General features: G+C 44.5%; 5 protein-coding genes across 12 annotated transcripts in view; 1 reads left to right on the forward strand and 4 right to left on the reverse strand.

Annotated features, from left to right (window-relative positions):
- Positions 1-25,171: 25,171 nt before the first annotated feature.
- On the forward strand, positions 25,172-33,010 carry LOC112225962 (alpha-2,8-sialyltransferase 8F). Of its 2 annotated transcripts, none has more exons than XM_024390117.2 (8): positions 25,172-25,898; positions 27,674-27,757; positions 27,913-27,990; positions 28,676-28,820; positions 28,919-29,031; positions 29,133-29,225; positions 29,385-29,858; positions 31,872-33,009. In XM_024390117.2, the coding sequence occupies exons 1-8, from the start codon at positions 25,813-25,815 to the stop codon at positions 32,128-32,130; spliced, it is 1,332 nt and encodes a 443-aa protein (XP_024245885.1). In that variant the 5' UTR covers positions 25,172-25,812; the 3' UTR covers positions 32,131-33,009. The 2 variants fall into 2 exon arrangements, with proteins under 2 accessions (XP_024245885.1, XP_024245886.1); XM_024390118.2 differs by lacking the exon at positions 25,172-25,898 and adding an exon at positions 25,946-26,139 and having other exon boundaries at positions 31,872-33,010.
- Positions 33,011-45,019: 12,009 nt separating this feature from the next.
- LOC112225963 (gap junction gamma-1 protein-like) lies at positions 45,020-98,186 on the reverse strand. 2 transcript variants are annotated; one of them, XM_024390120.2, is made up of 2 exons: positions 97,540-98,186; positions 45,020-49,156 (listed from the first exon to the last, which is right to left on the reverse strand). In XM_024390120.2, the coding sequence occupies exon 2, from the start codon at positions 49,100-49,102 to the stop codon at positions 47,657-47,659; it is 1,446 nt and encodes a 481-aa protein (XP_024245888.1). In that variant the 5' UTR covers positions 49,103-49,156; positions 97,540-98,186; the 3' UTR covers positions 45,020-47,656. The 2 variants fall into 2 exon arrangements, with proteins under 2 accessions (XP_024245888.1, XP_024245887.1); XM_024390119.2 differs by lacking the exon at positions 97,540-98,186 and adding an exon at positions 96,375-97,183.
- A 5,322-nt stretch (positions 98,187-103,508) lies between these two features.
- On the reverse strand, positions 103,509-118,013 carry LOC112225965 (116 kDa U5 small nuclear ribonucleoprotein component). Its single transcript, XM_024390121.2, has 26 exons — positions 117,857-118,013; positions 117,210-117,322; positions 116,912-117,074; positions 116,736-116,814; positions 116,557-116,632; positions 116,377-116,442; positions 116,186-116,221; positions 115,996-116,086; positions 115,705-115,787; positions 115,344-115,510; positions 114,961-115,085; positions 114,734-114,797; positions 114,557-114,647; positions 113,953-114,088; positions 113,448-113,575; positions 112,872-113,065; positions 111,366-111,720; positions 111,123-111,205; positions 110,745-110,831; positions 110,243-110,369; positions 109,614-109,701; positions 106,519-106,637; positions 106,031-106,125; positions 105,677-105,830; positions 104,324-104,431; positions 103,509-104,202 (listed from the first exon to the last, which is right to left on the reverse strand). Exons 2-26 carry the CDS (start codon positions 117,309-117,311, stop codon positions 104,107-104,109), a joined length of 2,913 nt encoding a protein of 970 aa, XP_024245889.1. The 5' UTR covers positions 117,312-117,322; positions 117,857-118,013; the 3' UTR covers positions 103,509-104,106.
- A 3,503-nt stretch (positions 118,014-121,516) lies between these two features.
- LOC112225966 (probable phosphatase phospho1) lies at positions 121,517-127,237 on the reverse strand. Of its 4 annotated transcripts, none has more exons than XM_042307364.1 (3): positions 126,983-127,237; positions 126,487-126,547; positions 121,517-125,569 (listed from the first exon to the last, which is right to left on the reverse strand). In XM_042307364.1, the coding sequence occupies exon 3, from the start codon at positions 125,523-125,525 to the stop codon at positions 124,755-124,757; it is 771 nt and encodes a 256-aa protein (XP_042163298.1). In that variant the 5' UTR covers positions 125,526-125,569; positions 126,487-126,547; positions 126,983-127,237; the 3' UTR covers positions 121,517-124,754. The 4 variants fall into 4 exon arrangements, with proteins under 4 accessions (XP_042163298.1, XP_042163299.1, XP_042163296.1 ...); XM_042307365.1 differs by having other exon boundaries at positions 126,487-126,585; XM_042307362.1 differs by having other exon boundaries at positions 121,517-125,711; positions 126,983-127,233.
- A 6,041-nt stretch (positions 127,238-133,278) lies between these two features.
- LOC112225967 (zinc finger protein 652) overlaps positions 133,279-144,179 on the reverse strand; it is a 26,641-nt gene continuing 15,740 nt past the window's right edge. For all 3 annotated transcript variants that reach the window (XM_024390123.2, XM_042307035.1, XM_024390124.2), the window contains exons 5-6: positions 138,308-138,452; positions 133,279-137,051 (exon numbers count right to left, since the gene is read on the reverse strand). In XM_024390123.2, the coding sequence (XP_024245891.2) occupies positions 136,450-137,051; positions 138,308-138,452 (747 nt within the window). In that variant the 3' untranslated portion in view covers positions 133,279-136,449. The remainder of the gene's footprint in view (positions 137,052-138,307; positions 138,453-144,179) is intronic.

The following is a 144,179-nucleotide window of genomic DNA, read 5'->3' on the forward strand; positions in this document are numbered from 1 at the left end:
CCGGACAACAGGCCCTTCCATTTGACACACTGAACTCTATCTGAGAAGTAGTTGGTGAACCAGGCGAGACAGTCATTTGAGAAACGAAGGCTGTTCAGTCTGCCGATAAGAATGCTGTGATTGACAGAGTCGAAAGCCTTGGCCAGGTTGATGGATACGACTGCACAGTATTGTCTTTGGTCGATGGCGATTAAGATATCGTTTAAGACCTTGAGTGTGGCTGAGGTACACGCATGACCAGCTTGGAAACCAGATTGCATAGCGGAGAAGGTACGGTGGGATTCGAAATGGTCGGTGATCGGTTTGTTAACTTGGCTTTCGAAGACTTTAAAAAGGCAGGGTAGGATAGCTATAGGTCTGTAAAAGTTTTGGTCTAGAGTGTCTCCCCCTTTCCAATCTTTGGGGATCTCAGACGATACAAAAGAGAGGTTGAACAGGCTAGTAATAGGGGTTGCAACAATTGCGGTGGATAATTTTAGAAAGAGAGGGTCCAGATTGTCTAGCCAAATCAAATCAAATGTATTTATATAGCCCTTCGTACATCAGCTGATATCTCAAAGTGCTGTACAGAAACCCAGCCTAAAACCCGAAACAGCAAGCAATGCAGGTGTCGAAGCACACTGGCTAGGAAAAACTCCCTAGAAAGGCCAAAATCTAGGAAGAAACCTAGAGAGGAACCAGGCTAAGAGGGGTGGCCAGTCCTCTTCTGGCTGTGCCGGGTGGAGATAACAGAACATGGCCAAGATGTTCAAATGTTCATAAATGACCAGCATGTTCAAATAATAGGTCTGGGACAGGTAGCACGTCCGGTGAACAGGTCAGGATTCCATAGCCGCAGGCAGAACAGTTGAAACTGGAGCAGCAGCACGGCCAGGTGGACTGGGGACAGCAAGGAGTCATCATGCCAGGTAGTCCTGAGGCATGGTCCTAGGGCTCAAGTCCTCCGAGAGAAAGAAAGAGAGAATTAGAGAGAGCATGCTTAAATTCACACAGGACACTGGATAAGACAGAAGTACTACCAATATAACAAACTGACCCTAGCCTCCCGACACAAACTACTGCAGCATAAATACTGGAGGCTGAGACAGGAAGGGTCAGGAGACACTGTGGCCCCATCCGATGATACCCCCGGACAGGGCCAAACAGGAAGGATATAACCCCACCCACTTTGCCAAAGCACAGCCCCCACACCACTAGAGTGATATCTTCAACCACCAACTTACCATCCTGAGACGAGGCCAAGTATAAGCACACAAAGATCTCCTCCAATGCACAACCCAAGGGGGGGTGCCAACCCAGACAGGAAGATCACATCAGTGACTCAACCCACTCAAGCGACGCACCCCTCCTAGGGACGGCATGAAAGAGCACCAGTAAGCTAGTAAGCTTCCAGGCTCATGAGCACCATCACTTTCTCTCCCACGGTGAACTCACGGGGTGTTGCGGACTTATCGTAGGCCCGGCCTTGGATCCTTTGCGCCTTCTCCATATGCTCCTTTACTATGGGCCACACTGCCGACAGGTGGTCTCATCAGGGTAACATGTTCCTTTGTGGATCGAAAGGGGCATGGTTGGGTCTCCCAGGTCTCCTTGGCTAAGTCGAGGATCTCTCGACAGGGTCTGCCATAGAGCAATTAAAATGGGGAGAATCCAGTGGACGCCTGGGGTACTTCTCGCAGGGCAAACATTAAGTGTGGGAGAAGCATGTCACAGTTTTTCCCGTCTCTGGACACCACTCTTCTCAACATGCTTTTAATCGTTTTGTTCAAGCGTTCACACAACCCGTCTGTTTGAGGGTGGAATATGCTGGTACGTATCTGTTGAACCTGATATAACCGACACAAGTCCTTCAGCAATCGGGACATGAAAGGGGTTCCCTGATCGGTTAAGATCGTCTTGGGAAGGCCCACCCGAGAGAACATCATGAACAATTCCTTAGCAATTCCCTTTGATGACATGTTACACAGGGGTATGGCCTTTCGGAACATGGTAGCGTAATCTGCGACCACTAGGATGTATTAGTGTCCTCTGGCAGATTTTGGGAGGGGTCCCACGAGGTCCATAGCTATGCGTTCAAAGGGGGTCTTTAAAATATATATATATATATATTTTACCTTTATTTAACCAGGCAAGTCAGTTAAGAACAAATTCTTATTTTCAATGACGGCCTAGGAACAGTGGGTTAACTGCCTGTTCAGGGGCAGAAAGACAGATTTGTACCTTGTCAGCTAGGGCGTTTGAACTTGCAACCTTCCGGTTACTAGTCCAACGCTCTAACCACTAGGCTACCCTGCCTCCCCGGTCTCTATGATGGGGAGAGGAATCAAAGGGTTACGTAGGTGTGGCCGTGGAACTGTACGCTGACATTGATCACACGTCCTACAATACCTGGCCTCATCCCGGGTGACACGGGGCCAATAGAATCTCTGCATGATTCTGTTGATAGTCTTGTCCCGTGCCAGGTGTCCTCCTAGGACGTGGTAATGGGCTAACTGTAAGACTGTATCCCTGTATGGTCTAGGCACCATTAATAATTCCTGGTTTTCCCCCTTTCATTGCACGACCCAATATAAGAGACCCCGCCTGATTGCATAGTAAGGAAGAGGGGGCTCACCTGATCCGTCAACGTTCCTCCCGTCGATCACCTTCACCTTCCTCATGGCCTCCCTTAGGTCTGGGTCTCTATGCTGCGAGGTGCCGAACTGTCCCTTTAATTCCTGGGGCAGGTCGACCTCGGTAGAGGGGTGTGGAGGTTGTTGCCCATCCCCTCCAGGGGTGACTGAGGAGAATCCCTTCCAGGTTCCCTCCTCAGATGGGGCTTCAAATATATCCCTTAGCGCCTGGTTGCTCCTTCCTTCCTGCGTCGTGTATAACCCTTCATCAGTGGTTTCCTGGAATATCTGTCGCAAACGTTGGGTCGCTATTTCGACCTCTGCTCCAGAGGAGGAGGACGAGGCTACGTCTCCTTGTGGGACTACTACCTCGGGATTGGACTTTTTTTTTTCCTGTCCCCCTTCTTCCCGTGCATAACCATAACGTAATCTTCCAAAGCTCTTTATATAGGGGACAGTCTCTCCCGATCAATAATGGCACCTTCAGCTGGGGTACTTTCCCTGCCCTGACTGTACACCTTTCTTTCAGAGTGAGAATAGACAGATTCACGGTGGGGTAATAGTGGGTGTTTCCATAGATACAGGACATGGCTACTTTGTCTGGTAGCAGTGTTGCGGAGGTCACCATCCTGCTTTCTACTAATGTAACCATGCTTCCTGAGTCGAGAATGGCTACCACATCTTGTCCTTCTACTCGAACCGGAATCTCTGGGGCTGGGGCTATTTTTGCTAACCAACAGTGTTGATCCTGCCCTCTCAAACCGGGATGTGTGGGGATGGGCAGTGATGACTCCATGACCATGGACTCGTCCTTGCTAGGACATTGTGGGGCATAATGGTTTGGAGATGGACATTTATAACACCGACCCTGCTGTGTGGGGGATGACTTCTCCCACCCCCGGAGGGGGTTTGGATGAGGTAAGATGTCGTGTGCAGCCGCTCTTGGCTTAACTCTAGGTTCTTCTTGCCAACTCAGCTGTTGTTGCAGGAGTTCTATGGTTGTCTGCTGTGCCGTGATCAACTGTTGTAGTAGGGCGTTGTCCATCGTTCTTGAATGGTTCCTCTGTGTCTACTGGAAGAATTTTGATTTACTCACTTATCCTAGTGTCACTCGTTTACCTAATACCCGCATTCTCCACCAATGTGAGTGGACCAAGTAATTTGGTGTCACTCTAAAGCGGAAAGGTGGAATAAACGAGTCAGGAGTAGGTTCTCTTGAATGAACACAGTTCTCGAGATTTCTAACAATACAAACACTCCAACACAATCAATGAGAATCTCCCAAGGAACAACATACATATTATTCTTTAGATGAAACAGGAACACAATATGATCTTTAAACTATAATAATAATCACAGATTTGGCACCGTCTTAATGGCTCTTCTTCGATAGTTTGCCGTCACTTTCCCTGCTGGTTCCATCCTCTCTCTTATAGGGGAAAGAGAATATGTCATTAGTACCGTCAGCTGTGCTTAATTGCCTCTGGTTACCTTGTCTCACATGCCTTGTTGGGCTGCTATCCGTGAGCCCAGCCTGCCCTCTGGTGGTCCAATTCATAGGTGAACTGAAATGGAAAATATAACTTATTTAAAAAAATAAAAAATAATAATGTATTCACCCCCTTTTCTATGATGCCCCTAAATAAAATCTGGTCCTTACCTTCAGAAGCCACATAATTAGTTAAATCAAGTCCACCTATGTGCAATCTAAGTGTCACATGATCTGTCATATGATCTCAGTATGTATACACCTGTTCTGAAAGGCCCCAGAGTCTGCAACACCACTGAGCAAGGGGCACCACCAAGCAAGCGGCACCACGAGACCAAGGAGCTCTCCAAACATGTCAAGGACAAAGTTGTGGAGAAGTACAGATCAGGGTTGGGTTATAAAAAAATATTTGAAACTTTGAACATCCCACAGAGTACCATTGAATCCATTATTAAAAAATGGAAGGAATGTGGCACCACAACAAACCTGCCAAAAGAGGGCCGCCCACCAAAACTCACTGACCAGGCAAGAAGGGCATTAATCAGAGGCGACAAAGAGACCAACAATAACCCTGAAGGAATTGCAAAGCTCCACAGTGGAGATGGGAGTATCTGTCCATAGGACCACTTTATGCTGTGCACTCCACAGAGCTGTGCTTTACAGAAGAGTGGCCAGAAAAAAGCCATTGCTTAAAGAAAGAAAATAATCAAACACTTTTGGTGTTCGACAAAATGTATGTGGGAGACTCCCCAAACATATGGAAGAAGGTACTCTGGTTTAGATAAGACTAAAATTGAGCTTTTTGACCATCAAGGAAAACGCTATGTGTGGCGCAAACCCAACAACTCCCATCACTCTGAGAACAACACGGAGCACGGTGGTGGCAGCATCATGCTGTGGGGATGTTTTCCATCGGCAGGGACTGGGAAACTGGTCAGAATTGAAGGAATGATGGATGGCGCTAAATACAGTGAAATTCTTGAGGGAAACATGTTAGTCTTCCAGAGATTTGAGACTGGAATGGAGGTTCACCTTCCAGCAGGACAATGACCCTAAGCATACCGCTAAAGCAACACTTGAGTGGTTTAAGGGGAAACATTTAAATGTATTGGAATGGCCTAGTCACAGCCCAGACCTTAATCCAATTGAGAATCTGTGGTATGACTTAAAGATTGCTATACACCAGCGGAACCCATCCAACTTGAAGGAGCTGGAGCAGTTTTTTTGTTGAAGAATGGGCAAAAATCCCAGTGCCTAGATGTGCCAAGCTTATAGAGACATATACCCCAAGAGACATGCAGCTGGAATTGCTGCAAAAGGTGGTTCTACAAAGTATTAACTTTGGGGGGGGGAACAGTTATGCATGCTCATGTTTTCAGTTTTTTTTGTCTTATTTCTTGTTTGTTTCACAATAAAAAATATTTTTCATCTACGAAGTGGTAGCCATGTTGTATAAATAAAATGATACAAACCCCCCCAAAAAATAAATTTTAATCCCAGGTTGTAAGGCAACAAAATAGGAAAAATGCCAAGAGGGGTGAATACTTTCGCAAGCCACTGTAGTTCAGTTGGCAGGGCAGGTCGAAGTGAGACAAAAGCAAGTGCAATACTGTATTTTCCAGAACATTCCATGTGCGTTGACAAAACAGTCAATGAGATCATGCAGTCAGGCACCAAGTCATGCTTAGAAAAGCAATCTATGGCCACTTTGAATATCATCCCACTAATGTAGAGCCAGGGCATTTGTGCTGCACATACTGTCATTCAACATGTTTGTGGGAAGCCAATTCCTAACCATGAAGCATTAAAGGATGTGGTTTCCACTTGTACATTTTGATTAGACATTTTAAGTTACTATTGCGCCCCATTGGTTAAGGACACACCACATCTATTTACTGACATGGATGTGTATACTGGATTTACCACCAAACCTATAGATGCAGTGGTATAACAGAGTGAATATACATTTAATCTTGTTTATATTCAACTACAACACGCAAAAGAGATATTAAACATCATAGTGAGGTGTTTGATGATATTGAAAGATTTGAGACTAGCTTCCAGGGGAAAATCTTCTCAGAGCCAGGTTCTTTATTACATGGGCTATTTTGATGAAAACCGATGGCCTTGACATGGTCACCAACTACTCTAGCTGAGTAAAATGTGAACTAGTACGGAAATAGCGAATTGAAAGATGAACCGGTGACTCTGATCTTGCAAAGATTGTAGATTGCTGTCTTCATTTCCCTGCCACACATTTGACACATTATATCGTATTCATGCTCAACCTTATGTAACCCTAAACAAAGCAATTCTCATAAAGGATGTACTCCATGTTGCCCTTTCACCCAGCAGTATTCATTTCTCTGAACTCCACCAGTGTTCTGTGAGGAGTTCATAGCTTTAAGGACGTTCACATGGTTTTTGTTGTATTTGAAGAGCATGACAAGAGCTGTACTAACTATCTTATAGCATAAGCTGGTACAATCCTTATTTAAATGTGGATATTTTTTGTTATGATTACTGTGGATACATAAACATTTAATACATATTTCATAATGTAATCAAATAAGCGTTTGTTTATTCATTCAATATTTTATTATTGAAAAGGTATTTGATGAGCAATGTATTACAGTACACGCAAGTGTGTTTTGAACAGAACAATTGTTTGGACCAGCCTGCACATTGTCAGGCTCGCTATCCTCTAACTCCCTGTCATAAATCGACCAAGGCGCAGCGTGCATGTAGTTCCACATCTTTTAATGAAAGTGGAACAACAAACAAACAAACAAACAGGTAAACAGCAAAGAACGTGATGCAACCGAGGTGCACACAAACACACACGGAAAAATAATTACCCACAAAACACAGGTGGGAAAAGGCTACCTAAGTATGGTTCTCAATCAGAGACAACGATTGACAGCTGCCTCTGATTGGGAACCATACCAGGCCACACACATAGAAGAACAAAGCCTAGAACAAGACAGAATGAAAAACATAGAATCCCCAACCCACGCCCTGACCAAACCAAAATAGAGACATAAAAAAGGAACTAAGGTCATGACGTGACACACATTGTAGTTTACACATGGGAATATATTTTTCCCTTTAGAAACATTATTAATAACATAGTGTTGATTATTAACAGAAAATAGTGCTAATTATTACAGTGATACACACATTTTACCCATGCTCCCCTGCTTTATGGAGTAAGGTATAACGTATGTAACCTCAAATACTTAGGACACTGCAACCCGGCCTTGAGATTTTCCATAAGCCACCCATTTTTTAATATTTTTTATTATCACGTAAATAGGTTTTCGACTTCTGTCCAAGTCTAAAAGTTAAGTGCTCTGTTGGGGTGCAACAAGAACATTTTTTGAGAGCAAATACCAACACTCACAGAGAGAGGATGTGACCCTGGGCTATATGGTCATTCCAAAAATAATATTCCGAGGAGGGTGCTCAACCGACAGTCAACTCCCCTAACAAATCATATGTTGGTTTAGGCTGGGCTCAAAATAGAAGTGGCAGTGAGGGAGGAGTGCCCTTCTCAAATAGTACAGTAATCTGCGTTGCCAGGTCATATTGTCAACACGGCAGCATGGTGCATCGTTTAGAAATACACGCCCTTTCCATTTGCAATGGAATATATATATATTTCATTTAGCCTCTTATCCAGCCTCACATCTCATTGTGTCACTCCTGCCCTCCAACCCTTCCACTGATTGAAAAACACTTAGCACTTAAGTTAATAGTTTTAGCAGTTAAAAAAGTGAGGTCAACAGATGAGGAAACTGACATTCAGTAAACACAATAGTGTGGAGTCAGTTGTTGCTTTTAGGATGACTGGATAATCAATACAGCAGAACCCATTGAAGTTCCCCCATGGTTTTAACTTAGCATTTGAACTTGTACTTGTCTTGGATATGTTTGATCTCAACACTGGCTCTACACGATTGTTTTTACTGAAAGCCACTTTCCTCGTCTGTTTACCTCACTTTTCTAACTACTAAAACTGTTGAACACTCAGCACTTATCCTCACTTTCTACCACTCACTTCTGATTGAATGCCAGTGCTCAAACTTGAGGACAAGGCCCTCCGGTCTACCCTCCCTTGTCTCTCCTTCAGCAAAGGCCCACTGGATATTGCGACTGTTCCCTTCTGTCAGTCGGTCGCCTCCAACTAACCTGCTTGTCACTCCATCAGGCCCTCTCACAACATACTGTACCTGCGCCAAGATAAATGTTAACTACTGTAACCCTACACTCAACATTTACAACAAAGTACAGTATTACAGTATTAGTACAGTATTAGTACAGTATTAGTACAGTATTCTAAACTCACTCGCTCTGTATGCGCTGTAGAACGTCCACCAAGTCTCCAGGTTTAGTATTGTCTTTGAGTAAAGTCCAAGGGGATACTATGGAGAGAGTGCGATAATGTATGCAGCGGAATTACATTCAGTATGAGTTGTCAGGCAACAAATGCATCCGGAGGGGATCTCTAAATTCTACCTGTGTTAATCGGTGTGTGTTTTTCTCACTACTGTGTTCAACCCCTGTACTCATGAGGACAGACATGGCATTCAGACTGCTACAGTAAGTCTGCTCCCATCCCAAGAAGGCATGTCTCAGCCATTTCTCAGTTACAGAGTGACAATTATGAGCTGGCGCACACCCCCTAAAAGTTAGCAGTGGTGCTGACTAACGGCGAGTAAATTGTAGCCTATAAAAATAAACCAAAAGAGTTTTGCCATGAACCTGAAGAAGGCACGTTGATGTCGAAACGTTGGTGGTTTACCCCAATAAATTACCGGGAGCAAAACATTAGAACGTCTTCCTAATATTGAGTTGCACCCCCCTCTTTTGCCCTCAGAACAGCCTCAATTCGTTGGGGCATAGAGTTTACAAGGTGTCGAAAGCGTTCCAAAGGGATGCTGGCCCATGTCGGCTACAATGTTTCCCACAGTTGTGACAAATTGGCTGGATGTCTTTTGGGTGGTGGGCAATTCTTGATACACACAGGAAACTGAAAAACCCAGCAGTCGTCACAGTTCTTGACACAAACCTGTGCGCCTGGCACCTACTACCGTACCCCGTTCAAAGGCACTTCAATGGTTTGTCTTGCACATTCACCCTCTGAATGGCTCACATACGCAATCCATGTCTCAATTGAAATAAGGAAATGAATAACCCCATTGGAAAGAAACTGCTGCCAAAAAGGCAATCTGATAGATTATTTTGGATTGAAAGAAGGCTGTAGAAATATTGCTGTTTGAGGCAGGGAAAACACCTATTGCCATATGAGAGGAGCAGCTCTGCTTAGTTATTCCTCCTCTTAACAGTCTCCTGCTATTCAATGTGTGACTCATTACTGATAGTGCCTATTTAGTTTAGTGTGATGGGGACTGTGAGTTCTTTCTTAGTGTGTGCAGTGTGTTTGGGGAAGTTGAGTTGTGTGTCAAATCAAATTTTATTGGTCACATACATATGGTTAGCAGGTGTTATTGCGAGTGTAGCGAAATGCTTGTTCTTCTAGTTCCAACAGTGCAGCAATATCTAAATCAAATCAAATTTATTTATATACAGTGCCTTGCGAAAGTATTCGGCCCCCTTGAACTTTGCGACCTTTTGCCACATTTCAGGCTTCAAACATAAAGATATAAAACTGTATTTTTTTGTGAAGAATCAACAACAAGTGGGACACAATCATGAAGTGGAACGACATTTATTGGATATTTCAAACTTTTTTAACAAATCAAAAACTGAAAAATTGGGCGTGCAAAATTATTCAGCCCCTTTACTTTCAGTGCAGCAAACTCTCTCCAGAAGTTCAGTGAGGATCTCTGAATGATCCAATGTTGACCTAAATGACTAATGATGATAAATACAATCCACCTGTGTGTAATCAAGTCTCCGTATAAATGCACCTGCACTGTGATAGTCTCAGAGGTCCGTTAAAAGTGCAGAGAGCATCATGAAGAACAAGGAACACACCAGGCAGGTCCGAGATACTGTTGTGAAGAAGTTTAAAGCCGGATTTGGATACAAAAAGATTTCCCAAGCTTTAAACATCCCAAGGAGCACTGTGCAAGCGATAATATTGAAATGGAAGGAGTATCAGACCACTGAAAATCTACCAAGACCTGGCCGTCCCTCTAAACTTTCAGCTCATACAAGGAGAAGACTGATCAAAGATGCAGCCAAGAGGCCCATGATCACTCTGGATGAACTGCAGAGATCTACAGCTGAGGTGGGAGACTCTGTCCATAGGACAACAATCAGTCGTATATTGCACAAATCTGGCCTTTATGGAAGAGTGGCAAGAAGAAAGCCATTTCTTAAAGATATCCATAAAAAGTGTGGTTTAAAGTTTGCCACAAGCCACCTGGGAGACACACCAAACATGTGGAAGAAGGTGCTCTGGTCAGATGAAACCAAAATTGAACTTTTTGGCAACAATGCAAAACGTTATGTTTGGCGTAAAAGCAACACAGCTCATCACCCTGACCACACCATCCCCACTGTCAAACATGGTGGTGGCAGCATCATGGTTTGGGCCTGCTTTTCTTCAGCAGGGACAGGGAAGATGGTTAAAATTGATGGGAAGATGGATGGAGCCAAATACAGGACCATTCTGGAAGAAAACCTGATGGAGTCTGCAAAAGACCTGAGACTGGGACGGAGATTTGTTTTCCAACAAGACAATGATCCAAAACATAAAGCAAAATCTACAATGGAATGGTTCAAAAATAAACATATCCAGGTGTTAGAATGGCCAAGTCAAAGTCCAGACCTGAATCCAATCGAGAATCTGTGGAAAGAACTGAAAACGGCTGTTCACAAATGCTCTCCATCCAACCTCACTGAGCTCAAGCTGTTTTGCAAGGAGGAATGGGAAAAAATTCAGTCTCTCGATGTGCAAAACTGATAGAGACATACCCCAAGCGACTTACAGCTGTAATCGCAGCAAAAGGTGGCGCTACAAAGTATTAACTTAAGGGGGCTGAATAATTTTGCACGCCCAATTTTTCAGTTTTTGATTTGTTAAAAAAGTTTGAAATATCCAATAAATGTTGTTCCACTTCATGATTGTGTCCCACTTGTTGTTGATTCTTCACAAAAAAATACAGTTTTATATCTTTATGTTTGAAGCCTGAAATGTGGCAAAAGTTCGCAAAGTTCAAGGGGGACGAATACTTTCGCAAGGCACTGTAGCCCTTCATACATCAGCTGATATCTCAAAGTGCTGTACAGAAACCCAGCCTAAAACCCCAAACAGCAAGAAATGCAGGTGTAGAAGCACATATCTTAAATGTAATCTAACAATTCCACCTCAACTACCTAATACACACACACCTAAGTAAAGGAATGGAGTAAGAATATATACATATATATATATATATAGACCATTTCAAGGACAGCTTTTTTCCATCTACGTAACATTGCAAAAATCAGAAACGTTCTGTCCAAAAATTATGCAGAAAAATTAATCCATGCTTTTGTCACTTCTAGGTTAGACTACTGCAATGCTCTACTTTCCGGCTACCCGGATAAAGCACTAAATAAACTTCAGTTGGTGCTAAATACGGCTGCTAGAATCCTGACTAGAACCCAAAAATTTGATCATATTACTCCAGTGCTAGCCTCTCTACACTGGCTTCCTGTCAAAGCAAGGGCTGATTTCAAGGTTTTACTGCTAACCTACAAAGCATTACATGGGCTTGCTCCTACCTATCTCTCTGATTTGGTCCTGCCGTACATACCTACACGTACGCTACGGTCACAAGACGCAGGCCTCCTAATTGTCCCTAGAATTTCTAAGCAAACAGCTGGAGGCAGGGCTTTCTCCTATAGAGCTCCATTTTTATGGAACGGTCTGCCTACCCATGTCAGAGACGCAAACTCGGTCTCAACCTTTAAGTCCTTACTGAAGACTTATCTCTTCAGTGGGTCATATGATTGAGTGTAGTCTGGCCCAGGAGTGGGAAGGTGAACGGAAAGGCTCTGGAGCAACGAACCGCCCTTGCTGTCCTTGCCTGGCCGGTTCCCCTCTTCCCACTGGGATTCTCTGCCTCTAACCCTATTACAGGGGCTGAGTCACTGGCTTACTGGGGCTCTCTCATGCCGTCCCTGGAAGGGGTGCGTCACCTGAGTGGGTTGATTCACTGATGTGGTCATCCTGTCTGGGTTGGCGCCCCCCCTTGGGGTGTGCCATGGTGGAGATCTTTGTGGGCTATACTCAGCCTTGTCTCAGGATGGTAAGTTGGTGGTTGAAGATATCCCTCTAGTGGTGTGGGGGCTGTGCTTTGGCAAAGTGGGTGGGGTTATATCCTTCCTGTTTGGCCCTGTCTGGGGGTGTCCTCGGATGGGGCCACAGTGTCTCCTGACCCCTCCTGTCTCAGCCTCCAGTATTTATGCTGCAGTAGTTAATGTGTCGGGGGCTAGGGTCAGTTTGTTATATCTGGAGTACCTCTCCTGTCCTATTCGGTGTCCTGTGTGAATCTAAGTGTGCGTTCTCTAATTCTCTCTTTCTCTCTCTCTCTCTCGGAGGACCTGAGCCCTAGGACCATGCCCCAGGACTACCTGACATGATGACTCCTTGCTGTCCCCAGTCCACCTGGCCGTGCTGCTGCTCCAGTTTCAACTGTTCTGCCTTATTATTATTCGACCATGCTGGTCATTTATGAACATTTGAACATCTTGGCCATGTTCTGTTATAATCTCCACCCGGCACAGCCAGAAGAGGACTGGCCACCCCACATAGCCTGGTTCCTCTCTAGGTTTCTTCCTAGGTTTTGGCCTTTCTAGGGAGTTTTTCCTAGCCACCGTGCTTCTACACCTGCATTGCTTGCTGTTTGGGGTTTTAGGCTGGGTTTCTGTACAGCACTTTGAGATATCAGCTGATGTACGAAGGGCTATATAAAGAAATTTGATTTGATTTGATTACATATAAATATATGGATGAGCAATGACCGAGCGGCATCGGCAAGATGCAGTACCTGGTATAAAAACACAGTACGTACATGTGAGATGAGTAATACAAAATATGTACACATTATTAAAGTGGCATTATTAAAGTGACTAGTGATCTATTTATTAAAGTGGCCAATGATTTCAAGAAACTTCTGTATGTGTAATGTATACTGTTCATTTGTATTGTTTATTATCTACCTCACTTGCTTTGGCAATGTTAACACATGTTTCCCATGCCAATAAAGCCCCTTGAATTGAGATAGAGAGAGAGAAAAATTTCAACCCTATCATGTGAGAGACATTGTGGTCATAGTAGAGTGCATCAATTACGCTTGTGACAAAGTGAAGTGCACCTGTGTCTCATGGACCTTACAGTCCGTCTGTGTACTTGTGTGCCTGTGTGTGAGTAGTATATTTATTATCTGATTGTGTGAGTTGCTGTGTGACACAGAGAGCAGTAATATCTCAGACAGGCACCAGAGCGCCAGGCCCCACAATAACCACCCATGGAATGCACCGGGGTCAGCTGTTGCTGTTCCACATGACCCCAGTGCTGTCCCCCTTGGTCACTGTGGTCCACTGCACCTCCCTGAGAGCTTACCCACACGCCGCACTCAATGACCTGCACTCCAGGGTGAAGTTTCCCGTAGGTACAGATCATACGATCACCCCCCCCCCTCCCCCCCACAAACTCTAACCTTAACTATAATTTGGGGAAATACAAAGCTGACCGTAGATCAGCGTGTAGGGGCAACTTCATTCGACTCCATGAGGCACAGGATGTATCTACTATCTGAGAGCCAAGGCTTCACTTCATCAAGGGGCAGGTGGGAACTGCAAAGCAGAAATATCCTCGACTGAACACATCATTAGTGAAATGCTCTGTACATGATTAGTTATTAACTTCATTATGCCCTCTGTTAATAGCTGCTGTTCAATGAACTCTCGGATTCGACATCTCTGACGACTCTGCATTCATAAATCATATTAATGATCTTTAGTTCCGCCAGTCAAAGACATATGATCTGGAGCATCAGAGTATCTGGAGCATCAGCATTTGTGGGTTCGATTACAGGCTCAAAATGGCCAGAAACAAAGACTTTTTTTCTGAAACTCGTCAGTCTATTCTTGTTCGGAGAAATGAAGGCAATTCCATGCGAGAAATTGCCAAGAAACTGAAGATCTGGTACAACGCTGTGTACTACTCCCTTCACAGAACAGCGCAAATGGGCTCTAACCAGAGTATTAAGAGGAGTGGGAGGCCCCGGTGCACAACTGAGGAAGAGGACAGGTACATTAGAGTGTTTAGTTTGAGAAACAGACGCCTCATAAGTTCTCAACTGGCAGCTTCATTAAATAGTACCCACAAAACACCAGTCTCAACGTCAACAGTGAACAGCACCGCCTCTGAATGAGTATTTTCTTGTTTGCTTATGACCTTATACAGCTCGCCGAGTGCGGTCTTAGTGCCAGCATCGGTTTGTGGTGGTAAATAGACAGCTATGAAAAATATAGATGAAACATTGCTTGAGAAATAGTGTGGTCTACAGCTTATCATAAGATACTCTACCTCAGGGGAGCAAAACCTTGAGAATTCCTTAATATTATATTTTGTGCAGCAGCTGTTATTAACAAATAGACACAGACCCGCCACCCCTTGTCTTACAGGAGGCAGCTGTTCTATCTTGCCGATGCACGGAAAACCCAGCCAGCTGTATGTTATCCATGTCATCGTTCAGCCATGACTCGGTTAAACATAAGATATTACAGTTTTTAATGTCCGGTTGGTAAGTTACTCTTGATCGAACGATTGCACATTGGTTAATAGAACTGATGGTAGAGGTGGATTACTCACTCGCCATCAGATCCTTACAAGGATCCCTGACCTACGTCCCCGATATCTCTATCTCATGCGAATGATGGGGATTGGACCTTGGACCTTTGTCCAGTACGAGTTGAGTAATCGCTGTCCTCATATCCAGAAGCTCTTTTCGGTCATAAGAAATTGTGGCAGAAACATTATGTACAAAATAAGGCGAAAAAACACACACAACAGCACAACTGGTTAGGAGCCCATAAAACAGCAGCCATCTCCTCCGGCGCCATCACCAGCATTTCGACCAGAAATACGACTTTCCTGAATTGGATCCTTTGTTGAACCTCCCAAGGCGATTCCACTTATTCCAGAGGCTTCTCCAAGATGCCACCGGCAGAGAAGAGGCATTCAGAGGGGACTTTTAGTCCGACGCAGGAGGCGATGCCTACCATCCACTGTTTCCAGGTATATTACTCACAAACCTGGAAAAGGAAGTAGGTGAGCTCAGGGTGTGGATCTCCTTCCAGAGAAACATCAGGGACTGCAACATGATATGTTTCACAGAATCAGGACTCTCTCCGTATACACTGTCCCAGTCCATACAGTCAGCTGGGTTCTCGTACATTGCGCAGACAGGAATTCTTCCTCTCTGGGAAAAATAAAGGCGGAGGTGTGTTTCATGATTAACTACAAATGGTCTGATTGTGGTAACGTAAAGGAATTCAAGTCCTTTTGTTCACCCCGACAAAGAACTTCTCACAATCAAATGCTGAAAGCATTACATGCCGAGATCATTAACTTTGGTCATCGTCACAGCCGTGTATGTTTCCCCTCAGGCCGATACCACAATGGCTCTCAAGAAACTACACTGGACTTTGTACAAACTGAACACTGTATATCCTGAGGCTGAATTTATTGTAGCTGGGGACTTTAATGAGGCAAAACTGAGGGAAACGCTGTTTTATCAACACATTGCCTGCGCGATTTGCACATGGAAAAATCTCAACCGTTGCTACTCTCCTTTCTGGGATGGCTACAAGGCCCCCACCCTCCCTTTGGCAAATCAGATCACACCTCCCTTCTGCTCCTCCCTTCATATAGACAGAAACTCTAGTACCCATGGTAAGGACTGTCCAATGTTGTTCTGACCAATCGGAGTCTATGCTTCAAGATTGTGTTGATCACGTGGACTGGGATATGTTCCGGGTTGTCTCTAAGAATAACATTGACATATACACTGACACGGTGACTGAGCTAATCAGGAAGTGCATAGGGGATGTTGTTCCCACTGTGATGATTAAACGGATCCAAACCCAAAACCGTGGATAGATGACAGCATGAAATCTTGAACCACCGTATCTAACCTCGGCAAGGTGACTGGGATTATGGTAGAGTACAAACAGTCCAGTTGAAGGCAATAAAACATGCGAAACGTCAGAACAGAGGCAAAGTGGAGTCGCAAATCAACAGCTCAGACACGAGACGTATGTGGCAGGGACACCAAACAATCTCAGATTATAAAGGGAAAACCAGACATGTCGCAGACACTGATGTCTTTCTCTCAGACAAGCTAAACACCTTCTTTGCACATTTCAAAGAAAACACAGTGCCACCAAAATGGGCCGTGATGCAGGCCACCGAGGCTCATTAGGATGGTGAGCTCTTGTTATCCGTGGCTAATGTGAATAAGACATTGAAGCGTGTTGACCCTCGCAAGGCTGTCTGCCCAGACTGCATCCTAAGCCACATACTTAGGGCATGTGCAGACCAGCTGGCTGGAGTGTTTACGGACATATTCAATCTCTCCCTATCCCAGTCTGTTGTCCCCACTTGCTTCAAGATGTCCACCATTGTTCCTGTACCCAAGAAAGTGAATGTAACGGAACTAAATTACTATCAACCTGACTCACTTCTGTCATCATGAAGTGCTTTGAAAGGCATCACCTCCACCTTACCCGACACGGGTAAGAATGTTGTTTATTGACTACAGCTCAGCCTTCAATACCATAGAACCCACCAAGCCCTGGGTCTGAACCCCGCCCTGTGCAAATGGGTCCTGGACTTCCTGACGGGCCCTCGCCCCAGGTGGTGAAGGGAGGCAGCAACACCTCTGCTTACGCTTATCCTTAACACAGGGGCCCCACAAGGGTGCATGTTCAGCCCCCTCCTGTACTCCTTGTACTGAACCCTGTACCTTCGAGGCTGCTGCCCTATGTTTATTGTCATGGAACACTGGTCACTTTAATAATGTTTCATACTGTTTTACCCACTTAATACGTACAGTGCATTCGGAAAGTATTCAGGTCCCTTGAATTTCTCCACATTTTGTAACATTACAGTCTTATTCTAAAATTGATTAAATAGTTTTTTTCTCATCAATTTACACACAATACCCTATAATGACGAAGCAAAAACAGGTTTTTAGCCATTTTTGTAAATGTATAAACAAAAAATATATGGAAATATCACATTTACATAAGTATTCAGAACCTTTATTCAGTACTTTGTTGAAGCACCTTTTGCAGTAATTACAGCTCTGAGTCTTCTTGGGTACAACGCTACAAGCTTGGCACACCTGTATTTGGGGAGTTTCTCCCATTCCCCTCTGCAGATCCTCTCAAGCTCCGTCAGTTTGGATGGGCAGCGTGGCTGACAGCTATTTTCAGGTATCTCGAGAGATGTTCTATCGGGTTCAAGTCCGGGCTCTGGCTGGGCCACTCAAGGACATTCAGAGACTTGTCCCGAAGCCACTCCTGTGTTGTCTTGGCTGTGTGCTTAGGGTCATTGTCCTGTTGGAAGGTGAACCTTCGCCCCAGTCTGAGGCTCTGAGCACTCTGGAGCAGGTTTTCATCAAGGATCTCTTTGTACTTTACTCCATTCATCTTTCTCTCGACCCTGACTAGTCTCCCAGTCCCTGCCACTGAAAACCATCCCCACAGCTTGATGCTGCCAACACCATGCTTCACCGTAGGGATTGGGCCAGGTTTCCTCCAGACGTGATGCTTGGCATTCAAGCCAAAGAGTTCAATCTTTGTTTCATCAGATCAGAGAATCTTGTTTCTCATGGTCTGAGACTTTAGATGCCTTTTGGCAAACTCCAAGCAGGCTGTCTTGTGCCTTTTACTGAGGAGTGGCTTCCATCTGGCCAGTCTACAATAAAGGCCTGATTGGTGGAGTGCTGCAAAGATGGTTGTCCTTCTGGAAGATTCTCCCATCTGTCAGAGTGACCAGCTCTATGAAGAGTCTTGGTGGTTCCAAACCTCTTCCATGTAAGAATGGGGGAGGTCACTGTGTTCTCGGGGACCTTAAAATGCTGCAGGCATTTTTTGGTACCCTTCCCCAGATCTGTGCCCTGACACAATCCTGTCTCGGACCTCTACAGACAATTCTTTCGACCTCATGGCTTGGGTTTTGCTCTCACATGCACCGTCAACTGTGGGACCTAACGTAGACAGGTGTGTGCCTTTCCAAATCATGTCCAATCAATTTAATTTCCACATGTGGTCTCCAATCAAGTTGTAGAAACATTTCAAGGATGATCAATGGAAACAGGATGCACCTGAGCTCAATTTCGAGTCTCATAGCAAAGGGTCTGAATACTTCCGTAAATAATGTATGTATGATGCATTTCTGTTTCTAAAACCTTTTTTCACTTTGTCATTACGGGGTATTGTGTGTAGATTTATGAGGAGAACAATTTATTTAATCAATTTTAGAGTAAGGCTGCAACGTAACAAAATGTGGAAAAAGTCTAGGGGTCTAAACACGTTCCGATTGCACTGTACATACTGTATTCTAATCCAGGCCTAATCTATTGAACTATTGCTGTACATATACTATTCTATCCTACGTGTTCTACAGATATACTACATGTTCTATCCATATACTGTCCATAACGTCTATACATCCCATCAAATGCATATATATTTATACTCTGGACTCTGACATTGCTCATTCTAATATTTCTATATTTCTTAATTCCATTATTTAACATTTTAGATTTGTGTGTATTGTTAGACATTACAGCGCTGTTGGAGCTCGGAACATAAGCATTTCGTTGTACCTACAATAACATCTGCTAATATGTGTATGCTGCCAATAAAATTTGATTTAATTTGATTTGTCGGGGGACAATTGGTCATTTTGATGCCGTCTGTCTGTCCTGTATCCGGAAGCTGCCCAGCTATGCCGTGCAATGGGAAAGGCAGGAAGTAACTGGGAAAGGCAGGAAGTATGGGAAAGGCAGGAAGTAACTGCCCCTCCCCTCCATCCCTCCATCCCACCGCCACAGGCTAAGCTCCTTTTCAGGCTCCCTGTGTGGAACAGCTGGGCTATGTCAGCCTGGAAACATACACTTAACCAACACCTAGACAAACAAGACCAGCAGCACTTATGTACGCCTACACAAATACACAGGCACAAAACACACTCACTTAAATACACAGAAAACCATTCATGATGAACTTAGAACTCTCAAACAGACCTTTATCCATACACAAATCTACTGTAGTAGGTCAACAGTAAACACACACACACACATCTTGATCATTTATCAAGAGTGTTCTGGACTGATTCCTCCTCTGTTGAAAAATAGATCCATCACGTTAAAGTATACTCAATTTAATTCGATTGATAATTCATTTATTGTTCAGTCAGGCGGGGGAGGCGGGGGAGAGGAGAGCAGGTTGTTGCCAGAGAGAGAGACTTTAATACAGTTTTTAACCATCACTTTGGCACTAATTTCAGAACCTTGTGGTCATTTTTCAAAACTCTAGGCACAAAACTCAAAACGGTCATCACTTGTAACACAGGCTGTCCAATGTTCAAAACATTGCATTGTACATTCATATCTTTAAAGAAACCTTGCACTTGCAGAATCATTGGTTCAAATAACTCATTTATCATGAAATACCATAGGAACATTCATTTAGATCACCCACACGCAAGATACCGATAGTTTCACTGTGTCAATCATTAAATAATGTAGTACAAAATATGTGATAGATGTTTCATTATCGTACTACACGTAAATACATCACTGTAAAAGGACTAGTAGAGAGAATACTACAGACACAGTGGAATCATTGAACAAAATATGACATTTATTGATGAAATACAATAAAATCACAAGATAGGTTTCTTTGAATCAAAGCAAAAATAATTAGCTACAAAAAAAGAAAAAACAGTTAAAGGTCAACTGCAGTGTTCCTCACCTGGCTTACTGTAAAACATCACTGCAGTGTTCCTCACCTGGTTTACTGTAAAACATCACTGCAGTGTTCCTCACCTGGTTTACTGTAAAACATCACTGCAGTGTTCCTCACCTGGTTTATTGTAAAACATCACTGCAGTGTTCCTCACCTGGTTTACTGTAAAACATCACTGCAGTGTTCCTCACCTGGTTTACTGTAAAAGATCACTGCAGTGTTCCTCACCTGGTTTACTGTAAAACATCACTGCAGTGTTCCTCACCTGGCTTACTGTAAAACATCACTGCAGTGTTCCTCACCTGGCTTACTGTAAAACATCACTGCAGTGTTCCTCACCTGGCTTACTGTAAAAAGCAAAACAAAAGATTGATTACTGTACTTCTATATTTCCATCAACACTGTCTTGACCGTGGTATGATTGTTGATGCCACACATGGTGATTCCAGCATCTCAGAAACAGCTGCCTTCCTGGGATTTTTACGCACTACAGCCTCTAGAGTTTACAGAGAATGGTGCGATAAACAAAACACATTCAGTGAGAGACATTTCTGTGGGAAAAACCACCTTGTTAATGAGAGAGGTCAGAAGAGAATGTCCAGAGTCATTCAAGCTAGCAGAAAGGCCACAAATGCTCAAATAACAGCTGTTTTAAACAGTGGTGTGCAGAAGGGCATCTCTTAACGTACAACACCGTGAATAATTCAGGCTGTTGTGGAGGGGGGTCCTACCCAGTACTAGATAGGTGTACCTAATAAAATAGCCAGTGAGTGTACAGTAATATCAAATCTGAAAACATGGTCTGGAAAAGTAGTACATGGGACCATAGAGACAGTGTCTGACAAAGAATGATGGTGAAATATTACATCCATAGATAATGTAGTCCAATGGGTTCATGTTCCACGGTAATTGGTGTCAATGGATCTCGTTATCCTGAAACTTTCATGATTGAAACATGGAATATTGTTTGTCAGTTTCCGTAAAACTATGCATTAAGAGTAACGCAACAGTTATCATTTTGAGCAGTTGTATCAGTTGACAGTTAGATCATTGTAATGAAATGAATAGACAGTCATGGTAATACTTTGATGTTAAGTTGTGTCATTTTGAACAGGTGATTTTAGTTCAATGAACAAATGATCTTAGCTTTATGTGTATCTTATCCAAGCAATTGGAAAAGGTGTTAAGATTTTTATTTTATTTTGCATTTTGATCATTGGTTGTGAGTTTTGTTTCTAGAGTTTTGAAAAATGACATCAAGGTTCTGAAATTAGTGCCAAAGTGATTGTAAAAAACTGTAAGGTTAGAAATGTGCCCTTAGAAAAAAAGGCATATTTGCTTGTAACAAGAAGGAATTCATGTTTGGAGTGCTGTGTGTGGGACAGCATGTAACGGGGAGAATGAGATGAGACTTAGATACTTTGATCGACAGAGAGAGCGACAGAGAGAGAGCACTGCCTCCCTCTACTATCAGCATATGATATACTCAGTGTTGCTGCCTGCTGCTATTGGTGTTTTTAGGGTTCCAAGCTGGCGCTGTCGTCACAGTCCTCCTCCTATCTCATCATTTTTGTAGGCATGCATGCTGCCGTGTACTTCTCCCCATGATCTAGGACTGAGTCACTTATCTGGAGTTCATAGTTCATACAGTCTGAAGAAGACAGAGCTTTCACAGAACTCCCTCTTCTATCATGAAATGATACATATAATCATCTGAGAGGAAATACTGTTATCTGTGTATAGGAGATAGAAGAGTCGGTGTGTGTCCGTGTATGTCCGTCTGTCCTTCTGTCTGCAAGTAGGAAATGACACAATGGAGCCAGAAGGACATAACATCCACCCCTCCTGCTGACCACAGGCAGTTGCCTATAGGTGTCACTTGTAGGGGGTATGTAAAGCCCAGATGGTACAGCAGGCTTAGGCCAATGGAACACACAGCACACACAAGGCACACATTCCCCATGGGAGGCCCAGCTGCTTACATAAATCACTGACTCCATGAGCCTAGCCTAGTATAGAGACACCAGTCATCGCTCACAAAACCATTAGACAACTCACCCATTCACCTTCCTCCCTGCTTGCACAGAAATAGCTAATAACACTGTCAGACTGTTTGTATGCGCCCTCATTGCCTCAATGAGCTCCAACATTAGCTATACTATTAGTCCTAGTGTGTGTGTTATTAACAGGCCGATCATCGTTATCTTTCATTAGCCTTACTGCACATAAACACAATGTAGCACATTCAGTACTGAACAGGATCTTTACATGGGCAGGGGGCATACAGGGGCATACTGTGAGATGTGCCAGGAGAACCTCTCTTAGAGCTCTATTGTTTTGGGAGGCTTAAGACTGCACAGTCCAGCCTACTGGGCAACTTCCCAGAATAATGGCATTTTATAAGACACAGAGCCCTACTCATAATCAATGAGGCTTTCCCCGAGAAGTTAAAGACAGAACATATCTCTTGTTGATAAAATCTCATCGCATACACTACATGACCAACAGTATGTGGACACATCTTACTCCAGAATCATGGGTATTAGTATGGAGTTAGTCCCCTCTTTGCTGCTATAACAGCCTTCACTCTTCTGGGAAGGCTTTCCACTAGATGTTGGAACATTGCTGCTGGGACATGCTTCCATTCAGCCACAAGAGCATTAGTGCTCTCGGGCACTGATGTTGGGCGATTAGGCCTGGCTTGCAGTCGGCATTCCAATTCATCCCAAAGGTGTTCGATGGGGTTGAGGCCAGGGGTCTGTGCAGGACAGTCAAGTTCTTCCACTCCAATCTCGACAAACCTTTTAAGTATGGACCTCGCTTTGTGCATGGGGGCATTGTCATGCTAAAACAGGAAAGGGTCTTCCCCAAACTGTTACCACAAAGTTGGAAGCACAGAATCGTTAAGATTTCCCTTCACTGAATTTAAGGGACCAGAACCATGAAAAACAGCCCCAGACCATTAGTCCTTCTCCACCAAACTTTACTGTTTGCACTAACTATGCATTTGGGAAGGTGGCATTCTCCTGCCATCCGCCAAACTAAGATTTGTCCGTCGGACTGCCAGATGGTGAAGCGTGATTTATCACTCCAGAGAACCCATTTTCACTGGTCCAGAGTCCAATGGCGGCGCGCTTTACACCAATGCAGCCGACGCTTGGCTGCTCGGCCATGGAAACCCATTTCATGAAGAGCTCCCAACAAACAGTTCTTATGCTGACGTTGCTTCCAGAGGCAGTTTGGAACTTGGAAGTGAGTGTTGCAACCGAGGACAGAAGATTTTTTACGCGCTACGTGCTTCAGCACTCGGTGGTTTCATTCTGTGAGCTTGTGTGGCCTACCACTTCGCGACTGAGCCGTTGTTGCTCCTAGACGTTTCCACTTCACAATAACAGCACTTACAGTTGACCAGGGTAGCTCTAGCTGGGCAAACATTTCACAAACTGACTTGTTGGAAAGGTGGCATCCTATGACAGTGCCACGTTGAAGTCACTGATCTCTTCAGTAGGGCCATTCTACTGCCAATGTTTGTCTATGGAGATAGCATGGCTGTGTGTTTAGATTTTATACACCTGTCAGCAACGAGTGTGTCTAAGATAGCCAAATCCACTAATTTGAAGGGGTGTCCACATACCTTTGTATATATGTTGTATAATACAAATTATTTAGGTGTGGCCTCAATAAGCTCGGTGTTCATTGTTCATACGGTTTTCCGAAAGCCAAACCCTGAACATTTTTCTCCACCCCTTTCCTCAAAAAGGTTTCAAAAAGATAAAGGCATTTCAAGTGTTATATCATCAGTGTTTTAGCAGTGTGCAAATAGTTGTAATACGAATAGTGGGGGGAAGATAAATAAACAGATACATTTTGGTGGTATTTACAATGTGCTCCTCTGGTTGCCCTTTCCTCATGGCATCGAGCCACACATCTTGCCGTGTGAGTGCACATTGTGGGAGTTGATCAATGTTTGATTTATTTTCTAATTCTTTGTGGGTCTGTGTGATCTATTGGAAATATGTGTCTCTAATATGGTCATACATTTGGCAGGTTAGGAAGTGCAGCTCAGTTTCCACTTCATTTTGTGGGCAGTGTGCACATATCCTGTCTTCTCTTGGGAGCCAGGTCTGCCTATGGAGACCTCTCTCAATAGCAAGGCTATGCTTACTAAGTCAAGGATTTTCTTCATTTTGGGTCAGTCACAGTAGTCAGTTATTCCGCCACTGTGCACTCTCTGTTTCGGAAAAGATAGCATTCTAGTTTGCTCTGTTTTTTGGTTGATGCTTTCCAGTGTGTCAAGTAGATATCTTTTTACTTTCTCATAATTTGGTTCGGTCTTATTGTGTTGCTGGCCTGGGGCTCTGTAGGGTCTGTTTGTGTTTGAGAACAGAACCCCAGAACCAGCTGGCTGAGAGGACGCGTCTCTAGGTTCATCTCTCTGTAGGTGAGGTCTTTGTGGTTGAATGTGTGGGCATCGCCTCCTTTGAAGTGGTTGTAGAATTACATTTTGATAACTAACAGGTATAGTCCCAATTCTGCTCTGCATGCATTGTTTGGAGTTTTGCGTTGTACACAAAGTATGTATTTCTCTCTCTCTTTCTCTCTCTCTCTTTCTCATCATCTCACAGGGTGAGAAGAGTTGTCTTAATGAATAGCTTCTTAGAACTGATGCCTGATGCTGTAAACAAAGTTGAGCTTGAGCCTGCAAACGACCCAAAAAGTAAACTTGTTGAGCCAGCCAGATAGGGAACGGGACAATCAAAGAAGGGCACGAGATAGAGAACAGGGAAACTGTGAATCTGATTGGCCGATAGCCCTTTCCCCTAGCCTACTCTGACCATCATTGGCTAATGGAAAAATAAATCCCTGCCACACAGACGCTCACACACACACACATGCATACACTACACACACTCATAAGCACTCACACACATAAGTCAAGAGGCAGACCCTGGGCTAATTCAGTACCAGGGAATTGTATTACTGGCTGCTCTCCATGTAGAGGAGGGGAGAGAAGAGGGGAGAGGTGGTTCGGGGGGGTATTACAGGAAGGGAGGGAGGGGGAAAGCGTAGAGAAGGCTAGGACTCAGGGGTGGGGTTGGAGAATGCAGACAGAGCAACAGCTTGAGCTCTGGGACTACAGTGAACTGAAAGTAAGAGCGTGGTGTGCTCTCAACGAAGGAGTGAGAAAGAGAAAGCCAGAAAAGAAGATGAAAGGAAACAAGACACATCAATCTACGTAAAGGAGGGCGTGTGGACAAAAGACTGACATTGTAGTTCTATAGGAGCCTAGCGGAGGGGGAGAAAAGAGGGGGGAAAGGAGAGAGGAGATTTTTATAGGGTACAGACAGAGATATGATAGTCTGCTTATAGAAGAGGTGTGCCTGGAAACGCTCTGAGAAAGAGACAGAGGGGGAGAGACAGAGAGAGAGGGAAGGAGAGAGAGAGAGAAAGAGAGGGCGGAAAATGAGGGGGGAGTGAGTGAGACAGAAAGATTAACCACAGTCAGAAAGAGCGAGAGTGAGCAGTGAAGAACAATCTGGGGCAAATAGCAAGGGAGGGAGTGGGAGGTAAAAATAAGAAAAGGAAAGAGGGGAAAGGTCTGAAACAAACTAATGTGTAAGTGCTGAGTGAAGGACAATAGGAGAGAGGGAGAGAGAGAGAAAAGAAGAGGAGGGGGCCAGCCAGAGGAAGTAGCAGGGCGAGAGAGGCATGAGGGGACTGTTCTCCTTTATGCTCACCCTGTCCATCCTGGGGACTGTCCTGACTGCACTCGTCTGGTACTTTTTCAGCAAACAGTGAGTCCCACTCCTTTCACACCCCTTCTCCTTAACTTCCTCCATCTTGACTGGGCAGGTGTTGGAGCCTTTAGCCCCGGGCTAGGGTGGGGGATTAGGTCTGGCTGGTGGTAGCTAGCTGCATATCCTCCAGACAGATTCCGAGAGGAAGGGAGGAAGGGAGTTAGTCTCCACACTTCTGATTTTAAGAGTGTGACTGTTTCACATCAGTTGGTGTGAGTAGCTGCTGTAGTGGAACAAGGTAAGAGTTGTATATTATATGTTTGGTATTGGTGGTTATGCCTGTTCACTGCCTGTTCACTGGTTCCCTCTCCACCTGGTTCCCTCTCTCTCTCTCTCTCTCTCTCTCTCTCTCTCTCTCTCCTCTCTCTCTCTCTGCCTCTCTCTCTCCTCAAAGCAGTGGTTGGCTTTCTCAATGCTTGTTACTGTGGGCATCTTAACTAAACCACCGAAACCTCATGAATTATGTGGTGGAAAAGAGAGGGAGAGAGAGAAACGTCTGTTTGTGCCTCAGCAGAGTTGATGGATTTCATACCAGCCCACTATTAATGAACTCTGAACAACCTGTACCAATTTGACATCTTGTGTTGAAGCGAACTCAACTGTTAATTTTACAATGTAGGTAGAATAAGTTGAAGGTGTTGCAAATGCACATGGATGGAACAAATGCACATGGATGGTTCAACGTTGGTGAATGTTGAAATATCACACTCAAACAAAAACATTATAGCAGATCTTTTCTCCCCTTGACCAGTTGTTTCTAAAACATACAAACCTGGCGTGTGCTTGTAGGTGTGCTCTGTTAGATATTGATTTTAAATAGTGATCTATTTTCAGTGGGAAATTAATAAGTTGCCTGTAGGCAGAGGAAGATAAGTGAGTGAAAGGGGAACAGAACATTTGTACAAGAGATCGAGATCGAAAAGTCACTGCAATGTGCCTTCTCATGCTGTTACCGCAAAACACGCCTGATGAACACACTGTTTTCGTTTAGCGTCGGCCCTTCTGTGACAGTGAAACTTGAGAGCCATTTTTTCCCCTCCCCAGTCATGTCTAGATGAAACTAACTGTCTAAATGGTCTCTGTCTGAATGTGACTCGAGACTCTCAGATTCATCTTCGAACTAAAGTGTTGTTTGACATTTGCCATCTGCAGGATATGACAATTATCCCACCATAAACAACTGTCCACAAGAGTGTCGCATTCTGGAGTGGGGAAACTCATGCACCCTCTGTAGTGTGTTCATAAAATATCTCTTTATAGTTCACTTCAAGGGGGATTATCTGTGTACAGTAAAACCAGGCTTGATCTTGCCCTCGGATTACTTATCAGATCTAAATATGAACAGTCCCCTGTCTTTCCGTTCATTTGCGGTTGGCACTTACGTGTCTAATGCTGCTGTGAAACCCCTTCAGGAATTCAGGGTTTCCTGTTAGATAATCAGTAAAACACGCTAGACTCAGAGGGATAAGGTAAAATGGCTGCCCGGTGTGTTCTGTTTTGCCTCTCGATAACCCTTTAGCTCACCAGGTTATTGTTACAGTGCGCACAACATTCAGCTATTGATTTAATGTAAACCCACTGTAAAATGGTCACATCAACACAATTCATTCAGCGAAGGTAACATGGTAAACTCAAACAATACACTGCAAATACAACAGCAAACAACACAGCTATACAAGTGTTGACAAGATAAGTGGTGTACTGGGTTCAAACAGAGGTCAACTCATCCTTCTATTCTCTCTGTCTTCCTCTGTCCCTGTTGGTGTACATAGCAATGTTCAACCTGGCAGAACCCCCCACAAAAGTCATATTATGAACTCTGGGCCAGTCCCCTCCAGAACATGCAAGGGCTGCAGGTGAGACTAGACACACGCCCTGGCAACACACAATCCTCTCTGCTCAACAACCACCTCATCTGTCTCTCTCCTGTTATTAACTTCATTATATGGTTCATAACTGCATGTTCTATGTTTTGTGTGTGCGTGTCTGTGTGTCTGTGTGTGTGTCAAAGGGATACAGTCACTGACAAAGTGGTGGAGCTCTACTCTCACAGCTGGAGGAAGCAGGAGGACAAGTTCAGAAATTTCAGGTGAAATATCAACGCACAATAAACCCAGACTCTGAGCCCCACTAAAAGCCAGCCACGATGAGCCTAAGACCACTTTGTGAGGGTCACAAACTAAAACCAAAGGGATGTTTCCTTTCTACCTTAGAAGAATGAGAAACAAAAGCACGTGGAAGTGTGCTTAAAAGCAGGGGAAGTGACCTGTGAAATGTTAGCGTTTACTACTTCGCGCTGCTAGTAGCAGCAGCAGCAGCAGCAGAGGTCAGAGTCGTGTGATTGTTGCATCAGTCAGTGGGTATTTCCCTTCTCAGCTGTCCTGTCTCCGCAGGCTAACACTGGCTTAGTAAAGCTCCCTCTGAGTATACAGAGACTTCAACAACACCAAACAACACAAAAGAGAACTGCAAGGAGCTTTGTAAATGAATAAACACTTGAAAGGAAGGACACAAAGGAAGGAAATTCTAAAAGACTATATTTTTCAATTAACATCCCTTTCCAATTTTTATATTTATATCAAGACAAGACTTGTTTATGTATCCCTGTATCTGATATTTTCTGAAATTTATCACCAGTAGCTTTTTATACCTAACTTATTAACCAGACTGTTTCAAAATAAGAGAAACGTGTGTATGAAATACGATTCGTTTACAGTACGCTTTTAATACTGTGTCTTTATCTTATAATCAAAAGGTTATTGTTGTGTTCTCAGGTCTCTTCTGAGTAACAGATGTCATGGACTCACCAAGGCTATGGTAACACAGGCTAACACTCCTCTGGGGTCAAAGGTTGTGTACGATGGAGAGAAAAGGAAGCCTCTTCAGGTGACCCCTGAACTGTTCAGCACCTTTGCTAAGGTTTGTTGCTCTGGTCCAGAGCGTCACCTCAATGAATAGTGTGTGTGAGTGTGTGTTTAAGAAAGAGAGTGACATGACACATGTTGTGTTGCCTACAGGAGAATCCTTTTGTGAATACGACATGGGATACGTGTTCTGTGGTTGGGAATGGGGGAATCCTAGCTAATAGCAGCTGTGGAGAGAAAATCGACTCCGCCCAGTTTGTTATCAGGTGTGAGACAGAAAACTTACTCCACAATAATTACCTTTCCCTCCCAAACATTGTTAGACACAAATTCACTGACTACTTCCCTCTATGTCTCCCTCTCTCAGGTGTAACCTCCCTCCTCTGGAGAATGGCTATGAGCGAGACGTGGGCAACAAGACAGACCTGGTGACAGCTAATCCCAGCATCCTCATGGAGAAGTGAGTTTGGGGGTACATTGGGCTTCTCATACTGCTTATCATCTGGTGTTTTATGGTGGATTGAGAAATTATCTGGTCATATATTCTAGTGCTGGTCAAATGTATCTCCTCCAGCTGTTCTTCACCTCTCTCTTTTTTCTCTCCATCCCATTCTCTCAGATATGGGGGCCTGCAGGAGCGTCGTCGGCCCTTCGTGGAGAGCCTGCGTAGCTATGGCGACTCCCTGATGCTCCTGCCAGCCTTTTCGTACGGCCACAACACGCCCGTGTCTCTGCGGGCCCTCTACACCATCCAGGACTTTGACAGCCCCTCGCGGCCCGTCTTCCTCAACCCAGAGTACCTACAGAGTCTGGCTCGCTTCTGGCAGGGCCAGGGCCTGCGAACGGTACGCCTCAGCACAGGACTCATCGTGGCTAGCCTGGCGTTGGAGCTGTGTGCCAACGTGCATCTCTACGGGTTCTGGCCCTTTAATGAACACCCCCACCGACACCAGCCCCTCACCAACCACTACTACGACGACAGGCAGAGTAAGAAGACGGTGCACGCCATGCCCGCTGAGTTTGACCACCTGCTAAGACTCCACACCCAGGGCGTGCTCAGGATACACCTGGGAGAGTGTGCACCCACCGCCAGGTAGGCCCCACCCCTTTACCGGAAATGTACCTACAGCTAGGACATACACAACAGGGACATATGGCTCTCCTGTAGACTCTCTCAGGAGTCTTACCCAGTCGTTGCTACCTGCCAGATCGGATGGCCCCGACTGGCCCTGAACACTCTGGTATTCAGCACAGGGGCATGTTTTATGTGTCAGCTGTCTGGTCACAGTGGAGGAGCAAGGTGGAGGCTGGGACGTTTAGTCTCCCCAGCAGCTGTTTGTCAATTCTCATTGTTGAGAGTCTGCAGAACAGGTTGATCCGCAATCAAATGATTTGTACTGGACCCAAAATGGGTATAAATACATGAAATATGCATATCATATACTGTATAGATTTACAATGATGTTTTTATCGTCACAAGTGTTCCAGATATTAACTGAGAAGCCATTTTGGTGGTTAAATACAAAGTATTTTGGAGCATGTATGATTTAGATGAGGCCTTCCCAACTACAGTGGAGGGCCTAATATGACTACGCTTTCTGACTGTAGCCAAAATGATCACATGCGAGCCTTTAAGAGTTAACTGAATGTATGGTCATGTCAATCTAACACCTCCTGGATTGGACAATCTTCAGCTGGACCGTTACAGTCATACACATATTTAATATCAATGATGATTAAATGTGTTATATCTCATTGTGACATCGTGTATAATACATTCAATGTGGTACAGGGTCGTTCCATGAAATGAGTCCCTTTTTTGTCTCTTTTGATATTTGAAGTAGAAATTGTGCACCAATATTGCATTTTAAAAGACTGTTATATTAAATGAAGGGCCCATTAATATAGACCACATGGGAAATTCAATAAATCAGATTTTTAATATGAATAAAGACTGGCTAAAGTACCAGAATTCAGAATTTCTATATCTCCCTCTGTGACGTCAAGAAAGATTCTAACGCACTTAAACCCAACATATTTTTTACCGTCATTGTAAAGCTCTAGTTATTTTGTTGCTTTGACCAAGTTATTTCTGAAGATTATTATTTATTTCGTATGATTTTTAAAAAATAATAAAAATGCCTGTCTGTCATTTTAAGGTCAACCCTGTGAACTGAACTCTCGTTTTAATATGGTGAAACTATTCCTTTTAAAAATGTTTTTTTTTAAACGAAACATTGAATATCTAATAGTCAAATCATAGTGTAAAAGCAGAGCTTGCTTCTCATCATTTTTTTAGCAATTTTCTGGTGTTTTGTGGTGGAAAACTGAGTGGGGTCATGCATGACATGTCAACCCTGTTACCCATATAGGAACAGGCTAGAATTTATTTTACAATTTTTTTGTTTTTGTTTGTGATGCTTGCGTTCAAGTGCCATTCTCTGTTTCACCCAACAAGCTTCCATTGCTCCTGTCACAAGGAGGAATGGCTGATTTAAGATTAAATGGTATACCCTGTTGCAGTCAACCTTGATACTTTATTAGGCACTTAATAGGCACCGACTAGTAATTTTTTATTCAAACTCTTAAAATGAGAAAACACATTTTTTTATTAAGTTGAACATGTGCTCTTCATGACAGAATGTTAAAAATTAGGTGACTACCCAAAACCCAGCTAACAACAAACGCTCCCACAACTTTAGAGAACGTTTCCTTAAGAGTCTCATTAGGCCACCAGAAGGGACTCGTTTCCTGGAATGACCCTACTACTATATCAACACTTTTTGTTTCATCATTTCAAAATACATTTTGGGAAAGAAAAAACTGTGTTTCGATGATCCTGTAAACATAAAATAACAAGAAAGGGTTCTTATACTGCAAAGGACTGTACTAGATACCTCACCCAGGTCCAACAAACTCAGAGTAATGATGCAATTGTCTTTAAAACAAATGTGAAAATGATCTAGTGAGTGTCATTAGTCCATTGTTAGTCCAGTGCTTGAAAGTGACCTGGCACAGTGTTTTATTAGTAACATTAACACACTGATGTTACATAACCCTTCAAACAGAGATATCTTCCAATCTGGTTCTTTGTACCATTTGACAGTCCTGGATGTAGCTCAAAGATGGCCTGGGCCCCAGCCTCAGTCTCAGGCCTCAGTCTCCCGGTTGGCTCTCTGGGTAGTGCCATGCCCACACTGGTACAACGCAACACAACCTCCCAGAGCCAGAAGCCTTGGGCTGGGCCCGACACCAACGTCTCTGGACCATCAGGACTGGGGCAGGGTGCTTCTGAAGACCCCACACAGGGTTCAGAGCAAAGGACAAAACACAGGACGGGGAACAGAAGGAGACCAGGGAAGTGATGACACCCATAAACATTTCTGGGGGTCCCCTTTCATAAAGTTTCCATGGTTACCAGCTCACACAGGCCAAAGCATTATAACAACAAATACTCTCCCCCCCCTGTGACCATGGTGACAGTAAATAATCTGTGCTGTGACTAAGTAACAACAGTAGCAAGGGAGTGAGGGAGTGGTGGGGGGATGCAGGATTGACAGTTCACCTATTAGCACTGTAGCTGCTGTAAGTAATATGTTAAAACCAGATGCATGGGTAAGAAGGGCATTCTAGATCTTGTATTATTTCCCTATAATGCAAGATATATTTGGAAGGTAGAATTCATTAGCTATTAATTCTTACATGTTCTATGTTTGGACTGCTTTTGAAAGCAAAAGTCCAATTGAAAACATTATTGTCATTTTTTTTAACTCGATTTTCATAATGGTAAGCTCGGACTAATGGTTTTATTAGCTAAACTAGCAAGTCTGTTTGTTTGGTTACCACGGCAAACTGTAGCTACGTAGTAAACTTGCTAGCTACTTGAATGGATGTTGAACACATTTCTAGCGTCAAATGTCTTAAATTATGGCCATGGTTGTCACGCCCTGATCTGTTTCACCTGTCCTTGTGCTTGTCTCCACCCCCCTCCAGGTGTCGCCCATCTTCCCCACTTATCCTCTGGGTATTTATACCTGTGTTCTCTGTCTGTCTGTGCCAGTTCGTCTTGTTTGTTCAAGTCAACCAGCGTTTTGTCTCAGTGCCTGCTTTTTCCCTAGTCTCTCTTCTTCTCGTCCTCTTGGTTTTGACCCTTGCCTGACCTGACCCTGGGCCTGCCTGTACCTTGGCCCCACTATTCTGGATTATAGACCCCTGCCTGCCTTGACCTGTCGTTTGCCTGCCCCTGTTGTTGCAATAAACATTGTTACTTCAACACAGTCTGCACTTGGGTCTTACCTGAAACGTGATAATGGTATAAAGGAGATAATCAACTCGGGGCTCTATGAGTTCTCTGGAAAATAATGCAACTCGGTGGAAGGTCAGTTCCACTCACCTAGCGCGTCGTGGAACACACCTTCCACCTTACTATTGTGTACCTTAGTAGCGCTTCCCTTCCTCCTCTTTCTACACCTTCCACCTCGTTCATTATTTTCCATAGAAAGCATAGCCCCGAGTTGATTATCCCCTACCGACATTTCTTCGACCTCACTCCAATATGCTTTCCACACCATTTCAATGTATTTTGCTAGACCTCAAAGATAGACATTAACAGACTCTTATGCCACTACCAATAGCATTAACTATGTATGGAATGCTGTGTGAAAATGTCTTAGCATTGAGGTTGGTTTTTGCAAGTATTCAGACCGTTTGCTATGAGACTCGAAATTGGGCTCAGGTGCATCCTGTTCCCATTGATCATCCTTGAGATGTTTCTACAACTTGATTGGTGTCCACCTGCAGTAAATTCAATTGATTGGATATGATTTGGAAAGGCACACACCTGTCTATATGACGTCCCACAGTTGACAGTGCATGTTAGAGCAAAAACCAAGCCATAAGGTCGAAGGAACTGTGTCTGGGCACAGATCTGGGGAAGGGTTCCAAAAAAGGTCTGATTGAACCAAGGTTGAACTCCCCAAGAACACAGTGGCCTCCATTATTCTTAAATGGAAGAAGTTTGGAACCACCAAGACTCTTCCTAGAGTTGGAACTGAGCAATCAGGGGAGAAGGGCCTTGGTCAGGGAGGTGACCAAGAACCCAATGGTCACTCTAACCGAGTTCCAGAGTTCCTCTGTGGAGATGGGAGAACCATCCAGAAGGATAACAATCTCTGCAGCACTCTATCAATCAGGCCTTTATTGTGGAGTGGCCAATCGGAAGCCACTCCTGTAAAAGCCACATGACAGCCTGCTTGGAGTTTGCCAAAAGGCACCCAAAGGACTCTGACCATGAGAAACAAGATTCACTGGTCTGATGAAACCAAGATTGAACTCTTTGGCCTGAATGCCAAGTGTCACGTCTGTAGGAAACCTGGCACCATCCCTACGGTAAAGCATGGTGGTGGCAGCATCATGCTGTGTGGATGTTTTTCAGCAGTAGGACTGGGAGACTAATCTGGAGAGACCTGAAAATAGCTGTGCAGCGACGCTCCCCATCCAACCTGACAGAGTTTGAGAGGATCGGCAGAGAAGAATGGGAGAAACTCCACAAATACAGGTGTGCCAAGCTTGTAGCGTCATACCCAAGAAGTATTGAGGCTGTAATCACTGCCAAAGGTGATTCAACAAAGTACTGAGTAAAGGGTCTTAATAAATGTGATATTTCAGTTTTTAATTTTTAACTTGTTTCTGCTTTGTCATTATGGGGTATTGTGTGTAGATTGATGAATTTAATCCATTTTAGAATAAGGCTGTAATGTAACAAAATGTGGAAAAAGTCAAGGGGTCTGAACACAATAATGCGCCACCAGTAACCTTTAGCACATATTATTCCTCCTGCATTCTACTATCATTACTGCACCTTACCAGTCCAGAGCAGATATTTTCACTGTGTCTCCAGCCACTGGGGATACCTAAATTACCGTCTGGGTACTCTTGTTTTTTTTTAAATCGTCCTGGGGCAGAGAACCAACCGGAACAATCCCCTGGAAAGCACTGGTGTTACTCCTTTCCTCTTCCCTTGCTTTCCCCAAATACATCATGTTAACATAGCTTCTTTAATGCCAATTCAGTCAGCTAGGACACATAATAGGGAAAATACTGCGGTTCAAGAACATGGGTTCATGAGATTCCATTCATGTGGACTGTGACCTCAGTGTAGAGCCAGCTGCTGCTCTCAGCTCCGCTCTGCTCTGTGTCCCACTGGCCCTTATCTCTGGGGAGCACTTATTTCGGGAAATCTAACAAACAAGTACACAAACTAAATCTTTCCATTTTTTTTACACTGTAATATTCCTCCACCACCTCAGCTGTTTACTCACTAATGAACTGACTGACAAATGGAAGGATCGGAGAGAGTTTGTTTCAGTTTCTTAGAGTTTAAGTTCTTAGAATTGTGGTGAAATTTTCTGAGATTCTACTTATATTAGATCATAGATGGAATCAAACGTGCATTTCTGCATGATTGCAAATAGGAAATCCCCTCTATTGGCTTTATACCAGTGGGGCCTCTCTGACAGTCAATCAAGGCTTCCCTGAAAGGATCGAAATGTTCTCATACCAACCTGAAACTCAACTGTCACCAAATGAACAACTTCCAAACAAATATGACACAGCTGACATGAGAAGAAGTGACATATCTGACCCGTCTGCTGCATGGGTCCCTGGAATAGTGACACAGCATCAGCCTGTATGACTGTAATCCTTCTGATCGGTCCGTACAGCCCCCTGCTCTCCACCAATCAAAATCAAACGGGAACCCGACTGTGAGAGTAAGAGGACAATACAACAACATCCCAAGAGTCCATGTCAGTCTTTTCTTGTTCTGGTGATATGGTGCTTCTATACTGAAGTGACAGGCATCAGGGAGACATGAAGTACATTGTTGGGGATACCAGACTGGAACTCTCAGAAACATCCTTCACAAAAGGCTAGAAACAGTGCTTTTCTACTGTTGCTTTATGATGAAATCCCCAAAAGGTGACTTTGACAAGGATAGAGGACCTCTAACAGACTTACCCATCATCAGACAAATAGATCCCTGCATGTACATAAAGTGCTTCACTACATAGATATCAACAGACGCATGTGGCCTCCTGAAGAGGAGACACAGTTGACAAAATGTCATTTTGATTCAGTCTAACTGGAGACCTTTTTTCCCCCAGTTTATATTCCGGGCCTGACATCAACATAATGTGACGTCTGAGAATAAGTATCTGTCTAATGTAGAACCGTCAGCTCCCACACAGTGAGACAAACAGCCTACAAGGCCAATCACAAGCTATTATGTCTCCTGCTGGAATGAAAAGTGCTGGGAAAGCGATGTGTCACATCTGCACTTCTGCTGAATACCGTCGCCTCCTAGTTCCAACCCCACTCACCAAGCACCATGGGACCATGTTGGGACAATGTTGACACAGAGTCTGGAAGAGTGCCCAAATCCACTTGCACACGCACACACACTGTCACGAATCCCGCTTCCTGAGTCTGTGTTTGCCTGTGTTTCTGTCCTGGAGTGTGTTTCCGGTGTCCTGGAACGCACCCTGTCTGGTTGCCGGGCGAATTAGCTTGTTGGGAGATCAATGTTCACCCGCACCTGTATCCCATCAGTAATCTGCACACCTGTCCTGATCATCACCTCTCCCCTTCAAAAGCTCTGACCTGACATCCATTCCCTGCCGGATCGTTAGCCATGAACAGTATGTTGTGCCGTAGTATCAGCCTCAAGTTGGATAGAATTTGTTTTGTTGTTTTTTACGTATTGCCTGCCTTAAACTTACCTCCGTTTGTTCTGTCTTCAGTTACTCACCCGGATCATTTACCCCATTCCCGCCTGGTCCTCGGAGGATTCCGCTTCCCCATTGGATCCACCTATTTACTCCCATCAACTCACCACCGCTGCCCACTACGCCACCTGGATATATCTACCCATTCACATTCACTTGTAAATAAATACTCACCTTCTTCCTACTCTCCTTGTCCTGGTCTGCTTCTGGGTTCGATTTTGAAAGAGCGTCTCACACACACACAGACACACAAGCACGCATGGGCGGACTAGGACCAGAAATCGGCCCTGGCATTTACAGCGCCTTCAGAAAGTATTCACACCCCTTGACTTTTTACAAATGTTATTCTGTTACAGCCTGAATTTAAAATGGATTACATTTTGTGTCACTGCCCTACACACAATAAACTATAATGTCAAAGTGCAATTATATTTTTTAGACATTGTTACATATTTAATACAAATGAAAAGCTGAAATCTCTTGAGTGAATAAGTATGCAACCCATTTGTTATGAAAAGACAAATTCAGAAGTACAAATGTGCATAACAAGTCACATAATATGTTGCATGAACTCACTCTGTGTGCAATAATAGTGTTTAACAGGATTTTTGAGTGACTACCACATCTCTGTACCTCACACATACAATTATCTGAATTTCAAAGACAGATTCAACCACAAAGACCAGGGAGGTTTTCCAATGCACCGCAAATGGGTAGATAAAAAAATCAGACATTGAATATCCTTTTGAGGATGATAATAATTAATAATTACACTTTGGAAGGTGTATCAATACACCCTGTCACTACAAAGATACAGGCGTCCTTTCTAACTCAGTTGCCAGAGAGGAAAGAAACCGCTCAGGGATTTCAACATGAGGCCAATGGTGACTTTTAAAACAGTTACAGAGTTTAATGGCTGTGATAGGAGAAAACCAAGGATAGATCAACAACCTTGTAGTTACTCCACAATACTAACCTAAATGACAGAGCTTGTACAGAATAAAAATATTCCCAAATATGCATCCTGTTTGCAATAAGGCATTAAAGTAAAACTGCAAAAAATGTGGCAAAGAAATTAACTTTATGTCCTGAATACAAAATGTTATGTTTGGGGCAAATCCAACACAACACATCACTGAGTACCACTCTTCATATTTTCAAGTATGGTGGTGGCTGCATCATGTTCTTGGTATGCTTGACATCAGCAAGGACTGGGGAGTTTTTTTAGGATAAAAATAAACGGAATATAGCTAAGCACAGGCAAAATCCTAGAGGAAAACCTTGTTCAGTCTGCTTTCCAACAGACACTGGGAGAAAATTCACCTTTCAGCAGGACAATAACCTAAGAGTTGCTTACAAAGACAATATTGAATGTTCCTGGGTGGCCTAGTTACAGTTTTGACTTAAATCGGCTTGAAAATGTATAACAAGACTTGAAAATGGGTGTCTAGCAATGATCAACAACCAACTTGACATAGCTCAAAGAATCTTTTAAGGAATAATGTGCAAATATTGCACAATCCAGGTGTGCAAAGCCCTTTGAGACTAACCCAGAAAGACTCACAGCTGTAATCGCTGCCAAAGGTGATTCTAACATGTATTCACTCAGGGGTGTAAATACTTTCTAAAAACAAATAAATATTTAACCCACTTTGAATTCAGGTTGTAACAAAACAAAATGTGTAATAAGCCAAGGGGTATGAATACTTTCCGAAAGCACTGTGTAACACACCGGACAGTTGTTCTACCTTTAGGACCCCTCACTGGCACATTTTCTGCCTCGAGGCCCCCACATCGGCCCATTTTTTTCCTTGAGGCCCCCAATATTAGCCAGATAATGATAATTTTGCAGAAAAGTTAGATAGGCCCACTGGGCTAAAAATGGACCAGCCCATCTGGCATTTGCCTGGAATGCTAGATGGCCAGTCCGCCCCTGCGTGAACGTACACATTAACATAAATCCAAACCACACAGCCATAAGGCACCCCAGACCGTACTGACTGATGCTCAGATGTGGAACAGATGGGGGCCTCAGCCTTCCTTCTCTCTGAGATGGCCCCTATACTGTACTTCCTGGGACCGGGTCCCACTGAGGGTCTGCTAGCTGGGGCCACATAGAGACAGCTGCCCCCTACTGGACACAGCTTATACAGGATACATCCCAAATGGCACCCTAAAAGTAGTGCACTATATTGGGTATAGGGTGCCATTTGGGACGCATACATAGACTCTGGAACCTATAGAGCCACCATAGAGCCTCTACAGACCCTGTATGGGCCCCTAACACACCCAGGTGCTCTGAACCCAGTCTGGGCCTCTCATTTTCTCTGTGGCATTTAGACTATATACTCTACCCAGTTTGATTTCAAAGAGGGGCCCAGCTCTCCCCCTGCCTCTTTAAGGGTCATTCTTGAATTGCGGTGGTAAATGCTGCCCCTTGATTTTGGCACCATGTTTAAACAAAAACACGACAAAACATGACAAATAATACATTTTCAGTTTAATTTAACTGTTATTAAATATCAAAACATATGTAAGTCCTTACTGCAACACATTTATTTGTATGCATTGTAGAAACTACTAGGGGCTAGCAAATGGGCTTTTCCCACTGGGGATGTATAGAGGTGATGTTTTAGGTATTTAGAGATATCTATCTATTATTTTGAATGCTAGACAGTGAACAAAAGTATATATGTTGAAAATATTGTATAGATCAATAAAAACAAAGAAGGCAATTAAAATAAAAACAATTGTACTAGTATAATGTGTGTCCCTCAGTTGATTATTATTTGAGCCCCTTTTTCTCGCCAATTTGAATCTTGTCTCTGCAACTCCCCAATGAGTTCGGGATGCAAAGGTCGAGTCATGCGTCCTCCGAAACATGCGCTTCTTAACCCCCTCGTTTAACCCAGAAGCCAGCCACACCAATGTGCTGGAGGAAACACTGTTCAACTGACGACCGAAGTCAGCTTGCAGGCGACCGGCCCACCACAAGGAGTGGCTAGAGTGCGATGAGCCAAGTAAAGCCCTCCATGCCAAACCCTCCCCTAAACTGGATAATTGTACACCGCCCTATGGGACTCCCGCTCACGGCCAGTTGTGATACAGCCCGGGATCGAACCCAGATCTGTAGTGATGCCTCTAGCACTGTGATGCATTGCCTTAGAACGGTGCACCACTCGGCAGGCCTGTCCCTTGGTTTTATGTCACTGGTGTTACCACCTTTAAAATCACTGATTACAAAGATATCAAGGACCTTGACCATTCTCTCCATTGGCAAACTGTTATCGGGGAGGGGTCTATATATTAGCTAATCACACCCTTTTAATATGTCATACATTTGAGGATTCCATTGATAATTTGGTGTGTCTAAATCCAAAGTGTCACTTGGTGTTATGCTGCATTCACGTGCTAGTCGGAAGTCGGAAACTCTGACATTTCCGACTTGTTAACTGGTTGAACACGGCACATGTATAACTACAACCAGTTAGCATGTCAGACATTTCAGAGTTTCCTTGTTTCCGACTAGCCCGTGAACGTGGCATAAGTCAATGTAAATTAAGGGAAATAACATTGTGAGTAAAATGATTATTCATATCACTTTAGTAAATAGTTTTTAAATGATTGATTACCTTAGATTTGAGCACTTGTGGCCTCCATTTCAGAGAATCCTAATTTACCAAAAATGTCTCATTGGTGTCACCATCATTGGTTACTACTCCTACTGGTGTCACAATGTTATCATCATGTTAAAAATGATTTAAAGTTATTAAGACACCATAGTAGTTGATTCAGAATGGGAAAATGTACATGAATTTTTAACAAATATTTAGAAAAATCACATTTGTTATTTTTTAAATGCCACCGTAATTGAAGAATGACCCTTATTAAAGTAACTGAAACTAAATGGATCAAAATGGAAAAAAGCTTTTTTTCCTACTGTGCTGAATTTAATGTGGGCTGATTGCCTTGAACAAAAAAAGGGAAGTGAGAGATTGACAATGAAGAGTATCAAGGACCTCAGCCAACTGAGCCATGGCCTGTACACCCCGCTACCATCTAGAAGGCGGAGACAGTACAGTTGTGTCAAAGCTGGGACAGAGAGACTGAAAAACAGCTTCTATCTCCAGGCCATTAGACTGTTACTAGCCGGCTAACACTCAGTACTCTATCCTACACCTTAGATGCTGCTGCCCCGCTGCATTCTGAAAATATTCAGACCCCTTGACTTTTTCCACATTTTGTTACACTACATACAGCCTTATTCATCAATCTAAACACAATATCCCATAACGACAAAGCAAAAACAGTTAAGATTTTTTTGGCCAATGTATAAGAAATAAAAAACGGAAATATTACATAAATATTCAGACCCTTTACTCAGTACTTTTTTGAAGCACCTTTGACAGCGATTGCAGCCTTGAGTGTTCTTGGGTATGACGCTACAAGCACCTGTATTTGGGGAGATTCTCCCATTCTTCTCTGCAGATTCTCTCAAGCTCTGTCAGGTTGGGTGGTGAGTGTTGCTGCATAGCTATTTTCAGGTCTCTCCAGAGATGTGTCGATCAGGTTCAAGTCCGGGTTCTGGCTGGGCCACTCAAGGACAATCAGAGACTTGTCCCAAAGCCACTCCTGCTTTGTCTTGGCTGTGTGCTTAGGGTTGTTGTCCTGTTGGAAGGTGAACCTTCGCCTCAGTCTGAGGTCCTGAGCGCTCTGGAGCAGGATTTTATCAATAATCTCTCTGTACTTTGCTCCGTTCATCTTTCCCTCGATCCTGACTAGTCTCCCAGTCCCTGCCACTGAAAAACATCCCCACAGCATGATGCTGCCACCACCATGCTTCACCGTAGGGATGGTGCCAGTTTTCCTCCATTTGTGACACTTGGCATTCAGGCCAAAGAGTTCAATCTTGGTTTCATCAGACCAGAGAATCTTGTTTCTTGTTGTGCCTTTTACTGAGGAGTGGTTTCCATCTGGCCAGTCTACCATAAAGGCCTGATTGGCGGAGTGCTGCAGATATGGTTGTCCTTCTGGAAGGTTTTCCCATCTCCACAGAGGAACTCTGGAGCTCTGTCCGAGTGATCATCGGGTTCTTGGTCACCTCCCTGACCAAGGCCCTGCTCCCCCGATTGCTCAGTTTGGCCAGGCGGCCAGCTCTAGGAAGAGTCTTGGTGGTTCCAAACTTCTTCCATTTAGGAATGATGGAGGCCGCTGTGTTCCTGGGGACCATTTTTTTGTACCCTTCTCCAGATCTGTGCCTCGACACAATCCTGTCTCGGCGCTCTACGGACAATTCCTTTGAACCTCATGGCTTGGCTTTGGCTCTGACATGCACTGTCAACTGTGTACCTTTCCGAGTCTCATAGCAAAGGGTCTGAATACTCATGTAAATAAGGTATTAATGTTTTTTATACTTAATAGATTTGGAAAAAAATGAAAAAACGTTCACTTTGTCATTATGGGATGTAGATGAATGAGGTTATTTATTTAATCCATTTTAGAATAAGGCTGTAATGTAACGAAATTAGGAAAAAGGGAAGGGGTCTAGACAATTAACAAATGCACTGTATATAGACAGGTATGTGCTTTTCCAAATCATGTCTAATCCGTTGAATTTACCACAGGTGGACTTCAATCATGTTGTAGAAACATCTCAAGGACGATCAATGGGAACAGGATGCGCCTGAGCTCAATTTCAAGTCTCATAAGGCTGTAATGAAACATAATGGGGAGAAAGGGATCTGAAAACTTTCCGAATGCACTGTAGATAGTCATGGAACACTGGTCACTTGAAATCATGTTTACATACTGTTTTTCCCACTTCATATGTACAGTTGAAGTCGGAATTTGACATTGGTTGGAGTCATTGAAACTCGTTTTTCAACCACTCCACAAATTTCTTGTTAACAAACTATAGTTTTGGCAAGTCGGTTAGGACATCTACTTTGTGCATGACACAAGTCATTTTTCCAACAATTGTTTACAGACAGATTTTTTCACTTATCACTGTATCACTCTATCACAAATTCCAGAAAATTATGTCATGGCTTCAGAAGCTTCTGATAAGCTAATTGACATCATTTGAGTCAATTGGAGGTGTACCTGTGGATTAATTTCAAGGCCTACCTTCAAACTCAGTGCCTCTTTGCTTGACATCATGGGAAAATCAAAAGAAATCAGCCAAGACCTCAGAAAAAAATTGTAGACCTCCACAAGTCTGGTTCATCCTTGGGAGCAATTTCCAAACGCCTGAAGGTACCACATTCATCTGTACAAACAATAGTACGCAAGTATAAACACCATGGGACCACGCAGCCGTAATACCACTCAGGAAGGAGACGCGTTCTGTCTCCTAGAGATGAACGTACCTTGGTGCGAAAAGTACAAATCGATCCCAGAACAACAGCAAAGGACCTTGTGAAGATGCTGGAGGAAACAGGTACAAATGTATCTATATCCACAGGTAAATGAGTTCTATATCGACATAACCTGAAAGTCCTCTCAGCAAGGAAGAAGCCACTGCTTCAAAACCACCATAAAAAAGCTCATACTTTTTGGAAAAATGTCATCTGGTCTGATGAAACAAAAATAGAACTGTTTGGCCATCATGATGTTTGGAGGAAAAAGGGGGATGCTTGCAAGCCGAAGAACACCATCCCTACTGTGAAGCACGGGGGTGGCAACATCATGTTGAGTGGCCATCACAAAGCCCTTAACCTGAATCCTATAGAAAATTTGTGGGAAGAACTGAAAAAACGTGTGCAAGCAAAGAGGCCTACAAACCTGACTCAGTTACACCAGCTCTGTCAGGAGGAATGGGCCGAAATTCACCCAACCTATTGTGAGAAGCTTGTGGAAGGCTACCCGAAACGTTTGGCCCAAGTTAAAGAATTTAAAGGCAATGCTACCAAATACTAATTGAGTGTATGTAAACTTCTGATCCACAGGGAATGTGATGAAAGAAATATAAGCTGAAATAAATAATTCTCTCTACTTTTTTTCTGACATTTCACATTCTTAAAATAAAGTGGTGATCCTAACTGACCTAAACTTCCGACTTCAACTGTAACTACTGCTGTACACACCAGTTCTATTCATATACTGTCCATAATGTCTATACACATATACAGTATATTGATAGTCTGACATTGATCGTTGTGATATTTCTTAATTCCTTTCTTAATTTTTTGAAGGATTTTTGTGTATTTTTTTATATTGTCAGGTAATTACTACACTGTTGGAGCTAGAAACATAAGCATTTTGCTGCAACTGCGTCAACATCGGCAAAATATGTGTATGCAACCAATAAAATGTGATTTGATTTCATTGGGCGGTTGATATAACTCACCTGCAGATTGCTGGGATCAGAGCAGAGTGAGTAGTTGCCTGGCATCCATGCGAATCAGCCAATCACTGCCAGAGGAGAAGCGGACTGGACGGAGTACATCCTGTCATTTGTGCCTGCCTTATCACCATGGACACTGAACATGTGCAATAGAATATAGGATTATTACTTACAGGGAGTGCATTTTTTTTTCATTTGAATTGGTTACTATAGGTTATGAAGTACTGTTAGTTTACATAGGCTAGTGAGATTTAACAGAGGCCTATCAGGAGAAAGGTCTACCCATAATAAACCAACACTACAACTAGGACAGAAAGAGCAGGATTATTAGTCCTAAAATTGGGAAAAAATGTGTCCGTTTCTCCCCCATTCCAAAAACCCGTCATGCTCTTATACACACAGTTGGTCAGCACAACTCACTACTCAGAGCTTTTTTAGTAAGACACAGACCAGGGCCGGTATTTACAAAGCGTCTCAGAGTAGTAATGCTGGTCTTCAGTGTACACAACATGAAGAATACCTTCACCCCCCCCCCCCTTTTTGCCCTCATAACAGCCACAATTCATCAGGGCGTGGACTCTTCAAGGTGTTGTAAGCGTTCCAAGGGGATGCTGACTCCAATGCTTCCCACAGTTCTGTCAAGTTGACCGTATGTGCTTTGGATGGTGGACCATTCTTGATACACGCGGGAAACTGTTGAGCGTGAACATCCCAAAATCGCTGCTGTTCTCGACACAAACCGGTGCGCCTGGCACCTCCTACCATAACCTGTTCAAAGGCACTCAAATATTTTGTCTTGCCCCTTCACCCTCTGAATGGCACACATACACAATCCATGTCTCAATCGTCTCAAGGCTTAAAACTCCTTCTTGACCCAGTCTCATTCCCTTCATCGACACTGATTCAAGTGGGATTAATAACGGATCATAACTTTCACCTGGATTCAGCTGGTCAGTCTATGTCATGGAAAGAGCAGGTGTTCATAATGTGTTGTACACGGAGTGTAATTACAATCTAAAAGGCCAAACTGATCTTAGATCAGCACTCTTACCCTGAGATGATTTCTGAATATGGGCCCAGAAGTTTTCTACATTGCAAATACGAGTCTATTTCCATACAAGGATACATTTGGCAATTGTATTTTTTATTTTACACATCAACAACATGATACACAACTACTGTACCTATAAAAATATATTATCTTTATAATTTGAAGGCAATAAAATAACCAATTCTAGAAGATATCTGTAAATACAATCTTTTGTTAATTTTAGAAATCTTTATTGAAGAAAAAAAAGTTTGAAAAACACGACTGGTCAAAAAAACACACAAAAAAACTATTTCACCTCTGCTACATTAGACCTCCCAAAACACACCAAAACACACTTAGACATAATAAAAAAAAATAGAGACATACACAGGTTCTTCTCCTCTGTGATTCAGGTAGCATGGCCACAGTATTCCTTGGCAAAGCTACATCACAACCTGGCTGCATAGTAGCCCAACGTTGCCTTGGCAATGGCGGTGACGCTGCCTTCATCACACGAACAGTGTTTGGTCTCTATAGCTTCATCCCAAATGGCACCCTATTCCCTATATATTGCAGTACTTTTGACCGGGGTCCATAGGGAATAGGGTGCAATTTAGGACACAGCCTATATGGCAGTTCAGAGAAATACTTGGACAGAGGAGAACAGAGAGGAAGATCATCAACACTACCTAGCTTAGAGAGCTGTTTTTATTGCAGCCTTGTTGGTCTCAGATAGAACATTTGTACGGAAGACTCTTGTAAGGAAGAGGTTGAAAAGGAAACTGTGGGCTACTGTGTAACAGGAGAGACTAACTTCAGGTGTTTGGAATGCTGGGTGATCATTGGTAACTCGAACTTAGTAAGTACTAGTAAGATACCAAATTAAAGTAAGCAATATTGTACTAAGGGGATGATAAATCCTTAGTTTAAAAGCTGTACCACCAGGGGGCACTCAATAACCAGACAGATAAAATGCCAACCCAGTACTGAGAGACCGTACACAGGTCCAAACTGGAGAGAACTAGAGACGGAGAAACACAGAGAAAATAAAGTGAAAAGATTGCAGGTTTACAGAGGGAGTTGTCAATAAATGGTATTAATTCATGGTGAGAATAATTGATTCTCATACACATTGTGAAGGAGGGGGAACTCCAGTGGTCACAAGAATAGCCCTCTTCACCAGACTCCGTCTACATCAACCATATCGCTGACCACTTTCATCTGATCAAGCCATGAACTGTCCCTCCACCTGGAAGATGCATGCACTCAAAGACTTGGCCTGGGTCAAATATCAAGTCCCACACACTAAACATCAGTGACCTTGGAGAGAAAATAGACACACAATAGCCTTCAGGGAAGGTGAACATACACATTATGATTGACCTTTTCATTATTAACCCTGCATTATGAAGTCATTGCATTATGAAGTCATTGCATTATGATGCCATTGCATTATGAAGTCATTGCATTATGAAGTCATTGCATTATGAAGTCATTGCATTATGAAGTCATTGCATTATGAAGTCATTGCATTATGATGTCATTGCATTATGAAGTCATTGCATTATGAAGTCATTGCATTATGATGCCATTGCATTATGAAGTCATTGCATTATGATGCCATTGCATTATGAAGTCATTGCATTATGATGCCATTGCATTATGATGTCAGTGCATTATAAAGTAATTGTTTTCAACTGTCTTTGTATTACAATGTCGTTCATTGCATTATGATGTCCATTCATTCTGATGCCAATGTATTACGAAGCCTGTGACTTTGCAGAAATTCAGCCCAACAGATTAGCTTGATCGAAATCTGGAATGGAAATCAGGATCACCAAGAGAATGGACGGGATATAAATAAATGGATCAGAAAATGTAAAAAAAAGATGATGATAACGATAGAGTCATTTTCTCAGCCCAATATCCTCTGGAAGACTTGCCTGGCTGCCCAGAATCCTTGATCCGGTCAAACGCTACGCCACGCCCTCGGATGTTAGTTCCTTCGCCTCAATGAGTCTGGATCGGAGTACCCTTCACCGAATGCAAACACATTCGAGGCCATCTGATTGGTCCAGAAACCGATGGGTTGGGTCAGAGCCAGAACACAAGTGGGTAAAGCGGCGCCCATGGACTCCGATTGGTTAGAGACAATCCAATCGCTGGTGACTTGGTTTTGTACAATGCCCCATGTGCCCTTCGTCACCACAAACGACTTCAATGATGGCAGGCTCAGACTAAAGTATGCACCAAACTACAGAATCATTTAGTGTGAGTCGTCAGGATACTGGAAGACGGGGACAGTAGGAAGACAACAGAGAACAAGTGTCTGCTTCAGAATTGGAAGAGTTCAGAAACACTAGAGACTGTTTCAGAGAGTTGTGTCGGGGTGTTTTAGGTTAGACAGCGACAGCCCAGACAAACAACTGCCTGCTGCAAAATCACTAATGCTCCTGACACACCTGTCCACACTGACATACTACTACTGTAGGCTAGTCTCCTCTAGCTTGTGGGATTTTTTAAAGGCACAACATGGTGTTGAAATATCCACAGAAAGACAACATGACATCCCACTACCTCAGCCCTCCGTTCAGGGCCGGTCCTGGAGTTTTCGGGGCCAACCCTTCCCTCACTGACACATACTCTACAGGGATATGGGGCTCCGTCAGTGCTGGAGTGTGTGTGTGTGTGTGTGTGTGTGTGTGTGTGAGAGTATATGTGTGTGTACATGGTCAAATCCACACAGAAGGCTTGCCCACCCCTGACTTGCCACTACTGCTGTTGCTGCTGCTCCCAGTCCCTTCTCCACTGCTGCCCCCCTTGCCGTGTTTGAAGCGGTGCTTGCGCTCCTTGTGAGGCTGTGGCTGTGGCTGGGTGATGTTGCTTTGGGGCTTGTCATCATGGTTGTCCCCCAGGTGTTCCTCTGCCCTGTGCTGCTGGCTGTAGGCCTGGATGGCTGCCTCTAGCTGGTCATGGGCATGCAGGATCATGTCCTTGTTGAGGGCCACGCGGGCCTCCCCTCCCGTGGGGAAATTGTCCTCGTTGCTCCCAAACTGCTGCTGCTCCTCCTGGGCAATGTTGGCCCGGTTTTGTTTGCACGCCATCTTGGCGTTGCTCAAGTCCGTGTAGGGGATCTGCTCTGGCTTCACCACGATGTTGTAGCCCGGTGGAGCCGACGGGGCGTTCCACGAGAACGGGTACCCTACGTAGTCAGCACCACCGTCCCCCACTACCCCTCCCCCTGTGCCCGGCTCCGGGACTGGCACCCCCACGGAGACCCCCACGCTGGGTCCCAGCAGCCCCAGCTGGTAATCGTCCTCCTGGGGCGGGCAGCGGCGACGGCGGAGGATGTCACAGATGGTCCCGATGCCCAGGTGCAGCATCTCCCACACGTTGAGGGTGAGGCAGAGCACCGTGACGCCGTACATGATGCGCAGGAAGATGGTCTTCTCTGTGGGCCGCGACACGAAGCAGTCCACGCTGTGGGGGCAGGGCTTGAAGGAGCACACGAACACGGGAATGACGCGGAAGCCGTACAACAGGTATTGGCCCGCCAGGAAGCTCGCCTCCAGCGCCGTGCGAGTCACCAGCTGCAGCACGTAGATACGCATCAGCCCGTCACCCTGGATACGCCGCCGCCCGTCATGGCGTACCTTGGGCTTGGGCCGTGGGGCCAGCGGGTCGACCCGGCGAGGGGGCTCGGGCTCGGGCACCTCGTAGATCATAGGGTCATCCTCTTGGTCCTGGTCCTGGTCCTCCTCTATACCCCGGTGCTGCCGCGCCCCGAAGCAGATCTTCCTGGGCCTCCGATGGGTGTATCCCCCTCCACCCCCTCCCCCTGTCTCAGTGGCCACCCCTCCCCCGCCCTTGTCCAGCTGGGCGATCTTGTTGACGGCGTAGCCCATGTACATGAGAGATGGCATGGCCACCAGGATGATCTGGAAGACCCAGAAGCGGACGTGCGATAGTGGCGCGAAGGCGTCGTAGCAGACGTTCTCGCAGCCCGGCTGGCCCGAGTTGCAGACGAACTTGCTCTGCTCGTCGTAGTAGATGGACTCTCCCCCGACGGCAGTGAGAACGATGCGGAAGACAACAAGCACGGTGAGCCACAGCTTCCCCACGAAGGTGGAGTGGTTGTGGATCTCCTCCAGCAGCCGCGTGAGGAAGCTCCAGCTCATTATGTCGCTGGACAGTGGGGCAGACAGGGTCCCGCACTCACCTGCTCACAGACTCTACACACACACAGAGAAAGAGAGAACGAGAGAACGAGTGTGAGTGAGAGTGTGAGAGAGAGAGATGAAGACAGAGGGAGAGAGAGAGGAGAGAGAAGAATAGGGAGTGATGAAGACAGGGGGAGAGAGGGAGAGAGAGAAAGAGAAAATTAGTCAATTATGAAAGGAGATTATACATAACATACTGTCTACCAACATGTCTCAAAAATGTTGAAGGAAGCAAAGAAATATGAGCGTGCAATTTCTTATCATGAAATCGGATGAGAGAGGATTTTGACAGGGAATGTAGAGATAGTACAGTTAGAAGCTTTGCTTCTTCAAGTTCATCAGAAGGAGTCACAGATCAATCATGGAGAGGAGACAGATAGAAAAGCCTAAATCCAAACAAGTGTTCTCTCTGAAATTGAGACAGACTGCAATCTCCACATGCATTAGATCCATTCTATTCTCTGGTATACCCCAAATGAATACACGCTCCAACCCAACAACACAGTTTCAGCACAGTGAAATAAATGGGGGTATTTTGAGGGGTTGTACTGTACAACAATAGGATATTAAACCAAAGAAAAAGATGCTCAAATGTAGCAGAGAGGAGAGCCAAAATAATCCCAATAGGAATTGAGCAGAACACATTTTACACTCACTAACACACACACACACACTCTCTCTCTCTTTTGGGGAATAAATCCTCTTGCTCCTCTCTGTGAGGTGCAGATTGTGTTGACTTAACGGTGTTGTTCTGGTGTGTAAATGGCATTGTGTAGTGTAGTGGTAATGGTGTGGTGTTGTGTGTAGTGCTATATTAAAATGGATGTGTGTGTAGGAGAGATGAAGCCTGTCTATGTCAGTTAGCCGTGGGCTCCAGGCTGCCAGTCCAACTGCACCAGTTAAACCAGCAGGCGGCCTGGCCAAAACAAGTGGAGCATGGAGTCACACCGTAGACCCACATTAGCCAAGGCACTGGAGCAGAACCCTAACTGTCCTGCCTGCCTCCAGGGGAGTGTGAGGGGGGTGAGGGAACAGGTGTCCAGAGCCAGGTTGCCTTCTGCACAGAGTGACACCTTCCTGCTAAGTAGCTCCAATGGTGCATGGCTCATTGTGAGTCGAACTGAAAGGTAAACCCAACCATGAAATAAGAGCTTGGGCTGAGGTTTAAAAGGAGCTCCACAGCGCCTTCCTTCCCCCTCACAGGAAGGTTGGGAGCCCAGATAGAGGGAGGCCAAGAATGGTCTGCTGAACGCTGGAGGGAGTGGAAGCTTGGCTGTTGGCTGTTAGTAGACATACTGTAGGATTTGTCACAAATGGCCTCCTATTCCCTACATACTACTTTTCACTAGGGCCCATAGGCACACAACCCTTGTGCTGGAGCTCCTCAGACCCCTGGAGAGGAGAGGAGAGGAAGGGAGAGGAGATGAGATGAGATGAGATGAGATGAGATGAGATGAGAGGAGAGGAGAGGAGAGGAGAGGAGAGGAGAGAGAGGAGAGAGGAGAGGAGAGGAGAGGAGAGGAGAGGAGAGGAGAGGAGAGGAGAGGAGAGGAGAGGAGAGGAGATGAAGGTAGTGAGCGAGAGTTAGAGATGACGTGTTTGAAGCTGCCTTCCTGGACTCACTATAAAACATGTGCAGTATTGATCACTGTGACCATAAAAGGTCTGCCTGGGATAGAGGAGGTACTGTACATGTCAGGAATGCTGTGCATACTGCTGTTTTAGAGTGTTTTTGTTAGTGTGTTTTTGTTAGTGCCTGTGTGTTTTTGTTAGTGTTTGTGTGTGTGTGTGTGTGTGTGTGTGTGTGCTTACGTTCCCACAAGTGTGTTTACTAGGATTGCTGCACATAAATGCAGATGCTCCAGATACTCAACTAGTCTAAAGAAGGACAGTTTAATTGCTTCTTTAATCAGAACAACAGTTTTCAGCTGTGCTAACATAATTGCAAAATGTTTTTCTAATAATCAATTAGCCTTTTAAAATGATAAACTTGGATTAGCTAACACAATGTGCCATTGGAACACAGGAGTGATGGTTGCTGATAATGGGTCTCTGTACTCCTATGTAGATACTCCATTAAAAATTCAGCCGTTTCCAGCTACAATAGTCATTTACAACATTAACAATGTCTACACTGTATTTCTGAACAATTTGATGTTATTTTTTAAAATTGACACATTTTTTTTTGCTTTTCTTTCAAAAACAAGGACATTTCTAAGTGACCCCAAACTTTTGAACGGTAGTGTGTATATATATATATATATACACTATATATATATATATAACTCCCAAAACATAAAAGTGAGTACTGCACCAGTGCTAACACTTCATACCTGACATGTATGAATACGTATCATGAGGACATATTGAGAGTGAGGAGAGGAGCTCAGCTGACATTAACACATAGAGCCATTAGGCAGTTTGTCCTTCAAACCGTCTGGACTCTTGTCTGGCTCTGGCCTTTCCTCTCCTGCATGACATCATTATACACACCGTCTTTATAGAACGCTCACTGTTATCCCTCTGCTATCTGTTATCCCTCTGCTATCTGTTATCCCTCTGCTATCGGTTATCCCTCTGCTATCTGTTATCCCTCTGCTATCGGTTATCCCTCTGCTATCGGTTATCCCTCTGCTATCTGTTATCCCTCTGTTATCGGTTATCCCTCTGCTATCGGTTATCCCTCAGCTATCTGTTATCCCTCTGCTATCTGTTATCCCTCTGCTATCTGTTATCCCTCTGCTATCGGTTATCCCTCTGCTATCTGTTATCCCTCTGCTATCGGTTATCCCTCTGCTATCTGTTATCCCTCTGCTATCTGTTATCCCTCTGCTATCGGTTATCCCTCTGCTATCTGTTATCCCTCTGCTATCTGTTATCCCTCTGCTATCTGTTATCCCTCTGCTATCTGTTATCCCTCTGCTACCTGTTATCCCTCTGCTATCGGTTATCCCTCTGCTATCTGTTATCCCTCTGCTATCTGTTATCCCTCTGCTATCTGTTATCCCTCTGCTATCTGTTATCCCTCTGCTATCTGTTATCCCTCTGCTATCTGTTATCCCTCTGCTATCTGTTATCCCTCTGCTATCTGTTATCCCTCTGCTATCTGTTATCCCTCTGCTATCTGTTATCCCTCTGCTATCGGTTATCCCTCTGCTATCTGTTATCCCTCTGCTATCTGTTATCCCTCTGCTATCTGTTATCCCTCTGCTATCGGTTATACCTCTGCTATCTGTTATCCCTCTGCTATCTGTTATCCCTCTGCTATCTGTTATCCCTCTGCTATCGGTTATACCTCTGCTATCGGTTATCCCTCTGCTATCTGTTATCCCTCTGCTATCTGTTATCCCTCTGCTATCGGTTATCCCTCTGCTATCGGTTATCCCTCTGCTATCTGTTATCCCTCTGCTATCGGTTATCCCTCTGCTATCTGTTATCCCTCTGCTATCGGTTATACCTCTGCTATCGGTTATCCCTCTGCTATCTGTTATCCCTCTGCTATCTGTTATCCCTCTGCTATCGGTTATCCCTCTGCTATCTGTTATCCCTCTGCTATCGGTTATCCCTCTGCTATCGGTTATCCCTCTGCTATCGGTTATCCCTCTGCTATCTGTTATCCCTCTGCTATCTGTTATCCCTCTGCTATCTGTTATCCCTCTGCTATCTGTTATCCCTCTGCTATCGGTTATCCCTCTGCTATCTGTTATCCCTCTGCTATCTGTTATCCCTCTGCTATCTGTTATCCCTCTGCTATCTGTTATCCCTCTGCTATCTGTTATCCCTCTGCTATCTGTTATCCCTCTGCTATCTGTTATCCCTCTGCTATCGGTTATCCCTCTGCTATCGGTTATCCCTCTGCTATCGGTTATCCCTCTGCTATCTGTTATACCTCTGCTATCGGTTATACCTCTGCTATCGGTTATACCTCTGCTATCGGTTATCCCTCTGCCATCGGTTATCCCTCTGCTATCTGTTATCCCTCTGCTATCTGTTATCCCTCTGCTATCGGATATCCCTCTGCTATCGGTTATCCCTCTGCTATCTGTTACCCCTCGACACACTTAGACACATACCATACAATCACCCGGTCCAAGGCTAATAAACGGCACTAAGTGACTTGTAACTGACAGTAAGTACAGTGGGACACAGACGGGGATCTTTTCATCTGAGGAAGACGACACTGAGGATCCGGCAGATGTCAGTATATGTGTTTGAATAAAGCCTGAGCGTTAGAAGATAAATATGTCTGTTTTTCTGAGTGCTCCAACACCTGTTAACCATATACAAGTTCTTTTTTTGGGAAGTTTCTGCCGTGTAAACCCAATCCAGTTGTCTGTTTCTTGAATGTGCATTGTGTTTCTCTTATCTGTCAGCGCTAGCCGTGACAGAGGGGCATCTCGAGTGACACCTGTCATTGAGTCATCACCGTGTGAAAGGAAGATCTGGGTAACAGACCCCTGGATGTTAACATGCTCTCTCTCTGGAATGGGAAGGTGTGAGTGTGTGTGTGTTATATCTGTGTGCCATGTGTGTGTACAGTAGGTGTGTGTGTGTGCATGTGGAGGAGGAAAGTGAAAGTGAGCAAAGTGTGTGTGTGTGTATGTGTGTGGGTGCGTTCACACGTGTGCAACTATGTGTGAGCTAGAGGTGGAATACGTTTATGTGTGACTGTGAAAAAGTAACAGAAAGTGATTGTGAACAGAGAGAAGGCACCATGTTAGATGGCCAGAGTGTCCTCTGCCTTGCAGTCAGGATTAGCCTCTTTCTGCACTCAAAGGCCTGGAGCTCCATGGAAAGAACTAGCAGCCTGGGGCCGTCATACCACCACATGCCCATGCGAGAGCCTCCAACATGGGCATATGGCTCCAGCTGCCTCCCCCCTACCATCCTACCAACCCCCCACATCCTGGCCTTCCCTTTCTCAATCATGTCTATCACTTTACTAGAATGAGCCAGCCTGCCAACCTCAACACTAACACATGTTTGTACAAGCGTGCACTCAACCATACCCGTCACGATTCACAACCATACACACATAGAAACAGCTGTCTGCCCCTCAACATACTCACTCAAATACACAAGAGCCCAGCTACAGTTGAAAATGACAAGCTCACAACCTGGAGTTGTCCTTGTTTACATTTACAGTTGTGATGTTTTACAGGTGAGCCTGAGAGAAATTGCAAGGCAGAAATTCCACTCTGTTAAATACTTGCATTCTGACCAAAGAGCTTGGAGTGTATATACTTATTCAGAGATATATTAGAATGTCCATCCTCTTACCCAACAGATTCTGGACCATCTGTGTATGTAGTCTCCCAACAGACAGAGCAGAGCAGTGGAGTGTGTGTCCTGGTGAGGACTGAGGGGCCAGCTGTGACTCAATGTAACCTCAGCAGCCAGATAAACACTGGTCCTCCTGGGGAGCATGGGGCTGGATGTAGAGGCAGGGCAGAGGAGCTTGGGGCTGGTGGTAGGGTCAGGACAGGGAAGCATGGGGCTGGAGGTAGGGTCAGGACAGGGAAGCATGGGGCTGGATGTAGGGTCAGGACAGGGAAGCATGGGGCTGGAGGTAGGGTCAGGACAGGGAAGCATGGGGATGGAGGTAGGGTCAGGACCGGGAAGCATGGGGCTGGAGGTAGGGTCAGGACAGGGGAAAACATGGGGCTGGAGAAGGAGCAGGACAGAGGACCCAGCCTGCCCAGTGGATCTGGGCCGATTCCAGCTACGCGTCAGAGGACTCAGTAGCCTAGTGGCTAGAGCATTGGACTAGCAACCAAAAGGTTGCAAGATCAAATCCCCCAGCTGACAAGGTAAAAATCTGTCATTCTGCCCCTGAACAAGACAGTAAACCCACTGTTCATAGGCCATCATTGAATATAATAATTTGTTCTTAACTGACTTGCCTAGTTAAATAAAGGTCAAATAAAAAAAACGAGCCCAAATGTATGATTTGGGGCTACTCTCTGGCAGATGATTACACGGGCTGCTTTATATAATGAACATTTCATTATTTATTTTCCTCATTGTTTCTGTGATCAAAAAAATACAATGAACATTTCAATGAAATTCTTTAAGTGTCCTGCGTAGTATTGTAGTATTTTGATACGTTGTGCAAGGCAACTGATAAGAATGAAAAACGTAGCATTTGGAACTTCTCGAGTGGTGCTGCGGTCTAAGGCAGTGCACACTGCCTTGCTACAGTTGCTGGTTCAAGACCCATGCCAGCCGCGACCGGGAAACCCATGAGGCGACGCAGAATTGTCCCAGCAGAATTGCCCCAGCGTCGTCTGAGTTATGGGAGGGTTTGGCCGGTCGGGATGTCCTTGTCCCATCGCGCTGTAGTGACTCCTGTGGCGGGCTAGGCGCATGCACGGTCACCAGGTGTATGGTGTTTCCTCAGAGACATATTTTTTTGTGTTGACGGGTATAATTTGTATGTATATATAATAGTAATATTGAATCGGGCCGCTTTTGGGTGGGTTCTGGCAAGATGCCGGCAAAGTCGGCTGAATTCCGGTAGACGGAAACGGGCCGATTCTCGGCAGTCATTCATTTTGATTCCGGGCCGAGTCCCGAAACCCGATTCCGGGCCGATTCAATCAGTTCCAGGCCCCCGGAAGAGGACAGCTTCTGGGCCGATTCCTCATTGCTAGCTGGGGAGCATGGGGCTGGATGTAGGGGCAGGACAGGGGAGCATGGGGACCAGGGTTGGGGTCAATTCAATATTAATTCCAGTCAATTCAGAAAGTAAACCAAGGGCTAGATTCAGTCTGTAGTGCGGAAGATCTGTGTTGTAGCGGAGTTGAAATTGAAAGGTCATTTCCGATTGAGCCAACATATGCAGCATTCACCGTGAATGCAGTATCCGCGTACGCAGGAAAACATTGCCTTTAACACTGATCTTCTGCGATACGGATTGAATCGAGCCCTGAAAAGCATAGAAGAGGATTGGAATAAGAATGTCAGCGCACTTCCTGGATTGAACGAGATTTGAAATGGATTTGACCCCAACCCTGTCCTAAAGCAGGACAGCTGAGCACGGAGGGTCGTGTCTCCATGTGTGGATGGGATGGAAGGAGAGCCCAGTGAGAGGGAATGTCTTTGTGTCACTGGGTATACGGTATCCAGATATATCTGCTGTTGAGCAGTGGACAGGCTGCATTAGACAAATAACTACATGGAGTCTCCATGAACTGTCAACTAAACATGATGAGCAGCCATTTATCTTATGCATGTTTGCTCTCTTCCCCCTCCCCCTCCCTCCCTGAGGCGGTGTATTGTGTCTCTCTCACTCCCGTGTTGTTTCTCTCTCAAGGTTGAATTGACACTCACCCCCAAAAGGGAACGAGAGACTTCACATTTGCTTGTCTACATTAACTGCCGCTGGGGGTTTGCATATTCACACATCAACACACACACACGCACACACACACGCACACGCACTGCTACTGTGTGCGTTAGAAGGAAAATGTGGGCGGGCAGTTGGATAATGAACATAAATTGTATGAAGATACTCCACAGTGAGTTGTGAGGGGGAAATAGTGATGGTCTCTCCAGTTGGGGAGGGAAGACTTCACAGAAGTGAAAGTGCTGGAGCATGAAGCCTATGTACACAAAACAGAAAGACAAACATTCAATGTCAATAGAGATCCCTCCTGCAGCGCACAAATGTCGATACACGCTCGGGGTCACAAGTTCCCTCAAGTTCACGCTCTCTCCCTCCCGGCACCACGGTCCCAGCCTGGTGAACACCTCCATTCCTCCTTCCTTACACTCAGCTGGACATTTCGATGAAACATGGTGAAGCCCCAAAATTGCCCTCCCTGGAAGCCTGTGTTTCCGACATAAGGAAGTGGATGGAGGCAAATGTTCTACTTTTAAACAAAACAGAGATGCTTGTTCTACATCCCAAGAAACAAAGAGATCTTCTGTTGAATCGGCCAGTTCATCTTGATGGCTGTACAGTCGTCTCAGATAAAACTGTGAAGGACCTCGGTGTTACTCTGGACCCTCATCTCTCTTTTGACGAACCTATTCAAGACTGTTTCAAGGACAGCTTTTTTCCATCTAAGTAGCATTGCAAAAATCAGAAACTTTCTGTCCAAAAATGATGCAGAAAAATGTATCCATGCTTTTGTCACTTCTAGGTTAGTTTACTGCAATGCTCTACTTTCCGGCTACCCGGATAAAGCACTAAAGAAACTTCAGTTAGTGCTAAATACGGCTGCTAGAATCTTGACTAGAACCAGAAAATGTGATCATATTACTCCAGTGCTTGGCTCTCTACACTGGCTTCCTGTTAAGGCAAAGGCTGATTTCAAGGTTTTACTGCTAACCTACAAAGCATTACATGGGCTTGCTCCTGCCCATCTCTCTGATTTGGTCCTGCAATACATACCTACACGTGCGCTACAGTCACAAGATGCAGGCCTCCTAATTGTCCCTAGAATTTCTAAGCAAACAGCTGGAGGCAGGTCTTTCTCCTATAGAGCTCCATTTTTATGGAATGGTCTGTCTATCCATGTGAGAGACACGGTCTCAACCTCTAAGTCTTTACTGAAGACTCATCTCTTCAGTGGGTCATATGATTGAGTGTAGTCTGGGCCAGGAGTGTGAAGGTGAACGGAAAGGCTCTGGAGCAACAAACTGCCCTTGCTGTCTCTGCCTGGCCGGTTCCCCTCTCTCCACTGGGATTCTCTGCCTCTAACCCTATTACAGGGGCTGAGTCAATGGCTTACTGGTGCTCTTCCATGCCGTCCCTAGGAGGGGTGCGTCATTTGAGTGGGTTGAGTCACTGACGTGATCTTCCTGTCCGGGTTGGCGCCACCCCTCTTGGGTTGTGCCGTGGGGGAGATTTTTGTGGGCTATACTCTGCCTTGTCTCAGGATAGCAGGTCGGTGGTTGAAGATATCCCTCTAGGGGTGTGGGGGCTGTGCTTTGGCAAAGTGGTTGGGGTTATATCCTTCCTGTTTGGCCTTGTCCGGGAGTATCATCGGACGGGGCCACAGTGTCTCCCGACCCCTCCTGTCTCAACCTCCAGTATTTATGCTGCAATAGTTTATATGTCGGGGGGCAAGGGTCAGTCTGTTATATCTGGAGTATTTCTCCTGTCTTATCCAGTGTCCTGTGTGAATTTAAGTATGCTCTCTCTAATTCTCTCTTTTTTTCTCTCTCTCTGGGGACCTGAGCCCTAGGACCATGCCTCAGGACTACCTGGCCTGATGACTCCTTGCTGTCCCCAGTCACCTGGCAGTGCTGCTGCTTCAGTTTCAACTGTTCTGCCTGCTGTTATGGAACCCTGACCTGTTCACCGGATGTGCTACCTGTCCCAGACCTGCTGTTTTCAACTCTCTACAGACAGTAGGAGCGGTAGAGATACTCTGATCGGCTATGAAAAGCCAACTGACATTTACTCCTGAGGTGCTGACCTGTTGCACCCTCGACAACCACTGTGATTATTATTATTTGACCCTGCTGGTCATCTATGAACATTTTAACATCTTAGCCATGTTTTTTTATAATCTCCACCCGACACAGCCAGAAGAGGACTGGCCACCCCACATAGCCTGGTTCCTCTCTAGGTTTCTTCCTAGGTTCTGGCCTTTCTAGGGAGTTTTTCCTAGCCCTCGTGCATCTCCACCTGCATTGCTTGCTGTTTGGCATTTTAGGCTGGGTTTCTGTACAGCACTTTGTGACATCAGCTGATGTAGGAAGGGCTTTATAAATACATTTGATTTGATCCCTCATTCTCTTGCTCCTCCTCCTAATTAAAATCACACTGTTGGAGCTCGCCATGGGAGAGCCAGCCTCTCTTTTAGGCAAAATGTGACAATAACAGGAAATCAAAGGGAACATCCTTTGTCTTTGCCTTTCCCTCTCCTCTCCCTTCCCTTCTCCCACTCATCACATCTCATTCTTCTACTCTCCCTTCATTCTTCTTCTCTCCCTTCCCTTCTCCCACTCATCACATCTCATTCTTCTACTCTCCCTTCATTCTTCTCCTCTCCCTTCCCTTCTCCCACTCGTCACATCTCATTCTTCTACTCTCCCTTCATTCTTCTCCTCTCCCTTCCCTTCTCCCACTCATCACATCTCATTCTTCTTCTCTCCCTTCATTCTTCTCCTCTCCCTTCCCTTCTCCCACTCATCACATCTCATTCTTCTACTCTCCCTTCATTCTTCTCCTCTCCCTTCCCTTCTCCCACTCATCACATCTCATTCTTCTACTCTCCCTTCATTCTTCTACTCTCCCTTCCCTTCTCCCACTTCTCACATCTCATTCTTCTTCTCTCCCTTCATCTCCTCTCCCTTCCCTTCTCCCACTCATCACATCTCATTCTTCTACTCTCCCTTCATTCTTCTCCTCTCCCTTCCCTTCTCCCACTCGTCACATCTCATTCTTCTTCTCTCCCTTCATTCTTCTCCTCTCCCTTCCCTTCTCCCACTCATCACATCTCATTCTTCTACTCTCCCTTCATTCTTCTCCTCTCCCTTCCCTTCTCCCACTCATCACATCTCATTCTTCTACTCTCCCTTCATTCTTCTTCTCTCCCTTCCGTCACAACATCTCATTATTTTCTCCCCCTTCCCTTCTCCCACAACATCTCATTCCTAAACCCACGCCAAATCTCCCTCAGGTTCATTCCTGTATCCACTCCAAACTTCCATGTCCTAATTGGCACTACCATATGGGGAGATGGCGGTCGACTCCATGTCTGATTGTACGCCCCAAATCAGAAACATGCTTCAACACATGTAAAACACACACATTCCACACACACACACACACACACGCGCGCATATGCACTATCGCAGACACGTACACAGAGCCGGGGGCCCCTATACGCTCACTACGCATGTTGAAAAGATAACATAGGCGCACATTATTTTCAAACAAGACAATGATTATCTTGTCTCTCGGTTAAGGTTTAGTTACAACTCGGGACTAATAAAAGATGGAAAGCAATGGATTGACATTGACTATTGATTTATATATTGAATTTAAAATGTTGATTAGCTGGGCGTACTGGGCAATATGGATGCACATCTCTCAGTAAATAATAACCATCAAGTCTTCAGCCAAGCCATAGTAAATATAGTATTTTATATTTGAACATTTTTAAAAGGAAATCTGGGGGAGACAGTTTGAATGGGCCTGATGCATCTGATCAAATTAATAATAGTATTGTTATCTATAATTTACAGGTGCTATGCTTAAGTTTGTCAGTAGAGGAGATGCTGGATCATCAGCCAGTACAAGCACAGAATCAGTTGATCCACATCCAGCTTCAGCAAGTACTAACACAGACCCAGTACTGGCAGCTTCAGCAAGTACTAACACAGTCCCAATACAGCCGTCTTCAGCAAGTACTAGCACAGACCCGGGTGAAGTATAGGCAGCCTCAGCCAGTACTAGCTCAACCAGAGGTGTACAGCCAGAATCAGATACAAGCAGCTCAGACCCTAATAGAACAGTTGCTGCTCCACCAAATTACCCAGATTGGCTCCCAGTCTTAACAGACTTTATGACAACTGAGTTAGTGCGCAGAGGTCCTTTCAAAACCAGGACTGGATGTTTCTTAAAAGTAAAGATGGAGACACATGCTCATTACCTTGGGAAGCGCACACAGAATGAGCTGATACAGATTGTGAGTGACGAGATTCTGGAAGCAATAGTGACTCAAGTAAGAGACTCAAAGTACTTCTCCATTTATCTTGGACTGTACACCTGACATTAGTCACCAGGAGCAAATGTCCATTATTCTGAGAAGTGTGGCTTTAAAGGGAAAGCCAGAGATCAAGGGGCACTTCCTCGGCATTGTGAATGTTGAGGTTACAACAGGCTTGAATCTGTCTACTTTCATCTTAGATAAGCTGAATGATCTGAAGATTCCATTTGAAGATTTCAGGGGGAAAGCTTACTGTATGATAATGGGGCCAACATGAAGGGCAAGCACCAAGGTGTACAAGCCAGACTACTGAAACAATCCCAGAGCCGTGTTCGTCCCATGTGGAGCACATACTCTAAACATTGTCATTGCAGATGCTGCCAAATCTTCAAAAGATGCAGTTGTTTTTTGGGGGCATGTGCAAAAGCTCTTCACCTTCTTTTCAGCTGGCACACAAAGATGGAGTGTTTTGAAGAAACACGTGAACAAAACCGTGGAGTCATGGAGTGACACAAGATGGGAGAGTAGGCTCCAAAGTGTTCATGCAATCAGGTACCAGGGTTCGGAGGTTCGGGACGTATTACTGGAAGCCAGACAGACGATCAACGATCATATGGCCAAAGTGGAGGCACAAGTGCGTGCAGAGGAAGTTGGATCCTACCACTTCTTGATTTGCAGTGTCGTATGTTGTGAGATACTGACAATGACAAACAAGGTGAACAAGCTCCTCCAATCAGCCTCAATGCAGTTGGATATCGCAGTGAATTTAATCTCAAATGCAAAGTCCTCCCTCACTACATACCGGGAAACGGGATACTCTGAGGCCCAGACAACAGCCAAAAAGCATCTGTGAAGAAATGAATGGGGAGGCTGTTCTGAAAGAGAAGAGTCTGAGAAACAGCAAGAGGCATTTCAGCTATGAGGCTCGTGATGAACCAGTGACTGAGGCACTGAAAAACCTTGAAGTCAACTACTTCAACATTGTGGTCGACTCTGCTGTGACATCCATTGATGAGAGATTTGAAACACTCAACCAGGTGAAAACCAAATATGGAGTGCTGCTGAACTTCAGCACTGCCTCTCAGATGTCCAGGGAATCTTTAAAGGCTCACTGCATGGAAGCTGAAAACACTCTAACCTTCAGAGATGACAGTGACGTCAGTGTGTGTGATCTGGCACACGAGATTCAGAATTGACCTGATCTGCCTTCAGATAAGACGACTGCCTTTGACTTGCTTTCCTTTCTCTGTGAGAACGACCTGGAGGAACTCTTTCCTAACCTTTGGACGGCCCTAAGAATTACAGTCACCCTACCAGTAACAGTAGCATCAGAAGAGAGGAGCTTTTCAAAATGAAAGCTCATCAAAAGCTACCTGAGGTCTTCCATGTCACAGGAAGGTTTGAGTGGTCTGGCCATCATGAGCATAGATCATGAGCGTTTGATTGGTCTGGCCATCATGAGCATAGATCATGAGCGTTTGAGTGGTCTGGCCATCATGAGCATAGATCATGAGCGTTTGAGTGGTCTGGCCATCATGAGCATAAATCATGAGCGTTTGAGTGGTCTGGCCATCATGAGCATAGATCATGAGCGTTTGAGTGGTCTGGCCATCATGAGCATAGATCATGAGCGTTTGAGTGGTCTGGCCATCATGAGCATAAATCATGAGCGTTTGAGTGGTCTGGCCATCATGAGCATAGATCATGAGCGTTTGAGTGGTCTGGCCATCATGAGCATAAATCATGACGTGGGGAAACACATGTCCTATGATGACATCATTGATAACTTTGACTCAAGAAAGTGCAGAAGAGGAATATTTTGATGGTAAGATTTTAATTCAAACATTCACACACTTAGTGACATTTACGATTGTATGGCAGAAGTGTAAATGACTGCTTAACTATGTGACATAGTTTCTCCATTTCTTCCACACAGTCCAGATAGACTGGTGCCCATGCTGAGGCTGAAAATGCCCAGGCTGTAGAGGGAACCAAAGTTAATTACACAGGTGTATAGGTTTTATTTGACTAGTTTGAGACATATAGCTGCAAGCATTGCCTATAGGCTTATGTTTACATTGTATAGACAAAGCAAATTGTATAATATTGTGAGGACTGGACTAATTACCTGGCAGCAGAGTCAAAGCTCAGTGTTATATTTTATTATTTTCTACATTTTATATTTCTACAATTTCTTATTTATGTTAATGTTAATATTTACTTGCAAGCTGAAGAACACCATCCCTACCGTGAAGCATGGGGATGGCAGCATCATGTTGTGGGGGTGCTTTGCTGCAAGAGGGACTGGTGCACTTCACAAAATAGATGGCATCATGAGGAAAGGGGAAATTATGTGGATATATTGAAGCAACATCAAGACATCAGTCAGGAAGTTAAAGCTTGGTCGCAAATGGGTCTTCCAAATGGACAATGACCCCAAGCATACTTCCAAAGTTGTGGCAAAATGGCTAAAGGATAAGAAAGTCAAGGTATTGGAGTGGCCATCACAAAACCCTGACCTCAATCCCATAGAAAATTTGTGGGCAGAACTGAAAAAGCGTGTGCGAGCAAGGAGGCCTACAAACCTGACTCAGTTACACCAGCTCTGTCAGGAGGAATGGGAGTAAAAATCACCAAACTTATTGTAGGAAGCTTGTGGAAAGCTACCCCAAACGTTTGACCCAAGTTAAAAAATTTAAGAGCAATGCTACCAAATACTAATTGAGTGTACGTAAACTTCTGACCCACTGTGAATGTGATGGAAGAAATATAAGCTGAAATAAATCAGTCTCTCTACTATTATTCTGACATATCATATTCTTAAAATAACGTGGTGATCCTAACTGAGCTAAGGCAGCGAATTTTTGCTAGGATTAAATGTCAGGAATTGTGAAAAACTGAGTTTAAATGTATTTGGCTAAAGTGTTTGTAAACTTCCAACTTCAACTGTACCTAATTTTGTTCTGTACAGGTCTACTTATTCTTAGACTGACAGATGGAGCAAACTGTTTTAAAGGAGGGAGGATTGTAGTGGGGTGTCAGGTGTGACTGTGGCAATGGCAAATGGTTTACATGTTCTCACGGGTCAGGTAGGAGGGCCCCTTAGCAGAATTTTGCTTAGGGCCCCAGGGAGGTCAGGACCGGCTCTGCACACACACCATAGTAATCTGCTAAACTGACAGCCGGGATGGCATCTGTAAGAGATAACCCCTTTAAATTGGTATATTTAGGTTCATGTGAGGGAGCCATCTTCTAATACAGAGTCATAACACACAACACTATGCACAGTAGAATGTCCAGTATGGTGTAACAACAATGAACACTAGAGTAACGTCTTATGAGGACAGACAGAGAGAAATGAGAGAGACAGACAGAGAAATGAGAGAGAGAGAGAGACACAGACAGACAGACAGACAGACAGACAGACAGACAGACAGACAGACAGACAGACAGACAGACAGACAGACAGACAGAGACAGACAGACAGACAGACAGACAGACAGACAGACAGACAGACAGACAGACAGACAGACAGACAGACAGACAGACAGACAGACAGACAGACAGACAGACAGACAGACAGACAGACAGACAGACAGAGAAATGAGAGCGAGAGAGACAGAAATGAGAGAGACAGAAATAAGACAGACAGTGACAGACAGACAGAGACAGACAGACCGAGAGAGCGCGGGAGAGGGGGGGAGAAAGGGAGAGAGAAGGAGAGAGAGAGCTATTCACATCTGTGTGATTTAATGTTAGTGAGCACAGACCCAACCAGGACTGTTGGAGACAGCTGGCTGGGTGAGGAAGCTGTTTTCTTCCAGCCAGCAGGGGATGCAATGGTAAACCCTTAAGGCAATACACACAGGATTTCTCTCCTGCTTGGTGACCCTATCATATCTGAGCTAGGGGGTTTGGATTAGCCCCTTTGTTAAATGTTCAGGAATATTCAAATGATTAAAATCCCTGTATAATTAATAAAGGAATTCTTATGTCCCCTTGCCTGTTATTTTGTCTAAGCACCAACCAATAACCCTGGGAGTGGATAAGACAGATATGTTAGAATGTCTGCCAAAAATGACAGTACACGGCTGGGTTTAAACTGAGCCGGTTATCAGTGTTTATGATCACACATTACAAAGAGCTGACTTCATGTTCTCAGACATTCCTTAACTCCACATCTAATGCAAACGTGCTGCTAGAGGCCTATATACTTCAGTTACACATTGATATACGGGTTAACTGCCAAAATAAAGGAAACCCCAACATTAAGTGTCTTAATCAGGTGTGTTGGGCCGCCACGAACCAGAACAGGTTCAATGCACCTTGGCGTATCTTCTACAAGTGTCTGGAACGCTATTGGAGAGATGCGACATAAGAAAGGATCAGGCACTTGTACAGACACACACAAATCAAAACCAAACACAAGGGCCCCAAACACAACAGTTCATTCCACAGTGGAGAGAAGATGGATGGGGGGATCCTCATTTGGACCTCAACTGTTCTATAAAAAGACCAAGAAGGAAGAAAAATAATGAGACATCAAGAATAACACAGATCTTTCTCCTTAGAGGGTAAACATGGATACAGTGTTGGACAACCTCTGACCTTTTCTAAGAAAAGCACAGTCTCCCATCCGGTCAGATATATTGGACCGTTGCCCAAGTGAGGAATCAGGACGGAGAATGCGGTTGTCTTTGGAGAGATGGCTTGAGACATTAGGGGGAGGAGGAAGGAGGGAGAAGTGTCCGCTCCTCTGTGTTCGTGGGAAAGTAGGCTTACAGACTGTGAGGAATTCTGTCTTTTACAGCATCCTAAAGGGAGTGAAGGCAACCACGAAGCTGTTCCATATGTTTGCTAGTTGAACAATCTCTCAGGCTCTCCTTCTCCTCTCTTGGGGCCGAGTGGCACTGTACTGTAGGCATCTGGGATTTCTCCTCAACTTGAGAAAAAAAAAACACTACACACGTAAACAAACTGTCCGACTGCATCTTCCCAAGAGCTCCGGTACTAAATGAATGAGTCAACAAACAAAAAGGTCTCTCACACACACAGTCTGTTTCTTTCTTTCACACACGCGTACACAAACAAAAGGTGCAACACGGAGAAATAGGGAGGCGACATACCCTCGCTCCTAGCACAGACGTGTCAGCCTCTCCTTTCTCTCTGAGCCGGTTTCTGTGTTTCCTCTGCATCTCTTCATCTCCTCAATGTTATTATTCCAGTCTCCTTTAGCAACTTCTTACATTAACCTGAGCTGGCGTCCCAGTGCCCTGGCCTAATCCCAAGCGCACTAAACAACACAAAACACGGATGACCACGGAGCCATGCGCTTAAACAAGGAAGCAGTGTGTATGTCTAACCAAGTGTGAGGCACTGATGAAAGAGAGGAGCATCCCGTCCCTCTGAGGCAAACACAACGTTTCCCACTTACCATTCATCTCCTCAGACATGGGTTGTGGATTTTTTTATTTCACCTTTATTTAACTAGGCAAGTCAGATAAGAACAAATTCTTATTTTCAATGACGGCCTAGGAACAGTGGGCAGAACGACAGATTTTTAGCTTGTCAGCTCGGGGATTTGATCTTGCAACCTTTTGGTTACTAGTCCAACACTCTAACCACCACCTGCCGCTCTGGAGGAAGAAGAAGAGGAGGGTGGGGGGGGGTAGATAGTGATATGAGAGGGGAAGAGGTGGTAAGAGAGGGGGGTATTGGAAGAAGGTAATATAAGCGGTATAATTGCTAACCGTCCACGGCAGAAGGAGTGACCTTGTAGAATCTATTAGAATAGACAGTATGGGGAAGAAAAGCTTCATGATTGGAATGGTAGGGTACAATAAGAGCATTAAGACAGCAGTGAATACAGAGGAGCAAAATTAGCACTTTCATCCTTCCAATTTATTTTTTCACCTTCATCTCTCCATCCCTTACTTCCCCTCCCTTACTTCCCCTCTTCATCTCTCCATCCCTTACTTCCCCTCCCTTACTTCCCCTCTTCAAACCTTCATTCCCTGCTGAGAATAATAGGAAGTATTTTGTTGGTATTGCAGGAATTCCGGTGTAGCGTAAATGAGAGTTAAGGGCTAACTTAGCTCTGTTCTCTATTGAGAGTGGACAGATTCCACATCACCACATTTTACAGCATCTCCCACGGAAAAGAAAAATCTGGGTATTAAAATTCAAATAACATCTCACAAATCCACAGCCTGTTTAAAAAGTGTAGTAACCTTGTTTTCTACGTGGTGATCTGTCACTTGTGACTGGCCTTGGTTAGTTTGCCAGATTTGTTAATAAATTATTATAATTTATAAATGTATTATCTATTAAATAAAGGCACACCAATATAATGGTACAGAAAACCATTACCTTTAAATAACTATACTCAAGTATGCAGTTATGAGTTGATATCTTATGAATCTAATTACTTTATTAAATGCAGACTTTAACCATACCATAAAACTGTAATTTCATGGAAGCCTTTAAACACCAAAAGCTTTCCTGAGATTCTTGTCTGTAATTAGTGTGAAGGAAATGGGTCGACCTGGGGGTGAAGTGAGGCTAGGAGCACGATCAGCCTGCACTGTAAGCACACACACACACACACAGTGAAGTGCACACGCAAACACCTCCGCAACCCGAGCTCCGACTCACTTGCGAGCTCCTAGAAAGACATCTCATTAGCAGGCAGGACTGGAGGAGGGTAGGGAGAGATGAAGGAAGGAGGAGTGGAGGGAGGGGATATTAGTGTTCATGTGAGTGTATAAGAGAATGCATATGTGCTTGCGTACACTTTAGAGGGTTACTGTATACGAATGTCTGTCCCCTGTCGGATATCCTATTAATATGGTCTGTGACAGACAGGATCGTAAAGGCAAGGGTTTCATGGACATTCCATTGGAAATGAATAAAAGAGTGCTTGTGTGTGGTGTGTCTGTATGTAAGTGTGTGTGTGTCTGTGTGGGGGTGGGATCATGAAAGTTATAATGGAAAGCCAGGTACTGTAGTGTATGTTTAGTATTTGTGAGTTGGCTACGTACAGTATGTATGGGTTATAATACAGAGATGAAGGTCATCCCAGTTGTAACTAACCACAGGGAAAATGCTGTGGATAGAGGGAGTCCACTTCAGGCTGAAAAATACTTTACTGTGTTTGTGAGCCAGGATGGGAGTGAGTGTTTCTTGTTGTGTCATGAGGCATGAATAGTGTGTGTGTGTGTGTGTGTGTGTGTGTGTGTGTGTGTGTGTGTACACATAGTGCTTTGCCTAAAGTGACAGGTATGGGAGTAGAAGGGATGAGTGTTTGTATGTACTGCGCAGTGGAGGCTGCTCAGATGAGGAATGGGAGGACAATCCTACTCAGTGAAAAAATATATATATAATTTTAAACATTACAAAAGTTATCATTTTTAGATAAAACTATACACTAACTATATCCACAAGTCACCAAATACTGGATTAAAACACATTGTTTTGCAATGTGCCAGGTCACAGTTGTAAATGAGAACGTGTTCTCAACTAGCCTACCTGGTTAAATAAGGTGAAGAAAGAAATGAAGGTTTACAGTAGTCTCAACAGCACTCTGAGGGGAGCACCATGGTGTGGCCAGAGAACAGCTAGTTTCTGTCCTTCTCTGGGTACATTGACTTCAATGCAAAACCTAGGAGGCTCGTGCTGCTCACCCCCTTCCATAGACTTACATGGTAAGTATGACGACTTCCGGAGGACATCCTGCAACCAATCAAAGCTTTTGCAGCATGAACTGACATGCTGTCCATCCAATCAAAGGATCAGAGAATTAAGAGAACTGGGCATGTGTGATTTAGAAGCTTTGTGTGTTGGTGACATTGTTGGATAGAATGAGATCGTGAAGTGACAGTTTAGCTTCTTTTTTTTTTTTTTTACATTATTCAATTCAAATTTGTTTCTTCGAACTACAGAAGACGGAGGGGGTAGATGTTGTTTTCTTGGTATTCTAACTATTTTGGTGTCGAGTTAGTTCCATTAGTGCCCTGCTAACTTTAGTAGCAAGTAGCTAGCTAGATACGAGAGTGACGTTTTTTCTCGTCAGAATGGCTAGCTAACACTAACGTTGTAGTGGAACAACATAGTGGAATTTTTGTTGAAGAACCCCCTTTCATTGCCCACATCAGATTCAAGCCTCTGAGAAAAAGACGCATTGATCATGTAATGGACGACAGTCTGCGTATTCAAACTGCGCAACACAACAAGAAGATAAGAAGAAAAAGGGACACTGCATTTTTGGGCTTTTAATTAAGGGACAAGTTGTGAAGCAAGAGCATGATGAGAAGGAACGTTCTGCTAACAAGGGCAACTAGTACAAGGAACATGAAGAGATAATTGCACGTTACGACGCTTTACTTGCTGAGCATCTCTGGGATGTAGAAATCAATTCAGAATGATTTGATATCTTCCATCGCATCATCCATTAAAAATGAGATTAAAAGAGAGGTAGACGCATGGCAAATGGATGAAACCACGGACATCAGGTGACGCGGGCAGTTGTTAGTTATCACCAGGTATGTGGATGATCCGGGCTTAATTCAGGAACGTTTCTTGGGCTACTTGGAGGTGTCAAGTGGGCGAGATGTGCAGTCTGTGTTTGAATAGCAATTCTGAGTCCAACTCCATGGACAAACTTGTTGCCCAAACCTAGGCTGTAATGGAATGTATCTTCTATTTGTATTTACAGCCAAGTCCCCTCCTTGTTCCCTGATTAAGAGGGAATGACCACTCCACTACCAGTGTCAACTCTCTCCTGATATGAACTGAAACAATGTCTCATCTGGCACATTGAGTGTTTCCTCTCAATTTATTCTCACTACTGTGTGTAGAGTCAATCACCAAATCCCATTATTTAACATCAATGTGGTTTCAATCTGTGCTTGGACTAACTCATTCTTAACTCTTTTGTCTAATTGTGTAGTGTAATGTCTTCCCAGTCAAATCTTGTCCTGCCCTCGGTGGAAGTGTTGAGCTCTTCTCCAACACCATCCATCCATGATGAGCCTGTCCTGCACTGAAGCCTCTGAACACCTCAACCCCTGTCCTGCACTGAAGCCTCTGAACACCTCAACCAATGTCCTGCACTGAAGCCTCTGAACACCTCAACCAATGTCCTGCACCGAAGCCTCTGAACACCTCAACCCCTGTCCTGCACCGAAGCCTCTGAACACCTCAACCCCTGTCCTGCACCGAAGCCTCTGAACACCTCAACCCCTGTCCTGCACTGAAGCCTCTGAACACCTCAACCAATGTCCTGCACTGAAGCCTCTGAACACCTCAACCCCTGTCCTGCACTGAAGCCTCTGAACACCTCAACCCCTGTCCTGCACTGAAGCCTCTGAACACCTCAACCAATGTCCTGCACTGAAGCCTCTGAACACCTCAACCCCTGTCCTGCACTGAAGCCTCTGAACACCTCAACCCCTGTCCTGCACTGAAGCCTCTGAAAACCTCAACCCCTGTCCTGCACTGAAGTCTCTGAACACCTCAACTAATTTAATCACTGCTGTGGTCCCTTCCCAACAGTGTGTAAGTAGCCCTCTCATTCCCATTCCCCATAATATTTTACTAGAAATGTCTTTATTGAAATGTTTAAGTTTAAAATCATTTCTTTGCCGATTTTTGAAACCCACGTTGTCGTGTGTGCAGTCCACACTTATACCGTGGGTCTCAAGTCACCAGCTACCACTGTTGTAGTGGTTATTCTCTAGGGTAGAGAGGTAGGAGACAGTGTGCACCACACACACACACACAGTTCCAAACCTCCATTGCTATTCAAATAAGATTTAATACATCACTCAGCAGTTTCCTGGTTTTGTTTAGTCTAAATTGAAATATACTTAGTATAGTATTTGTGGTGATTTGATTAATAAGCATTAGTTAAAATACCTTCCATTGAACAAATTTTGTTTGGTAGAGAAAACATAGATATAGGAGGAGAGGCTGTTTTTATTAAATAACATCCTGTAGACTCATTAACGTAAAAATCTGTTTCCTAAATGAGGATGTGTTTTAGTTATAGAAATGGACTACCATCTGGCTGTGTTGGGATGCATAATGTCCAGGGAGTTGGCGGCACAGCCTGGGCCCTGGGTAGGGGGTGTTTGAAGTGCACAGCCTGGCTGCTGGTTAGGGAGGGGGAATTCGGGGCACAGCCTGGGTGCTGGGTACTGTGGCTGGCACCCCCTGGGAGGAAGGCAGGGGGGAGAGGGGGCAGTGGGGGTGGCAAGGTTTCCTTCAAACCAAGTCAGGACACAGCTCATAAAATATATCCTAAATGTAAGAGTTTCGCCCCATATGTCTATTGCAATTGACGTTACTCAGTGCTAATATTATGATCATGTAATGCATTGCAAAATTAAATGGTTTGAATCAATGAATACTTTCATTCTATTTTTCTTCTCAATCAAATGTGAATATTTTCAAAATGGTGTAGCTCCTGTACCATTAGATGATTGTACGTTTGACATGAATGTGTTTGCATTGAAATGATTATTGCTACAGTAGTATAGTAGTTGTATCATTATTACTAGCAGTTGTGTTATTAGCATTAATAATACCATTTTTTATTTACAACTTTTCATAGCTGCGCTCACACGGTGACTTGAATTCCGTACCGTGTCATATTTTGGTGAAAAAAGGAGTACACAGTAACCCTGGTATGCAGCTGGATCTCCACTGAGTTAAGTGATGCGAGAGATTTAAATGGCATCAGTCCTGTTATTAAAGCAAAGCATCAGACGAATGGGGAGGGGCAGCGAGTGCAGCGGTGTTGTGTGTGCATGGTTTGGGGGGTGGTGGGGGGGGTTGTAGCAGCTGCAGCAGCTTTCACCCTGGGTCTCTAGTACTGTGAGGGACATTCTGTCATCTGAAAGAAACACTGGCAGATTTAAAAAGCAGAAATAGGATGGCTTCTCTGAGGACACCATTGAACTGTACTGGGCGTTGCATTTGACTCACACAGCAGTATGTGAATGGGAATGTACTCTATGTATACACTGTGATGGGGGGGGGGGTGATGTGGCGCTTTTGTAAAATAAGGGTCACACTACGAGAGTCGCTGCATCGTTTTGAGACGAGCCACTGCGAGCTTAACGCACTTGTCAATGCGTGCAGAAATCTCCACAAGGGCCTGAGGGGTGAAAGACAGAGTCTTAATGATAGGGTTTGGAGAGAGAGATAAAAAGATAGAGAGAAGCATCCAACCCCTCTCTCCTTCCTCCTCAGTGGTCTTATCTTACCACCCCCCCCCCCTAATCCCTCCAGCCCTCGTTCTCCATGCCGACTACCTTTTAAACAAAACCATACTAACCACAGATAGTGAAATGATGCGCATACATAGTACGCATACATACATTTGCAAAGAAAAACCTGCAAGCTGAGCAGATTCTCACGCATGGCAACACTAAACACACACACACACACACGGCGCCGACAGTCTTACGCCAGTAGAGTGTGTATGAATGGGGCGTTGTGTCTGTCTGTGATGCCCATGGCACCATAGGCCCAGTAGCCACAATGCTGCCCTCACCAACTCATTCACAGCCTGGCATCCAGGGCACAAAATGGAGCTGTCTGTGTGTGGACTCAGAGAGGGGAAATCATCAGCTCTCTAACAACGTTCTTCCCCTCCCCCAACTCCCCATCCCCCAACTCCCCTCGCCACCCAGCCCCCATCCATCACGCCATGTCTGTGGTGTGGCTGTAGCCCCCTTCCTAATCCCCCGCTACAGAGGCCTCCTCTCTTCTCCTCTCCCCTCCCCCTCTCTACTCACCAGAACTCCTCATCATCCACCAAAGACCCTGAGGATATAGACTCCCTGATTCCACATCTAACACGTAGCATCAGTGTGTGGATGTATGTCTATTCCTCTTTGTAGCATGTGCAGTATGTCATTCAACTCTTACCCTCGGTGTTCAGTAATTAGGTGAATCAAATGTTTCCAAATACAGACCAACACATATTCATTATAGTTGACTCCTGAATTCAGGGGGGGATTTATTTTTAAGGCAGACATGCCTCTGATGTGAGCTGTGCTGCTAACAATCTGTGGAGGAAAGGCCCCTGGAGATTAAACAAGGCGGGAATCAGAGACTCTGAACCAGGGTCGATACACACACAGTGGGGAGATTCCCTTATTGAGGAGATTGATTTCCAGTGCTGTGGAGGAGTCTATTACAGCAGAGTGTTGGGTATACACTAAAGAATTAGAATGGTGATTTATGACTGGACAAAGCGCTTGCTGTCAGAGCAGAGCAAACCCAGATTAACCTGAGAGACAATTGGATGGGAAGGAAGAGAGTAGGAGAAATTGGCCATGAGAGTCAGGAGAGAGGCCATAAAGAGCATTAGGATGCGATTTCAGGCTCCCAGAAGCCCGGTTCTATTGTGTTAGTAGTTGGTACATCGCCTGAGGCCAAAGCAGACCTGAGACCTGCCAAATGTGCTCACCCCCTGCTGCTCTGTCACAGAGCTGAACGCTCCCAACTGACCTGGGTTCTGAACATATTCACCAACTCTGTACCAGATACCAGCAGGCGGGCTGAGGCTAATCTGTATGGGCTGTTTCATGTCCTTTGAAATGAAAGCCAAATGACTGAATGAGAAATGAATACCAAACGGTGTTGCCAATTGCCATGATTGATATCGGCATGGTAAAAACGTAACAACACAAATGAGAAATTGATTAGTGAGTGAAATGAGTGTAATATTATTAACAATAGGATGGAGCAGCACCTGACATTTCACCTTGTAACAAGTCATTAGATGAACTTGTCTTTTCACTAGTGCTAAATTGGCAGTTAAGCTGTTGTCATGAGCTGTGAACATTTCATTTGGGGTGTGAAAATGACTCAATCCTTTCAAAAACACACGAGTTATTACAGAATTGAACAAGAATTGAATAATGAATGAATCAATGTTGGCTACCCCCTCTGGCAGAGTCAAACCAGACATCTTACATACGGGAGGGTGAGTTGACTTTAAGATCCAGGGGTCTGTACCTCTATTGACTTCACCGACTACAGCTCAGCCTTCAACACCATAGTGCCCTCCAAGCTCATCACTAAGCTCAGGGCCCTGGGTCTGAACCCCTCCCTGTCTAACTGGGTCCTGGACTTCCTGACAGGCTGACCCCAGGTGGTGAAGGTAGGCAACAACACCTCAATCACGCTGATCCTCAACACGGGGTGCGTGCTCAGGCCCCTCCGGTACTCCCTGTTCACCCATCACTGTGTGGCCACGCATGTCTCCAACTCAATCATCAAGTTTGCTGATGAAACAGCAGTGGCCTGATTACCAACAACGACGAGACAGCCTACAGGGAGGAGGTACTTGCCTTAGTCAAATGGAAAATACCCTCTCCCTCAATCGTGTACTACAGGAGCAGAGACAGAGAGCATTGCTTGTGTACTGATCGTGTACTACAGGAGCAGAGAGAGCATTGCCCCCTCTACATCGGCAAGGCCGCAGTGGAGAGGGTCAAAAGCTTGAACTTCCATGGCGTGCACATCACTGAGTACCTGAAATGGTCCCTTCACACTGACAGTGTGGTGAAGAGGCCGCAACGGCGCCTCGTCAACCTTAGGAGGCTGAAGAATTTCGGTTTGACCCCTAAGACCCTCAAGAACTTTTACAGATGCACCATTGAGAGCATCCTGTTGGGCTGTATCAACACCTGGTATGGCAGTTGCACCGTGAAAGGTCTGTTTTGTCTGTATGCTGTTCACTGAAAGATTTGCAGTATGTTCCCGACCATAGCTATGCCTTGTTATTGGCTACACGTTTTTTTTTAAAGAAGCTATTGATCCTCTGTGGCTAAGTTATAGGCCTACTCAGGTGTAGTAGGCTGTTCTGAATTATTTAAATTATTTCTGAATAGACAGCATTAATTCTAGAACTTCTACAAATTTATTTCAAATTATCGTGGGTGCTGTAGCACCAGCACCGTTGATATTTCAACTAGGTAGATAGCGACACACTCGACCAGTGACCGCATTTCCACCCGTGCATGTTTGGATACTGGGTGCACGCAATCTCTGTACAGGGCAGACTGGGGAAAAGGCACAACTGGGTGCACGTAATCTTTGTACAGGGCAGACTGGGGAAAAGGCACAACTGGGTGCACGTAATCTTTGTACAGGGCAGACTGGGGAAAAGGCACAACTGGGTGCACGTGAGCGCCGTACAGGGCAGGCCAACGGACGGGTTAGGGGTGGTGTGGTGAACTTGACGACATCACGACGACTTGGGGGCCGTGGGTTCAGAACAACGACAAAAACTGTATACAAAACAATTGTTATCTCCACCACCCAAAAGGGCACTTGGCGAGTGCTAAGGTAAAGGGGCAGTTTCTAGGGCACAGGAAGACCCTTATCTGTGCACATGTGTCGTGGAAATTTCCTGTATTACCAAATGATGAGAGAGCAAATCACACACACCAGTCAGAGTTATGCTTAATCTTCACCTTTAATAATAATTAAGCTTTTGCAATAGCATTTTGACTTTCAACATTTCAGTATTTCTAATGAAAAGTTGAGAGTGGTCAACATAATGGCAACTGAGATCTTTTATAGCAAAGATCCACCCCCTAGACGACATGACAAACCACAGATAATACGAACTTCACAAAGAAAGATTTTTACTTGAGAGAGGAGTATCCCATAAGCCAGACAGCATTATCTATAAATTATCGTTCAGTTTGGACTCCTAAACGAAGTTCTTATCTCGTTCTTGGTACAACATAGTACCAAAACATTACCTCATCCAATGGCATATATCAATTGTCAATTCTAGATACTCCCATCTCAAATACATGCAAACCTGGACAAACTCACTGAAGACAGTGAGCCTCTTAGGTCATATACTAGGTCAAGATAAGGGTAACCTCAGAGGGGACATTCAATGGTTCCAGACACTGCCATCCTCCTCCCCCCAATGAGAAAAGTAGGGAGTGACTAGCACACAGACATTGTGGAGCCAAGAGATAATTGGTTCCCCCTCAATCATCCCTTCACATGGTTTAAAAGATATGTTCACATATGAAGATCTCCCCTCTCTGGGGCCCAAATAACTGAGCCCTAGCAGAGAAAGGATAACTGCAAACTGCCAACATGATAGTCCAAAAAGATACATTCTAAATGACAAGTATCTCACATGCATATTATGAAAATGAAACATCTTATCTATGTTACCCAACTAATTCTGATTCATCCCCCACACATGCCTGCCAGTGAGTCAAAATCATCATGTGTAGAGCATCCATCATGCACTTCGACACACAGAGCAGAGCAGTCATCCACTGTACAGGGGGGAGGGGGATCTTTACCAAAGACATATACACATATAAACCCGCAAGGCTGTGGGCTCACCGGACCTCCCATTCCTCTCCCTGTCCTTGTCCTCCCTCTCTTCCCCGACATGCTGCCTCTCTCACTCCATTCCGTCCACTGATCTCTCTCTGCTTCACCGCTCTCCAAGTGCTAGGCCTACTCTCAGTCTGGCCGGTAAAATCTTCAGCTTCTACAGGGCTCCTGAGTGGCGCAGTGGTCTAAGGCACTGCATCTCAGTGCTAGAGGTGTCACTACAGGTTCGGTTCCAGGCGGCATCACAACCGACTGGGATTGGGAGTCCCATAGGGCGACGCACAATTAGCCCAGCGTCGTTTGGCAGGGGTAGGCCGTCACTGTAATGAAGAATTTGTTCTTAACTGACTTGCCTAGTTAAAAAATAAATAATAATAAATAAAAAGTGATGCCTTGTCTCCTCTCTGGGACTGTGAGCTATGTGTTCCTGGTGTTTTGACGGGGCAGCCGGAGGCTCTGACCCTGAGCAGACGGCTGTATCGATAAATCGAGGAGTCATCAGCCCTGTGACAGTCTGGCCATGACTGGGCCAGTGGTACTGGGACAAGGATCTCCCTGGCCGTTACACTCTAACACCCCGGCAGTAGTTCTTCTCAAAGGACACCATTCATTACCCCGTAATACCATGGGGCCAGTATCATGACCCACTTTAAGTAGCTAGGAATTTGGATCAAGAGCCCAGATTTCTTTAAGAGAGAAATTATCAACATGGTCAAGGTTTATCAAACAACATCATTGCATTTGAGAGACATTCAGTAGAGCTGCCCTATAAGCTATAGTGTATCTGTTTCTGATGTGAAAGGGTTCCCTGTTTCAGCAAAGACGAAAACACAACTGATAGTGGAAAACAGAGTAAACATCCCATAGTAATGGATAAACAAAAGTTGGAAAAGTGTAGGACTTTCCCCTAGAAAAATAGTTTCCCATGGATTTATGTCAGTGAGACCCCTAAGGCCCCAGAGCAAGATTCCAACACCAATTTATTCAATTGAAACTAATTGAAGCCAAATTCAACAGATGGAGAGCATTATGTTGAACTATGCAATCACATTACCTTCCACAAAAGACTGTGTGCACCAGGGAGGAGAGAGGAATGGAGTACAGAGAGTGGAAGAGTAAGGGAGGAGGAGTAGATTCACTCCCAAAAACGGTAACAAAGTGAATTCACAAAAAAAATAATCCCTTGTTGACCTAAAAACAGTTTAGGCTAAAGCATAAGAGTATAACATGACTACACCATTGTAGGCGACTGTTGTACATTGTGCTGCCGCACATCCAAGACCACACACACTGATGCTTATTGTTCAGGCAAGGAGACAGATAAAGTAATGTCTCTGGGTTTGTTCATTGGCCATGAAGGTCTTAGTTTTCATGTAATCTCGTTGTTGTCGTTCTCCACAGAAACCAATGTTTGAAGGAGAAGCGTGCTCCTTTACAATAATGATAAGAGGCACGCTGAAGGATTACGGACTTGGACTGAAGAAGCACAGTCCTGGCTCACTGTGTGTCTCTCTGACTTCAGTTACTTTTCATGTGTGTAGCCTTGCCAGGGCTGCCAGTGACTCCACACATATAACCTGACCAGTTTTCCAGCATTGGTCCCCCACTGGCTCAATAACTGGATGGCTTGGGGTGGAGAGTGTAGGGGAGAGGACCGGCTGCTCCAGGAGTCCTCTGCTGCCAAGTTCAGTAGACGAGATGAGATCCAGACAACTCCACTGCCCCAGCCAAGGAACCCTACTCAGTCTCTCCCCCATGCCCCACACCATAACATACACTAAGTCATTATCACATTCAGATAGAACACATCCCCCATCAGCCCTTCCTTTGTCGTACTGTAAACACTCTTGAGTTAAGGCTGTTAATGTGAGAGCCCCCCCCCTCCTTCCCCGAATCCATGCCCTTCCCATGCGACAGTGGAAACCAAGGTGAGGGGCCTACAACAAAACCAAAACAATCACAAAACATTTCAGAAATCCAGACCCATTTAAAGTCACAGCCCTTGAGCCCTTCTGTTAAGCTCATCTTTTTAACAACAAAAAAGGGTATCATCTCAGTTTACTTTGAAGCTATCGCCCATTATTGGCTAGCATCTGCACAGCCCTTTGGGCCCTCTTCCTATCTAGCACACCACTGGATAATCGCCAGACCCTGTGGCCATGGAAACACACTCATATTACTGTTTAAACATGACTCTGGGAAAAGAGACTGGGGCAGGAGAAGAGACTGTGGGGGTGGGGGGGGGATAGGACCATCCTGAGAAAGCTAGCTCATGGTGGTGATGTAACAAGGCTGTTGGAAAATGACGAGCGTGTCATTAGTTTGTTTTAAATTCTTGCCCAATCTCTTGACCCAAACTGCTACAGATCTATTCTACCCTGCCTTTCTAAGGTCTTCAAAAGCCAAGTCAACAAACAGATTACAGACCATTTCGAATCCCACCATACCTTCTCTGCTATGCAATCCCACCATACCTTCTCTGCTATGCAATATCTTAACCGCCATCGATAAGAAACAATACTGTGCAGCCGTATTCATTGACCTGGCCAAGGCTTTCGACTCTGTCAATCACCACATCCTCATCGGCAGACTCGATAGCCTTGGTTTCTCAAATGATTGCCTCGCCTGGTTCAGCAACTACTATTCTGATAGAGTTTAGTGTGTCAAATCGGAGGGCCTGTTGTCCGGGCCTCTGGCAGTCTCTATGGGGGTACCACAAAAAATATTTTGATGTTGTTTCAACCGGTCTCTGTGCGTTGCTGATGGCAGGCCAACAGGCTGAGCCTGTTCATCCAACTACCATCTAGAAAGCGGCGACAGTACAGATGCATCAAACCTGGGACTGAGAGACTGGTAGCCTAGTCACCACTAGCTGCACAGTACCCGGTCCTGAACCTCAGACATTGTCACTAGCCAGCTACCACCCGGTACTCTACCCTGCACCTTAGAGACTGCTGCCCTATGTACACAGATCCATTGAACACTGGTCACTTTAATGTTTACATACTGTTTCATCCACTTCATATGCATATACGGTATTCTAGTCATGGCTCATCCTATATAATATTATTTATACTCAGGTCCGGAAGCTAATTTCCTGCAATTCTATCCATTTTGCTATGGGGTTTTTGTATTGGTTATTTATATACTGTGTTCTTGACAGAGCTCATTGTAATATTTCCACTACTGTACATTGCATTTTAGTTACACTGCTTATTGTATAAATGATTGGAGAGAGGCGCAGGTATACGTAATAGGGGGTTTTAATACTCCACCCAAAAATACAACATGCCATGAAAAGACACGGGGACGAAGCCCAAAACAAACACGTACACAAAAACACAGGGATGTAACCCAAACAAAAGAGTGAGGTTAAACCTCTAATAAATACACGGGGACGAAGCCCAAAACAAACACGTACACAAAAACACAGGGATGTAACCCAAACAAAAGAGTGAGGTTAAACCTCTAATAAATACACGGGGACGACGCCTAAAACAAACACGTATACAAAAACACAGGGATGTAACCCAAACAAAAGAGTGAGGTTAAACCTCTAATAAATACACAGGGACGACGCCTAAAACAAACACGTATACAAAAACACAGGGATGTAACCCAAACAAAAGAGTGAGGTTAAACTTTAATAGATACACGGGGACGAGACCCGTAATAACAATGTTCGGGACGAGACCCGTAATAACAATGTTCGGGACGAGACCCGTAATAACAATGTACGGGACGAGACCCGTAATAACAATGTACGGGACGAGACCCGTAATAACAATGTACGGGACGAGACCCGTAATAACAATGTACGGAACGAGACCCGTAATAACAATGTACGGGGCGCAATGTACGGGACGAGACCCGTAATAACAATGTACGGGACGAGACCCGTAATAACAATGTACGGGACGAGACCCGTAATAACAATGTACGGGACGAGACCCGTAATAACAATGTACGGGGCGAGACCCGTAATAACAATGTACGGGGACGAGACCCGTAATAACAATGTTCGGGGCGAGACCCGTAATAACAATGTTCGGGGCGAGACCCGTAATAACAATGTACGGGACGAGACCCGTAATAACAATGTTCGGGACGAGACCCGTAATAACAATGTACGGGACGCAATGTACGGGACGAGACCCGTAATAACAATGTACGGGACGAGACCCGTAATAACAATGTACGGGACGAGACCCGTAATAACAATGTACGGGACGAGACCCGTAATAACAATGTACGGGACGAGACCCGTAATAACAATGTACGGGACGAGACCCGTAATAACAATGTACGGGACGAGACCCGTAATGTACGGGACGAGACCCGTAAAACCCAAACAAAAGAGTGAGGTTAAACCTCTAATAAATACACGGGGACGAAGCCCAAAACAAACACGTACACAAAAACACAGGGATGTAACCCAAACAAAAGAGTGAGGTTAAACCTCTAATAAATACACGGGGACGACGCCTAAAACAAACACGTATACAAAAACACAGGGATGTAACCCAAACAAAAGAGTGAGGTTAAACCTCTAATAAATACACAGGGACGACGCCTAAAACAAACACGTATACAAAAACACAGGGATGTAACCCAAACAAAAGAGTGAGGTTAAACCTCTAATAAATACACGGGGACGAGACCCGTAATAACAATGTTCGGGACGAGACCCGTAATAACAATGTTCGGGACGAGACCCGTAATAACAATGTACGGGACGAGACCCGTAATAACAATGTACGGGACGAGACCCGTAATAACAATGTACGGGACGAGACCCGTAATAACAATGTACGGGACGAGACCCGTAATAACAATGTACGGGACGCAATGTACGGGACGAGACCCGTAATAACAATGTACGGGGCGAGACCCGTAATAACAATGTTCGGGACGAGACCCGTAATAACAATGTACGGGACGACCCGAGACCCGTAATAACAATGTACGGGACGAGACCCGTAATAACAATGTACGGGACGAGACCCGTAATAACAATGTACGGGGCGAGACCCGTAATAACAATGTACGGGACGCAATGTACGGGACGAGACCCATAATAACAATGTACGGGGACGAGACCCGTAATAACAATGTACAGGACGAGACCCGTAATAACAATGTACGGGACGAGACCCGTAATAACAATGTACGGGACGAGACCCGTAATAACAATGTACGGGACGAGACCCGTAATAACAATGTTCGGGACGAGACCCGTAATAACAATGTTCGGGGCGAGACCCGTAATAACAATGTACGGGACGCAATGTACGGGGCGAGACCCGTAATAACAATGTACGGGACGAGACCCGTAATAACAATGTACGGGACGAGACCCGTAATAACAATGTACGGGGCGAGACCCGTAATAACAATGTACGGGACGAGACCCGTAATAACAATGTACGGGACGAGACCCGTAATAACAATGTACGGGACGAGACCCGTAATGTACGGGACGAGACCCGTAAAACCCAAACAAAAGAGTGAGGTTAAACCTCTAATAAATACACGGGGACGAAGCCCAAAACAAACACGTACACAAAAACACAGGGATGTAACCCAAACAAAAGAGTGAGGTTAAACCTCTAATAAATACACGGGGACGACGCCTAAAACAAACACGTATACAAAAACACAGGGATGTAACCCAAACAAAAGAGTGAGGTTAAACCTCTAATAAATACACAGGGACGACGCCTAAAACAAACACGTATACAAAAACACAGGGATGTAACCCAAACAAAAGAGTGAGGTTAAACTTTAATAGATACACGGGGACGAGACCCGTAATAACAATGTTCAATGGGGACGAGACCCGTAATAACAATGTACGGGGCGAGACCCGTAATAACAATGTACGGGGCGAGACCCGTAATAACAATGTACGGGACGAGACCCGTAATAACAATGTACGGGGCGAGACCCGTAATAACAATGTACGGGGCGCAATGTACGGGACGAGACCCGTAATAACAATGTACGGGACGAGACCCGTAATAACAATGTACGGGACGAGACCCGTAATAACAATGTACGGGACGAGACCCGTAATAACAATGTACGGGACGAGACCCGTAATAACAATGTACGGGACGAGACCCGTAATAACAATGTTCGGGACGAGACCCGTAATAACAATGTTCGGGGCGAGACCCGTAATAACAATGTACGGGACGAGACCCGTAATAACAATGTACGGGACGCAATGTACGGGACGAGACCCGTAATAACAATGTACGGGACGAGACCCGTAATAACAATGTACGGGGCGAGACCCGTAATAACAATGTACGGGACGAGACCCGTAATAACAATGTACGGGACGAGACCCGTAATAACAATGTACGGGACGAGACCCGTAATAACAATGTACGGGACGAGACCCGTAATAACAATGTTCGGGGCGAGACCCGTAATAACAATGTACGGGACGAGACCCGTAATAACAATGTACGGGACGAGACCCGTAATAACAATGTACGGGACGAGACCCGTAATAACAATGTACGGGACGAGACCCGTAATAACAATGTACGGGGCGAGACCCGTAATAACAATGTTCGGGGCGAGACCCGTAATAACAATGTACGGGACGAGACCCGTAATAACAATGTACGGGACGAGACCCGTAATAACAATGTACGGGACGAGACCCGTAATAACAATATACGGGACGAAGCCTAAAACAAACACGTACACAAAAACACAGGGATGTAACCCAAACAAAAGAGTGAGGTTAAACTTTAATAGATACACGGGGACGAGACCCGTAATAACAATGTTCGGGACGAGACCCGTAATAACAATGTTCGGGACGAGACCCGTAATAACAATGTACGGGACGAGACCCGTAATAACAATGTACGGGACGAGACCCGTAATAACAATGTACGGGACGAGACCCGTAATAACAATGTACGGGACGAGACCCGTAATAACAATGTACGGGACGCAATGTACGGGACGAGACCCGTAATAACAATGTACGGGACGAGACCCGTAATAACAATGTACAGGACGAGACCCGTAATAACAATGTACGGGACGAGACCCGTAATAACAATGTACGGGACGAGACCCGTAATAACAATGTACGGGACGAGACCCGTAATAACAATGTTCGGGACGAGACCCGTAATAACAATGTTCGGGACGAGACCCGTAATAACAATGTACGGGACGAGACCCGTAATAACAATGTACGGGACGAGACCCGTAATAACAATGTACGGGACGCAATGTACGGGACGAGACCCGTAATAACAATGTACGGGACGAGACCCGTAATAACAATGTACGGGACGAGACCCGTAATAACAATGTACGGGACGAGACCCGTAATAACAATGTACGGGACGAGACCCGTAATAACAATGTACGGGACGAGACCCGTAATAACAATGTACGGGACGAGACCCGTAATAACAATGTTCGGGACGAGACCCGTAATAACAATGTACGGGGCCGAGACCCGTAATAACAATGTACGGGACGAGACCCGTAATAACAATGTACGGGACGAGACCCGTAATAACAATGTACGGGACGAGACCCGTAATAACAATGTACGGGGCGAGACCCGTAATAACAATGTTCGGGGCGAGACCCGTAATAACAATGTACGGGACGAGACCCGTAATAACAATGTACGGGGCGAGACCCGTAATAACAATGTACGGGGCGAGACCCGTAATAACAATGTACGGGGCGAGACCCGTAATAACAATGTTCGGGGCGAGACCCGTAATAACAATGTACGGGACGAGACCCGTAATAACAATGTACGGGACGAGACCCGTAATAACAATGTACGGGACGAGACCCGTAATAACAATATACGGGACGAAGCCTAAAACAAACACGTACACAAAAACACAGGGATGTAACCCAAACAAAAGAGTGAGGTTAAACTTTAATAGATACACGGGGACGAGACCCGTAATAACAATGTTCGGGACGAGACCCGTAATAACAATGTTCGGGGCGAGACCCGTAATAACAATGTACGGGACGAGACCCGTAATAACAATGTACGGGACGAGACCCGTAATAACAATGTACGGGACGAGACCCGTAATAACAATGTACGGGACGAGACCCGTAATAACAATGTACGGGACGCAATGTACGGGACGAGACCCGTAATAACAATGTACGGGACGAGACCCGTAATAACAATGTACAGGACGAGACCCGTAATAACAATGTACGGGACGAGACCCGTAATAACAATGTACGGGACGAGACCCGTAATAACAATGTACGGGACGAGACCCGTAATAACAATGTTCGGGACGAGACCCGTAATAACAATGTACGGGACGAGACCCGTAATAACAATGTACGGGACGAGACCCGTAATAACAATGTACGGGACGAGACCCGTAATAACAATGTACGGGACGCAATGTACGGGGCGAGACCCGTAATAACAATGTACGGGACGAGACCCGTAATAACAATGTACGGGACGAGACCCGTAATAACAATGTACGGGACGAGACCCGTAATAACAATGTACGGGACGAGACCCGTAATAACAATGTACGGGGCGAGACCCGTAATAACAATGTACGGGACGAGACCCGTAATAACAATGTTCGGGACGAGACCCGTAATAACAATGTACGGGACGAGACCCGTAATAACAATGTACGGGACGAGACCCGTAATAACAATGTACGGGACGAGACCCGTAATAACAATGTACGGGACGAGACCCGTAATAACAATGTACGGGACGAGACCCGTAATAACAATGTTCGGGACGAGACCCGTAATAACAATGTACGGGACGAGACCCGTAATAACAATGTACGGGACGAGACCCGTAATAACAATGTACGGGACGAGACCCGTAATAACAATGTACGGGACGAAGCCTAAAACAAACACGTACACAAAAACACAGGGATGTAACCCAAACAAAAGAGTGAGGTTAAACCTCTAATAAATACACGGGATGAGACCCGTAATAACAATGTACGGGACGAGACCCGTAATAGCGAGTACACAATACACGCGGCACAAAAGCCGAAACAACAAAGCACAGCTACTCACAAGATCATCGGACAAGGGAACATTAACCGACCACACAATGGTGAACAGAGGGTACATTTGCAATTACTAATCAGGGGGAAATAGGAACCAGATGTGCGTAATTAGACAAGACAGTCCGGGGTTGGTGGTAATGGACCAGTTCAATGACACCTAGAAGCCGGTGACGTCGAACTCCGGAACTGGTGCACGGAATGAGCAGAACTACCGGAGCGATCCGTGACACTTATACACACCGCATATACTGGATTCTAACATATCTACTAATGTATTGTACATATCATTCTTAGAATATCTTGTGAACATTAATCTGGTGTAGATACATACAGATTCCATTTGGATTACTGTTACAGTGCTATTTGTGTTGTTAATTGGATTTATTATGACATGTCTTCATTTCTTTCTTTTCTCCCGGGTGGCGCAGTGGTTAAGGGCGCTGTACTGCAGCGCCAGCTGTGCCACCAGAGACTCTGGGTTCGCGCCCAGGCTCTGTCGCAACCGGCCGCGACCGGGAGGTCCGTGGGGCGACGCACAATTGGCCCAGCGTCGTTCGGGTTAGGGAGGGCTTGGCCTGTAGGGATATCCTTGACTCATCACGCACCAGCGACTCCTGTGGCGGGCTGGGCGCAGTGCACGCTAACCAAGGTTGCCAGGTGCACAGTGTTTCCTCCGACACATTGGTGCGGCTTGCTTCCGGGTTGGATGCGCGCTGTATTAAGAAGCAGTGCAGCTTGGTTGGGTTGTGTATCGGAGGACGCATGACTTTCAACCTTCGTCTCTCCCGAAGCCTGTACGGCAGTTGTAGCGATGAGACAAGATAGTAGCTACTACAACAATTGGATACCATGAAATTGTGGAGAAAAAGGGGTAAAAATAAAAATACAAATATTACTTTTGGATGATGTGTGTATTGTTTTGTATTGCTCAGTATTGCTGCGCTGCTGTTGCTAGAAACACAAGCATTTCGCTGCACCTGCGATAACATCTGCAAGTCTGTGTACACGACCAATAATCTTTGAATTGATTTGTTCCATGATCTGTTATTGAAGGTTATTATCTTGGAGGGGCCTGACAACTGATTGACAGCTTTGAAGAGAATAGGTCAACGAGTGATAAAGAGAGGCCTAGATTAGGGCAATGTTAAACTATTGTTTCTACTGTGATAGCTATGGGTTGTGTTCAAGGCTAAGACTGACCTCCCTTCCTCTCTCTCTGCCTCAACTCAGATCATGGAGACAGCGTCAATCGGGAAGGGCTTTCAGAATAGCCTTCCCTAAGTAGTTGGTGCTGACTCCCTAGAGTTTGAAGAGGAGAGAAAGGGATTAATGCAGAAGAGTGACTAAACCCCAAAAGTGAAGTGAGAGGACAGAAGAGGAGAACAGAAAAGACGGTCTTCGAGTCATTTCCCGACTGACCCACCCCACCACAGCAAGTCAGACCAGTGAAATATGCATGCTTACAAAGCTAATGGCATATCAGCATATAGATGTAGCCTATTTCAGGGAGAAGAGTTGTGGAGAACGTCCGTTTGGTGATTTGATCACAGTATAAACCGATCAATCCCTCGTCTCATCGATCGGACTCCAGGTTAGCCGACTCCAGACTCCAATGAGCTTTTGGAGAAGTCATTAGCCGAGGGGGTTCACATCATTTCCCCAACCTACACTGTGAATGTTTAAATGATCTATTCAATGTAGACAATAAAAATATTATCATTTGTGTGTTATTAGCTTAAGCACACTGTGTTTGTCTATTTTTGTGACTTAGATGAAGATCAGATCAAATTTTATGACCAATTTATGCAGAAATCCAGGTAATTCCAAAGGGTTCACATCCTTTTTCTTGCCACTGTAGCTAGAAATAACCCAGTGCCAGCTTGTCTCTCTATCTCTGCCATTTTGGTCGTGTGTACTGCAGACCATTAAAGATGCTCAATTGACCGAAAGGATTCTCTTGGACAACTCAGAGTTGCAAGACCCTTGGTTCCAGACTAGACATATACATTGTATGTTTTCCAATGCTCATTCACATCTATTCATGGTAAGATCATTACGTCAGATTTGACATAGACTTGACACAAATTAATACTGTGAATAAGCAAAACAATTTGGCCTTGAGTGCTTCTGTCAAGCCCATAATTTCTCCCTCTTTTGTTGTTGAAATCTCCAAGCGTTAGCTCTGAAGCTATTCCCCGAGTAGCATGTAGCATCTGTGCAGCCCTTTGGGCCTTTTCCTGTCTATCACACCACCAGATAATCGCCAGACCCCGTGGCCCTGGAAACCCATTCATGTATGAATGTTACTTTGTTGAAAAATGACTTGGGGAAATGAGGGAAAGAGATTGGGGGAGGAGAAGAGACTGCGGGTCAGAGGGGGGAAGAGGACAGGATCGTCCTGAGCTAGCTCATGGTGGGGATGTAACAAGGCTGTTGGAAAACAACGAGCGTGCCATTACTTTGTTCTGGTTGTTTTCAATTATTGCCCAATCGTTTCATGTTGTTGTCAACCTGCCTCTGTGCGTAGCTGACGGCTGTGTCTGTTTGTTTGTTTGTTCCATAATCTGTTTAGATGAAAGGTCATTATCTGACAGGGGCCTGACAACTGACTGACAGCTGATTTGAAGAGAATAGGTCAATGAGTGATAAAGAGATGCCTAGATTAGGGCAATGTTACTGTGACAGCCTTAAACGTAACCCATAGCTAAGACCCTTCAAATTGACCTCCCCTTCTCTCTCTGCCTCAACTCAGATCATGAGTAGTTGGTGCCGACTCCTTAGAGTTTGACGAGGAGAGAAAGGGATTTATGCAGAAGAGTGACTAAACCAATCAAGTTGAGCAAAAGGACAGAAGAGTAGAGTCAAAACAGCCAGCTTCAGTCAGCTGTTCTAGCACACTCTACTGGTGTTTTTCAGTCATTCAGAAAGTCCTAAACTTATTTGAGTTCTTATTGGTCAAGGTCACGCTACTCGTCCTCCTGCATGAGGTCACATACCTTTGCAGTTTGGGTGTTTTATTGTGAGTGCAGCTTAACGTAAGTGCCACGAGATCTTCATGTCTTGTAGGTTTGGAGCCAAGTAGCATCTGTTGTAAATAATTATATTGTGTTGAGCTTGTTAGTTAGCTCACGCTCCCATTAGCGTTAGTGCTAGCATTAGCATTTGTATTCAGAATGCATTAGGATTTAGCATACTTATTAGCGATTAGCCGTTTGTTAGCAGTTCTCATGCATGGTGACAGGCTATATTATTAGCGTATATTGCTCATGCTATAATTCAGCAATAAGGCCAGAGGGGGTGTGGTATATGGCCAATATACCATGGTCAATGGCTGTTCTTATGCACGACGCAATGCAGAGTTCCTTTATACAGCCCTTAGCCGTGGTATATTGGCCATATACCACAACCCCCCGAGGTGCCTTATTGCTATTATAAACGAGTTACCAACGTAATTAGGCCAGTAAATAGTACATTTGTGTAATACCTGTGGTATACGGTCTGATATACCACGGATTTCAGCCAATCAGCATTCAGGGCTTGAACCACCCGGTTAATAATCTGGGTTACATTCTGATTATATTCTGTAGACATTTCTACATTGCTGTATTTGCTATATATTGGTTTATGTACAGGACCTCTAGTTTATGGGGCCTGTTTACTGTTTACTACTAGCTTGTACTTTCATGTCATGCATATTATATCAGCGTTACAGCCTAAATGTATTTATCCTTTCTTTTCAGAACCACAATCCTTTTCAGACACAATTCATGTCTGTTCTCACTGGATGAGAACCATGGGTGGTCAGATGTGTGTGTGAATGTGGACATCTCCTTCCATTAAACTCCCCTTAACCTGGACATCCGCCTCGTCCTTGTTCTTAAGGCCGGTGGCGGTTGCTTCCGGCCTTAAACCAGCACCTAAGGTTTCTTTTTACATTCATGGTCCTTCGTTTCTCTACAACCCTACCCATATCTTTCAAGTATAACATAGTCATTTTCTAACTGACCCACCACACCACAGCGAGTCGGGCCAGTAAAATATGCATACTTACAAAGCTTGGCATATCAGCATATAGATGGAGCCGATTTCAGGGAGAAGAGTTGTGGAGAACGTCCGTTTGGTGATTTGTCTGTGATCTGATCACAGTCTAAATGGAGAAATCCCTCTTGAATATTTCAGCTCATTTAGAGACAATTTACCCTTTCTGATCAGATCTTGCAAGTGAAGGACTACTGTAATGCTTGACTGGGCATGATTGTTCAACCATTTAACATAAATGACCATCTCTGATGTCATCTTGCAAATCTATCCACCTGTTTGCCTCTCCACCATATGTAGTTTGGATGGACAGCTACATGACCAAAGGCAGTGGGATGTCTCAGAAAAATAACCCTTACTGCACATGTAGCAGTGGCTAAAAATAACCCTGCGCCATATTGTCTCTCTACCTCTTCCATTTTGGTCGTGTGTACTGCAGACCCTTAGAGATGCTCAATTGACCGAAAGGATTCTCTTGGACAACTCAGAGTTGCAAGACCCTTGGTTTCAGACTAGACATATACAGTGTATGTTTTCCAATGCTCATTCACATCTATTTGTTGTAAGATCATTACGTCAGATTCGACATAAATGTATACTGTGAATTAGCAACGGAAAAAAATGTCTCCCTTTTCCCTCTCCGTGCCTTTCCTCCACTCTCTGTATAGCTGTGGCTGGCTGCCAGGGAGTAACAGGTTGTCTCTGCTGCGGTGGCCCCTGAACTTGGCTGTTGTGTTCAGCTCTTCTCTCCTGGTGATGAGGACACAGAGAGACGGAGCCCATGCAGCCACGTCTGGCCCAGCTAAAGCAATGGGGCATGAGCAGTGAGCGCTGCTGGACACTGGATTCTTATAGACGACCACTGTGCCCTGCAGATGACCCTTGCGTGTGTGCTGATATTGTGTGTGTGTGTGTGTGTGTGTGAAAAAGGGCTTTCTCTGTGTGTTCCACCACAGCAGAGACAACCTGCTGATAATTTGTCAGTGTTTCACAGTGTGTTTCACCTTAGTATCACACTGTGTGTGTGTGTGCTAGTCTAGAGCTACTTATTAGCCACAGAGCTTAGAACTCAGGCAGGCGAAGAAAGGCTTTGGTTGAAGGAGCCAAGATACAGTATCTCAATATAACACGATTCAAGCGATACTGAGTATGCGATTATGTTAGAACAGTGTAACTGTGCATCCTCCACGCTGGTTATATTTCACCCTAACAGCTGCACCTCACACGCAAACGTCCACGTACCGACACCCACAACGCACATATATCTCCGTTTCATTGAGTGAATGACCAGCGTCTCTGTGTTTAAAGTACATTCCTTCCAATTGTGTGTAGTGCAGACAGCCTTTAGCTTTGCGGATCCACCCCTTTAGTGACTTGCGGGCAGAAGGCGCGAGACCTGTCGCCACGCGTTACGGCCCGCGCCGTCTCCTCCACGCTTGTATGTAAATGCATCATGGCGTCCTGACTCATGAGACTGAGAAATCCGTGTGAATATGTATGTCCCACGATGAGCGGCGCGTAAACGTCTCTGTGAGGATGAGCCGGGTGTGAATCTGTGTGTGTGTTTGAGGTGTGGTGCGTGTGTGAATCTGTGACATTGTGTGAGAGACGCTGTGTGTGTGTGTGAGAGAGAGAGCCGCTGTGTGTGTGTGTGTGTGAGAGAGAGCCGCTGTGTGTGTGTGTGTGTTACACGAGGCACATGTGTCTGAGTGGATCCCCGTGCTCAGCAGTGACATTCCCAGTAGGAAGGAGTCTCATGGCTGTACGCATTTTGCTGTGCTGCTCACCTCCCCTCAGGAGCACACACACTGAGGTAAACCAGACATCACGGTCCATACACACACACACACACACACACACACACGCACAGATGCACTTACGCTCACGTGCACACAGACATTTTCCTTTGCATTACAGACCTTTATAACACTGATATACCGTTTCTGACGTCTGGTCTGACGAACATCCATGGCTCTATATAAGCCCGTCTACAAGTCTTCAATATCTGAGGGGTGCAAGTAAATTAACAAATTACAGTTGACCCCCCCCCCCCCGAAAAATTACCCCGATGATTATGGTGTATGAATCATGACGATACGGATTCTCTTAGTTAGTAAAGTGAGCAATTTCTGTTGCTTAACAAAATGAGACTCGTCGTTAAAAGTGGAATGCCAACTACGGACATTTGTGTTTTCAAAGGGGGGCATGGGTGACTGCAGGGGACATTCTCCTCAGACTGACGTCAAGTCATCATGAGTCATGAGGACAAGAACACGATCCCTCCCCATTGCTCACGGTGTAGTTTTGTTGGAATGTTCGGAAGGGTTGGGATGAAGCAGAAGTCACATTTCAGTTGGCCCTTTTTGTGCACGATTGCCAAATAAAGTGAGGCTAATCTTGTGTTTTGGATTATAGCCGCCCCACCACGTTTCTGTGTCAGTGTTAAGAACAAAGCAAGAACAAAGAAAGTGTGTAGTTGAAGTGCACACTCCGTGATCTTACACATTAATTGGAAGGGGAAAAATGCATTTTTAATTTAAAAAAACAGCAAGGTCAAATTGTTTCTCAAGAAAAGGCACTTTCCTTTAACACTCACCACACACATTTTAAAATCCTCTACTCGCTTCCTTAACACACACACACAGTATGACCTTCCGTCAGTGGGATAGAGGAATGCTTTGTGTCACAAAATGGTGGTCAAGTGTACAATGAATCGTATCAATATCTTACTGAAATTGAAACAGTTCTAAGAGACTAGCAAAATTCATCATCCAGAGCAAAACAGTTTCACAAGACCAGCGCAATCCCATAGCCAAGATGTTCATACCGTAACTGTTCCACAAGATAAACCGCATTAAAACCCAGAGACAATTCCTTACCTTAACTTACACAGGCCCTCCCACCCCCCACCAAAAAAAGAACATATGTTATTCAAATTTGGCCAAAACTGCATACCAGACCAAGACTGTTAGTTCCACACAACAAACCCAATTTACAACAACCATTTACAGTATTTGATGAAACAGGCCCCTTTATTCTACTTCGAGATTATTCTCCGTTTTTGGTTTTTGACAAGTCTAAAAGCACCTGCCAAGAGGAAAATGGAGGGAATCTAAAGCATTTGCATTTCAGACACAGATCCTCAGTCTTCTCTGTCTGTGTGCTGTGTGACCAGGGTTAAATCTGAGGTGTGTTTACATCAGCTCAACTGGATATGCACATAATGTCTAGGCCTTTCAGCTCTTGTGCCATGCAGCTAGAAATATTTTGCAAGATGCAGTCCGTCGGTGTACACCATCATTCATCCGTCGGAGTACACCATCATTCATCCGTCGGAGTACACCATCATTCATCCGTCGGAGTACACCATCATTCATCCGTCGGAGTACACCATCATTCATCCGTCGGAGTACACCATCATTCATCCGTCGGAGTACACCATCATTCATCCGTCGGAGTACACCATCATTCATCCGTCGGAGTACACCATCATTCATCCGTCGGAAGTACACCATCATTCATCCGTCGGAGTACACCATCATTCATCCGTCGGAAGTACACCATCATTCATCTGTCGGAGTACACCATCATTCATCCGTCGGAAGTACACCATCATTCATCCGTCGGAAGTACACCATCATTCATCCGTCGGAGTACACCATCATTTATCCGCCGGAGTACACCATCATTCATCCGTCGGAGTACACCATCATTCATCCGCCGGAGTACACCATCATTCATCCGTCGGAGTACACCATCATTCATCCGTCGGCAGTACACCATCATTCATCCGTCGGAGTACACCATCATTCATCCGCCGGAGTACACCATCATTCATCCGTCGGCGTACACCATCATTCATCCGTCGGCGTACACCATCATTCATCCGTCAGCGTACACCATCATTCATCCGTCGGCGTACACCATCATTCATCCGTCGTGGACCATTTTTTAGGTCCATGATTAGCTTACTATTTTACAACAGCTATGCTTTTTTTTAACATTCTATGCTATTACTCAAGGGGAGATGAACCCCTCTCTTCTACCACCTAGCAGACTCTAATATCCATGATTTATTCCATCCGTTTATCCGTTCTTTTTATTCTCTACAGTAGAAGTCTGCCCCAGTGGTTTCCCCCAGCAGATAATTCAACAGAGAGCAATTTGTGTGTTTTGAATGGAAATATTAGATGAGCACATCAGTCATGATGATAAAGAACTGATGGGGGGGATGGTGTTCATTTTTCTGCTGCTCAGAATCTGCTACTCATCCCTCTCTCAGCACTGGGGCCAGAGAGGCTGGTCTCCCTGCTGACCCCCCCCTCCCCCCTACACTGGCCGGGTCTCCCACACACTCTCCAGGGACTAAAATGAGAGCTCAAGATTAAGGGGGCTGGTTGAGGGGGACAGAGATAGACTGCCTAAAAAAATGTGTACCACAGTCCCATGGAAATGAAGAGAAAGGCCAAAACACACCACGTAAATCTAAAAGCAGAGAGGAGGACAGGAAGATATTGGGAAAACAGGGGGTGAATGAGGGGATGACTCAATGGTCATCTCACCAAAGAGGAGACGAAGAATAAATACATATCATCCATGTTTAATACCAACCAATACGTAGGATTCATGACTAGAGCTTTTTCTGTTGGTGCTGGGCTATGTACAATGTATCTGCATTTTGCAGACAGACATTGTATTGTGTTCCTGCAGCTTGGTGCAAAGTCATTGTAACACATTGAAGTCAATCGCAGTCTGTCAGTGTTAGATACTACACAGAAATACTGAACCAAAATATAAAAACGCAACAATTTCAAAGATTTTACTGAGTTACAGTTCATAATAAGGAAATCAGTCAATTGAAATAAAGGAATTAGGCCCTAATCTATGGATATCTCATGACTGGGAATACAGATATGAATCTGTTGGTCACAGATACAATACCTTTTAAAAAGTATGGGAGTGGATAAGAAAACCAGTCAGTATCAGGTGTGACTTCCATTTGCCTCATGCAATACATCTCTTTCTCATAGAGTTGATGAGGCTGTTGATTGTGGTCGGTGGAATGTTGTCCCACTCCTCTTCAATGGCTGTGTGAAGTTGCTGGATACTGGCGGGAACTGGAATACACTGTCGTACACGTCGATCCAGAGCACTCCAAACATGCTTAACGGGTGACATGTCAGGTGAGTATGCAATCCATGGAAGAACTGGGGCATTTTCAGCTTCCAGGTATTGTGTACAGATAGATCCTTGCGACATAGGGCTGTGCATTATCATGCTGAAACATGAGGTGATGGCGGCGGATGAATGGCATGACCATGGGCCTCAGGATCTCGTATGTGCATTCAAATTACCATTTATAAAATGCAATCGTGTTTATTGTCTGTAGCTTGGGGCACTCTGTTCAGAACGTTTTCGTCAGCAAACCTCTCGCCCCCACACAACACCATGCACGTGGTCTGCGGTTGTGAGGCCGGTTGGAAAGTACTATCAAATTCTATAAAACAACGTTGGAGGGGGCTTATGGTAGAGAAATTAACATTACATTATCTGGCAACAGCTTGGGTTGACATTCAGCATGCCAATTGCACGCTCCCTCAAAACGTGATACATCCGTGGCATTGTGTTGTGTGACAAAACTGCACATTTTAGAGTGGCCTTTTAATTGTTCCCAGCACAAGGTGCACCTGTGTAATGATCATGCTGTTTAATCAGCTTCTTGGCAAAGGAGAGATGCTCATTAACAGAAAAAAGTTTTTTGTGCATATGGAACATTTCTGAGATCTTTTATTTCAGCTCATGAAACATGGGACCAACACTTGACGTGTTGCGTTTATATTTTTGTTCAGTGTATATTTAAAGTGCATACAGGATAATGGAACAGGAACTAATTACAGTAACATAAGAATGGAATATCCAAGCTGTGTCTGGGGTTAACCGTATTAAGTGATGGGAGTGCCTCTGACTGAACCAGTTACAGATACATTAAATACATCCAGGGAGAAGGAAATTGTTCAAAATGAACACTTGCATGGATTTAGAGAATCAGGTGGCTAATAAAGCAACACCCACAGAATTGGAGAGAAACAGAACACGCTGGCTATGGGGAGGAGGGCCATTTCTGAAACTCAGGGTATAGCTTTCTTCCACTGTCTACGACTCACTTTTGCTCCTTTGATAAAAACGTATAATAATTGAATTGTTATATACTAAACGTCATAACAAAGTAAAGGATAAATCATGTTTCATATGACCATATTCGCACGAGACAAAAACACATAATTAAGATATTCTGAATAGCCCAACAACATTTCCAAACGAATAAAAAAGGGATATGCATATCTTGACAACTACATTTCCTTTGTGTAATTGTCTTATTGTGCAAAGGTACACAGTAGTAAATACTTAACACTATGAATAGTAGCTAACGCTCCAGAGCCTATTGTCCCCAACTCATCGACTGTGGCTAAGGAACGCTTGCTAATCCCATTCATTGAGCGCACTGCACATTATCGTTAATGAATCTATGGAGTTGCCAAGCACTAGTTCCTAAAGGATATATACATTTAAATTAATGCATACTAAAAAAGATCACCCAACATGACAACTGTCAATATTCTGTAACAAGGGATATGCTAATGAAGCGCTTATTGTAAACCAATACATTTGTTTTAAATAACCATATATACAATTAACCGGTGATAGACTATTTATTTGAGATGGGCAAACGGATTGCACGCACACAATAGATTGACTTCGCGCAATCCGCCTCGCCAATCACATGTGCATGCCGGTCTGGTCGGCTGAGAGTTGCCCTCCTGGTGATATTAAGGTACAGTATGCCTGTAGGCAACAGGAAACAGGTAACGCAAAATGTAGATCACAAATTATGAAAAAAACAGACCTTGCAAAAATGTGCGTTCGATTTGCCATTGTTGCAAAGGCGCATTAGTTACCCAAGGCTAACCAACACGCAATACGGAACACAACCTCGTGCAGACAATGAGTAGGCAAATAAAGTGCAGTATCATTATTGAATAGGTTAGAAATTCTTACCGCTATGCGAGTCTGTGAAGAAGCTTTAATATATAGTAGATACGGTGTTCCCGTGAAATTAGTTGTCGGTTCTGGCTTTACACACAGTCCAAAATTGAATATGTCGGTGTTGATATTGTTGGCTGCAATTCTCAAGAGAACTTGAAGAGTATGTCATCACATCAGGGAAAGCTTGTGCATTCTTTGTCCATGTTTCTAGGATAACTAGTATTATCTCGTGATACAAGTACGTCGATTAAAGCGAAGTTCTCTGCTGCGTAAAAAGCATGCCAAAATCCCAACGAGCGCATTCCAGAACAGTCTTGTCATTTTGGTAGCCTATTATTTTCGGGTCTAAGGGCTTCTTTGCATGTGGAACAGTAGCATCATCTTCCCAGACAAATTATTGAGAGCAATCGTTATTTTGTTCATGTCTGTCGCTGAATTGGCTTGCCGCAATTCTAAATTTCGAACAAAGCCATGAATCGCTCATTTTATTGTTCCTTCATGGATCGGTTCATCGTCGGAAAACCAGAGTTGATGTTTTGTGCAAGTGATTTCAGCTGGTCTAATCCACCTCAATCCGACAGTGACTTCTCCTCACGTATTTATTATGGCAGGCGAGCGTTTGTTTACCATTTGGCATGGCATAGTCGCTGACTAGACTTCGAGGTGACACGTTTTGGTTGAAGATACGACGACACCGGAGAGTGACAGCTCGATTTTCTGTCAGAAGTGCAGTGATCTCGATATGATGCGAAAGAACGGTGGGATGTTGCGCATCTTTCACAGTGCGCGTGCCCGTCAGTTTACACATCTTGGATTTGACACATTTTGGAACTCATCATACACAACATCGCCGCACATTGCGGAGCCAATTCCTTCGCATTAACAGATAACTATTTAAACATATGAGCTATATCTGGGGGAGGGAACATTTCAATTAAACAAATTAAATTGTGTAAAACTTAGTTACCTTACCTTGAACTGTCTGCAGAATTAAAAGTGCAAAGAAATAAGGTGAACAATATTGTCATAACCTGTAGGCTATTTCTTCTCCAAATAAACTGTTAGATTTTTATGTTAGAGTAACCTAATCCCCATCTAATTCCCTATTAACTCATAAACCCATAGAATGTTAACATTGCCTCAATGGCCAATTAAAAATCGAATTGACTGTACTTACCCTAAAAATGCCTGATGTAAGATTTACGTTTCTTATGAAAGGAGCTGTTGCGCTGACACGCTTTCTACTTCCATCACTGAGAAGCGCGCGAAGAGACACGGAAAGTTCCAACAGTAGAACAATGCAGGTCCTTTTTGACATAACCTTGGGGCAATGAAACGGAGAGTGACAACGGAACCGGGTTCCCGCTGTGACCAGTGGCAGTCCCTCATCCTCTCTCCATAGTGATAGCGCCTGTCAAATCAGGACAGGCTTGACAGGATTGGTTGGGTCTGGGCTCTGCCTGTGAGGGCGCCCAGAGAAGAGGCTGATGCCAGGTTTACACTCGTTAGTTCTGTTCAGTTGCTCAACACCAAGAGCCCGAGGAGAGAGGAAAGTTGGGATCCCAATACGACTTTGATGACTTCACTCTGTTGGATGACCCATGATGCAGTGTGTAATTGGCAGTATCCACTGCCAGGCCCAAGACAACAGTGCACCAAGGGGAAGATTAAGTTCCAAAGAGTCCCTTCCATATCATGATCCCATGGAGTCAAATCTTCCATTCTTGATTCACTGGAAAGAACTTTAACATTTTCACTCCTGCTCCATACTGGAAAGGAACAAAGCAACTCCATCCATCCATCCCATCCCATTCCCTAACTAACTGCTCAGTACTGAGAGAGGTGGGGTCTGGTGTTGACCTGCCTTTGTGTGAAGCCTCAAGCCAGGGAACACATGGCTAATTGATACCAGGCTAGTTAAGTTTGAGGCCTAATTCTTCAATGTGGTTCCAATGTGCTCCACCTCCTCTGTCTCGCTTTGTCGGGCAGGCATGTGTCTGTGCAGCCATGCCCAGCCCAACTCTCCCTGCCTAGCTGTCTGTGTTCTGCAGTGTGGCATGACCTCTACAGATCCTGTGATCTCTCATCATCGGAGGGTGATGATTCAGTGTTTTGGGTCCTTCAGGTGCCCTAGGGGTGAGGGAGTCACACAGTCATGCGTTTTTTTCTTTCCCTTTGTTTGTTCAGTATTCCGACCTTGCCGGACCACCACTTGCCACGGGCCGGCCGGCCAGACAGCAATGGCGCCCCCGTGTGTCTCGAACACGTGCGACTATTCAGGAAGGGAAGGATGAAGGGGAGGTCAGGGCAGCCACAAACCTTTCACCCCATTAAAGGATTAGGAAATAACCTCTATGTATACATACAGCTCATCAAGCCACCTACTGTCTACCACTCTCTAGTCATCTGCTGATAAAGGGAGAAATAGATTTAGCATTTAGCCACCAGTCACTGCTCAGTCTACGGGTACTGTGGTTGGTCGCACTAACAAACTAATGTAAACAATATATATTATTACATTTCTTATCACAGTAGACATATGTTTTCTACTGAGGGGCGGATGTGAGAGGAATGTATGTGACTGCTTGTGATGTAGAGGAGAGGGAGAGGTGAGACTGAAAGAGAGAGAGGCAGATGACAGAACCAGGAGGTGGAGAAGACAGACCGAGGAGATGAAAGACGAGAGGAGAGGAAAAGCGGAGGGATCGAGCAGATGAAAAGGAGGATGAAAAGAGAGATGAGAGGAGAGAGGGAAGGCCTTGCTTGGGAGGGTGCCCTCAGCCAGGCCGTAGCAGAGAGCGGTCTCTAGTGTCTCTCGTCTATACTTAGCAGAGTCCACAGATTGCAGCGAGTGCTCAGGGGACGTGCATTCAGACTGGCAGGAACCACTGCCATCCATCCCGCTTCCCAGGGCCACGTACGATCACAACTCACGCCAGCCAGCACGGGGTAGGGAGAGAGATAGGACCACTGCAGGGGGTTAATAGACACATTCACACACTGCACAGTACATACCAGCAGTGTGGAAGAGGGATTTGATCATATACACGGTCACAACAGATGCCATCGAAGGAGGGGAGGGAACTTGGTTTTGTAGCAACAGACTCTTGTAAATACCATGTTTGACACTGGCAACACTGATGACATTGGACGGTCTACATGTGCAAGATACAAAAAGTAAAGTCTTAAAACATTTATAAACGTTGCATTTAAAGGCCCAGTGCAGTCAAAAACCTGATTTCCCTGTGTTTTATATCTATTTCCACACGATGAGTTTGGAATAATACTGTGAAATTGTGAAAATTATGATAATGCCCTTTTAGTGCAAGAGCTGTTTGAAAAGAACTGCTGAAATTTCAGCCTGTTTTGGTGGGATGGAAATCTGACCTGCCAGGTGACATTAGCAAATTAGTTAATAGGCCAATTAGTAAGAGGAGGGTCCAAACCTCTCTGCCAATAACAGCTAGTTAAAAATGTTCCCCTCCAAGACAGTCTTCACAAAATTCTTGCTTGAGAAATTTCTCTTTGTTAAGAAGCTATTTGCTTATTTGTTTTTTTACCATTTTAAATTTAACACCATCACTTAATCGTTACCCAGAAATGATTTGATATCTTAGATTTAAAAAAATGGCTGCATTGACCTTTTAATAACCTGCCGGAACATTCAACAGTGTGTGGGACCGGGATACATTTAGTGTTTTACATGACTATACACACTGAAGAGATCTTAATATCCATATCTCAAATGTACCGATGTCTCGGCGAATGAAAACCAAACCCGTAGAGTTCTCATGATTGACATCGAATGAAAACCAAACCCGTAGAGTTCTCATGATTGACATTCAGTCAAAATGTCAAAGCTACCCAATACCTTTTTATTACCCTCCGGGTCCAGTCCCCACCCTGCGTCCATCGTGATGGGCACACAGCCGAGATGTCAGAGCTCTCTAGGTGTGACAGAGTTAACCACACACCAAGTCATCAAAACAAGGGAACAATCCATTATTAGCCAAGTGTACTGAAACAAGCCCTGCTTCCTTACTCATAGAGTCATTCATATTTAAGCCATTATGCAAATATGTCACGAGTCTTTGCCAAATTTTGTACCTCAGAGCCAATTCCTTGTGCACTCAGACTTTAGTTGGGTCACAGTGGGAAAAGCATTGGGAATCATTGACTTCATACGGTCGTATGAAAAAGTTTGGGCACCCCTCTGAGGCTGCATAATAATTTATTCTGTCGTCACAGAAAATGATCACAGAGGCATGCCATTCATTTTCTAATAAAAGCTGAGTACTGGGGGTATTGTCCAGACAAATATTTCTAGTGTAGCAATATTAAGTTGTATGAAATTAAATCAGATGTGAAAAATAGGCTATGCAAAAATGTGGGCACCCTTGTCATTCTGTTGATTTGAATACCTGTAACTACTTAGCACTGATTAATTGGAACACACAATTGGTTTGGTGAGCTCATTAAGCCTTGAACTTCATAGACAAGTGCATCCAATCATGAGAAAAGGTATTTAAGGTGGCCAATTGCAAGTTGTTGTTCTCTTTGACTCTCCTCTGAAGAGTGGCAACATGGGGGCCTCAAAACAACTCTCAAATGACCTGAAAACAAAGATTGTTCAACATTATGGTTTAGAGGAAGGCTACAAAAAGCTATCGCAGAGATTTAAGCTGTCAGTGTCCACTGTGAGGAAAATAGTGAGAAAATGGAAGACCACAGGCACAGTTCTTGTTAAGGCCAGAAGTGGCAGGCCAAGTAAAATATCGGAGAGGCAAAGGATGGTGAGAACGGTCAAAAACAGCCCACAGACCACCTCCAAAGCCCTACAACATCATCTTGCTGCAGATGGGTGTCACTGTGCATCGTTAAACAATTCAGTGCACTTTGCACAAGGAGAAGCTGTATGGGAGAGTGATGCGGAAGAAGCCTTTTCTGCACACACGCCACAAACAGTTGCTAGAGGTATGCAAACGCACATTTGGACAAGCCAGCTTCATTTTGGAATAAGGTGCTGTGGACTGATGAAACAAAGAGTGAGTTATTTGGTCTTAACAAGGGACGTTATGCATGGCGGCAAAAGAACAGTGTTCCAAGAAAAACACTTGCTACCCACAGTAAAATTGTGAGGGTTCCAATCATGCTGTGGGGCCAGTGCCGGTACTGGGATTCTTGTTAAAGTTGAGGTTCGCATGGATTCCACTCAATATCAGCAGATTCTTGGGAATAATGTTGAAGAATCAGTCACAAAGTCAAAGTTACGCCGGGGCTGGATATTTCAACAAGACAACGACCCAAAACACTGCTCAAAATCTACCCGGGCATTTATGCAGAGGAACAAGTACGATGTTTTGAATGGCCATCCCAGTCCTGAATATCATTGAGAATCTGTGGGATGATTTGAAGCGGCTTGTCGATGCTCGGCAACCATCAAACCTAACTGAACTAGTGAGGTAGTGAGGTCTGCACAACGCATCACCGGGGGCAAACTACCTGCCCTCCAGGATACCTACACCACCCGATGTTACAGGAAGGCCATAAAGATCATCAAGGACATCAACCACCCGAGCCACTGCCTGTTCACCCCGCTATCATCCAGAAGGCGAGGTCAGTACAGGTGCATCAAAGCTGGGCCCGAGAGACTGAAAAACAGCTATCTCAAGGCCACCTGACTGTTAAACAGCTAACCCCTAACATTGAGTGGCTGCTGCCAACACACTGACACTGACTCAACTCCAGCCACTTTAATAATGGGAATTGATGGGAAATGATGTAAATATATAAACCTACCTTATATAATGTTACTTACCCTACATTATTCATCTCATATGCATACGTATATACTGTACTCTATATCATCGACTGCATCCTTATGTAATACATGTATCACTAGCCACTAACTATGCCACTTTGTTTACATACTCATCTCATATGTATATACTGTACTCTATCAGCTACTGTATCTTGCCTATGCTGCTCTGTACCATCACTCATTCATATATCCTTATGTACATATTCTTTATCCCCTTACACTGTGTATAAGACAGTAGTTTTGGAATTGTTAGTTAGATTACTTGTTGGTTATTACTGCGTTGTCGGAACTAGAAGCACAAGCATTTCGCTACACTCGCATTAACATCTGCTAACCATGTGTATGTCACAAATAAAATTTGATTTGAACTGGAGATGTTTTGTAAGGAGGAATGGTCCAAAATACCTTCATCCAGAATCCAGACACTCATTAGAGGCTATGGGAAGCGTCTAGAGGCTGTTATTTTAGCAAAAGGAGGCTCTACTAAATATTGATGTGATTTTTCTATTGAGGTGCCCAAATTTATGCACCGGTCTAATTTTGTTTTGATGCATATTGCACATTTTCTGTTAATCCAATAAACCTAATTTCACTGAAATATTACTGTGTCCATCAGTTATTTGATAGATCAAAATGAAATTGCTGATCCAAACACCCAATTATTTCTAAATGGAAATCATGGAAATTGTAAGGGGTGCCCAAACCTTTTTTCATACGACTGTACTTTAACATTTATCATAGAGGGACCAAGAGGCGCAGTCAGCAATTAAACCATCAGTCTGTCCATATGTTTTACCTTCTTTCTCCCGTTATGTTACCTTTCTCAACCATTTGTTTTACCTTCTTTCTCCCGTCATGCTACCTTTCTCAACCTGTGCTTGATTCCTTCTCAAAACCCACTGGAGAAGGTCCTTACGGGGAGGGGCCTTGGACCTTAACCTCCAACACAGTTGAGGAGAATTTCTGTGATTCCTCACATTCTAAGAGGCTTTGTGCTGAGCACACTTGTGGTGCATGTGATCCTGGTCCCGACATCCATCTTCCGTGCCTGCCTATCCCCATCCAGAGGCCTGTCCATCAGTCACGGCCCACACAGCACCCCAAACAGACATGCCAATCATTCACGGAGGCCTGTGCTTCAATATGGTGCTCCGCACTGTACACGCCCACTTCTGCTGAACACCACCGCCCATATACATACAGTGCAACACGCCGAGGTACATACAGTAACTTCAGAAAAGGACCCTGAATGTGAACCAAACTAAACACCTGGAAGTGAAGAAAATAAAGTTACCTCAGTTGGTTATGGAGCCAAATAAAACTAATTTCACAGGCATATTTTTTATTTGACTCAAAACAGGCCAACACCAGACGCAAGACATCCAATTTCAAAATTTTAAAAAACCCATCAAACACACAAGCCTGCTTTCAAGTCATCTTACATCTACAAAATATTTGGGAATTTATACATGTAAAAAAAAAAATAAGCACAAGACATTGATGAGAGGAAACACCTCAGCAGTATCACTGATGACGAGAGGTGTCAGAGACGATGCTATCCCACATCACGCCAACCCTTACAACCGTAGATGCCGTTATATCAGAATGAAAAGTCCCTCTTAGAAGGAGAGCACGGGTGGGCAAAGTCTTAACAGGAGATTCCAGGGTCTGTCGGGTTCCATATCAGTGCTTCATTGATTAACTTAATGAGGGTAAGTGACCTCACCTGGTTAACAAAGTCCACAGAAATCGCCAATATGGAGGCAGGAAACAAAACCGGCAGACCCTGCTTCCCTCTGTGACAATGTCCAACCCACCTCAAGTGGGGTTTTGAGTCCCATACGATGTGGTGTGGGGATGTTGCTTGTGGTGCTGGTGGAGGAGGGGAGCACCCCGGTCGTTGTCTCCCCGTCTCCCGACACCTCACATGGGGTAGTTGAGCACCACGTCCTGCTTGGCCAGCTCCAACAACATAGGGTCGTCGAAGAACTTGCTGATGCTCACATCCTCACTCAGACCCTGGCATGGAAACCAGGGAGTCAAGTCAGTCACATGGTCGTGATGTGCCGGGTCAATAGGCAACAGTACAAAGGCACACCTTCCCTCAGACATGGTGAAGGGGGGTGGGCAGTATACGTACCTTGCGCCGGCGGGTCTTGATCATGAACTCTCTGGCCAGGTGAGGGGCAGGCTGGGGCTCCAGAGGCCTGATCACAATGCTCTTGTCCAGGGGGTCACCAGGGACAATCTGGGGGGAGAGGAGAGAGAAGAAACAGGGGTCAGGCGAGGGTTCAAAAGAAAAGGACAATTTCAGTTTGAGAAATTCCACATCTGGTCTACGGCGTCACATTATGATACACACTGACAACTAGACACACAGAAGCTGAAACCTGAGCAGAGGCCTCCTATAATAGTCACCAACACGGTCCTTAAAACATTTCGCCACTCAAATACGCGATTCGTTCTCTACTAGTTAGCCAGCGTCCTCTATGTCACTGAGTCGGGGGGGATTTACTGTCACCTTCAGCCAGCCAAAACTAACACGGCAGCGCCTTGTCACGTCACTCTGTCTCGCGCTCTTCATCGCTGCGACGTTAGCACATCTAGTCCTGAGTAGAATGGCGTTTTAAAATGATTATTTAAACCTATCATCTTCACCGACACCTCAATCCCGTTCTCATGTGTAAATGTTACATGTCTGTTGGAGGGAGAGCAGGGGGTGAATCTCAGCCACAAATCAGGCAAGGGGCTGTTTCGCCAACTCTGCAATCCCTCACTCCCCCTCCTCCGTGTGGGGCTGCGTTCCAATCCCAAATGGCACCATATTCCCTATTTAGCCCTATGGGCCCTGGTCAATGGTCAATTGGTGCACTAGCCTAAATAGGGAGTAGGGTGCCATCTGGGACAAATCCGAGGACTGTGCTGTAACAAAACCCCAGGCCTGCGGGGGAAAAGATTGAACGGGAAGAAAATCAATGGAGCGTCTGCAGCCCAATGAACAGATGGAGCAGGGCCGTTAAACGGCGTCACACCACACTGTTTCTCCACACCACACCCTGGGAGGGGGGTGATGATCACGCTACTGAGGAGGAACAGCCTGCGTTTCAGTTTACAGAAGAGGGAAGACTAGAGGAGAGAAGCAGGCTGGGGAAAATGAGGGCGAAGGGAGCAAATTCATTTTGCCTGACACAGCCAAAGAGGAGGAGAGGGAGAGACACGCGACACGGGGGGAGAGGGAGAGACAACTGTAGTGTACACAATAGCTGCTGACTCAACACCCTTCTAGTCAGCATCCAAACCAATTTACTCAGAGTGGCTGGCATGAGCGCGAGGTGCGTGACTCTGGCATCATTGTGTCCGAGCGTGTGTGCAAGTGTATGTTAACACAGCTGGTGGGCATAAAGAAAGAGGGCACATGTCTGTGTGTGTGTGTGTGTGTGTGTGTACGCGCGCACACACACACACACACGTGTGTCCGTCCGTGTGATCCTACCTGCCAGTGGTGGAAGACGGACAGGGAGAAGGCCTGTCCCTGTGTGTGTGTTCTCAGGTCAGTCTCGAAGCCAAACGAGTCGATGGCCGGGATGAAGGCCTTGATTGTGTAGAGGGGAGACCCGGGGATGGGGGCGTCCTGGGTCACATGACCTCTGTGCCACAACACAAAAACACAGCAGATAGAATTGTAACAAAGAAAATAACAAAAAACACCACATCTGAGCAATCAGCACAATATTTCCACAGTCAACTTTCCAGGTGAAGGTTTAAAAACGCCAGTCAAGAAGTTATGGGTGGGGTAATTGGGATGGTACAGAGGAGACATCGTTATTTAGTGGTTTGCGGGGCTCACCGCCGTCTGGCCAGTACTGTGTACACAGCAGACACACAGTCAGCTGGGGCCTGGACCTCAACAAAGTAATAGGGCTCCATCAACCTGGGGGTGGCCTGGGAGGGACAGGAGAGGGACAGTAATTAGGAGAACACAGCCATTAGGAGAACCAGAGGATGGCAGGAGGGTGAGCCAGAGAAGATAGAGGACAGGGGAGGAAAGAACAGCGGAGAAAGTCAGAGAGAAGAGAAGTTGAGAGGCGGGCAATGATGGAGGGATGCAAGGAACCAACAAAAAAAGGAGAAAACCCTTGAAAGAGGGAAGCTATCACACGTCAATACAAAAAAAAGAAGAAGGAGAAAGTCTGAAGAAATCAGCACTTCAATCAGGGTAATGAAACTCAGGAGAAAGACTCAGGAGAAAAAGGATAGGAAACAAAAGGGAGTGAGAGTTAATGAAATGTGGAAGAAAGGAGAAGGTGAGGAAGGGAGAGAGGGGGATGATCTCACCATGAGGAAGGCAGAGTACACCACTCTCCTGGCTGTGGGGATGACCTGTCCTCCTCCTCTGTGTAGAGGCTCCTGCGCTATGACCGCATCCAGGATCTTAAACTTCACGTTTCTGATAGCTAGGGAGGGGATATATAAACTCAGCAAAAAAAGAAACGTCCTCTCACTGTCAACTGCGTTTATTTTCTATGTGAAAATATTTGTATGAACTAGAGGTCGACAGATTGATTTTTCAACGCCGATACCGATTTATTGGAGGACCAAAAAAAGCCGATACAGATTAATCAGCGGATTTTTATATATATATATATATATATATAAATACATTTGTAATAATGACAATTACAACAATATTGAATGAACACTTATTTTAACTTAATATAATACATCAATAAAATCTATTTAGTCTCAAATAAATAATGAAACACATTCAATCTGGTTTAAATAATGCAAAAACAAAGTGTTGGAGAAGAAAGTAAAAGTGCAATATGTGCCATGTAAAAAAGCTAACGTTTAAGTTCCTTGCTCAGAACATGAGAACATATGAAAGCTGGTGGTTCCTTTTAACATGAGTCTTCAATATTCCAAGGTAAGAAGTTTTAGGTTGTAGTTATTATAGGACTATTTCTTTCTATACCATTTGTATTTCATATACCTTTAACTATTGGATGTTCTAATAAGTATTTTAGTATTACCAGCCTAATTTCGGGAGTTGATAGGCTTGAAGTCATAAACAGCGCAATACTTGAAGCACAGCGAAGGGCTGCTGGCAAATGTCGGAAAGTGCTAATTGAATGAATCCTTACGAGCCTGTTGCTGCCTACCACTGCTCAGTCAGACTGCTCTATCAAATCATAGACTTAATTATAACATAATAATACACAGAAATACGAGCCTTAGGTCATAAATATGGTCAAATCAGGAAACCATTTCGAAAACAAGACGTTTATTCTTTCAGTGAAATACGGAACTGTTCCGTATTTTATCTAACGGGTGGCATCCATAAGTCTAAATATTGCTGTTACATTGCACAACCTTCAATGTTATGTCATAATTATGTACAATTCTGGCAAATGAATTACAGTCTTTGTTAGGAAGAAATGGTCTTCACGCAGTCCACAACGAGCCAGGCGACCCAAACTGCTGCATATACCCTGACTCTACTTGCACAGAACGCAATAGAAGTGACACAATTTCCCTAGTTAAAAGAAATTCATGTTAGCAGGCAATATTAACTAAATATGCAGGTTTAAAAATATATACTTGTGTATTGATTTTAAGAAAGGCATTGATGTTTATGGTTAGGTACACATTGGTGCAACGACAGTGCTTTTTTTGCGAATGCGCGAATCACCCGTTTGGCGAAGTAGGCTGTAATTCAATGATAAATTAACAAGACAAGCTAGATAAACTAGTAATATCATCAACCATGTGTAGTTAACTAGTGATTGTTAAAATTGATTGTTTTTTTACAAGATAAGTTTAATGCTAGCTAGCACCTTACCATGGCTCCTTGCTGCACTCACATAACAGGTAGTCAGCCTGCCACGCACGTCTCCTCGTGGAGTGCAATGTAATCAGCAATAAATCGGTGTAAAAATGCCGATTACCAATTACGAAAACGGCCCTAATTAATCGGCCATTCCGATTAATCCGTCGACCTCTAGTATGAACATAAGACAAACTGAACAAGTTCTACAGACATGTGACTAACAGAAATTGAATAATGTGTCCCTGAACAAAGGGGGGGGTTCAAAATCAAAATGAACAGTCAGTATCTGGTGTGGCCACTAGCTGCATTAAGTACTGCAGTGCATCTCCTCCTCATGGACTGCACCAGATTTGCTGTGAGATGTTACCCTACTCTTCCACCAAAGCACCTGCAAGTTCCCGAACATTTCTAGGGGGAATGGCCCTAGCCCTCACCCTCCGATCGAAAAGGTCCCAGACGTGCTCAACGGGATTGAGATCCGGGCTCTTCACTGGCCATGGCAGAACACTGACATTCCTGTCTTGCAGGAAATCAGCCATACTGCTCATTCTGTGCGTGGTGGCATTGTCATGCTGGACATGTCAGGATGAGCCTGCAGGAAGGGTACCACATGAGGGAGGAGGGTGTCTTCCCTGTAACGCACAGCTTTGAGATTGCCTGCAATGACAACAAGCTCAGTCCGATGATGCTGACACTCCGCCCCAGACCATGATGGACCCTCCACCTCCAAATCGATCTCGCTCCAGAGCACAGCCCTCTGTGTAACGCTCATTCCTTCGACGATAAACGCAAATCTGACCATCACCCCTGGTGAGACAAAACCGCGACTCGTCAGTGAAGAGCACTTTTTGCCAGTACTGACTGGTCCAGCGACGGTGGGTTTGCACCCATAGGCGACGTTGTTGCCGGTGATGTCTGGTGAGGACCTGCCTTACAACATGCCTACAAGCCCTCTGTCCGGCCTCTCTCAGCCTATTGCGGACTGTCTGAGCACTGATGAATGTGCGTTCCTGGTGTAACTCGGGCAGTTGTTGTTGCAATCCTATCCCTGTCCCGCAGATGTGATGTTCGGATGTACCGATCCTGTGCAGGTGTTGTTACACGTGGTGTGCCACTGCGAGGACGATCAGCTGTCCGTTCTGTCTCCCTGTAGCGCTTTCTTAGGCGTCTCACAGTACAGACATCGCAATTTATTGTCCTGGCCACATCTGCAGTCCTCATGCCTCCTTGCAGCATGCCTAAGGCACGTTCACACAGATGAGCAGGGACCCTGGGCATCTTTCTTTTGGTGTTTTTCAGAGTCAGTAGAAAGGCCTCTTTAGTGTCCTAAGTTTTCATAACTGTGACCTTAATTGCCTACCGCCTGTAAGCTGTTAGTGTCTTAACGACCGTTCCACAGGTGCATGTTCATTAATTGTTTGTGGTTCATTGAACAAGCATGGGAAACAGTGTTTAAACCCTTTACAAATGAAGATCAGTGATATTATTTGGATTTTTACAAATTATCCTGAAAAAAGGGGTGTTTCTTTTTTTGCTGAGTTTAGCTGTTAGGTGATTATGAGTGAGTGAAAAAGAGTGGTAAAAAGAGTGGTAAGACACTTACGTTCATCACACAGAGGCCCCTCCCTGGTGCCCCATTGGAAGCCCTGGACGATGCTGTCCTTAACAGAGCCCAGCAGAGCCTTGTCCACCTGCACACAACAACACACCATCAACTATCTGGAGACATATCCCTCATGCAAAGCTGCACACGGCTGAATACAAGTGGACACATAATTGCCTTCATTACACCCTACAGTGCGATTCAGTGTCATAATCAAAGATCTCTATAGAGATTGAGTGTTCTCATTGATCATAATATTTCCTTGACTTCCAGGTGGCATAACACAACAAAAAAAAAGACAGAGGTGGTTGTGCCCGATGACCGGGCACCGCTGTCCGTGCTCCTCAATGGGTCAATGTCACCATGATCACACCGGTGTCAGAGGGCCAAACACACTGACACATCCATCGATACATTTTCACACGTCTGCTAGAGAGCAGTCATTCTGAATCACTCCAACACGCACTCCATCTGTTTACAGTTTGGCCTAGAGACAGGCAGGCTGACCCCAGAGCCCAAGCCTGCCCAACCCACCTCAGCCCAGGATGACCCCAAGACCACCAGCCCTCCACACAACACCACCACTAGTCCAGCCTTACCCACGCCCAAACCCAGAGCCCTGGTCTCACCTCAGAAGGCAGGGTGTCATCTACCAGGATGTTAGGCCCAGTGGTGTCGGGCCCAAAGGCCCAGATAGACCTGGCAGCTAGCAGATCCCAGTCATACTTGGTCTGGAAAAACTCTCCCAGCTTCTTCCTGGAACCAGGGATTAAACAACAGGATGGATTAGTGTGTGTGTGGGGGGGGGAGAAGGAAGAAGAACAGAGGGGACAGAGTTTATTTAATCGGATGTCAAGTTAGTGTGTCACTGCCTTGGCACCGTGGCTCACGTGGGCAATGCCAGGCCCAGATGGGTTCACAGATGAGCAGCATACAGCTGGCCGGACACTGCCCACTTCCAAAACACACACACACACACACAGGGCTACAGCTGCGGATAGGAGGATAGGCCTCAAGGTATTGTCAAGACAGTTTGGGTTGAGACACTGACACGTGGACAGGTAGGAGGATACAGCAGGTGAATTATTTTTATGAATAGGCGGTGTGCAGTTGTGTGTGTGTGTCCAGTACCTGTTCCATGTGATCTGCACCACCTCGTTCTCTATGTCCTCAGCCAGGCCCTTTTCCAGAGGCTCGGCAATCATGGTGATCTTATTCCTGTCAATCAAAACGCACAGCCGTCAGTCACACGGACAAACAGCCACAGCACTCAAGTCACCCATCCAGCTGGTCTAGACACGTCACACTAACAACATGAAACAGAATGCGTCCCCATAGGACACCCTATTCCCTCCCTATATAGTGCACTACTTCCAACCAGAGTCAAATGTAGTGCACCACAGAAGGAAACAGGGTGCCATTTGGGATGCACACAGTCCACACTAGTCGATTAGAGTACTGTAAGCTAGGTCACTGGTGACCCAATGGGAGATGATGGTGGATGCTTACTTCTTGTTCGGCGTCTCAGCAAAGCACTTGAGAGACGACGTCTCCACTACCGTCTCACAGAAGGTCACCACGGGGTCCGCCACCTGGGAGAAAGAGGAGCGAGAGAGAGACATTCAGTACTGGAAAACCAATCAAGGAATAACACTAGACATGAAGGGTATTTTGTTTAAGACGTTACAATTCCGATACAGGAAGAGTAGTTTGTTGTTCCAGGTGGGTGAAGAGACATGTGAGAGAACTGACCTTGATGTCGATCTCAGAGTACATCTTCCGCAGGTCGTGCATGACACAGTCCAGGTAGAGTTCCCCGGTACCCAGGATAACATGTTCCCCTGACTCCTCCACCTTGGTGGTGAGGGAGGGGTAGCTCTTATTGACCTTCCGCAGTCCGTCCAACATCTTGGGCAGCTCTGACGGGTTGACTGGCTCCACAGCGATCTTGATGACAGACGCCGTGTTGAACTTGAGCGGCCGGAAGATCTGGGCCTCCTCGTTCCCTCTGGGCTCGGTGATGGTGGCTGTCTTGACGATGGGCTGGTCACAGCCCTCAATGAGAACCCAGTTGCCAGCAGGCACACGGTTCACCTCTATCTGGTACCTGTGGTTTAGAACGGGTTTGAGCCTCAACAACTGGGGTAAAAGACAGACATCTCATACTGAACACAGAGATCACATATAATGACATCTCACGGGGAGTTTGGATAGGCAACAAAAAAAACATCTCCAATTCACATGTGTATAATACACACTTCTACATGTGAAATAGGACAATTATCAGCACCCACCAAATGACTATAATAACACTGAGGACCAGAGACTGGGGAAGAAACAGAGGGGTTAGACTAATGAACACATACCTGACAACTTGCTATAATGAACACTCATGCTTGGCCCCAAATGGCGCCCTATTCCAGAAATAGCACGTTACACGGAACCCAAACTGGCTGCGCGCGTGCGCCATCGGGCATACATTTATTTTGTCCCCCCCACACCAAACGCGATCACGACACGCAGGTTAAAATATCAAAACAAACTCTGAATCAATGACATTAATTTGGGGACAGGTCGAAAAGCATTAAACATGTATGGCAATTTAGCTAGCTGGCTTGCACATGCTAGCTCATTTATCCTATTTAGCTAGCTTGCTGTTAGCTAATTTGTCCTGGGATATAAACATTGAGTTGTTATTTAACCTGAAATGCACAAGATCCTCCACTCTGACAATTAATCCACACATAAAACGGTCAACCGAATCGTTTCTTGTCATCTCTCCTCCTTCCAGGCTTTTTCATCTTAGAACTTATATGGTGATGGCATCTAAACTTTCATAGTATTACCACATTGACCGGCAAAACTGTTCATCTTTCAATCACCCAAGTGAGTATAACCAATGAGGAGATGGCACATGGGTACCTGCTTCTATAAACCAATGAGGAGATGGGAGAGGCACGACTTGCATCGCGATCTGCGTCAGAAATAGTAATGACTTCTATTTTAGCCCATGGAACGAAGACACTCGTCGGCGCGCGCAAGAAGTGTGGGTGCAATAATTGAATACCACGGATTTCTACATTTATTTTGCCACGCTCGCGCACGCGACGTGTCCGGTCTGGTCAGCTTGTTACTTTTGACCAGGGCCCATTAAGCTCTGGTCCAAATTAGTACACCATGTACGGAATAGAGTGCCATTTGGAACGCAGGCCAAGCGATGTGTCCGCGAGGTGGCACATTAACAATGACTCTCACTACCTGGCGACGTTGATCCAGAGACGTCCCACCGTGCAGATCTGCGAGTCCTCCTCGTCCTCCAGAGTGTAGTTCTCGCCCAGCACCTTGACTGGTTGGCCCGCCTGGATGGTACCGCTCAGCACCCGGCCAAACGCATGGAACTGCACCCCGTCCTCAGTACTGTACATCTTAGTGGTGTGACACATCAGAGGACCCTGGACGGGAGGAGAGAAGAGGGGAAAGAGAACGAGCAACAAAGAAGGGATAAAGGGAGAGGAAAGAGGGTAAAAGGAAATAGATAAGCTTAGTTAACCTTGTCTAACAGGGCAACCGTTTGTTACATCTCAAGCCTCTCCCTTCATTATTGGCTAGAGGATCTCTGAAGGGCATTTGGAATGTTTGTGATCGATCTATTTCTTCACTCCCCGGCAATTCCAATCGCCTGCTTTGCTTGCTTAATTGCGATTCCAATTGCAATGAGGCTATTGATTAACACTGAAAACAGATTCCACCTATTAGAAAACAACTACCATCCGTCTCGCTCGAGCCTCTTCTCACCCACAGCCCCTGTGTTTCTCCCCACTCCGTCACACTCACATCAGGGTCGCATTCTGCCATGGCCTCCCCCAGGTCTGAGTCCAGTCCTCCAGTGTAGCTGTGCTCTATCTTGTTCTTGGCGCCCCCCTGTGGTGAGGGGATGTGCTGCACGCACATGTCCACGAAGCCTGCAGGAGGGAGGGAGGTCATGCTCGGCTTCACATGAACGTGTTTGTCACATTCACCAGAAACATAACATTGTGTGCAATTATACCACTGATTGTCCCAGGCTGTGGGCAGATACACTGGCTAGCGCGGTAACCACGTACAGCGAGTCATCCTGTACGCAAACGTACTGTAAGAGACGATAATGAGAACGCGAACAACAGAATTTAGCCTCTCTAAAAGGTAGAAGGTAAACATGGCTCAACTGTATGTGAATAAGATTAAACACGAGATTATTGAGTTACTGAGCGGTATACTGAGCGGTATACACAGTTACTGAGCGGTATATGAGGAGGCAGTGGAGGTTTAGAGGAAACGGGGCGGCGGATGGCGTGCGTACCGGTGAACTCTCCAAAGAAGCGCTTACAGACCAGCCTGAGTAGAGGTCTGATGTTGAGCTTCAGCTCCTCTTTGACCAGGTGGATGCCCAGCTCATCTAGCACCCGAGGCAGAGACGTGTCACAGTCACCCACCACCTGGGAGTGAGAAGAGGGAGAGAGAAGAGGGAAAGTGTCATTTGTAGATGTGCTAGCACTACTTAAAAGGCTTCTATGGAATGGGGTGGTCACCTGGGTCAAGTCATTGCAGTCCAAACAAGAAAATGTGACGGCATCTCCCACGAAAGGCCGCAACGACACTATCCAATTCATGGCGCTCCGATTGATTTCATAAGCTGACGTGTTTCGCTCGCCGTCTTTCTCAAAGCCACCTTTCTGTGACAATGACCGATCAGGGTCGCAGTGCGTCAGCTTTTAAATAAGAGCACCGGGAACTGAAAAAACAGCCGGTCTTTTATGGGAGATGCAATCATCTTTTTTTTTTTTGGACTCATGGGAATAGTGTGTTTTTCAGGGAACAGACATGTCTACACCAAAGTACTCATCTGTGCTTTGTAGCGTATAAGATTTGTCTTCTAGGAGATGATTGCGTTAGAGGGGTCTTACCTGGGATAGGATCTTGTACAGAGGCTCCAGCACAAACTCCACAAAGCTACGCTGGGAGTTACTGGTGGGGGCTTTCTTAGTGAACTTGCGCCTGAGAAGAGAAGGCAAAACAGGGTTATCGTAGTGCACTACAGACCAGACAAAAAGTCTAAATGACCCTGAATGAAAACCACTTACGTTTTGGGGTTGAAGTAAATGTCTCCCCACAGCCTCTTGGCAAACTCTGTGTAGTTGATGTCACCTGCAACACCAGAGAGAAGGGTTAACAACAGTGTAATTTTTAACAGTCATTCGTAGGGTTAAAACGAGAACCTACCAGGTCTAGTCATGTCAGAAATGTGTTTACAGTTACACATATCAAGAGGTGTGGGAGAAAGCGAAAGTGTGGAACTAGGGGGTCTCACCGTAGGTGTCAGAGTAGATCTTGGCGAAGGAGCCCAGGGTGAAGCAAACGCAGTACTGAGAGCTGGCGAAACACACGTTCCCCAAGAGAGGAGACACCACCAGGTTCTCGTCTGTAGAGTAGGTGCTAAGGGAAAGGGGAGAGTGGAGCCACAGTCAATGACACACACTGGAACACTGTACCACAACAGGCTAATCTCAATGCTAGTAGTTTTGTTTTCACATTCATGGTTTCACTCTGCAATGGAATCTTCTTTACAAATGCTCTGTGCTCTGCTTGCTACTCGTCATACTCTCATCTGAAATCAGTCGATATTTCCTTTCCTCCACACCCCTCAGTGTCAGCCCCGTAGCCAAGGTTACCAGGCCCTCCCCACGTCAGTACCTGAGCATGGCGTTGACCTCGTCCACTATGTGGCGTAGTTTGTAGTAGGCGTCTGTAGGGGGCAGCTTGAGCTCCACGATGAGGCGGTCCACCTTGTTGATGCAGATGGTGATGGCCAGACGCTCCTGGACTGCGTGCTTGATCAGACGCTCGGTGTTCAACATCACCTAAAGACACACAGGGGAGCAGAGGCCTGGGTTAGGAATGGTACATTTGACTTTTTGGGGCCAGGCCTCATAGGTGGAAACACAAAAGCCTGCGTCTTGAGGCCAAACAGAAGCAAAGTCTGATAATAGAAGTGCGACGACACAAGATAGAGAGATGCACTGCGGCGAATGGGGATTTAAATAAGAGGACTCACTCCTTCTGCTGCGTCGATGAAAAGCACGATGCCGTCGGAGAGTCGGATGCCTGAGGTCACCTCATCCGAAAAGTTGACGTGGCCTGCAGGGATGACAAAGGGTATGCCTTTCTAAAGCAGCCGACTAACATCACACGCCGCGAGGCGGGAAATTATATCAATCAACCGCCCTTGATTACTCTTTTAATCTCCCCTACGTTTCCTAGGAACACAAGCATTTCGCTACACAATAACATCTGCTGAAAATGTGTACGCAACCAATAACATTGGATTTGATTTTGATTTGCATACCTGGTGTGTCCATGATGTTGAAGAGGAAGGATTTGCCTCTGGAGTCTGGAAGAACCATTGTGACGGGGGTGCTCTTGATACCAACCCCTCGCTGTGGAGGCACCACATAGGAGTCAACACAATGCACTTACACAGGAGAGGCACAATTCTGCAAGAACTTGTCATAGTTCTGAAAATAATAACAACTTACCTCCTGCTCAGTGAAGAGGATATCTGTGTAACGGAGCTGAAATACCACGGGAAAATGTAGTGAATTAATGGCTCACTTACAACACACACAGAGTATTTCAGATTACAACTGGTTAGGGGATTTCTCCAAATTAGGATGAAGGGAGAGCAGCAACTTTGGGGCAGTTTAGTCTAGCTGGAGAGTAAACTCACATCCATGTCGTCTCGCTTCCTGATCTCTGGGTGTGTCTGTTCAATCAGGCAGTCCACAAAACACGTCTGCAGACAATAAACAAATCCATTAAAATCACAATAACGGGAACAACCTAGCTACTAACATCCATGATCTAGCCAGGTCTGGCTCTAAAGCGGGTCAATTGCTGAGTGTTTGACCTTGCCGTGATGCAGGTGGCCACACAGGGTGACGTTACGGATTAGCTCGGGACTGTCCATTAGGTCAGCCAGGAACCTGCGCAGAGAGGTGGGGTTAAACATCGACCTTTTGTGAGTATAGACAGACAGACGCAGGTCTAGTTTACAACAGTCAAACTGGTGAACGGTCAATGACTTACTCCATGTCATAAACAGTGGAAGGTAGCTCCTGTTCCATCAGAGTGAACTGCTTGTTCCTTACAGGCTTGATGATGGGTTCTGATGGGGAGAGAGAGAAAATGTGAATCAGTTTATCACTATCGTATCTGGATTAATGCATCCATGTGCTTAAGTGTGTGTGTGTGTGGTGTCTGACCTGTGAGGGGCTGTGCGTCCTCTTCCTGGACTAAAGTTTCCACCTCCGGCCCGTACACTTCCTCTGCTGTAGGATAGTATTTCTTATCCTCGTGCAGAACTACCTCCATTCCTGGGACATCTTCATCAGCATCAGCCGGCTCATCCTCATCATCCTCATCAGCCTTCACAAAGTAGAGAGGGACACAAGCATGTCATGAATTGACCAGACATTATAAAACACACCTACTTCCTTTTTGTTAGACTGCATGGTAATGTGCATTAACGTCTACACCGTCTGTTGATTTCAGTAAACAAACCTCATCCACATCTCTCTCATCTGCCTCCAGATCATCATCCTCGTCAGAGTCTAGTTCTGGCCCAATGTAGTTCCCAAACTCGTCATACAGGTCCGTCTCCATTGTGAAAGGGACTGGGTAGGACACATAATAGGAAAACATAATGGATTCGCATCCCACCCACATGATTCATCCTTCTGCAAAGAGTACCTGCTACAAACCAATGAACGTTGTCTACTTTAACTCTGCAATTAGTTCGCTGTGTTATTGGTTCAGATGTTCATGTATAACGTTTCAGGTACATACGCACACAACTACACGTTAATGTTAGCTAACGTTAGAAACTACATGCATTGGCGGGTAAGTTGAGAAAATAATGAAAAAAGAAACCCATCAAACTCACACCTCAAAAACAATGGTTCACTTTAAAAAGGCCTAAAATGTGCAACTTTGTAAAACAGATATCTAGTAGTTACAATAATCTCTTAGCTAGTTAGCTATATTTTGGTGGGGTCGCTAGCTAGTTAGCCATAGCGGTTATATAGGGAATGAATGACATCCCAAACCAACGTCCAGGCTGCGTTGTGGTGGATGATGTTTCGCTTTTCTACAATAAAGTAGATACCTTGTTCTGGAGAATATATCAGCACAAAAACACTTAAAATTACCTTAATGTGCAAAACGAGCGGTAGTTTCAAACTTGTATCGCTATTTTCCTAATTATTTGAACTAATCACAATGTTTTTCTCTCCTGTTTTCCAAACCATGCACATGTAGGACCCCTCAATGCAAACGCACGTCGAGCGTAGGTGACGCACAATGTAGACTGTCTTCACTTTGCCTGATTGTATATTATTGTAAAAGTACAAATGCATTAAATATATATATATAAAACAATATATATAGTGATATATAGTGATTTGTTTTAGCAAAATAATATAACATTTACAGTCCACAGATACTTTATTTGCTAACATATTTGGAAGAAAATGTTCATGCGCCCAAAGTCTCGAGTCTAGGCGACATTTTTTGTGCAGGCGCATATTTTACATGAACAACAAGCGAGATGACCCAGAATCGATATTTGTGTACTGAAAGGCAATATCTGTGTTAGATGGATTTGTAGGTTTATGTTATAAAGGCCCAGTGCCCTCAAATGTATGTTTTCTTATATTTTGGATCCTATTGTACAACAGCTAATGAAACTAACACTGTAAAAAAAAAAACTTTTATCAGTAAAAAAATATTTTATCAGTAGCTAGGTTTCCAAACAATGACACAGATTTGCATGCAAATATTTTTTAAATCCGCATAAAACAATATGAGCATTTTCCCACCAGAAATGTTTCCATTAAATCTGTTTAAATCAGAAATGTTTCCATCAAACTGACTTTTTGCAGATAAAAGGCTGTGCCTGATGACATAGTGCACATAAAAATAACTTTTGCTGTTAAATTCACATGTACCGAATGAAAAATCCAAGTTAAATGCGATGGTTTCCATCGCATTTTCAACTCTACTGATGGCTTTGTCACAAAAACATTTTAGTTATACAGCAAATGTGTCCACTGTGGTTTTGGTATATGCACTCTAGCCAACAGCTCACAGATACAGTGCAGGTATGCAACCTACATTATGAGATTAGTATTATAAAATAGATATTATTTGTATTCGTCAAACAGCATCGATTATCATGTCACAAGAATAAGACCCTTGATGTTTATTGGAAAGGAGCATCAAGCTCATCACCTTGCACGTTCACCACCCTGTTAAGTTAATCATAACTTATTTAATATTATTTTATTTAACTAGGCAAGTAAGTTAAGAACAAATTAATATTTATAATTACGGCATACCCCGGCCAACCCTTGGACAACGCTGAGCCAATTGTGCGCTGCCCTATGGGACTTAAGTGATTCAGGCTGAAATCGAACCAGGGTCTGTAGTGATACCTCTAGCACTGAGATGCAGTGCCATAGACTGCTGTGGCACTCGGGAGCCCAATCTGTAGCCTAATAAACTGCAAGCTTTCCTGAGTTGTATTGGGAGGACCACACAAAATGTAATCGCGTGACTCCAAGTTTACTTCAATATGATGGTTATTATGTCCATATTTACACATAAAGGCATTCCACCGCCATTTCCCGCATAATTCATTTTGCTGACACAGAAAGATCCCACCATCTGTCAGCATTTATACAATTTTACCGGAATTTCATGTTTCCATTAGCCTGGTCGTGACGTTTTTCATACATCAGGTAATTAATCCACATGCAATGGTTGCATGGAAACGTGGATACAGTTAGGCTACTTCCTAATAGTTGCTGGTTGAAAATGCAATCTACACAGGACCATCTAATCAGGGTTTGGCATGGGTGGCTTTGTTATTGGTCTATTAATTTATTTAAACTGGTGACATCACAAGGCAGTAAATAAATTAATTGACCAATAACAAAGCCACCCATGCCAAACCCTGATTAGATGGTCCTGTGTAGATTGCATTTTCAACCAGCAACTATTAGGAAGTAGCCTAACTGTAAAGAGCGTTTCAAACTTGTCTGCCAATAACAGCTAGTTTTCAGTTCTCCCCACCCCACTCAGACCACTCCCAGACAATCCTAGCTAAATGCTTGTTTGAGAAATAGGTTTTTGCTATAAATCTTGACCATTTCAATGGAAAATAATTACAGTAAGGGTCTTAAATGATTTAATGTTGATATAAAAACGTCTGCATTGGGCCTTTAAGGTGGAGGTTACAGTCATTTATTTGCCAAATGCAGATGTATTGCAACCATCATCACACTATATAAGTTGTTCAACTAGCTTTCTCTAATAGACGGCTGTTGGTAGACAGTTTAAGTGTTTACAGTCATTATGTGAAACAATAAAAGTGACTGTTCTTGTTCTCAAATTCTGTATAATGCCATACATATCTTTTAGATAGGCTAGTGTCATATATATATTCTAGATAGGCTAGGTCTGCTTATAATACAAAATGGATAAATCCACAGGGACTCAAGCAGTGTTGGCACAATTATAATTATTTCAGTGCTTGTTGTGGAAATTGATAATTGTTCATTGATCATTGCATAGTTCTGGGGTATCCGATGACTGGAACGAGGGACAAATCTGCCTTTATTTAACCAAGTAGGCAAGTTGAGAACAAGTTCTCATTTACAATTGCGACCTGGATAAGATAAAGCAAAGCAGTTTGACACATACAACAACACAGAGTTACACATGGAGTAAAACAAACATACAGTCAATAATACAGTAGAAAAATGAGTCTATATACAATGTGAGCAAATGAGGTGAGATAAGGGAGGTAAAGGGGAAAAAAAGGCCATGGTGGGGAAGTAAATACAATATAGCAAGTAAAACACTGGAATGGTAGATTTGCAGTGAAAGAATGTGCAAAGTAGAAATAGAAATAATGGGGTGCAAAGGAGCAAAATAAATAAATACAGTAGGGGAAGAGGTAGTTGTTTGGGCTAAATTATAGATGGGCTATGTACAGGTGCAGTAATATGTAAGCTGCTCTGACAGCTGGTGCTTAAAGCTAGTGAGGGAGATAAGTGTTTCCAGTTTCAGAGATTTTTGTAGTTCGTTCCAGTCATTGGCAGCAGAGAACTGGAAGGAGAGGCGGCCAAAGGAGGAATTGGTTTTGGGGGTGACCAGAGAGATATACCTGCTGGAGCACGTGCTACAGGTGGATGCTATGGTGACCAGCGAGCTGAGATAAGTCAGGGCTTTACCTAGCAGGGTCTTGTAGATGACCTGGAGCCAGTGGGTTTGTCGACGAGTATGAAGCGAGGGCCAGCCAACGAGAGCGTACAGGTCGCAGTGGTGGGTAGTATATGGGGCTTTGGTGACAAAACGGATGGCACTGTGATAGACTGCATCCAATTTATTGAGTAGGGTAATGGAGGCTATTTTGTAAATGACATCGCCGAAGTCGAGGATCGGTAGGATGGTCAGTTTTACGAGGGTGTTTGGCAGCATGAGTGAAGGATGCTTTGTTGCGAAATAGGAAGCCAATTCTAGATTTAACTTTGAATTGGAGATGTTTGATGTGAGTCTGGAAGGAGAGTTTACAGTCTAACCAGACACCTAGGTATTTGTAGTTGTCCACATATTCTAAATCAGTATGTGACTATTATGAGTATTCTAAGTCATATTTTAAGTCACCATCTAAATGGTGTTCAAGCCTATTGTGCTGCTGCCTTAGTCAAGGAACAGTTTCCAGTGGAATTTATGTGTAGAGAGAAATATAGTGGGGTGCAATTAGTGTGTTAGGATAGGACATAATTAAAGTACAGACTCAGAAGTTTAGTTCATGGCTTTATATTCCTGCTGGTGGTGGAACATGTAGGTACAAGTACGTGTTACATATTAAAAACAGACATGCACAAATAATAATAATACATACATGTTTTAAAAACGACAATATTTAGTTATATAGCTATGTCATATGGTACAGTACATTTTCTGTTTCATTTCAACTTATTTTCCAAAACTTTAAAACTGGTCTCCACTTGCAATCTGTAGGTCTGCCAGTAGATGGCGATATCACATTACATTTTCAATTTATTATTGATAATATAAGATTTAAGAATTACACTAGAACAGCCACCCATTCATTTAGCATCGACAATGCCATTGGGTGGACTGGAGAGGGCTATAGTCAGAGAACGGGACACTAACTAACCGGATCTACTGCCCTACTGACCCAGTTTGACTGTTACAGTTTTTTCAATTGATAACATGCATTGGTCAAAACTGAAGTCACATTGTCAAAACTCTTCACACAGTCAGTGAAACGGAAGTGTATGTGGACCAAACTGTGAATCATTTTTCATTGCTTTCACACAAAATGCATCCATTCGTACTCCACCACCTGCAAAACTATATATTTGCAGCATGTTTTCAAATGCTAACACACTGTTTCCAAAACTGTTAAAAACACATTCAAAACAGAATGATGGCAAATGTCGTGCATTTCTGCAGTAACCAGATTGAAACATAGAAAATCTCAGCAGAATATTTAATAATTCCAAACACAGCTGATTGCAATTTCAGCTGAAAGCCTACCCAAGTGTAATGTTTTTAGGCTTGTTACTAAACAGACAAAAGAGGACGGCTTCGGAATGATTTAGTTTGGAAACATGGATCAAGGAAGACAGGTTGGTGGGGAAAGAAGAGTGGCAGGGAGAGGGAGAATGCGTGGAGGACAAAGGAGAGGAAGACCCAGAGCGGTGGTCTCTGATGAGATAAGGGCCACAATTATTGACCATGTTGTAAACCATGGTCTCTCTTTGAGAGAAGCCGGTTTAAGGGTGCAACCAAATCTGCAGCATTCAACAGTTGCATCAATAGTACAAATTTTCTGGCAAAACAACAGGTGAGATGTGCATCCTTCAATAATAATTTAACTATATATTACAGTACAATACAGTATGTTCACATTTTTACATGTACTGACATGTTTTAAAGGATTGATTTGTTTTTGTGTTTTTCAGTAGGATCCAATGGTTGCCTCCCACAGCATAGGCAGAATATTATCAGATGCGCAGGAAATTGCCATTGTTGACATGGTGATTGGCAACAATGCAATAAAACTGTGGGAAATTCGGGACAGAGTGCTGGCAGACAATATTACTTTTGGGAATGTGAATACGGTCAGCACAACGACAATGGCCAGAGTCCTAGAGAGACATAGAATACAGAGGAAGCAGTTGTACCCTTTGAGAGAAACTGTGAAAGAACTCTGGTATCAATATATCCAGGTAAGATGTCTGTTCAATAACCAAACAGGGTACATACACAGCTATGCATAATATAAAGTACTGTAAAACTGTGGATTTACTGTGTTTGAGATTAATGGAGATGGAAGCCAGGCAAACCGCACGTATATTCATCTTTGTGGATGAAGCTGGATTCAAATCTGACAAAAACACACCGCAGGGGAAGAAATGTGATTGGACAGACCTCAACCGTGGAAGTCCCAGGCCAGAGAGGAGCTAACATCAATGTGTGCAGCACTATCCAATGATGGTTTGCTGTTACATAAACCACTCATTGGCCGCTACAATACAGAGAGGCTCATTTATTTTCTGGATGAATCTGTATAATCGACTCGTGCCAGCGGAGGAGAGAGGGGCCAGAAACTCCCCTACCGTCGTTGTGTGGGTTAATGTGACATTCCACCACTCTGCTGCAGTCACAGACTGGTTTGCTGCACATCCCAGGATGCCAGTACTATTCATATCTCCACACTCCCCCTTCCTTAACCCCATAGAGGAGTTTTCCTCTGCGTGGAGGTGGAAGGTTTATGACCACCATCCACATGACCAGATGTCCTTGCTGGACACCATGAATGCAGGGTGTGGAGACACTTCTCCTGAAGACTGGCAGGGTTGGATTAGGCATTCCAGAAGATACTTCCCAAGATGCTTCGCCAAAGAAGACGTAAGATGTGATGTTGAGAACTTGTGGCTAAATGCAGGAGAGAGGGAGAACTAGAACCGTCACAGTACTGTACAGTTAGTGATTATACTATACATGTTTTTGAAATTATTGCAGCCCTGGAATTTCAGGAACTTCTTTTTTGTTTCATCTTTATTCTTCACAAGTAAATGACTATTATGCAAAGACATAGAAAAAAATAAAAGGCTATTGATGCAAATTGCTGCATTTCTGATTCATTCTTGTTACATATACTTTAGTACAGTCAATAAAGTCACGGTGTTATTCTATAATGAAATAATGATTTATGTGGAAAATCATTCAAAGAGAAGTACATTTATGTAATGCTCCCTGTTAGTGTTTTTTTTAGGTCAGTGTGTTTTGAGTGAGAACTGCTGCCAGAGTTATGGTCGAACGGGCTTATTTTGAGACGTGTATGAAGTGGTTTGAGGTGAGATGAACTGTTTGGCCAAGATGCATGTTGGTAATGCAGACTGTGTGAAGAGTTTTGAAAAAGTGGCTTCAGTATTGACCGACGCTTGTTAGCAATTGAGGAAAACTGTAATAAACCAATAGAGCTCAGAGTCAACAAAGGAATATAGGTAATACATCAGTCTTAAATGTATCACTGCAGAACCCCCTATATTCAGTCAATGATGTTTGTTCCTCTTCACTCTCAATCCAGCATAAGAGGATCAATCCCTCTGAAAGATTGACTGACAATACTGCCCTGACTGGTAGGATATCAACTAAGGCATAGGTCCCTGTAATAACTAACAGAGTTGATGCCTTTCCTGGGTTGGTGGTGTTTCTGATTGACTTCAAGCCTAGAGTGAGAAGAGGTGGACTGAAAGACTACAGTATCTCTAGCTCTGTGGCTGAGTCCGAGTAAGACAGATGGACTGAGCGGAAGTGTGACATTGTCGCAGGCAATATATCAAAACGCCTGTTCAATTGGCATGCTCTATTCTTGAGCGTAGAGTGGATTTTCATTGTGTGTCAGTGTGGTTTTGTGGGGATTTGATCTGGGAATGTGATTTGCTGTGTGTGTGAGTATTTGTGTATGTGTGTGAGCAGCCCCCCCCCCCACCCCTAGCTTCATCATTTCTCCTCTGCGTGCCTCCTGAGTCGCTCCACCACATCATCCCCACTGGCCCAGGGCACAGTAACAGCCTTGAACTCCCCTGGCCTGGCCTCGTGGATCTCAGTGATCAGCCGGTGCATGGGGTAGTCCCGTCGGGCAAACGCCGTGTCCCGGGGCCCCAGGATCAGAGACGGGCAGAAGTCGTTGGCCCCATCGCCCACATAGAATACCCTCTGGAACGGCCGCCCACGCTCCTGTGTACGCCGCATCACATAGTCCCTCAAGATCACCTGCTTACACATGTTCTCCGGGCAGCGCAGGCAGCTGTGGGAGTGGAAGGGGCGGAGCACCAGCCGGCCATCCTTGTCGAAGGTGGCAGGGTTGGTGAAGATCTTGACGAAGAGCTGGCGGGCCCCAACGCGGCGGAGCCAGGACTCGATGAAGAAAGTGTTGGCATCAGACACCAGAACCACCTCAAAGTCCTGCGGGGGGCGGTGGCGGAGGAACTGAAACAAGGCCAGCATGCCGGGAGAGGCGGGGATCTTCTCGATGACGGAGCGGATGGCACTCTCGGTCACGCCCTTCTCTGCCATGTAGGCCAGCACGCGCTGCATGTACTCGTTGTAGTGGCCCGGTCGGTAGGTGTCCTTCAGCCAGGCGGGGAGGTTCTGCCCTGGGGCCGCCTGCACCACCACATCATCACTGCTCTCATTTACAATGGTCTCGTCAAAGTCGAAGAAGATGAGGAAGCGCCTGTCAGAGGGGGGTGTTGCTGAGTTGGCGGCCATGTTATTTGCGGAGCGTCTGGAACGTGGGGGGGGGACGTCCTCGCCTGGGGGAGATCCAAAGCAGTTCATGATTGGCTTTGACACAACCTCTTACTGAGATGAGTGGCACCAAAATCCCTCTCTTTTTGAACCTTTCGGTCTCTCGTTCACGAGGAGGCAGGTTGGAAAACACACAGGGTCGGGGTTCTGGGAAGAATTAGTGTATAATAGGCCAGGGAGGAGGAGAGGATGGAAGCAGAGTAAAAAAGTACAGATTGAAGAAGAAAAGACAAACAAAATACAAACATTCAGAGAATTTTTTTCAATTGACCTGAATTAGAAAGATTGAGGTGGAATGAGAAATAATCATTGTGCCAATATCAGCATGGGTTGCATTTCTGCTTGGTAGCCACCCAAAATGTGTACTAAAAAATCAAATATATTTCTACCCCTGAAATCACATTAAGTCCGAGTAAGTCCCCAAGTCCGAGTCCTTTATAGTCACGAGTCAGTGCTAAACTGCCATCCAATAATTGTTTTAATATACTAGATGCTGTTACATTGTAAGGATATCTAGATAATTTAGCTCTCTAACATTTGCTGTTGTAGCTAGTATGTTAAATTATGCACCAAAGAGAGATTTTCATCCGAGTCACCACTGGTCGTGTCCGAGTCACGTTCTGTCCTGGACAGTACTACAACACAGATTTTTTTACCATTTGAAACGCCAATCTAAAGTCACATTATCACATAAGTGATTCGCGGCGATGTTCTGTGATGTTCTGTGCAGCTGCGGAATATTGCATTGGGAAATGTAATAAGAGCAAGTAACACACATGATGAGTCAACAGCATACAAAATAAACTGATATCTTAAATCAAGACATTTTAAACAACGTCAGCCTACAGGTCATACGATGCTGATCTGTTAGAAGCTGCAAGGAGTCAGTTAAAGTGAAAAGAACGGAACATACTATACTGACCTTCAATGTTCCGTGCTGTCAACAGATGGTTCCCAGAACACTATCAACCAATGCATTGGATCTGTAAAGTGAGGAGGATAATTCAGGTACAGGAAACGCCTGTAAATAACCACCAAGAGACATACACCGTTCAATGTTGTAATTATCTACAACGCCAGAAAATGCAGCGCGCTCTGCAGCACTTACTGTAGGGCTAATAATGTAACCATCATCATACAATATTAGGCTACATACAATGTATGCAACGAATATAGATTGTACAGTACCGCATTATATTATGCCATTTCACAGGAATATCAATTACTTATGCTATAACAATTTGTTCCAAAAACGGAGTAGACTGATGAACATCTAATAGATAAATTAGCCTTCATGCAAATGTTTCCTAATCCACGAGTGAACGCGCTGTATTTACGCACTGGAAAACGTCCTGAAGGTTAGTTGACTAAATAATTCATCTTATTTGCAGAGCGAAGGAACCATAGCAAAAATTTACCAGTAAGAATATATGTCCACAAACAGTATACCCGACGGCACTCTTGTCCCTCGCGGTATCTCTAAAGTCGCCTATGTTCTTGAATTGGTCCCCGACATGCTGTACTTTGTCCAGTCTTGAACTTGACCATTACTTGGTTATGTACGAGTTTGATTGTCGGGGAATAGAGTGCTTTCAGCTCGTTTTATTGGCTGTCAAAACCACTGAGCTTGCTACGGTTATGACGTCATAGGCGACGCAACACCGGCCCATTTTGTCGCCCATCTCCAAGATCCTGTGTAAGTGAACCCATAGAAGCAGTAGACAGGTTGGTTGATTCTGGTTTGAATATCACTCAGCACAGCCTCCAGGGAGAACATGGAGAGATTCCGTTTGTTGTGCTCTCTCAATGTATGCATAACAAAACTGCTTAGGTGGTATGTACACATGATAAGCCTGTTATGTGAGATCATTTACAGCCTTTTTGCTGTGTGCGCAAACCACGCATCCCTAATTGACCAAAGGGTGACACCAAGAACACGATGTTCAAATTTATGGTAAATTAAACTGAATGGTTTAGAAAAAGGTGAAAGCAAGACATTTGCACCTCTGAATGCTCAACCACTTCGACCGAGCAGGCTACCCTCCCCCAGACACACAGCCTCCCTGCTTCTCCTCCACGAGCAAATAATGCCTAGCAGTTGGGAGGTGTCTACTTCTGAACGCAGATGGGAGTCCAGACTTCTCTGGTGCTGTGTTATCACCCGGCGTTCTCCCACTCACCGTGCAAGAGAATGAACCTGACCACCCACTCACATATTCTCAAACAGCATCAGTGCTGTGGTGAGTCAGTCACTCACACTTTCCACTGCTGTCGGTTGTCCAATGGTTATTTTGCATACAACCTTCCCACAACTTTCTGGGAATGTTGCTTTGTATATGTAAAAAAATATATATATGGCATGCTAGCTCCAACCTGGTGGTGCAGTGGACTAATTCCATGGATAGAGAACATTAGATTATAACTTTGAATCTCACAGATGCCGTGTCATAATAAAAAATAATAAAAAGTGTTTGCATGATTAAAGCCTAAGGAAATTCATTTCCATGTGTCCTATCTGTGCTTGGAGTTAAAAAACGACAAGTTTACCCCAAACAAGTTAGTAGTGTTAAAAGTCTTATGGAACATTTTAAGACGGTGACTAAACCAGCCGCGTTGCGTGTAAAATAAATGTACATATACATGTTATTCAATCATTTCATCCCAACTGCTCACGTGCGTCCTGTGTAGCCAGGCGCTAAAATAGAACTTGGCTCTATTTTAGACGCTTTAACGCGCCACTTCACCCACGTGGGTGATTGAAAGAGGAACGAGGTCCACATTCCAGTCCGGTTGGAAGTAACACAACTTAAAGTTGGTTGCCAAACACCATTTAAAATCCAGAGAAGGAAAAGAAAGCTTCAATGAGAGAAATCTTACTCAAATCTAACTAGGTTTCCCATCGTATGGGTGGATTGATTAATTGTCAGAGTAGAAAACCCATTTGTTTTGTAGGACTCAAAATGGGCAAAAAAAAGACCATAAGCAATTAATCTCCCATGACAAATGAGCTAGCAACAGCAATCTAAATGTCCATGAATGTTTCATTTGTGTTTTGACCTGTCAAATATATTGGTATTTTAATTTTAACCTGCATATCATGAACGCATCTGGTGGGGATAGTTCAAATCAACATCCGTTCTCAGAACATTTAAAAATACATATTTTTTAAAACATTCAGTCTTACCGTTTAGGAAACTTATGGCTTTGTTCCCAAAACAAATTGGGAAACCAAAAATGCACATTCTCACAACCTCCAAGGACCCAAATGTGCTAGCTGGGTGCTGTCTCTTCCCCCCCCCCAAGTAAACATCTGAACATCTGCAAGCACTTGAACACACAAGACACTCATGAAGACAAAAAAAACAAAAAAACACGAAACAGACAGCTAGACACGCACTCTAGGGACTAATATGGGTGGGGTGTCCTTTAACCTGGTTGATGTAGCGTGCACCCACCTCTTGGCACGTGCACTTTATGATCTTCACTTCCTCTTTCCTGAAGGCTAACATACATTTCATATACATACACACAAACCTTGCTGCCAAACACACTGCTGTTAGAAGACTTACTGTTCCCATTGAAAGCTACTTAAAATAACTTGATTGTATTAAAGATCACATGTTTTATGTGGCGTCCTCCATGACAATGTCAACTTTCACTCCCGCTTCCTTCCTGCCAGGCAAACCCAGTTCTATTAATAAAAAAATAATACAAAACGGGTGCATAATATTGTCTAGTTATGCACAAAGACTGCTCTAAGTGTTCTCGCAGTGCTTGCTTACAAAGCTTATTAAGCGGTGGTCTTGTGGCGCTTCAAATTAAAGCACATTTTTTGGAAACCCGTCAAGCTGCGTTTGTGCAAGCCTGTCATTTATTCATCCCTAGAACGGTTCCTTGAGGAAAATCCCCCCAGACTTTGTGCCATTACGGCTTCTAATGCTGTGAGGCCAGGTAACAAGTTAGTCAGGTCCTCTAAAAAGGTCAGGGGTGCAGAAGACTTGACCTACAGTATTTGGATTGGAACACAAGGCCATTACTACACACTTACCACAGACCCAGGTTGTAACTACCCACTGTTTCCACAGACAAGGAAATGCCACACAATTCAATTCGTGAGAATTAAAGGAAAGACTCTGATTGGTTAATGCAGTGATTTCAGCCATTTGATTAGTAATCAGCTTCCTTCTGTTGATACAATCACATCCACTCACACTGCAGACAAACACTCGCAGAGATCAACAGAGTCCAGCTCGTCAAATGAACCTAAAACGTCACCAGACAAACACAAAACTGACTGTTCCATCTCTGTGGTTGCAAACAGAAGAAAATAGAAAAAGGGAACAAAATATACAGAATGAGCCACCTTGCAAAAGGAGTGAAAGAGGTCAGTGAGTTGCAGCACCCTATGTAACAGGAACAACCAGAATCAGAGCTGTAGACGCCTGGAGCCTGTATCAAAGAACATGACTAAGCAATTAGAACACAGACCCTATTGATTAAATCAATGTAGTAATGAATAATACAGTCACCTAGGATTAACTCTGGGAAACAGCCCTGTTTCAGCTTTTGCAAGCGGACCCAAACTGTTATAGACCTATATCTATCCTGCCCTGCCTTTCTAAAATCTTCGAAAGCTAAGTTAACAAAACAGATCACCGACCATTTCGAATCCCATCGTACCTTCTCCGCTATGCAATCTGGTTTTCCGAGCTGGTCATGGGTGCACCTCAGCCATGCTCAAGGTCCTAAACGATTTCATAACCGCCATTGATAAAAAAGACAGTACTGTGCAGCCGTCTTCATTGACCTGGCCAAGGCTTTCGACTTTGTCAATCACCGCATTCTTATCAGCAGACTCAATAGCCTTGGTTTCTCAAATGACTGCCTCACCTGGTTCACCAACTACTTCTCAGATAGAGTTCAGTGTGTCAAATCAGAGGGCCTGTTGTCCGGACCTCTGGCAGTCTCTATGGGGGTGCCACAGGGTTCAATTCTCGGGCCGACTCCTTTCTCTGTATATATCAATGATGTCGCTCTTGCTGCTGGTGATTCTCTGATCCACCTCTACGCAGATTACACCATTCTGCATACATCTGGCCCTTCTTTGGACACTGTGCTAAACAAACCTCCAGACGAGCTTCAACGCCATACACCACTTTTTACATGGCCTCCAACTGCTTTTAAATGCTAGTAAAACTAAGTGCATGCTCTTCAACCGATTGCTGCCCGCACCCTCCTGCCCGACTAGCGTCACTATTCTAGACAGTTCTGACATGGAATATGTGGACCTAGGTGTTTGGTTAGACTGTAAACTCTCCATCCACTCACATTAAGCATCCCCAATCCAAAATGAAATCTATAAAATCGGCTTCCTATTTTGCAACAAAGCCTCCTTCACTCATGCTGCCAAACATACCCTCGTATAACGTACTATCCTACCGATCCTTGACTTCGGCGATGTCATTTACAAAATAGCCTCCAACACTCTACTCAGCAAACTGGATGTAGTCTATCACAGTGTCATCCGTTTTGTCACCAAAGCCCCATATACCAGCCACCACTGCAACCTGTATGCTCTCGTTGGCTGGCCCTCACTACATATTCGTTGCCAAACCCACTGGCTCCAGGTCATCTATAAAAGTCTTTGCTAGGTAAAGCCCCGCCTGGTCTCAGCTCACTGGTCACCATAGCAACACCCACCCGTAGCATGCGCTCCAGCAGGTATATTTCACTGGTCATCCCCAAAGCCAACACTTCCTTTGGTCGCCTTTCCTTCCAGTTCTCTGCTGCCAATGACTTGAATAAATGGCAAAAATCACTGAAGCTGGAGACATATCTCCCTCTCTAACTTTAAGCATCAGCTGTCAGAGCAGCTTACCGATCACTGTACCTGTACACAGCCAATATGTAAATAGCACACCCAACTACCTCATCCCCATATTATTACTTACCCTCTTGCTCTTTTGCACCCCAGTATCTCTACTTGCACATCATTATCTGCACATCTATCACTCAAGTGTTAATGCTAAATTGTAATTATTTCACATCTATGGCCTATTTATTGCCTTTACCTCCCTAATCTTCTACATTTGCACACACTGTACATATATTTTTCTATTGGATTATTGACTGTACATTTTTTTTATGTGTAACTCTGTGTTGTTGTTTTTTCTTTGCTTTGCTTTATCTTGGCCAGGTCGCAGTTGTAAATGTTCTCAACTAGTTTGGCGGCAAACCCACTTTTGGTTCTCTACACGGTGCACAACTTCAACCACAGCTTTCCGCCTTGGAGACAGATTTGTTTAGTCCAGGACTGATTGATAATATTTAAAAAGAAAATACTGTACAGTCGGACTCAAAATGGCTGGTTAAACAATCCACTCAATGTGTGTGTGTGTGGGGGGGGTCTGAATTTAGATTAAAATGAAGGTAAACACATTTTTTTGTCACATTCTTAGTGATCATGATGCATTTCCTCAGTTACGACCTGTCTGTATACAAGACTCCTGTGGTCACCGTTGCAAAAAACAATGTGATGTAGGGCTGAGACTAGGGCTGCACAATATTTACCAAATATTGCGATCATGATATAACTTGCAATTTAGATCAAAACACTTTGGTAGACTGTTGGTTTACCAAAGTAATATTCAGATTCTATGCTTGGTGTAGTTTGGCATGACAACTAAAAAACAAACAAGGTACAATAGAAGTTGTTGTGACAGGGTAGGAACCAGCGTCGGTCAGTTTCCCAGGGGACCCTCATTGCATTTGAACGTTACATTCATGGCACTTAATAATAAATTGCAACCTCTTGCGATATACATATTGCAATTTCGATAATAACTCAAATAATTGTGCAGCCCTAGCTGAGACAGACATTTTATTCCATTAGCTGTGAGAACAGGATACCATTAAACCCGTTTGGGATAGGGGGCAGCATTTTCACTTTTGGATGAAATGCGTGCCCAGAGTAAACTGCCTCCTACTCGGTCCCAGATGCTAATATATGCATATTATTAGTAGCATTGGATAGAACATAATCTGAAGTTTCTAAAACTGTTTGAATGATGTCTGTGAGTATAACAGAATTCATATGGCAGGCGAAAACCTGAGAAAGATTTCCCACTTCCGGGTTGGAGTTGATGGAGTTATGCTTTTTCCATAAAGTTCCGGATGTTTGGAATCAAAACATTACTGCACGTCACACGCCAATGTAAACTGAGATTTTTGGATATAAATATGCACATTATCAAACAAAACATACATGTATTGTGTAACATGATATCCTATGAGTGTCATCTGATGAAGATCATCAAAGGTTAGTGATTCATTTTATCTATATTTCTGCTTTTTGTGACTCCTATCTTTGGCTGGAAAAATGGCTGTGTGTTTTTGTGACTGGGCTCTGACCTAACATAATCATATGTTGTGCTTTCGCTGTAAAACCTTTTTGAAATTGGACACGATGGGAAGATTAAAAACAAGTGTATCTTTCATTTGCTGTATTGGACTTGTTTAATGTGTGAAAGTTACATATTTCTAAAAAATATTTTGGAATTTCGCACGCTGCCTTCAGCAAAACGTTGTCGAGGGGTTCCGCTAGCAGAACGCCTGCGCTAGAAAGGTTAATGCAAAGATTAGTTTTCAAATGCACATGAAGCTACCAATACCACATAGGATCTGACAGAGAAGAACACACGACAGCACACAAATGTGTGATAATTATGGCTACTCGTTTTTTACTTCTGAAAGTTAGCAGTCTGTTAAATGTACATTATTAAAAAAAGGCCCAACATTACAACTTCTCCTCAATCTCCAAAAACAAACATACAAAACAACCCCCCCACCCCCACCAAAAAAACAACCCAGGACAGTATAAAGCTGCACAATTTTGTACCAGATACTCACAATAATAAAATATGCAATGCTACATTAAGTGGTTAAAAATACTTGAGGGGAAAAAGTATATTGATTTTTTTTTAAAAACATCTTTAAAGAATATACATTGTTATTTTTCTTAACTAGCCAGGATTTTAGTCAAAAGTGCATTCTATATAACAAATATGAAAGGAGGAGAATCATACAGTAAATCGGAAGAGAAAATGTTACACAACAAAGAGGAACCTCTGGATATGAGGCAGACAAACACCTCAATGTATTTCAGATCAGATAAAGCAGGGAGGGGCTAGTGTAAAAATCGCCAAAGCAGGAGGAACAACACTACTCGATCACTCTTTGGGAGTCCATATTAGAGCCAGTCTATTGACTTACAGGAATAAAAACAAAACAAATATATGAACTAAACAAAACATTTCCTTATGCCATGGTCCCTTCCACGCTATCCACCTCCAGATTGATTCTCCTCCTTTTCCTTACTCAAACAGCCACTCACCAAACCAACCGCCTCCTTCCTCCACGAACCAACACATCACTTCACTCACACAATGCATTGTCAGTCCCTCCCTTCACTGCGACTCACGCAGCAGTAAAGTGCAGAGGATACACACAAATAGAAAAGCTTTTTAAAACGAACGGGGAAAAAAAGAAAGAAAAAAAAGCCTCATACTGAAACGCCATGATAAACAGCAAGTAACTCATGGTTAAGCTGATACTGAGGCCCAACTAACAGACCCACAGTAATGGCAGAATGGTTGTAGCTCTCTAGAGGGTGGGCATCTGTTAAACCAAATCCAATGGGCCAAATACCCGCAACTCAAGGTGGTACAGGGACTTGCTAATGGATGCTACTGTTCCTCTTCAGTTTCTCCCAATATACAAACAGTAACCTGATCCACTACTCAGCCTGAACCACCACTATGCTATACCCATTATGTGTTAATCCACAGAAACATGTCAGACATATTCTTGTGTGTGTGTGTGTACAAAATCAACCTCAGAACCCCCTTCAACAGATGGCACGGCTTTAGCAGGGAGTGCAGAGGGAGAGACCCAGAGAGTTGAACGACAGAAAGAATATGGCCCAGAGGGGTTCCATTTTGCCATTACTGAGACAAACACACACCTTAACGTTGCTCCTCAACACTCAGTCTTATCTGAGAAGAGGGGGGTGGACAACATCCTACAACCCACTACCAACAATCTGACAAGACAGAATCTCTCTCGGTCATTCATCAATACGAACAACAACATCATACAATGGGACAGCGGGAACATTCACACAATTAAAAGGTTACATATGCAAATGTGATTTCTTTGAGTAAATGTACAACTTGAGTAAATGTATCTAACACCAGAAATTGAAACGCATGTTAGACATAATCCTCCAACCGATCACTCAACAGGATGTTCCGAGCGAGATGAGAACAATTCTTCAGTCTGAAACTGAATGTAGCATATTTCCAGAAAATATCACTAGAAAATAACACATTTGATTGCTAAACCGTTAGCCCGTATCACTACATCTAGGCAACATTCAGCATGTTTTGATTCATCATTATTTGCCAACGTGTGAGATAGGGCCTCAATGGTTGGTTAACCTTATACAGTATATGTAACACTAAGGAGAACAAACCGTTACATTAGAACAACAAAACGTGTCCTGCTCCACACCAAGCTGTGGAAGATGGGCTGGTTGGGAAAAATATACAGATTTTTCAGTTAAGAGTTGTGCTGAAAAGGTCAGAACCTTGTGTTTTAATGACCTTTTACAGGGTGACCCGTATTATCTCAGCAGCAGCAGTGGGGGAAGAGACAGAGTAGCGAGAGACAGAGAAAGAGAGAGAGAGACAGAAGAGACATGCGAGGTCCAGGTTGGGTCGTATGTGATAACCCGTCACAGTGGCGGTATTTGAACTGTTTTGATTACAGAAGACAAAAAAATAAAATAATCTCTTGTCAAGCATTTTGTGTGAAGTGAGACCAGTGATGACGTACTGCTTTTTGAAGTGTGTGTGTGTGTGTGACACATGACAGCACGTTCAGGTTCATCACGTTTGTTCTGTTGGGAACGTCTGACCTTGTCAGCTCTAAGACTGTATATGTCAGTCAAGAAGACAAATCCCAGAACTGCATAACAACAACACAACCAATCCCACACACTGTTACATTACACTCCAGATGTTACGAGAGCTAGCCTGTGTATAAGAAATATGTCTAGTACTGCAATGAAAGCACCAATTAACCAGAATCTCTGTTGCAACAGACTAGTAGTAGCACTAACAGGCATTTTCTAACCTCCCCACTGTGACCTATGGCAGTGATTCCTGGCCTACTGCTGGTAGAGCCAGTGTGGAATTCCTTAGGGAGACAGTGGGAGACCCAGTTGGCACCAGGATGGTAAAACATTCAACAAGACCTTGGTGACCCCATGATCCTACGGGTCAGCCTTAGGACCAGGACTTACAACTCCCCCGAATTGTGCAACCGTTGTTAAAGTCAGTCGACGCGAAGGACTAAGTTGATGAAATGGATCTGTTCTGACCCGCTACCTGGATAAGGAACCACTAGTAGAATAATGACATTAGCAGCTGTCAGTGGAGAGGATAAAATGGACACAAACAAGGGATAACTCACATACCGGTACACACACACAGCCTTCTACCATGGGAGGCAGGTTGTCTAAGAACACAGGATTTTCAAAGAATATTTTCACAAGAAAAGATATGAGCAAAGAGGTTGTAAAAATCTGTGTCAGTTGACTTGGGACTTTAGCTAAGTGGGTCACTCACTTATCTAAAGTGTAGACTGAAAGTGTACCTGTCTGTATCCCTCACGCTCTCCCACACACACTGGTGTGTACTGAGCTGTGAGTGTCATGTTCATATCAGTATTCGAGGGGCCGTTCTACACCAGGGGCCAGGGAGAGTTGGGGTGGGGGTAATCGAGGTGTGGCAGGCAGGCCTGGAGCCCAGGGCCCACATAGGGTTCAGTGATGCTGGGGGGCCCCAGGCCCCTTGTCCTGCGGTGCCATGTAACGCATGTAGCTGCTGTCCTCCTGCCCACAGTGGGTGAGGGGCTCGCTCTTGAAGAGGGCAGGGGGAGGAGAGACAGGGGGCACAGGCAGGTGGTGGTGGGGGAGAGGGGGTGCTTGCAGGGGCGTGCCAGGGTGGTGCTGCTGCTGTTGTGACGTGTGGTGGTGAGGGAGATGGTGAGAGGGGGTCATGTGCAGGTGGGAGAAGGTGGCGTGTCCCATGGGGGCGCGTGGGGGAAGAGCCCCTCCTGCCGGACTGAGGCCCAGAGGGGCGGAGGTGGTGGCAGCTGAGGGAGCGAGGCCCGGGCCGGGGCCAGAGGAGGAGGGGGCAGAGAGGTGGAGAGGCATGGGGAGGCTGCTGGCCTGCAGAGTCACAGGGCTGGTGACCCGGAAGCACTTCTCCTTGTGGGCCTTGAGCATGTTGGAGAAGCGGAAGCGCTGGCTGCACAACTCGCAGGGGTAGGGCTTCTCTCCTGTGTGGGTGCGGCGGTGGCGCTTCATGTTGGGCCGGCTGGTGAAGCTCTTCCCACAGATCTCACAGATGAACGGCTTCTCTCCTGCAGGGGACAGGGACGGTGAGAAAGGAGAAAGAGAGAGGCAAAAGGAGAGTCAGGGACTAAATCACCCCAATTAGTTGAACTTTCACACGTCACAGAACCTCATGCATGAGAAGAATAATACACAACCTGGCAACACTTTTAAGTCCTGTGCTGATTAAAGCGCTCTGAACTTCATGAAGAAGTTGTCTGATTGCAAAGTTAAGGTCCCCGTAGGAGAGTATTAGTGGTCATTGCTGTCTAACCACCCACTCAGCGATGCCACACTTTGGGATGAGATGTGAAAATGAACAACGGCTGTCCATTCGAGAGCTGCTCTCATTACCCTTTCATTCAATGTGCCCGTTACCACCCCCGTACACTCATTCACAGCTCACTCAAAGCAACTCTCGGCTTTAATCTGAGCTGCATGTTTTTTCCTGAGAGGCTCCGGTAAACCATTTACAGTATGACAGTGGATAATTTAATCGTGACAAATTATACTGGGGCCATTTTGTTAATGTTCTGCAACTTCTGTGAAGTAGGTAAGTTCCAGAGGAAAGGATAAACCTTGGGGGAAGAAGAAAGAAAGAAGGACGAAGAAGAAGTGTGTGTATTACAAGGCATCACTGGGTGTGTCTCCGACCACAGGAGGCCAAATTGGTCAGCGGCGGCCGGGAGAGAGGGTCAAATAATTACACCATACAAAAATAACCACCAGGGCAGAGTGCAGGGAATCCGCCCACATTAGGGAGGGAGAAATGACATTAAAAAAAAGACTGAAAAAGAACAGGCCCGCGGCAGAGGAGAAAATGTAAGATGTAATATAGAATGCGTCAGGGTAGTCATTAGAAGTAGACATGGAGGAGAGACACCACTGATACTTTGCCACCCTCTCATTATGTAGACTGGGCGAGGTCTCGGTACCGCTCGTCCTGGGACGCCCCGTTTATTTCCTTTTATAGAGCATCTACGGTGACTCACTGGCTGACTAGGGATCAAGACTGAAGGGCCATGCAGACTCTCCAGTAAATGGGATGGCTTTGGTCAGGGAGCATTTCCGAATGTTGAAGACTGAAGAAGTCTGGCTTCTAACATTATTGGAAGACTAGTGTCTGAATGTTTGGCTTCAAAACATTTTGATGACAGGAAAAAGTTCAAAAGGCTTTTTATAGGAATAGGTCCTTGAGGGTGTGCTTTGTAATTGCACGTTTGTGTCAAACAAATTCCTCAGTGAGTGTGTGAGTGTAAACAGCTGTGTGTGTTCTCTGTCTCACCGGTGTGTGTTTTCATGTGCTCGTCAAAGTACTGCTTCATGTTGAAGTCCTTGCCACACCACTGACACATGAACTGCTTGTGTCCGATGTGGATGCTCATGTGGGAGCGTAGCTGGTACTTATACTGGAACCTCTCGGCACAGTTCTACAGGGAGGAGAGAGAGACATTTAGGGTGTCCCAAACAGCACCCTATTCCCTTGTAAGTGCACTGCTTTTTGACCAGGACCCATAGGGGAATAGTAGTGCACTATTATTGGAAATTGGGTGCCGTTTGGGATGTAGCCATTTAGACTACATTGCACATACACAATCATGCCTGGAATGGAAATTCATAAGGGCTACTATATAATAATATACACATACATAAACAAAACATAATATATACCTAACACAGATGCAGTGGAAGAAGGAGCCCACTACGCAGTACTGGGTCTGCAGTGCTCTTTAATAACAATGTAATGACACGTTAGTGCTTTATTTAACCACATGGAGCCCCCACAGCCCCACCAACCACACGTTCCCAGACAACCTTTGTGGTTGGCCACACAGAGGCCCACCCAGGTTGAGGTGGTACCTGCTTCCTACAGAATGTTCTATAAACCAGAATGCTGGGTTTGCAGACGAACACCTGAGGTGAGTTCAACAAGGGTTTTGTTTCCCCCGAACATGTTATTTAGTAACAATTTCGGTTGAACAATTTGAATGAACATTCCAAAGCGTTACAATGAAGCCGCAAAAGGCTCCTTTTTGTAAGGAATACCGTGGCTTTTTAAGGCGCAATATTCAAACTGAAAATGACTTTGCTCTTAATACACGTAAGTGATTATTTGTAGTGGCAGTTCAGACCCGACACAGGCACGTACACTTCCGGTCAAAAGTTTTAGAACACCTACTAAATTCAGGGTTTTTTATTTATTTACTTTGACTAATTTCTACATTGTAGAATAATAGTGAAGACATCAAAACTATGAAATAACACATATGGAATCATGTAGTAACCAAAAGTGTCAAACATATTTTATATTCTTCAAAGTAGCCACCCTTTGCCTTGATGACAGCTTTGCACACTCTTGGCATTCTCTCAACCAGCTTCATGAGGTAGTCACCTGAAATGCATTTCAATTAACAGGTGTGCCTTGTTAAAAGTGAATTTGTGGAATTTATTTCCTTCTTAATGCATTTGAGACAATCAGTTGTGTTGTGACAAGGTAGGGGTGGTATACAGAAGACAGCCCTATTTGGTAAAAGACCAAGTCCATATTATGGCAAGAACAGCTCAAATAAGCAAAGAGAAACGACAGTCCATCATTACTTTAAGACATGAAGGTCAGTCAATACAGAACATTTCAAGAACTTTGAATGTTTCTTCAAGTGCAGTCGCAAAAACCATCAAGCGCTATGATGAAACTGGCTCTCATGAGGACCGCCACAGGAAAGGAAGACGCAGAGTTACCTCTGCTGCAAAGGATAAGTTCATTAGTTGCCAGCCTCTGAAATTGCAGCCCAAATAAATACTTCAGAGTTCAAGTAACAGACACATCTCAACACCAACTTTTCAAAGGAGACTGTGTGAATCAGGCCTTCATGGTCAAACTGCTGCAAAGATACCACTAAAGGACACCAATAAGAAGAATCGACTTGCTGGGGCCAAGAAACACGAGCAATGGACATTAGACCGGTGGAAATGTCTCCTTTGGTCTGGAGTCCAGATTTATGGTTCCAACCGCCGTGTCTTTGTGAGACCCGGTGCGGGTGAACGGATTATCTCCACACGTGTATTTTCCGCCGTAAAGCATGGAGGAGGTGGTGCTATGGTGTGGGGGTGCTTTGCTGGTGACACTGTGAATCAAGGAACACTTAACCAGCATGGCTACCACAGGTGTCTCATAGTAAAGAACATGTCTGGAGTCGGGACAAGACAGGCAGGCAGCGTTTCTCAGCCAGTCGTAATCATGAATCGGTTGGTATCATTTTAAGGATATATACAAAGAAATTTAAATTGAGAAAAGGTAAAAAGATAAAGTGCAGATAGTTTGCAGTCTTTCCAGCTTCAGTTTGAAGTGATTGTGTTAGCTGTGTTGTTGACTAGATTCTCTGAACAATAGTTTCCTGACGAGAGAGCAAATGTTCCAGGTGAAATTGCGCCTCATTAGCTCATTGTTATGGATGTGTCCAAATAATTGTCACTAGAAAACAGCTTAAAACAAATGCAGCTACTGTTGTTATTCTGGCTGCACTGTTTGACGTGACTGTAAATTAGCCATAGTTTGCTAGCTAGGGATAAGAAGGTTGCCTGCCAGTATGGCAATGTAACATTTAGAATGAACGACTGGGTAGCGTCCATAGACATAGAACAAAAAGACTGAACGATATGTTGGTAACCCGTTGTATAAAAGTGATGCCTTCGAAGCCGGTGTTTGGAGGATATATTGGAACTAGAGGTCAACCGATTATGATTTTTCAACGCCGATACCGATTATTGGAGGACCCAAAAAAGCTGATACCGATTAAATTGGCCAATTCAGAAATTATACATACATACATACTACACAGTTGAAGTCAGAAGTTTACATACACCTTAGCCAAATATATTTAAACTCAGTTTCACAATTCCTGACATTTAATCCTAGTAAAAATCCCATGTGAAATAATAGTAGAGTATTATTTATTTCAGCTTATATTTCTTTCATCACATTCCCAGTGGGTCAGAAGTTTACATACACTCAATTAGTATTTGGTAGCATTACCTTTAAATTGTTTAACTTGGGTCAAATGTTTCGAGTAGCCTTCCCACAATAAGTTGGGTGAATTTTGGCCCATTCCTCCTGACAGAGCTGGTATAACGGAGTCAGGTTTGTCGGCCTCCTTGCTCGCACATGCTTTTTCAGTCCTGACACAAATTTTCTATTGGATTGAGGTCGGGGCTTTGTGATGGCCACTCCAATATCTTGACTTTGTTGTCCTTGAGTCATTTTGCCACAACTTTGGAAGTATGCTTGGAGTCATTGTCCATTTGGAAGACCATTTGTGACCAAGCTTTAACTTCCTGACTGATGTCTTGAGATGTTGCTTCAATATATCCACATAATTTTCCATCCTCATGGTGCCATCTATTTTGTGAAGTGCACCAGTCCCTCCTGCAGCAAACAACATGATGCTGCCACCCCCGTGCTTCACGGTTGGGATGGTGTTCTTCAGCTTGCAAGCCTCCCCTTTTCCCCCCAAACATAACAATGGTCATTATGGCCAAACAGTTCTATTTTTGTTTCATCAGACCAGAGGAAATTTCCCCAAAAAGTACGATCTTTGTCCCCGCGTGCGGGGCGTGCGTAGATAGATATTTGTAATACTGTCAATTACAACAATACTGAATTAACAATTAACACTTATTTTAACTTAATATAATACATAAATAATATCTATTTAGTCTCAAATAAATAATGAAACGTGCTCAATTTGGTTTTTAAAAAATCGTGAGATTTTGAGTGAAAACCTTCCATCAGGAGTTGATATGCTTGAAGTCATAAACAGTGCTGTGATTCAAGCATTGCTAAGAGCCACTGGCTAACGCAGTAGAGTTTGAATGAATGCTTACGAGTCTGCTGCTGCCTACCACCGCTCAGTCAGACTGCTCTATCAAATCATAGACTTAATTATAATATATTAAACACAGAAATACGAGTCGTTGGTCATTAATATGGTCAAATCCGGAAACTATCATTTCGAAACAAAACGTTTATTCTTTCAGTGAAATACGGAACCGTTCCGTATTTTATTAGACGGGTGGAAACCCTAAGACTAAATATTGCTGTTACATTGTATAACCTTCAATGTTATGTCATAATTATGTAAAATTCTGGCAAATTAGTTCGCAACGAGCCAGGCGGCCCAAACTGTTGCATATACCCTGACTGCTTGCGATGAATGCAAGTGGCAATTTCTCTAGTTAATATTGCCTGCTAACATGAATGTCTTTTAACTAAATATGCAGATTTAAAAATATATACTTCTGTGTATTGATTTTAAGAAAGGCATTGGTGTTTATGGTTAGGTTCATTCGTGCAACAATTGTGCATTTTTGATGAATGAGCTTTTGTTAAATCATCCCCCATTTGGCGAAGTAGGCTGTGATTCAATGATAAATTAACAGGCACCGCATTGATTATATGCAACACAGGACAAGATAGTTAACCTAGCAATATCATCAACCATGTGTAGTTAACTAGTGATTATGTGAAGATTGATTGTTTTTTTATAAGATAAGTTTAATGCTAGCTAGCAACGTACCTTTGCGCCTTGCTGTACACATGTAACATGTGATCAGCCTGCCACGCAGTTTCCTCGTGGAATGCAATGTAATCAGCCATAATTGGTGTCCAAAAATGCTGATTACCGATTGTTATGAAAACTTGAAATTGTCCCCAATTAAATCGGCCATGCCGATTAATCGGTCGAATTCTATTTGGAACTGTTTTGCCAGCCCTCGACGAACAACACCCGTGCCAATATATCCTCCAAACACAGGCTTCTCGGGCATTATCACTTAATCAAATCAAACTTTACTTGTCACATGTGCCAAATACAACAAGTGTAGACTTTAAGGTGAAATGCTTACTTACTACAAGCCCTTAACCAAAAGTGCAGTTCAAGAAGAAGAGTTAAGAAAATATTTACCAAGTAGACTAAAATAAAAAGTAACACAATACGATTTATTAAATTGTTCAGCAGTCTTATGGCTTGGGGGTAGAAGCTGTTGAGGAGCCTTTTGGTCCTAGACTTAGCGCTCTGGTACCGCTTGCAGTGCAGTAGCAGAGAAAACAGTCTATAACTTCGGTGACTGGAGTCTCTTGACAATTTTATGGGTTTTCTTCTGACATAGGTCTGGCGCCCATTGTATAGGTCTGGGTGGCAGAAAGCTTGACCCCAGTGATGTACTGGGCCGTACCCTCTGTAGCGCCTTATGGTCAGATGCCGAGCAGTTGCCATACCAGGCAACCATGTACCATGTAACTGGTCAGGATGCTCTCGATGGTGCAGCTGCAGAACCTTTTGAGGATCTGGGGACCCATGCAAAATATTTAGTCTCCAAAAGGGGAAAAGGTTTTGTCATGCCCTCTTCACGACTGTCTTGGTGTGCTTGGACCATGATAGCTTGTTGGTGATGTGGACACCAAGGAACTTGAAACTCTCGACCCGCTCCACTACAGCCCTGTCAATGTTAATGGGGGCCTGTTCGACCCGCCTTTTCCTGTAGTCCACGATCAGCTCCTTTGTCTTGCTCACATTGAGGAAGAGGTTGTTATCATGGCACCACACTGCCAGTTCTCCTCCCTATAGGCCATCTAATCTTCGTTGGTGGTTATCAGGCCCACCACTGTTGTGTCGTCAGCAAACTTAATGATGGTGTTGGAGTCGTATTTGGCCAAGCAGTCGTGGGTGAACAGGGAATACAGGAGGGGACTAAGTACACACCCGAGGGGCCCCAGTGCTGAGGATCAGAGTGGCAGACGTGTTGTTGCCTACTTTTACCACTTGGGGGTGGCCCATCAGGAAATCCAGGATCCAGTTGCAGAGGGAGTTGTTCAGTCCCAGAGTCCTTAACTTAGTGATGAGCTTCGTGGGCACCCAGGTGCTGAACGTTGAGCTGCAGTCAACGAACAGCATTCTCGCATAGGTGTTCCTTTTGTCCAGGTGAGAAAGGGCAGTATGGAGTGCGATTGAGACATCTGTGGTTCTGTTGGGGCAGTATGCGAATTGGAGACAGGGAGGATGCTGTTGATGTGAGCCATGACCAGCCTTTCAAAGCACTTCATGACTACTGACTTGAGTGCCACAGGGTGGTAATTATTTAGGCAGGTCACCTTCGCCTCC

Source organism: Oncorhynchus tshawytscha, linkage group LG27 (assembly GCF_018296145.1).
Source record: "Oncorhynchus tshawytscha isolate Ot180627B linkage group LG27, Otsh_v2.0, whole genome shotgun sequence".
Classification (NCBI taxonomy): domain Eukaryota; kingdom Metazoa; phylum Chordata; class Actinopteri; order Salmoniformes; family Salmonidae; genus Oncorhynchus; species Oncorhynchus tshawytscha.

Bases quoted from the DNA above. Each gene is read 5' to 3' on its own strand.
- LOC112225962 (XM_024390117.2), top strand. From the start codon at position 25,813: ATGAGGGGACTGTTCTCCTTTATGCTCACCCTGTCCATCCTGGGGACT. The intron at 27,991-28,675 runs GTGAAATATCAA...TTGTGTTCTCAG, and splicing joins GACAAGTTCAGAAATTTCAG to GTCTCTTCTGAGTAACAGAT. The intron at 29,226-29,384 runs GTGAGTTTGGGG...CCATTCTCTCAG, and splicing joins CCCAGCATCCTCATGGAGAA to ATATGGGGGCCTGCAGGAGC.
- LOC112225963 (XM_024390120.2), bottom strand. From the start codon at position 49,102: ATGAGCTGGAGCTTCCTCACGCGGCTGCTGGAGGAGATCCACAACCAC.
- LOC112225965 (XM_024390121.2), bottom strand. From the start codon at position 117,311: ATGGAGACGGACCTGTATGACGAGTTTGGGAACTACATTGGGCCAGAA. The intron at 115,788-115,995 runs GTATGCAAATCA...TCATCCCTGCAG, and splicing joins CAACATCATGGACACACCAG to GCCACGTCAACTTTTCGGAT. The intron at 115,511-115,704 runs GTGAGTCCTCTT...GTGTGTCTTTAG, and splicing joins TCATCGACGCAGCAGAAGGA to GTGATGTTGAACACCGAGCG.
- LOC112225966 (XM_042307362.1), bottom strand. From the start codon at position 125,594: ATGAACTGCTTTGGATCTCCCCCAGGCGAGGACGTCCCCCCCCCACGT.